This window comes from Camelus dromedarius, chromosome 11, assembly GCF_036321535.1.
Source record: "Camelus dromedarius isolate mCamDro1 chromosome 11, mCamDro1.pat, whole genome shotgun sequence".
In the NCBI taxonomy this organism is placed as follows: Eukaryota; Metazoa; Chordata; class Mammalia; order Artiodactyla; family Camelidae; genus Camelus; species Camelus dromedarius.
The window spans coordinates 62,625,200-62,749,269 of NC_087446.1; the positions used below are offsets into that span (position 1 = coordinate 62,625,200).

The following is a 124,070-nucleotide window of genomic DNA, read 5'->3' on the forward strand; positions in this document are numbered from 1 at the left end:
AGTTTCCTCCTCGGTGCAACGAACGGTTTGATCTCTGAGGCCCCTAGCAACTCAGAAATTCTAGGATGCTGAGATTAAATCCCATGTGTACTGCTGTGGTTTTGCTTTTAGTTTTTCAGGGACATTTTTAGTGCTACCCTTTATGATGTGCCAGGAGTGAATCTGACACCAGATGGCTTTTTTTTTTTTTAAATAAGAAAGAAGACAAAGGGAGGGAGAAAAATATTTTCCAACTGGCAGTGCTGACAGCATTTTGGAAGAGAATCCAGGGAGGCAAAGAGGAGCTGTTTCAGCCTGATTCTTCCTCTTCCCGCACACTCTGCCACGCTGGCCTCCACCAGAAATGGGGTAGATCATATTGGAGCTTTTTATAGATGAGGCGAAGGGAGCATCATCACAGGAAACTCCACCCGGAGTTGGTGTTCCCTTTGTCCTCTCCCGCTCTCACGGAGGACTGGCCCCTTAGCCTCAGGGTTACGGATGCCAGCTATAGGCAGGGCTCTGGCTAAAGGCTGACACTGGTGTTAATTAGAAGAACAGAGACACCTCGCAAGTCAAAAGCTAGCGCTCGCTGCCTGGGGAACATCAAGGAAAAATAGCCAAAATGGCAGTGTGTCGTCTGGAATTCCTCTTCTCCTGGATCCAACTCCCTCTCCTTACACAGGGAGGAAGGGAACTGGTCCTTGCTCAGAATGGCCTCTAGCTCGGTTCGGAGCGTTGTGGCAAGGAGAAGGGAAATTCCTAGAATGAGCCAATTTGGCAGCGTGTACAGTGGTGTCAAAGGGGATGCTCGCAGTCAGGCTGCTTGGGTTCAAGTCCTGACTGCACCACTTACTAGTCATTTGACTAGGACGGCGACTTTACCTCTCTGTGCCTTAGTTTCTTCCACTGTAAAATGGAATAAAGTCCCACACTCCCCCCACCCCTTGTGGTCTGCATCTTCAACAGACCGAAAAGGTAAGCATTTAATATTTTTCTCATTTGTTCAGCTACAGGATCCTCCAAACTAGGACCTCTTGCTTGGGTACAGGATCCTTGAAGAGCCCCACTGTGGCACTGGCACCTCTGGGCAAACAGATCTCAATCCAGCTAACTGGTTCCTCCCTCGTCCTCCTTCACATCCCCAGGAGACTGGAGGAAGGCAGCACAGGATGAGCAGGAATCATGCATCAGGCTCCAACTTGATGAATCACCCAGAAGGAATCTGGGGGGCTCAGTAAGAAAGGGGCCACCCTTAACCCTTGGGGAAGAAGGGAGCAGTGGGTGAGGAGAGGGGTCTGTTGGTGCTAGGTTGGGAAGTTGTGGTCAGTGCAGTAGACAACGAGGAACTTGTGACGGCCACCAAGGTAAATGATCCTATTGCGTGTCCTTTTTTCTGCTGATAAACTGTTTTCTAATTGTTTAAGATGCAGAGTTCTTAATCCTTTACCAGCAAGCTCCTTGAGACCAGGTTGTCTTTACACACACACACACACACACACACACACACACACTCCCAGGAGAGGCTACACAAAAAGTAAGCACTCTGGAAATGCTTATTGATTTGGCTGAGCTGTTTGTTACATAATGAATGTGTGTGTCCCACCCCAAATTCATTTGTTGAGCTCCTACCCCAGTGTTATGGTGTTAGGAGGTGGGACCTCTGGGTGATCAGGTCATGAGCCCTCATGAATGGAATCAGTGCTCTCTTAAAAGACACTGCGTAGAGCTCTCCTGCCTCTTCTGCCGCGTGGGCACCCTGCTAGAAAGCAGCCATCTATGAACTGGGAAGCAGGCCCTCAACAGACACGGACTCTTCCTGCACCTTGATCTGGAAACGGGAACGTGACAAATTTCTGTTGTTTATGACCCACCCGGTCTATGGTATCATGTTGTAGCAGTCTGAACCAAGACATGTTAGAACAGAGGAAAGGGCTAGAACTCCAGACTGGTTGGACAAAGGGAGACAGGAGGTAGCTGGGCACTCAGGGACCAGAGGGTCATCTGCTTGCCCCACGTGTCTTTCCTTCAACCCACAGGCTCTCCCTCCAAATACTCCATTCAAACGTTCCCACCTTCTAGAAAGTCACTGACATCTCAGTTCCCAACCTGTCCTCACAAAGGAGCTAATGTCCATGGCAGACCTGGGAAAATACATGTCTTCAGCTACTCTGTCACTCCTGGCCTGTGTGAGCCCCCAAGGCAAGCTTTGCTGCCACGTCTTTCCCTTCCTGGCACGGGCACTGGACTCCCAGCCAGGACAGAGCCAACTGCTGCTGCCCTGAGGCACTTCCTGGAATCTCCATATGGTTCTTTGGGTGGCTGGCTCACTCCCACCCTTTGGGTCTCCTCTTCAGAGCGGGCTTTCTTGACCACCATCTATCACAATTAACGGCACCCCTAAGACTACCTTCCATTACTTTACCCTGTGACTTTTGTTCACTGTGTCTCCACTCCACCCAGACTGAAAGTTCCCTAAGAGCAGGGGTCTTGGCTCCTGCTCATCACCATATCCTAGCCCCTTTCACAGTGCCTGGTATACAGTCAGTCTCTGCTTAATGGCTGGTGGCCTCCTCCCAGAGTTATTCCCCTTCCTCTAGCATTTTTAGTCAGTTCTTACCTATAAGGTAATTCTTGTATCTCCAAATTATGCATCAGCCTCCTTTATTTTGAAAACTTACTAATCCCACTCTTCAGCTGTCAGCTTATTTTCCCCTCCTTTACCCCACCAGCTATCAAGGAAAGATATCTGGCAGTGTCTTATGTGTTAGGCTCTTTTGGTTGAAAGCAACAGAAGACCAACTAAAAGCGGCTCAAACAATGAACAAGTATATCATTGTTCAGAGGCAGAAAAAGTTAATTCCACCTTCGAAGAAGGCAGGCCTCCAGGTAGCTCCTCATTCTGTGGCGACCCACTGGCCTGGTGGGCTTCCCCTTGCGTCTCATTGGCCAGGGTTGCACCACGTGCCTAGGTCTAAGCCAATCACTGGCAAGGAGGCAGAAGCACCCTGATTGGCTGCTTAGACTTACCAACTTTCATCTCCTGCAGCTGAGGGGGGTTCCCTTCCCTGAGTTCAGGGCAGGTAAATTCTGGAACAAAATCAAGGCTCACCAGCACAGGAAAAAGGTAGGGAGTGGCAGCAGAATCTATGAGCTGCCCAATAAGCTTTCAATAAATTGTTTTTCTGTTTAAGTTAGCCAGAGTTGGTTTCTGTGGCCTGTAACCACAGAATTCTGGCTGATGCAGCTCTGGGGCTGCACAGTGAGGAGTGACAGGAGCGGCATTCATGGCCAGGAGGAGTGAGGTCAGCACACAGCCGTGAGATGGAACAGAAGGGCCACACAAGGAGCAGACGTGAAAGAGCCCCGAGACCCCGGAAACAGTTCGTGAGGCTTTGAGAGCTGGGTTATTAGGGCTTAGAGCCAGAGGCTGTGTATTTCAAGTGACTGTACTGTGATTACACCCCCAGGCTATGTAACCTGGGGAAGGAGGTCATATGGATGTTCAGTGAATACTCAAGTGGACTGAAGTGGCCTGCCTCTCTTTTAAAATCTCTATCCTTCCTTGGTGTCCAAGAGGCCATCCATGTAGATGACTGGCCTTTCCCACCCACTGCCTTTCCTGCAGTAGACGTGAGCAATCACATAGCCATTTCCCCCATGTCTCACCCACCTCAGGGACGTGCTGCTTTGTGGTTCTGCACTTGAGTGGCTCTCCCATCTCTGACCCAAGACTCCACCGTCTCTCAGACCTGCCCCATCCTCAAACCTGCGACTCACACCTTCTGTCTCTGACCTTAAACTCCTTTCCTTCCTCACCTCTTCTCGGCTGCCCACTCCCACTGAGCCTGCTTTGAAGAACTTGGTCCAGTCCCTGGCACGTAATGGACATCCCGTTAGTGGTTACCAGTATTGCCTCATTCTCTTCTGCCTTGTGGCAAATGTGCTGCTCCAAAGCCAGCCACTTTAGCCCTGCCCCATTCTAGAATGTCCCCCACCTGTCTCGCTCTCTCCAAGCTGGGGGTTACTCTCTGCCTCTCAGTACCTCCCACCCGGTTCCCTGTGTCCTCACCACGGATTCTGACTGTCTCACCTCAGCTTGGCCTCACTGGTGCCCAGCAATCCTTGTTATCTCTGGGAGGCGCCAATCACGTCCCCCCAACAGCTCTTCTAAGCTCCTGAAGCTCCTCTCCTCCCCTGCTCACCTTCCTCCTACAGGTGATCCCCCCCCCCCTTTGTCAGCAGGAGCAGGAGTTTCAGGCGCAGACGGCACTTCTGTCCACCTCAGGAGGACATCTCAGACTTCTGGTCACGAGATAGTGGAGTACAGCCCTTTCTGTCCCCTTTTTCTCTCAAAAAATCACTTCCAAAATGACAAGAAGAAGAATCAGAAACAGAAGCCCAAATCCCATCTTCAACTAAACTTGGAGACATTAAGAATCCTGAACCACGTCATACGAAAACAGAGAGTGGATGGGAGAGTGGCAAGTGGCTAGGAAAGGCAGGCCCAGAACATCCAGAGGCATGTGCCCAGGAGAAGCAAGCTGACCCCTCCCTCAGAACCCCAGCAAAGCTAGGAATTAGAAGCAGCAAGGAAACTAGAAGGCGGGGGTCTAAAAACTGGGGGCTTATTTGAAGATCTACTGAAAGAGCAATTTGACAGTCAGGAAACTCAGAGGCCCCAGTGCAATCAAGTGACTTATTGTGTCCCCTTCCCCACTCATGCAGGAGACAGGAAGATCGCTTCTGGAGATACAGCTTTGAAACAGAGAGATGCTGGTCTTTGGGGGTGGGGGGAGGGGGGAATGGAGAAGAGGTGGGATCAAAAGCTCAGTGAGGGGGGAGGGTACAGTCCTAGTGGTAGAGTGGTTGCTTAGCATGCATGAAGTCCTGGGTTCAATCCCCAGTACCTCTATTAAAATAAATCAACAAATCCAATTACTTCCCCCCTAAAAAAAATTTTTTTAAAAAGCAGCTGAGTGAAAGTTGGCATTCTGATTGTGTAACTCGTCCTACTTGCCACATACCTCTCCCCACCCCCCACACTCCACCCACTTGGAGGACCCTGGGCAGTTGGGCTTATAACCTTCAAGCAGGACGCTAGACTAGAAGATCCTATTCTGGAAAAACAGAACTGTGCCAATGATACTGACAATCAGGGCTCCCCAAGGAAAGAGTCCAGCCAGCTACCCAGTTGCCCTAACTTGAGTCCACAGTGAGTGCTTCCAACTGGCTCTCCAGTGCCTCCTTCTCAAGCGTGAACAGACAGCCAAGGAAGACCAGACAACTAAGGAAATTCTCCTAACTGATACAAATCAAAACAACAGAAAACACAAAATCAGAGGAAACAGAGACAATAAAGGGAGAAGAACATTTCAAATGAATGTCCTCGAAGAGATGACACTGCATGCATCCAGAGATGGAGAACATGAAATCGTTCAGAACAGAAAGAACAAGGAACATGAAAGCACTTCTGAAATTTTTTAAGAAAGAAAGAAAGAAAGAGAAAAAGGGTCGTATTACATACTTAATAAATGGATTGGGATATAACATTGGGGATATCAGAATATAGAAGAAAGAGATGGTTAATAAAAGAGAAATAATAATAAAATTAGAGGATCAGTTCTCTTGTATTGTATCCTTTTATCCAGCATTCTAATAATAAGAGTGATAAAAATTTGAAAGAAATAATAAAGAAATTCCCAGAATTATAGGACATAAAATGTTATAACAGATTTTAATAGATGTTAAGCTTTAGCATTCATCAGAATATGTGGAGGGCTTGTTAAAGCACAGATTGTTAAAATACACATCCACAAACACACACGGAATATTATTCATATTATTCAGCCGTTAAAATACAGAAGGTAATCTTGCCATTTGTGACATGAATGGACCTCAGAGGCTTTCTGCCAAGTGAAGTAAGTCAGACAGAGAAAGACAAATACCATGATCTCACTTATATGTGGAATCTAAAAAACAAAAACAAAACAATAAAACCAGGCTTATTGCCAGAGGCCGGCGGTGGGGTTGAGAGAAATGGGTGACCAGGGTCAAAAGGTACAAACTTACATTTATAAAATAAGGAAGTCACAAGGATACAATGTACACACGGTGACTATAGTTAACAATACTATATTGCATATCTGAAAGTTGCTGAGAGAGTCAATCTTAAAAGTTCTCATCACAAGAAAAAAGTGTAACTATATATGGTGACTGAAGTGAACTCGACTTATTGTGATCATTTCACAATGTATACAAATATTGAATTACTATGTTGTGCACCTGAAACTAATATAATGTTTTGTGTCAATTACACCTCAATAAAAACAACAACAACAAAGCACAGATTGCTGGGACCTCTCACCAGAGTTTCTGATTCAGTAGATGTGAGGTAGTTGCCCCCAGGCAGAGGATAAAAATTTGCATTTCTAACATATTCAGGTGATGCTGATGGTGCTGGTTGAGGACCACACTTCAAAAACCACTGTTAGATTAAAAAGACCTATCAAGGACCATGAAAAATGACCCGTGCTGATAAACTGTGACGTTTTAATATATCAGGGATAACAGAGAGTCCTAAAAGGGGCGGGGAGGGGAATTCAAAGTCTCAGGAATCAAAATAGCATGAGATAAATACAAAACAGAAATAGACTCACAGACATAGAATATAAACTTGTGGTTGCCAAGGGGGCGAGGGGTGGGAAGAGATAGACTGGGATTTCAAAATTGTAGAATAGATATACAAGATTATACTGTATAGCATGGGGAAATATACACAAGATCTTATGGTAGCTTACAGAGAAAAAAATGTGACAATGAATTTATACATGTTCATGTATAACTGAAAAATTGTGTTGTACACTGGAATTTGACACAACATTGTAAAATGATTATAAATCAATAAAAAAAAAGTTTAAAAAAAATAGCATGAGACTTCTCAATTCCAATCAGAGTCTGCAAGATAAGGAGGCAATATCTTCAAACTTCTGAAGGAAAATGATATTCAACCTAAAATTCTATACCCAGCCAAAACTAGTCATCAAGAGTGAGGGTAGGATAAAGCAATTTTAGGCAGGTAAAAGTCGCTAAATCTTACCTCCCAGGCATTCTTTCTCAGGAAGCTACTGGAGGATGTGCTTCATCCCAACAAGGAAGTAAACTGAAGAAGAGGAAGATACTGGGTCCCTGAAAGAGGAAAAGGGCAAAGAGAATTCTTAATGATTGGCCATGGGAAGTCCAAGGGTGACAGGTGTGCTACAGGCAACACATACAGAGAAAACCGGAAGGATGGAGTGCCCCAGGACAAATGTTTCCTAGGAAAAATAACACAGAACCGATAAGATTATATGACAGGTTTGGTCATATGCAAAACTGTACTGAGAAGGCGTTTTACAGAACTGTTGACGGGTGTGGGAAGACGCCGAGCCAGAGATTCAAAGAAAACCAAGCAAATAAAAAATGAGGCAGTTAACTCCAGGAAAAACAAAAAAAGTTGTACAAGAAAGGAAACGTAAACAGAGCATACAGCAACTAAGTTATATTAGAAGAGGAAATGTAACCAGCATACTTGCCTCAAAAGTAAACACTATTTTCAAAGTCAATAATGAGATCACTGAACATGGATTTGACCATAAATTATGATATAAACATAATGGGGGTGAGGAGAGGGGGAAGAGGCAAGTAAAAGAATCAAAATCCTTATCTACCAAGATGAGAAGTCAACAAATTGGACGGATGAACCCAGAAAAGCAGTACATACACCATTTAGAAATAAGGAAGGAAATACCAGAAGAAACAGCCAAACTGAGTTGAAAGCAGTTGCCCCTGCGGCCTAGGATAAAGGTTGGGAGAAAGGCCAGTGGGACTTCTGTTTTTGTTACAGGCCCTTTATAACTATTTGATTTTTCAGCTATGTGTATGTATTTTCTTGATAAAAATAAATATTAATTTTGTAAAGCAACTATGAAAGAACGTGTCACATCCTCCACTACAGAATGCCTGTGGGGCCTCCTGTGTCCTCAAAGGAGCAGGGGTCTCCCTGTGTTCATCCTCTCCCGGGTGGGCATTACTCATCAGCTCAGCCCATTTCTTCTCCCAAATGCACTCTCTCTGTCTCCTCTTGTTCTGTCAGCCATCAGCAGGGTGGCTGTACTCCAGCCCTACTGAGCTGTCAGTCCCCAGAACGTGCTTCTGGGACTTTGCACGCACTGTGCCCTCTACCCAGAAGACTATTCTTTCCTATTCCACTCTCACCCCAACCCATTAAGGATAGGTTATACTTCAGGCCTCAGCTTAGATAACGCATCCTCCTTCCCAACCTACTCTGGGCTAAGGGCCCCTCCTCTGTGTTTCCTGCGGCTGCGCTTCCCGGCTGTGGCTCTCAGCACACGGTACTGCAAATGCCCCTCACCTGTCTAGCTTTCCCACTAGCCTGTAAGCTCTATGAAGACAGGCACGCTGTCTTAATCACTGTAGCCCCGGGACAAGGCCTGGAGCCTGGTAAAACAGTCAGTACTGGTGCAAATGGCTGAATGCATGACTCATATTAGGAAAGGCTCAAAAAATATTTGAATGAGTAATAAATAGTCTAATGTAGACCTCCCGCTCCATCCAAAATAGGCCTCCTTTCTGTCGTCTCCATCCTACCCTCTACACTCTCTCTGTCCTACAAGGTCATACTTCCCAGGCAAGTTGGCTGTGGCCAGTGCCTCAACTTCCAATCTACTCACTCCTGCCTTGACCCTACAAAGAAGCCAAAAGGCCCCTTCCTGTGACCAAGTTCAGCTCCAGTACAGGGCTTTCTGAGTTCACACTAGACTAGAGTGAGCAGCTTAGGGACTGTCTGCCCAGCCGGGAAGGCAATCAAGCCCCTTTTGGTGCCTTGTCTCCACGCCCAAAGTACAGCTCTCAGAGGTTTGGGGTCCAGGCTAAGCAGCGGGGACACGGCTGGCTCTTGACTTTGGCCTCACAAGGATCCGTCTAGGCATAAACGAAGCTGACTGGCTCTCCCCAGTCTTCTCACCTCCCTGTCCATTTTGCAGAGAGTCTAGCCCTTCGAGCCGGCACGCCTTGGCGACTCCCGGCCGGCGTCTTCCAGTGAGAACGGTATGGCGGGCCCTGCCCGAGGGCCAGGGAGGATGCGAGGTGAGAGACCCGAGTGCTCCGCGCGGGCCAAGCACGCAGTAGGCGCTGAAGGGTAAAACCCTGCCGCGCATCACTCCCAAAACGAAGCTGGCCTCCTCGAGGTCTGAGGAGAAGGCTCCAGAATCTGCAGGACTGGAAAGCCTCTAGGTCGCCAGCCTGGGGCAGGGGCGTCCTGCCGCCCCACCCCCAGCGCGCCACGTGACCTCAAAGGGCCGCCAGGGGGTTGGAATGCGGCGACCTAAGCGGTGCCCCCGGAGGGGCCGGCGGCGCGGCGGCGCGGGGCGGGGGGTGGGGGAGGAAGGGGCCGCACCCGGGGCCGCGAGGCCGGGAGGGCTGGGGGCGGGGCGCCGAGGGGGCCCTTCTTCCCTTTCCCCACCGCGCGCGCTGGGGGAAGCGAGGGTAGGAGATGGTTTGGCTTCGTCCAGGAAGCCTGTAAATACGGGCCGAGAAACTCGATCTGCTCCTGTCGCTTCCCTATTTAGGAGAAGGGAGGGAGCCAGGCGATTAGTGGCTCCTGGGGGCGCAGGTCACGTGGATGCCCAGGCCTAGCTGGGGGGAGGGAGAGGCTGTGCTCCTGAGGAACCCGGATCGAGGCAGGCTCGGCGGCTCCCGCCCCATATAGATCCATTTGTCCTCATCTTACAGGCTCGAGCAGTGACCATGGGGTGGGAAAGTCGAGGGTCTGCGCTACTGCGGGTTCGTCCACCCCACCCTCCCTTTCCAAATGCCTGGGCGACGGTGTCCGTCTATTCCACCAAGCCTCAGTCGGCTCGGCCTCGTTTCCAAAGCCCGGGTGAGAAGTGAAGGACTCCTGAGTCCCACACTCCTGCACCTGTGGTGGCCAGCAGGCGCCGAAGCTCTGCTCCGGGTCTGGGACTCCCCTGTCCTGGGTGGTGGAGAAAGTGTCTAGGAGGCTGGCATCCTGCCTCCCAGCTTCACTGGCTCAGTGGCCCAGGAGATCAGCAGTGCCCAGGAAGGAAAGTGCCTACGGGGACTAGCTTCCAACAGAGCCTACTGTGTGCCAAGCTCTGTGAGGGCACCGGAGTGTGGTGAAAAACAGATTGTGCCTGCCCTCAAGCAGCTTACACTGGAGTGGTGGGAACAGTCAAGCAAACGAGAATGAAAATACAGGAGCAAAGAGGAGCATCTGAGTCAGGCTGGGACCTGGGAGGATCTGAGGAAGAGGTGGCACTTGAATTGTATTTTAAAGGATGAGGAGTCATCACACAGGGGTTGGGGAAGAGGCATCCAGGCAGAAAGAACCGCCTGTGCAGAAGTGTGGAAGCACACACAGTGCCAAAGAATCACAGGTGCCTACTTTCACAGGACAGAAGCCCGGGCGATATGGGGAAGGTGTGTGAGATGGTGCGGGTAAATCACCACGAGCCAGAGCGAGGCATCTGATCTTGTCCTGCAAGTCATGGGGAACTGCTGAATCATTCTATATAGACAGGATCAGATTTGCATCTTCTAGGAGAGCTGGGGATGGATTTGGATTGGGGCCCTAGAGAAGGAGAGATTAGGTGATTAGGTGCCTGTTGCCAGCCTCCCCTGAGACAGCAGTAGTGGGAATCGGAAGAATGAAAAGGCCTGACAAATACTGGTGAGGCAAAGAGCCACTTGGCTTCAGGATGGATTGGGGATGGGTATGAGTGGGAAGGAAGATTCTTGGGTGACCTCAGGTTTCTGGCTTGGAGAACCAGGCAGATGATGGGTGCAGAAGGCAGGGTTGATGATAATGAGAGTAATATTTATTGAGCATCTCCAGTGTTTCAGGTGCTCAGTGCTTCACATATTATCTCATTTAATCCTCATAATAACCTATGAAATAGGTACTATTGTTATCCCCATTTTAGGGTGAAGAAACTAAATCAGGAGGTCCAATAACTAAGTACTAGGGTTGGGATGATGCACATGCCTGCGCCCTGCAGAATTCCTCATCTCCAATCTGAAGCCCCAGGGAGCTTCCCAGGCTACTCTACGAAGAAGCTATAGCCACTGCCACTAACCCTCCCTTCCTCCCCAGCCCCCTGGCATCTGGTAGTCCCCACAACTGTTCAGTCACTGTCACTGGGTCTTTTTCAACCCACCTCATCTCACCCCTAGGACCTTGCCCTGAACAGCCAGGACAGGACCCCACAAGCCTTGTGACAGGAGGGCAGAGGGCTCCGGAACTGCGGTGCTGAGACCCCACCTTCCCAGTTACAATGCGAAACGGAACTGAGACTCTGCAGGAACAATCAGAGAAAGCAAGAAAATGGATGTGTTCCATTTGTAATAAAAAATTGTTTTTAATTTAATGGAAAATTTCAGTGACATCAGAGGGTCATGAAAGGGTCTCCTTGGGCTCAACCCTGTATTTATTTTCTGTGGGGGAAGGGGCAGGGTTCTGGAGCAAGTGTGCACCTCCTGTAAAGGAAGCTCCTCCAGCTCCGTTTCCCTTTCCCAAACCTTGGCTCAGAAACACCCAGTCCAACCCAAGTAACCATGGGAGACAGGCACGGATGGCACTCCTTTGAGCCCCACCCTCACTACCCCACTACTTGACTTGGGGTGGGAGTCGGGGAGAGAAGGTGTGTTGTTTCCAAACTGCCTCTCATCAACCTTCAGGTGGAGGTAAAGTTGAGATAATGGGATGGAACAGGTAGGTGACCAGAGATAGTCCATAAGCTTTCTTTTGGGAGAGTTGTTAGGCCTAGAGAGCCCTGGCCTCAGCTACCAACCTTGAACATAATTAAACAGAGCCTACCCAAAGTCACACAGCCAGCAGATGGCCCAGGGCCTGGAGGCAGAAGGTTATTTACCAGGCTGCTTGAGGCAGAAGTTAGCCGTTTCACCTCCCCCACCCCCTTAATTGTAGGGAAGAGGTCCATCATGACCCCAGAGAGCTTTCTAGGGCAGAGATCTGTAATCTGGGGACAGAGCAGGGAGAAGCCCGTGGCATCATGAGTCCAGGCCCTGCCAGTCTGTGTTCCAGGCTCCAATAAAGCTGCCACTGCCTTTGTAGTTTCTGGAGGCACAAAGGCCCTCACCAGGCCTCTCTGGGACCTTTCTCTCATCTGACCTCTCCACCCTGGGTTATATGTGCACCCTTGTGCCTCTGGCCTTAGAAGGGCTTCTCTATGTTTCCCTGTAAATGAACCTTTCTTTGACATCAGAGCAAGAGGTACTTGAGGGCTATCTCCCGCGTGTCTTTCAGGGATAGCTGGAGCCCTACACACAGAAGACGTCCACAGCATGCAGAGATGAAAGCAGTATGGTTCCAAAGATGGGGTCACAACCTGGTGGTGAGTCGTGAAATCCATTTAGAGAGTCATGGCCAGCATTTAAAACAAATGAAATAGGATGCAATAAATAGAAAGCATCAGAATGCACACACATAGCAGGATAAGTATTGTCCCATGAAACTTGCTTTAGCCATCTCACAATACAAAACGTGTTCCTTTTTTCCTTTAAATTGAAGTATAGTTGATTTACAATGTGTTAGTTTCTAGTGTACAGTAAAGTGATTCAGTTATATGCATATATCTATTCTTTTTTGTATTATTTTCCATTATGGATTATTACAGGATATTGAATATATTTCCCCATGCTACCAAAATTTGTTTATTGCTGTGGGTCACCGAACCCCTCGTTCAGAACACTGGTTAAGACATAGAGTCAAGACTAGTATAGCAAATAGATAAAGAAAGCTTACCTGCTCTGTGTTAGGCATTATGCTAGATTCAAAATGAATTTAATACAGTCTCAATTCATCTTCTGGTTGGGAAGTCAGTAAGCAAACTGTCTGCAAAACATGATGCTAAGTGTTCTGAGAGAGTATGTAGGAGGCTAGAAAGCTCTGATGTGAGAGTGGGTATCTGGGAGGGCTTCCCAGAGGAGGTGAGGCAGTCAGCCATTCTTAGCAAGAAGTCAATGACTGGGTTCTAATATCTCTTCCATCCTATAGATAAGAAAGGAACTATGGTAAGGTGTAAGATTCAAGTCTTAAAGTTTAAAGACAACTTCTAGCCCTGCCTCCTCTTCTTAACAAGCTGTGAGACCTTAGGTGAGTCAGTTAACCTTTCCAGACCCTGTTTCCTCACCTACAAAATGGGTATATCTGCTCTGTCAACCTCAAAGCAGTAAGAGATCAAATGAGACAGAAAATGTATGTGAAAGTACTTTGTAAGCTATAAAAGGGGGAGGGATTTTCTCTATGGACAAGAAAATGGAAGTGCAGAGAGGTCAAGAGGTTAAGTGCCCAACACTCCAGAGCTGGGAGTAGCAGGCATCCCTCAATCCTCAATCCTCAGTTCCTGCCTTCACTCCTCCTTCTCCCACTGCAGCTGAACTACCCCGCAAGAGGGTGGGGGCAGGGCCCAAAAGGCCCCCTAGCAACCTGCCTATTGAAGATTAACCTTAAGAATCCTTTTGTTTTAATGATTTTTAGATAATGATGGAAGGTAAAGATGTGAGAACTCTTCCTTTTCCCTTCTGTTAATGAATTAGTATCTACCCAAACTCAATGTTTAAAGTTACATAAGCATCATTCAGATCTTCTGTAACAGCTACTTTCATTTTGGAGAAATTAAAGTGGTGTTATATAAAAAGGTTTTGTGTATGTATATGTAGGAACAGAAGGAACAGGTACACATGAGCACTGTTAGGGCACACAGGCACATACACATCACCACCTCACCTGTCCCCATGGGGAGAAGGTATTTGACAGTATCTGTAGAGTTTAGCTGTGACCTGCTTGTCTTCCAACCCCCAGTGAGACCTGGTGCAGGTGGGGCAATGGGAACTATAGTAGGAAGGTCGTCAGCTGCCCCGACCCTCCCAGGGACCAGAGAAGTCCTGACCTTCCTTAAAGTTCCTTCCTTGGCAGGGTTAGTACAGTTGAATCATAGACTATTGGGGTTGGAAGTAGCTCATAAGTCACCCAGTACAATCTCACTGTACATCCCTCTTACCAGCCTTGACTTGAACAAGTCATGGCAGCCTATGGCAGCCCATGTCACCTGTGGACAGCTGTAGCTCACTGGAAAAGACCTGATATTGGGCTGAAAGTTGACTTTCTGGAGCTTCCACTTCTTGGGAACAAATGTATATCCCTCACCTACAATCCTGAGCAGGAGGTTTGTGAGACTCCAGGAGTCAAAGCCAGCGGAGGGTGCCTGGGGCCTAAAAGCAAGGAGGGAGGGCAGCGAGAGTCCACAGAGCGGAAGCTCTACCCTTAGAGACCTCTATCCATCTAAACTGAGGCTGGGACTGCGGGGGAGGGGGGAGGCCTGGATTGGGAGGAGGAGAAGAGGGAAAGCCCTGAACGGGAATAAGTGAGTGGCTTTGAGCAAAGCCTGGCTCTTCATGTCTCATTTCAACTGTGGGGATCAGACCATCCCGAGGTCAGTTCTAATTCTGATACTCTGCAGTCCTGAGTCCTTCTACACACACACATCTCTTTCAGGTTTCGATGGTTGTACTCTTATCTGAAACAGTGGGTCGACGATTCGAGAGCCAAGCAGGAAGTAAGGCAACTGCCCAAACCCTCTCTCTCATCCTGGCCAGACCTGGGTTAGGCTTCGCGGCTTGCCCTGGTTACGGAAGGGCGGAACCATTCCACCTTACCCGAGTACTGACGCACGGACGGGAACACTCCTGCACGGAGTAAAGAAACGTGAGCTTTGGAGTGTCCTTTTAAGTAGTTGGGAAGGAGGTGTGGCCGAGGGGACTGGGAGGCCGGAGCCTGGCGAGGGGGGAGTGGCCAGGGGGCGTGGCCGTAGCGTCTGGAATGTTGTTGGGTCCTCGCACCGCATAGTAAGGAGGGGCCACGCCCCCTTTCTCGGAGAGGGCCAATCGGAGCGCCGGAGCAGTTTCAAGTCTCCCCCTCCAGCCTGCCCGCCCGCCACCCCACCCCCATCGGGGATTCGCTTTTTCCGTAACAAAATAGCAAAGCTCCAGATGTTCCACAGCCCGGGCTGCTCACAGGTGGAGGGGCCCAGGGCCTAGGACGGTGCTTCGAGGCGGCAGGCGCCGGCGGGCTATAGAGAGGCCGGGTCCAGAGCCCGGAGGCGCGCGGGGGTGGGCTCTGCAGCCGCGGGTTGTTTATCTGGAGTACGGAGGGGAGGGGGGAGCCTGGAAACCGCCCCGTGTCCCATTTCCTCCTCTTGTTTTCGCTCCGGATTCTCCATGTTGGACCCAAACTGAGGAGCCCGGAGCTGCCGCCGGGGGATCGGGTCCGGGGGCACCCGAGGGAGCCACTGCCCGGGCCGCCCGCTCACCGTACAGGCCGCCTCCCTTCCCGGCCCAGGGAGGGAACAAGAGCAGGGATGTGAACAGCAGTAGGAGTCGGAGTCTCGGGAGCTAGAGCCGGAGCCGGAGCGGGCCCCCGCCCAGGCCCCCCAGCCCAGCCCAGCCCAGCCTGTGCGCCCGCGCGTCCTCCCGCCCAGCCAGCCCGGGCCCGCGGGATTGTTAGATGGAACACGGCTCCATCATCACCCAGGCGCGGAGGGAAGACGCCCTGGTGCTCACCAAGCAAGGTAGGGGCAGCAACTTCCCAAAACTTTGCGTCGCCCCCGGGCGGGGAGGGGGCTAGCACAGCCCCGAACCCGAGTTCCGACTTCTGACCTCCCGAGGCTCAGAGCAGGCGATTCCGACCAGACCCCCTACTCCATCCACCCCTGCGTCCCGGTCCGCACTCAGACCTGGTGAGGGTTGCGCGGGCCCCCGGTTCCCAGCGCGCGAGGGGGAGGGGCATCATCCGCGCAGCTGTCACCGAGTCCTGCACCCCCCCACCCCCGGGCTGAGAGACAGAGGGGTAGGGCTCGAAGTGAGAGTCGCTTCAGTCCCCTCCAGAGTTGGGGGGGTTGGTTCGTCACTTTATCGCACCACATCGCGCAGCTGCCGGACAACGGCGAGGAGAGGGGTGGGGAGGGAAGGGGGACAGAGGGGTCCCGAGCGGTCCTGATCTGGAATGGAGCCGGGACTGGAGTCCATCACTTCCCGGGCTCCCCCAAGCCCGAGGTCGCTCAGGCCGCGGGCGGTGACGGGGTCCGGCGGGACTTGGGACCAAGTTCACCGCCCGGAGGCGGGGGCGGCCGCGGTGGGGGAGGGGCCGAGCCCTGGCGGACCCGACCTGGCCAGCCCGCGGCCCTGCGCTGGGCCCGGGACCTTGGCGCGCGGGGCTCTCGCTGGGCCGCCTCCTGCCGCTGTCGCTGAACAAACAAGCGCGACCCCGAGGCCCGGCCGGAGCCCCTCCCTGTCCCGGTGCGCTTCCCCGGGGCCGCCGCCGCACACACAGAGCCGCGTTTGTTTAGCCCGGGAGCGGTGTCCCTGGTTACATAATTCGCCGGATGGCATCAGACCCGGCGTGTTTCTGAATCGCGCAGCGAAAAAGTGCGAGTTCTCCGTGGGCAGCGGCTCGTGGCCCCCGCCTTCTTGCGGGTCAGGTGGAGACACGAGGGGGGTCTCGGGCCCTCTCTGGGGTGGGCTTGGGGGCGGGAGCGGGAGGAGGCGGAGGCCTCTCCTGGGGACGGGGGGAAGGTTGGGCCCGAGGGTGGGATCTCTGAGTTTGGTCCGGGTGAAGGCCCCGAAACTCTGTCCCCCTCCCCTATGTTCCTCTTAGGGCCTTGAGGAATGTGTCTAAAATAGCGGACAGAATTTCCGCGGGGAGTAAGGACTAGCGTCTTTTTTTTTTTTTTTTCTTGGAGAACTTCCAGGACTGGGGCCACCTGGCCCTGAGGCTGAGGAGAGCATGCTATTGGGACCAAATTCAGAGCGTTACTGCCCTCCCCCCGACCCCCTTAGAACGGGGCATGAAAGGCCAGTGCTCAGTAATTGAACATATTGAGGCCTAGAGCCTGGTGGGAGGCCAGCTCTGGGGCTTGCTGTAGCCCCACATGTCCCTATTTGGCATCATTAGTCAGCAGATCACTTATTTCTGGGGTTCGTGGTCCCAAGGAGCTCCCCCAACTTGCCTAGAGATGAAGAAGCTTGGCTGGTGGTTTCAGCCTTTCCCTAATTCTGCTGGTGGAATAGCCGGGAAGGGTAGTGTGTGCTTCCTGCATCACTGGCTTTTCTTTAAATAAGCCTTGCCTGCTCAGATCCCAAACCTTTAAAAAGCCCCTGACTTCCTGCTCTCCTGGCTGCATCACTAACCAGGCTGCAGCTTCACCTGTCTGCTGGCTGCTCAGCTGTGCTGAGGTCTTAAGAGAATAGGCTTTCTGTGCTTATAACCTCATTCCTGACTCTTCTCACTCTCTTCCCAACCTCATCCCAGGAAAGGACTCCAAGAGCTAGCCTGAAATGAGCAAATGTGGATGTGGAAGGATTCCAGAGGGAGCACTGTGATGAAAAGAGGAAAGAGCAGCCCTGAGTGTCCCCACTCTGGTCCTCTCTTCCTGTAGGGGCTCAGGAGGGTGCCTTCCTGGACAGGGGGCTACACCAGGACTGAGGGGAAGCTGGACTGCTGAAGGGGCAACTTACAAATCAGGGCTGGAAGTTTCACCCACTAGGGCCGGTGGCGGGGAGCAGAATAGATGACAGCAGAAAGCAAGCAGCTGGCTTGTTGACAGTGCTCAGCTGCTGATGTTGGTTGAATTTTCTTGGAGTTACGGTTTTTTTGTGTATGGTTTGTCCTTCAGACTTATCCCTGGAGGAATCTGAATTCTGAAGCCAATAGCCATGGGACTCTCTCTCCCGCCATGTAATTTGACTGCATTCCGGAGAAGACATACTTTCTTCCTAGGCTGCTTGGGTACCCAGCAACCAGCAGGCCAACTTTCAGAGTCCCTCATCACTTAACAAACAAATCCCACCTCTTAAAAAAAAAAAAAAGAAAAGTGGGGGTGGGGAGCAGATGTTTTATTTATCTCCTTAAGAAGCTAGTAAATTGCTCCTTGCCCTCCCCACTCTCCACCATGTCCCATCTCTAGGCTTTGCCTCCTTTTAGAAAAAGGGGAGAAAGTATTGAGGCAGTTTATTAAAAAGTAAATTTCTAGAGAGAAAAAAAATTGCCTCTAGCTTGGGTGGTTTTTAGTGAAGTTATTTACCATTGCAAGTTTTTTGGTACTTTTTTATTCTTTTCTTTTTTAGTATTCTATTCTCGGAGCTTTAAGGCTGGCTGGGTGTGTTGATGATTCAAAAGTAATTACAGTAGGGGAAGTAGAGCAAAGTTGCTGAAAGCATTGATGATAAAAGGACCAAAATTGGATCATCTTCCCAGACAGATGAGTGAAATGGCTTCCTGGTACAGCAGGGACAGGGTTATGTGTAATATCAAAAGTTAAAAAAGCTAATGTGGCCCCAAAACGGCCACTTTTTGGAGCCTCGTACAAGGGTGTCACGTCCACAGATGAGAGATTGCGCCCTGGGCTTTGGGGTTAGGTGGGAAGAAGCCAAAGAAACAAACCCACCCTGTCACTTCCCAGTGTGAAGCAAGGTGGAAAGCGGCCTCTTCTAGAGGTTTAGTGAGCCACAGCCCCTCTGGGGGAGCCGGGGCCTTCCTTGTTTTGTGACACCCCTTCCTTTCAGGGAGACAATGCTGATGGCCTGGATTGTCTTCTCGCATGGAGAAATGAACAACAGGTTCCTGTAACTGCCATCCCTAAGAATTAGGGTGGTGACTGGTTTTTCTAGCTCTTGCTTTCTCCCCGTAAGGGAGGAATTCTGCATATTCTGCCTGAAAAAGCTCAAACACCTTTCACTGTAGTTGTAACTAGGCCTTTACCATGACAATCCTAGACTGAGTCTCTCTGGGGCTTTCTTCCCTAGCTTGCTCTGTGGGTGCAGGGTGCACGTCATCGCTCGCTCCTCCTGCCCCACTAGTGCCTCTTCCTTCCTTGCCCAGTCTCAGCCTTGGCCCCTTCATGGCTGCTGAGACTTGCTCCTGTGTCTCCTTTGCAATTGTTCCCCACCTTCGAGTCAGATAGGGGCCTGTGTGGTGACTTAAGCTTGTGTCTCCTTCCTCTTGAAGGAACCCAAGGGAGCCCCACTAACTGGGCTGCATCGTCTGTGAAATGCCCCCAGTCCGGGCCTGGGAGCGGGCAGTTCTGCTGCTGAGCTTGACTTACTGAGCTCACAGTGGAGCAGGACCTAGGAGTGGCCATGAGAACTCCTCCAGAGACGGCAGAGGCAGGGGTGGCCCTGACTCCTGTCTCCAGGGGTCTTAAACTGGGTGGAAGAGAGGTCCCGTTTCATCCTCTTGGTGGGACCTTCCAAATCCCCAAATCCCTTATGATCACGGACTTTGTTAAAATGGTAAATACAATGGAAGTCACATTTCTGGCCAAGGTGAGTGGATGCTCCCAGCCTTTCTGTGGAGAGTTAATACATGTGTTTGTAACTAAGTATGGGGAAGAAAAGACAATATGGATTTACATACATGTATACATACATACATACATACGTGTGTGTGTGTGTATCCCTTCCTCTTTTTCTCAACTTTTTTCCTCCTAGCTTTCCGGTAAGTTGAGTTACTATCTTTTATTCCCATCTTGGGAAGTTTGGCCCTTGTGATGAAGAAGGGATGACAAGGAGGCAGGGGCAGCAGTTAAAAGTGTTCAGAAAAATTGCTCCAGGAGCAAAATTGGTTGCTTCAGGCCTGGGTGCAAATCCCTGCTTTCCCTGTTCACAGCGAGACTTGAAGAATCACTTTGGTGTGCTGAGTGGCATGTCTGTAAAGTAGGAGTATTGGTCTCTACACTTCTGCAATGCTTGGTACTTGGTAGATAATTGATTAATGTTAACGTCTTTCTTTTTTAGACAGCTAGACCACCGCTGCGGTCCTCTTCCATTCCCCCAAGGACACAGTGCAGACAGCACACTGTCTTGGGGGTTTTATTGTTAAAGACAGGTGGCCAGGGGTCAGAAGGGACACTGATGTGGGGGCTTGGGCCTTCTGGAAGGGTCAGCCTCTGAGGCTTGCAAACAGCCTTGCTGCACAGACCCCTTCTTTGTGTCCCTGTGACTTGGGATGGGGTTTTCTCTGCACTAATGCAAGTAGCACATGCCTTGGGGCTTTTGCCTCTCTGCCCAGCGCCTAGGCATTGGGGGTGGGAGGAGGCCAGGCAGCCACGCGCCTCCTGTGAGGAGTCTGTGAAGTCTAAACCTCTTGCGCAGTTGCTCGGCCCCTCGGAAGTGGGTACAGTGAAGACCTGAGACAACTGCGCTACGTTCTCTGCATTTGCTTTGAGAGTTAATGAACCCGGTGAGAGTCAGTTTTTTTTTTTTTAGGGAATTCCAGTAACAAAGAGAAAATGAAACTGGGGTATTGAAGAGAAATAGATGTTCTTAATCTATGTCTTTGCTTCTGTGGTTTTGGGGTACAACCTTGAGAAAGTACAGAAGCAGCATTAAACTGCTTTTCACCCAGTCTCCAGCCAGCCAGTTGGAGAAGCACAGGATTAACTCACTTCTCCTGGGGACATGGGGTTGGGTGTGGCCCTGTCATGATTCCCTCCCTCTTCTGAAATGGAGGAGTAGTTTCCAACTGGAATGCAGAGGAGCTTAGTAACATGCATATCTTATGAAGGAACTAGTAGAAATCAAAATAGAGAAGTTGACTTAGAACTGGAAGCCTCTCTGGACCAGAAGCCAGCTAGTACAGGGCTGCTTTGTCTGCCAAAGTGCCCAGGCCTTCGGGTCTGAGAGTGCCTGCACCAGGTCTGTCATAACGGGATGGGTACTCCGGTGAGCGCACAGCCTCCTGGGTGGGAGGTGCACGTATGTCCTGTTTTACTCGTCAGCTATTCTAGGAGTTAACCTTGAACCTGATCTCTCAGTGGACCTGCTGACATTTCCTTTCCCTTCCCTGGTGCTCCTGGTCCTTCCCTGCCACCCCACCCCCCTACCCCAAACCAGACTTTGCTCTTATTCTCTTTTTATTCAATATTTTCTTTATCTTTTGACATGTAAATAGCTTTGGCATCCTGTAGAATTTGTTCTCTCCCACCTGCACAGTCCTTGGGGAACAAATGTGGCCCCAACCCCAGTGAGACCTGGATCTTTTGGCTCGATGATAGAATAGAGCAAGTACCCCTAGAAAGGAAAACCAGACCCTGAGGCGCAAGTCCTTTCCGAGACCTGCGGAGACACTGAGCTGGGGAGATGAGATGGGGAAAAGGGCCAAGGGGATGCTGGCTGACTCACCCTCCAGTCCTGGAAGGGTTAGTCAGGGACCACTGGCAACCTTTAGACATTGGCTTTCAGCCAGGGACACACATCAGAATCTCCTGTGACACTTTCTAAAAATACAGACCCCACCTGGGTCCTACTGAATCAGAGCATGAGCAGGTGGGCCAGGCATACGTGTGTTCCAAATGCTCCCCGTGATTCTGACAGGTGTCCCTGGAGAAGAGCCAGGTGAGTGCAGCAGTGGCCCCAGCTGCCTGTTTAGCCCTGAGCAGGAGGAGTTCCTGGAGGGATCCAGTTTTGCTGTTTGTTAAAGATCCTGTGGTTCCTAAAGGGGAGTCCAAAAGTTTGCTGAACGTGAACGGACAGAGTAATGATTGCCACTTCCCAGTCATGACCACAGACGGTATTGTAGAGCACTTACCGTGGGGCAGGCACTGCCCGAGCGCTTCGTGTCTAGTATCTCACTTAAGCCTCACAGTGACTTTGTGAGATAGGAATGATCCCCACCTGATAGGTAAGGAAACCCCAAGCACCTTATCAGTGGGAACGTGGCTGGTTCCTGTCAGCCAGGCCTGGCTCAGGGTCCCCCTAACCCTGACCTGAACTGCCTCATTTGCATTGTGCATTCCACTTTTTAAAAGTCCTGTTCAGGCTTCAGGTGATCTGAAATCACCTTGTGAGACACCCTGCAGTGTAGACCTTTCCCAGTTGGCCTGTAGGGAAACTGAACCCAGAGTGGTGTGCCTTAGGCAAGAATACAGGGCTGTTTGAGAGGCTGAAGTGGGGCCAGAGCCAGGCTTCCTGACGTTCAGTCCAGTGCTCTCTCAGTGGACACACCTGTACTGGCTGGCTGGTCCCAGGTGCAGCTGGGATGTGGGCCAAGCTGGTGAGAGACTCTGCAGGCAGGACAGACTCCCGGGCAGACTCCAGTCCTTCTGCAGAGGCCAGCCACGAGAGGAAGGAAGGAAGGAACTGGTTGGCCAACCTCAATGAGAGAAGGAGAGACTGTGTATGTGTGAGAGAGAGACTGTGATTGCTTTTTGTGGAATCCCGGAAACGGCCATTTCCCTGGGTTGGCCCTCCCACTACCTCTGTGTGACCTCTGGGATGAGAAGGAATTTCTATGGTCTGTTTCAATGTGAACATTTTGAGATTGAGACTGAGATAAGGGTAGGAAAGTGCTTTGTACTGAATGACTCGCAGCTGAGACTTACTGAGCATTTGCTAGGGCCAGGACACACCCTGAGCACCTTATAATTCTCACAGCTCTTTGAAACAGGTAATGTTAGTCTTCCCATTTTATGGGTGGTGAAACTAAGGCCCAAGGCTACACTCCTTATATGTGGCTGATTCAGGGTTTAAACCCAAGTCCATGGCACCTGTGTGACCACTGTTCAGTGGTCAGGGGAGAGATGGTTGAGGGTCCCTTGCTTTGTTCTGTGCCTTTGTTCCTCTTGCTCCGTCTCACTCTCACACATGTCACCTAAAGCAGGCTGCATAGCTGGAAGGGAAAGAGGCACTGGATTCTTCAGATCTTTCACCAAATCCAGGCATTCCAGAAATTGGGCAGAAAGCCAAGACAGGGGCTGAAACAGCCACTAAGAGGGTGTTGTGTCCTGCTGGCAGGTTTCTTTTAGCTCCCAGCCTCCCACAGGGGTCTTCTCAGCACCTCCTTGAGGGGAGAGAGGCTCAAGGTGGGCAAGTTTGGCTTCCAGTTCCCCAGGATGACGTCCCTGCCCTAGTGGGAGCTACATAAAACGGGCAGGGTCCAGTCCTTTGGGTTTCCCTGGATGGCACCTCGGGTCCGTCCCTGCTGCTGCTATAGGGCATCAGATCGCTTCCTGACATCCACCAGGAACATTCTGGTATCGGGCTAGGGGCTGAGCCTGCCGCTAGTCCAGGACCTGCTGCTTTTTCTGGGGGCCCCACCCCTACCCAAGCATGCTTCTAAGGCACGTTAGAGCTGCGCAGGAGGGCGTCCGCCAAAAGGCTGATTCTGAAATCGACAGGTCGTGTTTTAGAAGTTGCCACGAATCCTCTGCTCCCAAAACTGAGTCCTTCTTGAGGGAAGGTCCTTAAAGTTGAGGTCCTATGTTGAGATCAGTGGCAAGATTGCTGAAGAGGGCCCGGAAAAGGCAGGTAGGGTAGTGAGTGGCCTGGGTTCCCCGCCCCCACCCCCCAGGTGGCATTAAGGACACAGAACTGAAGGAAGTCCTCCTTTCTTAGAAGAGAGAGGCAGGGAGCCCTTCTGCCCGGGAAGGGGGACTAATGGAGGTGGCTGCGTAGGTAGGACGACCTGGCCGCGAGGAGGGCACTAGTGTAGAACATGCTGGTGTGAGCCAAACAGCAGGGCTAAAATGACTTTTTAGAAGTCCATGCTGTCAGCTTCACAGCTGCTCTTTGGGACTTTAGGAACTGGTGGTGAGCGGGGTAAGGCCCCGCCTGCCTTGTCACCTAAAGAGCAGTGTCAGCAGTTAAGCACTGTGGCAGCCGGTGCACCCTCCCTATTGTTTCCAGTCTTTTCGGTGTGGGAGATGTCTAGGCATCTCTCACCTTCTTGTTCCCCTGCCGACTCACCTGCTGGTCCAAGAGCCCTTCCGTCCACCTGGCACTTTAGGGCCTGTCCTTAGCCAAGGCACGGATGCCCCTTGCTGAGGACCTGGGAGGACTCCTCTCCATGGGGAGCCCCAATCAGATGCGTCTTGGCTGCAAGGCCCAGGCAGCTGGCCAAGAAAGGCCGGAAATGCTCCAAATACTCTCCTTCCTCCAATAGCTAAGGGGAGGGAGGCCCCTCCGAGAGGCCATTTTATAGTGATAGCCAGACTAAAGCCTTTGCTGTGGGGGATGGGAGATGGTGGAGAAGGAAGTACTTCTGAGGGCTGAACCAAGAAAGCATCCTTCTACGTGAATGGGCTTGTTGAAACCCGACAGCCATAGATAGAGCTTACCTTCTGCTGAATCCCAGGCGGATGTGTGGAGTTCCTTTGCTGGGACACGAAGCTGTGTTCTTGGCAACAGTGATATCTGAACCTGACCTTCAGAAGAAGGTTAAAAATAGTGTTGTCCTGGCAAAGCCAGTCTTCTTCATCTGTGTGTGTGTGTGTGTGTGTGTGCGCGCGCGTGCGCACATATGTGCATGTGTACACACATTCATGTGTGTGCACAAGCTTCTTAAGGGGCAGAGGCAAACGGTGTCCCCACTGGTGCTTCTTGGGGCGGGTGGTGGCGGGGCAAGGGGAGAGGGCACTGTTTATCGCAAATGGAACGGCCTCATTTGCTTTCCTGGTATTTGCAGAATACCAGCTGGGGAGTTTGCAACAGGAAAACAACTTTTGTAGTAAATTTGGGAGAGGGTATAGGGGTGGTTTTGACTTTTTGAAACCTGCTCATGATCAGAGTCCCTGGCACCTTTCTCATCTTCTGTTTTTGAGCTTCAACAACATGCTGGGTACAGGACGGCCCCTGATCTCCTGCTCCTTGCTTCCTGGAACGAGGCCCACAGGGTTGCCAGGCAGTGGTCATCTCCCCTTAGATAGTTCATTAAAGCCAGCACAGCATTTGGCTTTAGTCTGCCCAGCACGTTACTGTGCAACAGTAAGTTTTGTTTACCCTCTGAGTTAGGAGAGCGAGCGGTCTTGCTGGTATTCACAATTAATGGATGAGGAAACTAAAGCTGTAAGAGGCTGTGTGCCGAGTCAGTAACTGGCAGGGCCTGGACCTCGGCCCAGGTGACCCGTGGAGTGGGGGAGGGGCGATGCCTCCCACAGGCCCCCTTCTCTGCACACCCTGCCTCGGGAGGAAGCCTCAAGGCAGTGAGCTAGAGGGGTGGCCTGGCTCCCCTGTTCTCGGCTCCCAGTGCACTTTCTCCTTAAGCCAGAGCTCCCCTCATTAGGTGTGCGCTGCTCCTCTCTGACATCCAGCCCCAAACCAGATGTTTGGAGCAGGAAGATCAGATGCACATCAGCAGCTGAGCAGGAGAGGAGGGCTGAGTGTCCACAAAGCAGGCAGCAGGAGGATGACGGAGGAGGAAGAGCAGTTGACTCTGGGGCCGCATGGCACCCACTGGAATCCTGCCCTCCCTCACTGGGGAAACTGTGCAGTGAAATCCTCACCCGCCTGCAAATCCTCTTGTGCCGGTGTTCCTCTCCTGGGGAGGCGGGGCCGGTGCCCCTTCCCATCACACTCAGAGGGGTGGGGGTGACCTGCACCTGGCTGTCAGGGACACAATGCCAAGCGCTGGCTGAAAGGAGTCCTTTGAAAGGCTTTGACACAAGTCTCAGATCCCATCCCACTCTCCTGTGTGTTTCCCCTCACCCTTAAACCCACTCTACAAAGTGGATCTTGAACCAAGGCTCCGGGCTTCAGCTCCTCCCCCTCCCCTCCTCCATTGTCCTCTTGGTCTCCCAGAGGTGTGTGCCGGCCAGAGCAGGTGCAGGGCAGGGCTTGGAGGTGGGGGGAAGCCAGCCCCGAGTGCAGTCCCGTCGCCTTGTACTGTTCTACCCTCGCACCTTTCTGGACTGCCCGAGAGGGCAGCACAGAATGGGGGCTGGACCCGAGCTGATTCTTCACCAGCCCAGCCTAGAGAGGAGTAGAGGAAATGCTCTGAGGGAACTTGAGAGGCCCCGCCATCTCCCAGTTGTTGCAGGAGTAAAGGTACCCGGTGCCCGAGCTGTACTTGTGAAGGGCCCTGGCTCTGGGTTCAGGGAGATCTGGGCTCAAATCCTGGCTCTGCTGTCCTGCTACCTGTGTAGCCTCGAGCAGGTTACTTACCCTTCTGTGCTTCAGTTTCCCGTCTGTAAAATGGGGGATTGGTGCCTGCACATGGGTTTGTAGTGAGGATTAAACGAAGTGATGATGTCAGGTATTTTAACACAGGCTTGGCCCATTATCAGTGCTCAGTTAACAAGCCCAAGGCCCAGAAAGACCAAGTGGCCTTGCCTCAGGTGCTCCGCTCCTCAGAGCCCACCTCCCTCTCATCACAGAGAGGAGCCCTTTCTAACCCTTCTAGGCAGTTGCAAATCTATGAAGGCTTCCATAGGCCCCCGCTCTGTGGAAGTGACAGTTACCGAGCACCTGCTGCTCAGAAGACCAGAAGCCGATTAATGTCCCCAGCTGAGGCCGCTGCAGGCTCTGTCAGGAGGGCGCCGTGTTGGGGGGGAGGCCAGAGAGGCCCTGATGGGTTCTCAGTGGCAGTGTTTGTAAAAGGTAAGGAGGACGGGCAGCCCAGAGAAGGGCTGAGGGCAGCAGGCTCCAATGGCAGGGGCAGTGAGGGACGTCAGGTACCCACCCTGCCGTTACAGCTCTGGAGCGCCCTCCCCCATCGCCTGCCCCCGAGGTTAAGGCATTCTTGGTCTCTGAGGCCCAGGGGCTGCCTGGTCACATTGTGTTTTTGAGAAGACCCTCCTCCCCTGCAGAGTCCAAAGCGCGCTGAGGAGCCTGCGCCCCGTCTGCGGCTGAAGTGGGGTCTCCCGCGGTGGGCACTGGCGGGGCCTCTCGTGGCCCCAGGCAGCTGCCCCTTAACCCTCCTGCCTCTCAGGATTACTCAGCCTTCACAGCGTCTGTCACTAAGATGCTGAGTGCATCTTGATGGCCTCTCTTCAGGAAAGGCTTGGGCTGTGTGGCCTTTTAAGAAAGGCTCGGTGCCTGGGTTAAGCCTCTGATTGTGGTTCTGCGTGAAGAAACCATAAACCAAAGGAAAAGCGATGGTTCAGCTTTGGTCTTGGAGCTTTGTGTCAGCTTCTGCTTGAGTCCCTGAGCTTGGAATTGAATATGGGCTGTACAGGCAGGTGGAGAAGCTGTCCTTTCCCTCCAGTTTCCGCATAGATTATTCAGAGTAGGAAAAAGTCCAAGGAACCGCTCATCTTGCTGTCTCTAAGTGTGGGGCTCTGCTCTCAAGTTTGTCTCCTTGATGTGGAGGCCTGGGGCAGGGTCTCCAATGCAACTTCCTCCTTCAGGACAAACTCCCCAGTCCCTGGAAATCTTGGTTCTACCACCAGGGCCAAGAGCTCCAGAGTGGTATCTAGGTTTTTAGGTTAATTCCTGGAGAAGCCTGATCATTTTCTAAAAGATTTCTGACGGTCATACCAGTGTCGAGGAATCTGGTCTGACCCTAGGAGTGGGGGGAGAGAGCTCTGGACCGAACCGGCCCGGGGTGCCTGGCCTGCACCTGGAGTCAGAGCTGAGTCGGTTGTCCTGGGGCCGTGCTGACTGCCACTTGACGGATGGTCACTGGCCATTTCCTCACCCTCAGCCAAGGGGAATCGAGTTTGGTTTTCTCTCCTCTCCAGGGGCTCAGGCAGCCAGCAGCTGGGTGTTAAACGGCCCTCCCATCACCTCTTCCACGGGGGCTGCCTCCAGGCGCAGATGAAGCGCATGTTCTGAGGACTGAGCCGAGGGAGCTCAGCCCTGCTCCTGAGGGCCCACCGCGTTGCCTCCCTCTTCCCTTCTCAAACCTAGCAACACAGGGAAGGTTGTCCTCAGCGGTACGTTGTTTGTCTTACCCCGCCCCGCAAAGACAGAGGCACTTCCGGTGCTGATTTTCCCGCACAGTAGTTCGCCCTGTGCTCTAAGTTGAGCGGGCGGATTTCATCCTTAGGCCTTGCGCCTGCCCTAGCCGGGGCAGAATGAGGACCATCTGGCGGCGGTTGTGCAGCGCCACCTCCTGGCCGCAGTACCCATCCTGTCTTCCTAGTCTTGCTCAACAGATGTCAGAACAGCTCATCTGAAATAAAAGGAACTTGGAAAAGTTATTCCAAAGTCCATTCCTGGTTGATCCTGTAATGCCCATAGCTTTTTGTATCAGCTTGACCTTTCGGGGGCTGCCTTGCTGAGCCTCCCGTTGCAATGGCTTTGTATCTCCAAAGCCCGAATTGTCAAGGCAGGACTTAGCAGCTGTAGTCTAGAAGCAGGGACATCAGCCTAGAACCCAGCGCTGGATGTGTGTGTCCCAAGAGGGTAATCTGCCTGTGGTCTTTGAGGGGAGGGAGTGTTAAGGAAAGTAGCTGGACTGTGGAAAGGAGACAAGGGTGTGGACAAAGCTTGTTGCTTCTTGTTGGGGCCACAGCTGTTCTGTTTTCTAGTCTGTTGTAGTCTGGGCTCAGTGCTGCCACTGACCTGGAGTTGAAGGAAGCTGTCGCAGACGAGGACTGCCCTAACGTGAGGGCTGTTGCTTACTCCCTTCTCCAGGACGGGTAGTCTTCTGGGAACTGGAGTTGGGGAGGATTTTTGTTTCTGTGAATTGATTTTGAGGGTTCCCTCAGTGTGCTGCTTACCAGAGTGGATTCTATACCTCTCCCCATATTTCAGTGCCCCTCCCTGCCATGGAATGCAGAGCAAATTCCCTGCGGCTCATTTCCTAAGCCAGGGACTGGGGGTTCCTGCTGTTTCTGCTTTACAGAGAAGCTGTTGGAATAAGCATGTACATTTCACTCTTGACTATATTTGGTTGTTTGCCAAGCACGTGCCAGGTGCCCCGGCGGAGCTGACAGACCAGAGGGGATATGGTATGGGGGTACATGGGGACCAGTGCCCTGCGGCTGATGCTTCTGTCTTTCCCTCCACTCTAGGCCTGGTCTCCAGGTCCTCTCCTAAGAAACCTCGTGGACGTAACATCTTCAAGGCCCTTTTCTGCTGTTTTCGTGCCCAGCATGTTGGCCAGTCAAGCTCCTCCACTGAGCTCGCCACGTACAAGGAGGAAGCCAACACCATTGCTAAGGTAGCTGGAGCACAGTGGTGTGATGCCAGCAAGGATGGGACTGCTGGGGGGTGGGGGTGGGGTCCCTGCAACCATGGCAAGTGGGCAAGGCAGCCTTGCCTGAGTCAGATCTTTGGCCCAGAGGAGGCCCTTTTTCCTTCCAGTAGTAGTCCATCCTCTTCCTGTTGATTCGCACTTGTGGTGTGGGCCATCGGATGTCCCTGTGGTTTCTGCGGGTTTCTGCGGTCCCTGCAGTCCATATCCTTCCAGCTTCCAGGAATGGTGCAGGCACTTTGCATATATTATCTCCTGAGACCCACAACAGCCCTGCAGGGAGAGTCAGAGGATTCCTGCCCACAGACCTGGAAACGGACTCAGAGGGTTTATGCAGCCTCTGAAGGGCTAATGGGTAATAAATGAGTGTCAGGGTTTGAACTCAGATCTCTCTGGCTGTAAGTCCTGTGACTTGTTTTTTCACTTTGCAAAGATACCTTCCAAGTTACTCAACTTTCAGGGAACCAAGGAGTTGAAATTCCGTCACACTCCATAACCCTTTCCAGCAGTCTCACCTGTACCTGTGAGGGACATTTGAAAATGTGTGGGTATTTTTGATTCTCATAAAGGCCAGAAGATATGTCTGGCATTTCAAAGGTGGGGACAGAAATCATTCTGCCCCCAGTGCCATTGGTACTTCTTTCCAAAACACAGGTCTAGCTGTCCTTTCTCTGTTTCAAAACCAAGCTAAAGACATATACATTGATGAAAATCACTTCCTTATTCAGTAGGGAAAAATGGTTAAACAAAGTACAACAGTACAGTACTACTAAACGAGTAATTTTACAGAGTTCACAGTAATGTGGAAAAGTATTGAATTATAACATTGAGTCAAAAAGCAGAATGCAAAATTATATATCACGAGGAAAAAAGACTACCAGAATAAGCCTGAAGGAAAGGCACTAAAATGCCAGCATTAAGTTTTTCTAAGTGCCAAGAGTTTAATTTTTCTTCAGGGTTTCCATTAAGATCACTTACTACTTTTTACAACCATAACATTTTTATTATTGGCAAAAGACGAGAAAAGCCTTTCTCTGCACTCCACCTCCCCTCAGACTCCGGGACCCGCAGTGTGGGTTCGGGTTGGCTTACTTAGGTTTTGTAGGGGCCCCACACCCACCCTTCCCCCAGGAAACCCCCCAAAGTAGGACGTAGAAAACACATGTTCTCAAAGAGAAGACTGAGGACTAAGCAAGAGGCTACACCCCCGAGATGAGGAGTTGTGATTTTGGCTCTGCCTCTCCCTCCAGCGCCTCATCAGCTGCCCGAGTTCCCTGTTCCTCAGAGGAACTAGGCGGTGGCAGCTGAGAACATGGGCACTGCCTTCTCCATCCTCCATCAGGCCTCTTGTGGAAAAGAGGCTCTGGTCTTTCCCCTTTCATACCCAGCTCTTAAGGAAAGTCACTTCTGTCATGTCAGGACCTTCCCAGGGGCTGGGGTTTTGGGGAGAAAATTCCCCTCCAGGCCTGAGGCCAACGCAGTGGGCTTTAGACAGACGGGGAAGGTGCTGGCGGGCCGGCGCTGACCCCCCCCCCTCTCTCCCACAGTCGGATCTGCTCCAGTGTCTCCAGTACCAGTTTTACCAGGTATGTGAATCTGACAGGGTATGTGCTCAGAAGCCCCCAAATCCTGTGGTCCCTGCTAACCCCGTTGGTGATGCCCTCATTCCTCGGTGCCTTGTTGGCTACCTCCCAGCCCTGGGAAGCTATTTGTCCCAGATACTTGCTGAGGGCCCGCTGTGTGCAAGGCGTTAGATTGTGGGGGGACAGCTGGTCTCTACCCCAGGACAGCCCCGGCTTCCATCCCCCATCTCCAGATCACTTCACAGTCCCCGAGGGAGGCGGGAGCATGGGGCCAGCTCAGTCTTTTCCCTCTCTACTCTTGGCATTTGAGTGGCCCCTTTCCTGGGCTGAAGTGGGGGTCTTCCATCTCCTTGGTGAGCCCAGGTCTTCCCAGAGTTCTGCTGAGGGAAATAATTAGTCTTTCTTGGTGGCAGATCTCAGTAGCCTGGCTCTGGTTTTAGATCCCAGGGACCTGTCTGCTTCCAGAGGTGACAGAGGAAGATCAAGGAAGAATCTGCGTGGTCATTGACTTGGATGAAACCCTTGTGCACAGCTCCTTTAAGGTAACTCCACATCTGGAACACTGCCTACACCCATCTTGGGCTGAACTGTGAGCCCGACTCCAGGTGCCGTGAGGCAGCCTGAAGCTGATGGAAGAGTGGTCCGAAGGGGGAGAGCCGGACCCTGGCATCTGGCCACACTGGCATCGCGGATACCTGGAGGCCCCACCAGGCAGTGTTGAGTGGGAGCCCCTACTCTCCCCGGTCTCTGCCAGTAGGCTGCAGCTGACCCTGTCACGCAGCACAGGAGCCACCAGGCTCTGTGCGGGGCAGGCCTCAAAGAGAGGTTAAGTCAGCCTTGGACCTTGCACTTTTATCAGGATGTTTGTTAACTCAGAAAGGCCTGGAAACTCTCAGCTCAGGTAGAATTTGTGGGTGTGGGAAGTAGGGAAAAACCGCAAGGGGTATCGCACCCTGTCCTGGGGTGAGGACCACTTAGTGAGGCGCAGGAGCTTCCTGGAGCCTCTGAGATCTGTCCCTCCCTGCCTTTCCCAGGGGACGGGGTAGTGGATGTGACAGGGACTAGGGTGTGGCCAGGCTTCTTGTCCCTTCCCATGTGCTGACTGACTCCTCTGCCTTCCAGCCGATCAACAACGCTGACTTCATAGTGCCTGTGGAGATCGAGGGGACCACGCACCAGGTGAGCCCCTGGCCGGCGCGCCCAGCCCAGTGGCCCGGGGTCCTCCGCCCCTTGGGCTTGTGTTCCATTGGTTGATTATTTCCTGCAACTTCAGCCTCTCCATTTTTATTGGTACTTTTCGTACTGGAGGCTTTCTCATCTTAAAAAATTCAGCCTCTTATCCCTCGCTAGCTGTCACCTTCTTTCTCTTTGCAGCCAAGCTGTTTAAAATTAAATATTACCTAATAATATTAATAGTTATCGTTCAGTTATCTCCCCTGCCCTGTATGTGGCCAGCACTGTTACATGATGTATTACATTTTCTCTAATCCTAAAAAGTCGGTATCTCTGCCTGCTACAGGCAAGGAGGCCAGTGCTAGCGGTCTCCTCTCCTCCCCTGTCCACCCCTGCCATCGAGCTGGTGGATTTGTTCCTCTCGAGCTCAGACATCTCCTTCTCTGTAAAGCTTTCTCCAGTTCCCCTGCCTTGGGGTCCCTACACTGGATTTTGCCCTAGTAGATGGTCAGTTCACATCTATCAAAGAGCACTTGAATCTAAGTAAGAACAGGCATAACCTGCTTGGTCCGGGGTTAAGGATCCTGTGGTGTTGGTAATGAAAAACCATTTCCTCAGACGCTTGCTCAGAAGGCCTGCCAGCTGGCCTGAGAGTCAGGGACCATCAGGAACAATGCCCTGGTAACCCCAATGCTTATTTTCTTGGCCTGATCAAATAGAAGGGTTACTTGTAGGGAAATGGGGTTTGAGGTGTCCATGGGTGGTCATCACTGTCCTGTGTCCATTAGAAGCTTTTTTACATCCCTCCACCCTCCTCCCAGCTCAGGTGCTCCACCATGCGCAGCGCTGGACTCTGCCCAGCAGCCCTTACAGTCTAGGTGAGGGCGTAGAGATGTACAAATCCCACAGGGAAAAGACAAAGGCGTATCTTCGACCAGGCAGATACACACTGTGAGCTCGTGTTAACAAGGGAGGTGTGAGTGATGGAAAAGGGATGAGATTAAAATAGGGGTGGGGGGGCCATCTACCTGCTGAAGGTGGGTTTTCAGCAGTGAGTGGTGGGAGGGTGCCAAGCTTGATGAACAGCCAGGCAGAGGGAAGGACTTGTTGAAGGTTGAAGAAATGGCAAGCGAAAGGAGGCCCAGTTGTGGTACCTGGAGCAGAGGGTTCCTGCCTTAGAGCTGGGGGTTCCGGCGGGGCCAGTCCGGGCCACCTCCAGGAGGGAGAGTCACGGCAGGCACGTGCTCTCCGGGCAAGGAGTGGCGGGGGGAAGAGGAACTTTGCGGGGATGGTTCTGGCAGCTGTTGTGTAGGCTGGAAGAGAGGGAAACATGGATGGAGGCAGGGAAGCAATAGACAGCAGACCTGTGAGGGACAGGCAGCCAGGGAACCTTTTAGGCTAAAATGTACAAGATTATGAAAGGTGGACTCGAGTGTTAGGGGTGGCTGCTGGCAGGAGCAAGCACAGAATAGGTGGGGGTCACCAGCGCAAGGTACTGCAGGGTGTCTGATCTGTGGTCACTGAGGAAAAAGTCACTTCCCTTGGTGCATTTCAGAGAAGCTCTGTGAGGGTGTGAGGTTTCGGGAAGTATCTGCAACTTTGCCTGATGGGGACCTGGACTGCCTGTCCTGCCAGAGCCAAGGACAGGAAACTCCCACAGAGGCTGTGGCTGGATTCAAGTAATCCAGGATAGGCTGTGTCCATCTGTGAGGCCTATTCTTGATTACTTGTTTCTGGAGGCAGCTGATGGTCCGCCGCCGGAAGCAGAGATGGCTCCTGGGACATAGGCGTTTGCGTTTCCTCCTGCGCTGGGTCGGGGTTGGGCCACGGAGCCGGCAGAGGCCTGGTGAGGAGGCGACGCCCACGCCCCAGTCTAGGGCAGAAGGCTTCCAGCCAGGTGGCCCCAGAGGTTGGGCTGGGGGGTCTGGACAGAGTAAGGTTAAACCACCTGTTGCTCTTGGTGGTGACAGTGACCGAAGCTGTGGCGCTTCCCCCTCCCAGGGATGAGCAAGCCTCTCTGCTTTTCCTCAGGTGTATGTGCTCAAGAGGCCTTATGTGGATGAGTTCCTGAGACGAATGGGGGAACTCTTTGAATGCGTTCTCTTCACTGCCAGCCTGGCCAAGGTACCTGGGGGCAGGAGGGGAGTAAAGAACCAGGAGCAGGTGTGGCAGCTCCATGCATGGTCCAGCAGCTCCTCGCTGGTCCACAGGATGCCACTGGGAAACCAGGACTGCACCCAAACAAAAAGCATCTTCTCTTCTCCCAGTACGCCGACCCTGTGACAGATCTGCTGGACAGGTGTGGGGTATTCCGGGCCCGCCTGTTCCGTGAGTCCTGTGTGTTCCACCAAGGGTGTTACGTCAAGGACCTCAGCCGCCTAGGAAGGGACCTGAGGAAAACCCTCATTCTGGACAACTCACCTGCTTCTTACATTTTCCACCCAGAGAATGCTGTGAGTGTTGCAGACAAGCCCACCCTGCAGAGGGTGGGAGAGCCACTGCCCTAGGAGGGTGGGGGGTGGGGGAACCGTGGGCTTGATGGCGGAGCGCACCACCCCGGGGGGCGCAGCCGGCCGCCAGGGGCTTGGGGCAGGGGCGGGAAGGAATGGCCGCCAGGAGACGCAGGCCGCCTTCTGCCTGCCCCAGGTGCCAGTGCAGTCTTGGTTTGACGACATGGCGGACACTGAGTTGCTGAACCTGATCCCCATCTTTGAGGAGCTGAGCGGAGCAGAGGATGTCTACACCAGCCTTGGGCAGCTGCGGGCCCCTTAGCCTTCCCTGCTGCCAAGCAACGGCCATCCCAGTAGGGGACTTTCCTACACTGTGCCTTTATGATCAGCCTGACAGAGCGGAAGCTGGAGCATCTCACCAGATGAGGCCTGGAAACAGAAGTGATTGGAAAGAGCTTTAGGACAGGTTAGATGCCAAGTGGGCAGATAATCAGACCAGCGTTACCCAGAGCTGCCGGCTCCCCGAGTTGGGTTTCTGAGATGTAAGAGTGAGAGAGAGACAGAGAGAGTGAGAGTGAGAGTGTGTGTGTGTGTGGCCTTGAACTGTGGCCCCGGGATATAAATGTTTCAGGTTGGGGGAGAAGCTGAGTGATCAAGACTTCCCTAGTCAATCTGTCTCCTCTCTGGTCACCCTGAGAGCCACTGAGCTCAGTGGGGATGAAGACTATTGAAGGCTTCGTTGCCAAACCCACGGCCTTTCCTCAGCGTTGTAAGGCTTACGCCAAGGAGAAAGGAAGGGTAAGAGGCTGCCCCGGGTGTCCACTACACACCTTCCTGAAACCTTTCTCCGGCCAGCTGCTGCAGACAAAGAGGATGTTTCTGGGAAGATGAAAGCTTGTTTCCAGCCCGCAGGGCCGTCAGGTCCTGTGGCCCGAGGGCTTCGCTCGCCTCTGGCCGAGCGCCTGGCACAGGCCCCTTCCGTGTCTCCCCAGGGCTTGGGTGCTGGGCCTGCCTTCCTCAGCACCTGGCCATAGTCTTGAACCTGTGGGGAAGGAGGTCTTCACCCTGCCCTGGAAGAGGACAGATAACTGATTTCCGTTCTTTGGACTCTTTTAAAAATTCTTTCTAGACATGGAGTGTTGGGCCTGTTTTGTTTCTGACAGAGCTTCAGTCCTGGGCCCAAGATGAATGTGGGAAGCCCTGGGGGTGCAGGGACACAGAAAATCCCCAAAGCATGAATGTCTGTGTCCCCTCAGCTTACAGAGCGACTGAGCTCGGGACTGCGTCCCTAAGTCTGCTCTTCAGGGATCCTGCTGGTGCTGGTGCAAGGACTTTGTTCCCAGGCTGGGGAAGGGCGCTCTGTGTCCCACCCTCCTGTTTCTCGGACAGGGCTCTTTCTCTTGCGTCTTCCCGCAGGGCCTGGCCTGTGCCGATCGCGCTCCTCTTCACCCTTCCTGGCTGTGGCTCTTGCGCTCCGGGGCCTCAGGCACTCCTGCGTTTCCTGGCCGAGGGGATGGGTGTTCTCTCCGTTTAGTTTGCCAGCCTAACGTGCGTGCCTCTTGCCAATGGTAACAGGTGTGAGTGAGCCCTTCACACACCTGCGCTTTGCGTGTCTCTTTGCTTTCAAAGTTTCTTAATAGTGAATGCTTTAAAAAATAGTCAAAATGGATGTTTCCCCAGGATGGAAAACGAAAGGGGAAGTGCTGCTGTAATTGGGAGCACAAGGGGCCCCCAGAAGGGAGCCCCACCTCAGCATCACTGCCTTAACCGTGGCCTCCCCAGGGCTGGGGGGGGGTTGTCTCCTCCCCGCCTTCCCTCTGGGCAGGAGGGAGTTCCTGTCCTCGTCTCTGCTCTCCCTGGAGGCAGGTGTCACAGAGCATTTGCAAATCGCTTCAGGTGCAAGAACACTGCCCACTCAGGACTCATCCCCGTTACCCTTTTCCATTTCCACACACGGGGCCAGTCTGAGGAACTCGCCGGCTTCATGAAAACCAGGTGTTGGACCGGCAGCAGGTTCTGACTGGCTAGCCTCTCTCTCTAGCTTTGTGGTGTCACCTCCCCACCTTGTCCCAAGGTTGTGAGGCCTTGTCTTTCCCTTTGGTGTCACATGAGCAGAGCAGGGTCCCCAAAGTCCGTGTGGTTGTTTCCTAGCATCATTTCCTGGTGCCTGTGGGATTCTGCTGCTGCGGGCGGAGGAAGAGGGCCCCAGGCCTGGCCAGGAGCGACGTCCCTGGGGGAAAACGGGAGCTTCGGATTCTAAGGCCCTGGCCTAGACCTCTATCCTAATGTCGCAGGAGAGTCCTCTCTCCCAAGCCCCATCCTAAGGGGATAGCTCTTGGGCCAAATCTTTGCCATGGGGTCCAGCCAAGCTTTTCTGACTGAATAAGCAATAAGAGGCTCTAAGCTTACCCAGTTCCTAGGAGCCTTTCTGCCCTCCTTTGGTCTCCACGTTTCTGGATGAAGGAAGAGCCTGTGCCTCCTGCTTCCCTAGCAGGCTTGTCCACGTGCTCTGAGTGACTCGTAGCCAGAGCCCAGGTTAGCTTGGTGGGTGTCCCCGCTGCTTCTGCATGAAGCCCCAGCTCTACAGGCCTCGTTCCCATCAGAACCTGCCCTGCCCACCTGCAGTTCCTCACCAGAAATGCCACATTCTCATTTACCCCCTCCTTCCTCCCCTGGAGAAGCAGCTCGGCCAAATAAGTCTAAACAGGGTCCATCCTGTGGACCAGAGCCATCCTGAAGTCATTATTTGCATTCTGGTTTCCAGTTTCACAGTGTGTTAGGGGCAAGTGATGATTGCAAAACTTGCTCTGTAGAGGAATCAGGCCAGACTCATATGGAGGAGGGCAAGACTGGGAGAGAGCTAGTGCACCCAGGATCTGTTCCCGGGTTTCCCACCAACCCTTCCTGTTTGAGGCTGGTCTTCAGGAAGTAATAAGCCAGCGCACCTGGTCAGCCCCAGTTCAAGCCATGCCAGGAATCTGCCCACCTGCCAGGTTCAGTTCTTTAAGGTGCCTCTTCAGGGACACAGTGTGTCTCTCTGATTGGGCTTCTAAATCAAAAGCCTGATGTTCGTGTCCCTCTCATAGGGGGAGCTTTGGACACAGGACCAGTTTGGAAAGGGTCAGGTAAGAGTTTCTACTCTGCACATTGTAGAGGGGACACTCTGTAGGCCCATGGGTCCCTTACTATAGAGATTGAATAAATTTGCTTTCAGTTAACCTGGGACCTTGTCTTTAATTCCCTCCTTCCTCCCAAAGCTTTTGACCATTTTGTAAGTGTATAAATTCACCTCTGAACAGCGGCCCAGAAGCTTCTCTGTGCTAAAAGCATGGGAAGTCTAAAGGCAGTCATTCCTTAGGAGATGGATCCTGTTCTGTTTTGCTGCCCCTGCCCTGTTCCTGAGGCCTCGTTCAGGAAGGCAGCCCCCCCCACCCCCCCGTCAGGCTGTCCCACATCCCGTGTCCCAGCCAGGTCAACTGTCCGAGGAAGGTCAGCCTGTTTTCCCTTCAGGTCTTCAGGTCTTCAACTTACCACTGTTGTCCCTCAGTCGCCTTTTTTGTAAAATGGAGTTTTATTTTTGTCCTTTGTATTTGTTCAATGCCAGTAAATACTCGCATTCAAGCAGGGGAAGGGAGGCGGAGGTCTGCCACGCTGCCCGTTCCTTTAATGCTGTCGGGCCCGCCCCTGGGGCAGACCCTCCTCTCGGGTGTGAGCTTCTGTGCTCGTCCTTATCTCCAGTTTGACACGTTTCCACGTCGTGCCACTTAACCCCCTTCAAGATGCCGTTTGGAGGGGTGGGGGAGATCTGCTTCCCACTGGGCTGGGCTGTGGGGTTCTGACTACCTTGCTTACAGATTCATGGTTTGATAAATCTGTTGTATTCAAAAACTTGAAATGTAGGACGCCATTAAGTGTCTGTTTATATTTTTGGAATATTTGTATTACTTACAATTAATTAATAAAAGTGGGTTTAAAAAACCCATCTGTGAATGGGAGCTGACCCTTCAGTTGTTCATTCGGGCACTACCCCCTCCTTCCCTCAAAACCCCTTCTGTCAAGACGAAGCTGGAGCGCCTGGGCTGGGAGACCAGCTGCGCACTCAGCACTGGGGTTTTGCTCAGGTAACAGAAGTCGGGCTACGTTAGCCCTTCCCGGCCCCCCTGTGGAATCAAGGCCACTGTCATCCAGGTGCTTAATAAGCATATGCTTGGTGTCCTATTGACTTCTGGGGGCGAACCAGAAGCCCCAAGGGACTTGGAGGTTTCATTCCCCTGTGCCCCTTACTGACTTTCCCAAACCAGGACCCTTGAAACACAGAGCCCAGCATGGTTCTTGGCACATAGTAGGCACTCAGGTACTGATTGGACTGACCTCTTGACTCCAAGAGAGACCCAAAGGGGCAAAACAGGATGACCTACTAACATGCTCCTAGCATCTCTCAGACTTCCCCTTTGAGAAATGCCCAGAAGCTTCTCAGGGAGGCCCTCGCCAGCCTGGACATGGCAGGCGCTGAGCGGGCAGCCCCTGCCTCCAGTCATCAGTGTAATGCATCCATATCTACAATATGGCAAATTTCATATCCTCCCTTTTTCCTGCATTATTGATGGGCTGTGCACTTTAAAAAAATCAATTAGATCAGGGCGTGGAGCGGGAGTTAAAAGAACAGAAGCTTTTAAAAGTCTGCTCTTATTGTTTTTGCTGTTTTGAATAGGAACAGACAAAGCTTTCCCTCTGGTTTGAATAAGTCAAGCCCAGGGCTAGGTTGGCCGTGATTGGCCAGGACTCGGAAAATGCGGTTAAGATGCAAATCCAAGCAAATATAACCTGGTGTCCATGCAGCCATTACTAAGCTAAGGCAGCAGGGCCTGGAGCCTCCCACCTTGGCGTGGTTCCTCGTCAGCACTGCTGCTTCCCTGCCAGAGAACTGGGACTGCTGGTGAGAGAGAAGGCAAGGTAAGGTCTTTCTGGCTTATGGGTTCACGTCAGTAGAGCAAGTTTACTGAATGAGAAAGAAAAGGAAGAGGAGATGGAAATTTCCTTGACTTTGTCTTCTTGGATGAGGCTTTTAAAGGGTTAAACCAGGACTTTGTGACCAGTTTTGCAGACTTCCTGCTGAGTTGTTGAGGTGTCTTTTAGAGACCACTAAACATAAGGCACATTTTCAAAAGCTGGGGAAGACTCCATTTACCCATCTCAGAAGAATGGAATGGGGCAAGGCAGAAGTTAAAAGCAGCTTCCTCTGCTTAGGGTCCATTTATAGGACTGTCAGTAGGAATTAAAGGCCACTGGACCCACCCAGGGGCTTGTGCGGTGGTCTCAGGGTGCTGAGTTAAGTTAGGACTTGGGGACTAGGGAGAGACCAAGCTTGGAGGGCTTTGCTGTCACAGATGGAACCGCATTTTCTGGGTGTTCCAGTGTGGCAGTAAGGCCCTTCTTTGAGCATGTCCTCTCCTGCATTTTGGGGGCCCTGGCCCTGCTGGGAAACGGGACTGCTTCTGGCCCCTGGACTCACAGTCCTAGTCAGTGCCTTTGGTTTGGCCTTTACCAGGCTGACACTTCTCTGTCTCCAAGGAATGAATTCACTGCCCCTTGGCCCCTTCCCTTAGCTGGGTCACAGCATTTACCTTTAATGACTGAAATCTAGGGTCTGAAGAAAACCTGAACGAATATTTCCCGGCAATTCTGAGCAGCATAGGGCGGGGCAGGGCCAGCTATCAAATTAAGTCCTCAAATACTGGCTGTTACGCGTCACTGCTCAGCTTTAGGCCTACTATGGCAGCGAGTAGACAAAGGGAGGTTTTTGTTTGTCTTTGGTTGTTTTGCCAATGTCCATACTAGGTAATGGCACATATTCTCCAACCCTGGGCTCCCCCACCAAGGCTCAGGGAAAGAATGGCTAGACGTGCCCCTCTTAATAAGCACAGCGTGCCTCCAAACGGCAAAACCTCAGCTAGTCCTTTCTGAGTGTTTTTTCGTCCTATGTAAATCCATCAAATGAATCCTTTTTCCTTTGCCTCTCGGGAGCATTCACAGTACACACTGATGTGTATTATCATCGGACTGCAAGCCCCTTGAGAGCAAGGACCAGGCCAGCATTTTCATTGTCTACAGCCCGTGTGACCACAGATGCGTGTAGGTGCTTGATAACCCTAGACGCACGTTGACTAGAGACCGCACACAGCCCGCAGGGCTTCCCTTCACCTCTCCCCATCCCCGCAGCGCCACTGGCTCGGTCAGGGTGGGGTGGCGAGGAGGGCGTCTGCCCACGGGCCTCGCCCGCCTTCCCCTGCTGGCGCCCTGTGCTCTGTGTCCCAGGCCCAGCCTTGCCATTTTACTTTTTCTTCTGTGAGGCACAGGGAACGCGTTAGTCATATGACAAAAGCAAGATGGGTTGAGTTTTAGGATAGTTTACTTAAAAGAAAATAGTCTGGAAAGGAAAAGTCCAAAGAGTTGAGTGTGGAGAGGACCTGGCAAAGCAGGGGATCTGGGAAGAGTTAGAGGGAACGAGAACGAGAAGGAAACCCAGTTTGGAAATATATATTCTGACATCAGCTTTTCAGTCCCGTGTGCCACTGACTTTAGATAAATTAGGAAGGGTTGCAGTACATCAAAGTGACTAAAAAAAAGAGCACAGGTTTTAGGATCAGATACGGATTTCATCCTAGTGTGTGAACTTGAATAAATTATTTAACCTCTCTGAATCTCGATTTTCCCACAATATAAGGTGAAGAAAATATACTCAGCTTAGGAGAATTAAATGAGACAACATAAAGTGAATCAACACAGGGCTTAACATATTTGTCGTCCCTTCGGTAAATAACTGTGGCTGTTACTAGAGCTCCTAACTAGGGAAGGGGCAAGTGGGGAGCAGAACTTCCGGTGGGGATCCCCGAGCCAGCCAGGCTTGAGACGTGATCTTGGACAAGTCATTTCCCTCAGCTGTGAGACAGTGCAGGGATGCACCACAAGGACGTGGCCGGATGGCTGATAAGCAATTGGGAAGTGACTTAGGAGGAAAGCTGGCTGGATGCCTGCTGTCATCTCCCCGCTTGCTCTGTGATGTTCCAGGCCCAGGAAGACAGCAGCATGTCTCTGAGCAGCGCCTTCAGGGCTGTGGGCAATGACCCCGGGATCATCACCTGGAGAATAGAGGTGAGCTGAGCTGGGTGGGGCATCTCTGGTCTGCTGGATGACGGCCCGCCCACCCTCCTTAGTTTCCTGCCTGCGTTTTGGCAACATTGAGCCAGCACCAGGGTGCATATTTTCCTATCCTTGACCCCTCCCGGGTGCTCAGAGCAGGTAGGTGACAGGTGGAGGAAATGTCCTTCACTTGCAGTAAATGCCCTGGAGAGATGGCAGGGGCCTGGCCCACCCAGGAGACCCGAGACTCCTGGCCGCTTCTGTTAGGGCAGTGGAACCTGTCTTCCACAGGGCGCTCTGACTCCTGCAAAGTAGTAGGGAGGCCAAGGCCATTGAGGAGACCGGGCCTGCTCATCCGTTCCCGCTCTGGGGCTTAAGCCCCGCTGGCTGACCTCCAGCCCCAGCAGTCTAGCCTCCGGCAGTCTATTGCTGGGAACCACCCGGCCTGGGCAGCTCCACCTGCCAGATGTGAGGTCCCCCCAGCCCCACCCCGACCTCCCTGCTCTGAACCCATGAGCGGCTGCCGCACAGAACGCAGAGGTGACGCCCCACTTCACCACCCTCCGTCAGGAGTGGGAGCCTCAGCTCTCTAGCCACTCAGAGCCAGTGAGAGCCCAGCTTACTCCCACTGTTTCAAGGCTCCCAGTTTATTTAAAAATTAATAGGCACTAAGTTACACAAAGTGTGGGCTATTTAACACTTCACATTTAACACACGTGTTTTACATAGAATACATGCAAATATGACTGCAGGTTTGCTTACTTGGGGAAAGTCCACATTTGCTGCCAGGTGAATGGCCCTCCTGGGACAAGCCAGACATGCGGGTGACAGACACATCGGGGCTCCAACCTAGATTCCAAATATGAACCCCACGTACTGCTGACACTCACCCCCCAGAGCTCCTCAGAACCCTGCATCCTGTTCTCTTGGGCCTTGGCCAGCTCTGGGTGGTCGGGGTCAGGAGCAGCGCCGGAGGCGCCCGCGCAGCAGCTCAGAGGCAGCTTTCACTTGATGGCTGGCACCAGCTCTCTTCTCTGCAGAGGACTGAGTGTGAGGTTCACAGCGTAGCAAGAGGAGACCAAGCAGGCAGTAGGAGGAGGATGGGGGGAGGACAGGCACCCAGACTCAGAGGGAGTTCAGCAGAGGCCAGAGGGGTGGCCCGGCTAATCCTGTGGCTGGCTGCCACACCCTGTGGGGACAGCTCCTGACCTCTCCCTGCAGCCTGTGCCAAATGATGGAGGGAAAGGGGAGGCGTGGGGTCCAAGGCGAGGGGGGGAGAGAATGCAGCCGACACACACCCCTTGTCCTTCCAGAAAATGGAGCTGGCGCTGGTGCCCCTGAGTGCCCACGGCAGCTTCTACGAGGGGGACTGTTACATCATCCTCTCGGTGAGCGCCACCCTCCACTCCCGGAGTCCCTCCTGGAGGGCCGGTCCCGGGGCTCCGCTGTGAGGTCTGTGGATGAGGTTCACCAGGCCCCGGTACACAGCCTGAGCTTCCTCGGTGTTACACCCGACAGGCCTCCAGGTTGACTCTCAGAGGCCACTCTTAGGGGGGGTTTTACACTTTGCACAGAGGGTGGGGGTGCGGCCTGCAGCCTGAACCTCGGCAAGCGGCCCACGGCGGCACTTCCCCGCCTCGGGCCCAGACCCCAGGCGAAAGCGCGACGACGGGGAGAGGCCAGGTAGACCCAAGGCCGTCTCTGGCCTCAGGGCGCCCATTCTCGTGGAGGGAACCACCTCCCACGTGGACAGTGCTGACGGAGCCCCGCGGACGGACAGCAGACCTGTGCCAGCTGTGTGAGTGCAGGCGCTGAGTCTGCGGTCCAACCTGGAAAAGATCCCCACTGGCCGCCATTTATTTTGAGAAAATAAGCTGTCAACTTTCCCCAAATATGGGGTGGGGGGGGGCGGGATTTGGGCTGCTAGGGCTTGAGTGACATAGCAGGTCTGCATAGGGGCCATTGCAGGGAGGCAGAGGGCCCAGGCCTGCCAAGGGCAGGACACGAGCCACCGTAGGCTGCATCCTTCCCACACCACAGGGGCCGGCAGCGAAGGGGAGACAAGCTGGCCCCTGACCTGATCTCTCTGGCTACATCCCAGACCCGGAGAGTGGGCAGTCTCCTCTCCCAGGACATCCACTTCTGGAACGGAAAGGACTCCTCCCAGGATGAGCAGAGCTGCGCAGCCATCTACACTACGCAGCTGGATGACTACCTGGGGGGCAGCCCCGTGCAGCACCGGGAGGTCCAGTACCATGAATCCGACACCTTCCGCGGCTACTTCAAGCAGGGCATCATGTGAGTAGCTATGCACAGAGCAAGGACGTAAACGCAGTTTACCAAAGAGGAAACCCAAAGGGCCAGTGAGTACGTGAAGAAAGTAATCAGAAAATGCACATCAAAGCAAAGCTCTCATTTCCACCTATTAGAGCAGCACAAATTAGAGAGCTGGGTGGTGCCAAGTGTTGGCCAGGCGGTGGGAAAATAGGAGCCCTGGTGCCCTGCTGGTGGGAGTGAGGACGGCCGGCATTCTGGGGAGTAGTCTGCTGCCGCTGAGGCAGCTCCCACCTCTGGGTTGTAACCCAAAGGAATTCTCCCGTTCCCAGGTCCACAAGGGCATGTGAACCTGAATGTGCACAGCAGTATCGTTAGTGGTGGTGGGCAGCTGCAGGCAACGCAGAGTGCCCCCTGGAGGGAGACTGGACAGGAAAAACACTCCATGACACCAAGCAGCACTGTGTTACAGCTGGAAGCATCGGATCAGATACACACCAGACACGTGGGCGGATCTTAAAAACATGGGGCTTAGTGAACACAGGAAGAAATAGACTTGAGATATAGAACAGAGTGAAAATAAAAAGATAGGTGCTAAACTGTTAGAATGGACGCCTCTGGAGAGAGGAAGGGGGGCAGGGTGTGCAGATAAAAGGGAATACATGAATACAACAGGAGAGGGGTCTCATAGAGGCCAATGATGGAAACATTCCACGAACTGAGGACTTCGGTCACCTCAAAACTTTGCATGTGAGGAATTCCTCTGGATGAACTCGAGAGTTCTGAGGCTGGTCCAAAGCCAGCTTCTTGAAGGTCAGCAGTCCCCACTGACTGTGGACCTACTGGGTACACACTGAGTCTCCAGCAAATGCAGGGACAAAGGCCCTCTGCTCCCAGTGGCTGTCTGGGTGCCCGGCACGCGGGATGCCTGGGATGGAGGCTGGGTTGGGTGAGTGCCAGGGGCAGGAGAGCTGACTCCTGGAGGGAGTTCGTCTTAAGGCCATGGTGTCATTAATGCTTCTGCTGCCTTGTGCCCCTCTCCCTGTCACCTGCAATGTTCAGACAATTTATAGTACAAAACAAGCCCTTCCGTGCTGCAGACTTTATCACTGGCGTAGGCTCTGTCTGGAGAACTGGTCCTCTGTTGGTTGGTTCCTACTCTTAATACGTTAGCTCAAATGTCATCCCTTTGGAGCCTGCCCTGACCACTCTGTCAGAAAGCCCATCGCTCAGTCCGCTTCTGTGGCAGTGGCGACCACCATCTATATCTACTTTGCTCATTTACTGTCATCACCCACGTGGGCAGAGGCTGCATCTGTGTAATTCACAGCTGTCTCCCCAGTACCCAGCACATAGCAGATGCTCAGTAAATAACCGAATGGTGTTCCCTCAGCTACAAGAAGGGGGGTGTGGCCTCTGGGATGAAGCACGTGGAGACCAACACTTACGACGTGAAGCGGCTGCTACATGTGAAGGGGAAGAGAAACATTAGGGCCACCGAGGTAAGTCCTGACCCTGTCTGTCCTGGTCCCAGGGCCTCTCCACCTAGCACCTCAGAACTCCTCCTAGTAACGTCTCCGTCTCCTCTGCAGGTGGAAATGAGCTGGGACAGTTTTAACCGAGGTGACGTCTTCTTGCTGGACCTCGGGAAGGTCATCATCCAGTGGAACGGCCCAGAGAGCAACAGTGGGGAGCGCCTGAAGGTGCAGCTCACTCCTCCTCCCGGCTCCCCTCTCTCCCTCGGTGCCCTTTCCTTCTTCCTTCCTCACCGGCTCTTCCCTGCCCTTCAAGCCGGGACCCCTGCCTCTGAGTAGCATCTGCTTCAGAGACAAGCCAAGTGCACCAGTCTGGGACTCGCCCGGGCTCCTCAGCATCAGATAATTCCTGTGTCTGGGATCCAGGCTGCTCCTCCAGAAGCTGAGTGCTTCCTCGGTCTTCTTTACAGGCTATGCTTCTGGCAAAGGATATTCGGGACAGGGAGCGAGGAGGCCGAGCTGAAATAGGAGTGATCGAGGGAGACAAGGAGGCAGCCAGCCCGGAGCTGATGAAGGTCCTTCAGGATACCCTCGGCCAACGCTCCGTTATCAAGCCTGCTGTCCCCGACGAGATCATAGATCAGCAGCAGAAATCAAACATCACATTGTATCAGTGAGTAGCTTCTAGCTGCTGGCTAGAAGCTGGAGTAGGGGGATGGGGTCCCCCAGAAACCAGGCACTTCTACTGGGCTCCTCATTTGGGGTGCAGGTGCCTGGCTTCTTTCAGTCTTTTTAAAATGCAGCTTCTGCAAGGAGTTCAGTGTTCCCCACTCAAGGAGGCAGCTACCATCTATTCTTGTTAGCAACTCTTCCTGGTCTCTGGACCTTCCTTTACTTGGGTCTCTACATGCCCAGGGATATGGATGGGATAATGTTCAGGAGAGAGAGACACAAAAGTCTCCTCCAGAGAACGGAGTCCATCACATTTCTGTCTGCATTCAAGCCATGCCCGTCGTAAGATGTCAAGCTCTACCCTGACACGCCATACAAAGACAAAGCTAGGGAAATACCCAGCTGACGACGAGAAGCTTTGTAGAAGAGTTGAGGTAAGCCTGGCGATTCACATCTCAGGCTAACCTCCCCCCTCTCCAGTGTCTCGGACTCAGCCGGGCAGCTGTTGGCCGCGGAGGTAGCAGCGAGGCCTCTGGCGCAGGACTTACTGAACCACGACGTAAGTAGAGCTTGGGTGGGCGGGGCTTGGTGGGGCCGGACCACGCCTCAGAGGCGGGCCTTGGGGAAGGGCCTTCCTTATGGTCTTGGACAGCTAACCACTTCTCTCCCTGACTGACTGCTTCAGGACTGCTACATCCTGGACCAAAGTGGAACCAAGATCTATGTGTGGAAAGGAAGAGGAGCCTCGAAGGCTGAGAAACAGACAGCCATGTCTAAAGCCCTGGTAGGAGCTACAGATGTGTAGTACTGTCCCCAAAATTGTCAGTAACACTTCACACGTGCTCAGAGGGCCACAAGGCACTAGTGTGTATAACATCGTAGTGACATATGTGGACTTCGAAGTCAGACAGACAAGCTGGGATTCAAGTCCAGGTTTGATGCCATCTCCTGGGGCTCTTGTGAGGATCAAATAACACTTGCAAAGTGCTCTGCACAGTGCCTGGCACACACATCTGCTCGATAAAGGTGGCTTTACTATTGAAGGGGATAGCCCACGTCAAGGTCACTGGCCCTGTCCTCAAGGAGCTTATGCTGTTGTGCAAACCCAGGCAGACGAACAAGCAGGATGCACGTGCAAAGCAAAAATTAGGAAATGAGGGTGATACAAAGTCCGTAGGGAACAGGATTGATGAAGGAACATAGTATAGAGGATCTTGCAAAAAAAAAAAATCAGTAACAATCATGACAGGACAACAAAAAGATGCCAAAATGTTCTGCTCAGTCCCTTCCTTGAGCAGGTAACTTGGTCCCTGGACAGAGGTGAGTCAGGATTTGACTCTGACTCCTAGAAGGGAGCAATCCTACCAGCTGGCTTCAAAGGGGTGAGTCAGCAGCCAAGCAAAGAACCCAGTGCGTTCCCTGACTGACCTGCCTCTCGGCGGTGGGGGGGGGTGTCCACAGAACTTCATCAAGATGAAGGGCTACCCTAGCAGCACCAACGTGGAGACCGTCAGCGACGGTGCCGAGTCAGCCATGTTCAAGCAGCTGTTTCAGAAGTGGTCGGTGAAGGACCAGACCGTGGGCCTGGGGAAAACGTTTAGCATCGGTAAAATCGGTACAGTTGCCCCCAGATCGCCTTCTCACTGCTGGGACTCTCCAGAAAGGCAGGCAGACATGCTTTTCACTCACTTGGCTTCTCCTAACCCCTTCTCTGCAGCTAAAGTTTTCCAGGATAAATTTGATGTGACCCTGCTGCACAGCAAACCAGAGGTAGCGGCCCAGGAAAGAATGGTCGACGATGGCCACGGAAAAGCTGAGGTAAGCCCGGTGATTCACTCTCAGGGCAGGCAGGGGGCACTGGCCCTCCTGGCTGCTCCGCCACAGAGGAGGCGGCAGGTGATTCTGTGTCTGCTTTGTCTTCCTTTTCACCCCTGGCACCTCATTCTCTAGGAGTCTGCAGGGTTTCCCCACAATTCTTCAGGGAAGTGAAAGGTAGGTACCCAGTGTGCTACCAGTGACTCACCTGGCAGATATATTCAAATAGTCTCTGAGCCATGATGGAGATGCACCTGACCAGGGACAATCCAGTGCTCAGGATTCAAATCACGCAAATGTGATAAAGCCCTCACCACTGGGAACGCAGCACCAGAGCAGGGGAGGGTACTCTGAGTGGATGTTAGCGCCTCACCCACCTGGATTCTCTGCTAATCATGGCCCAGTTCCCTTCAGGTGCTTCTCTCAGCTCTTGGAAATTGTGTCTCCTTCTATGCTCAGGTGTGGAGGATTGAAAACCTGGAGCTGGTCCCCGTGGAGTGCAAGTGGTACGGCTTCTTTTATGGGGGAGACTGCTACCTGGTTCTCTACACGTACGAGATGAACGGGAAGCCACATTACATCTTGTACATCTGGCAGGTAGGCCTGGGGCAGGCTCTCAGCTTTGGGTCCTGGCGCTTCCTCTGGCCACTGAGCTTGGGCCAGGGATAGCAGGGACCCACGGCACCCCTCTCACCACTGCAGGGCCGCCACGCCTCACAGGATGAGCTGGCAGCCTCGGCATACCAGGCGGTGGAGGTGGATCGGCAGTTTGACGGGGCCCCTGTACAGGTTCGGGTTACCATGGGGAAGGAGCCACGTCACTTCATGGCCATCTTCAAAGGAAAGCTGGTTATCTTTGAGGTGAGAGCCGTCAGCTAAAATTACAGTAGGGGGCTACAGGAGAGGAGAGGAGGGGTGGGAAGCGGGGCTGGGGTAGACGCAGATAAGAAGGGGAATCTCTCTAAGACACTGAAGTGAATCCCAACTGCCTAGGGCTTCAAGTCCAAACTACTGCCTAATTCGTGTTCAAGGTCTTTTATAATCTGATCCATATTACCTGTACAGGGGCATTCCCCTCAGCTCCCTAACCTACACTCACTGCAGTCAGGTGGGTTTCCTCATCAGACCTCACATTTGCCATTTCGTTCCCTGTCCACTGCCCCGACCGAATGTGCCCCTCCAAACTCGAGTCCCACTTCTCCCAGGAAGCCCTGGCGAAGCACTACCAGGGATGTATGATGTCACGTGTTTGATATACACAAGTCTGTGGTCAAGTCCTAGCCTTGTCATTTACCAGCCAGCTTTCTAAGCCTCAGTTTCTCCATCTATACTGTGGGACAATAATACCCACTTCACAGAATAATTGTGAGGGTCCATAGAATGATGTAGGTAAGGCGCCAGCACCCGAGGTCTCAGAATGAAAGCTAATATTGGCACCAGAACTCCAGCTCAGCTCGGCCTCTCCCAGGTAGCCCAGAAGCTCCTCCAGGGCAAAGACAGTGTCAGGCACATCCCTGTTCCCCACAAGGGCTAGCCCAGTGCTCCGCGCACACGGTGCACCTTAGATCCAGGCTCTGCTTTTCTCCCTCTCTCTAGGGCGGGACTTCCAGGAAGGGAAGTGCCGAGCCTGATCCTCCAGTGAGGCTCTTCCAGATTCACGGATATGACAAATCTAACACCAAAGCGGTGGAGGTTCCAGCCTTCACCTCCTCCCTAAACTCCAACGATGTCTTTCTGCTGCGGACCCAGACAGAGCACTACCTGTGGTACGGCAAGGTAGGACAGTGGGGCCCAGCAGTCACACCAGCCCCTCAGAGCCCAGCCCTGAGCCCACCCTCCTGTCAGCAAAGGCAATGGAACTAAGGAGGAAGCTGGAGCAGTCTTCAAAAAGAGCAGCTGTTCCCCAAGGGCCTTCAGAGGGACGGACAGCGCTCCCCACGATCAGGCCTCCACCTAGAAACTCACTAACAGCACCGCTCACACCCAGGAGACACTCCATAAACTTCTAAACGGATGGAGGCTGGACAAGTCCATCTTTCCACACCAGTTTGGTGGATTGCAATAGGATAGGCATTAATAGTGAACAGAAACACTACAAATGTGATTTTTGTCAATTCAAAGTGCATCTGCATTAAAAAGCACTAAAATTGTTTTTACAAAAGAGGTTTGAACAGGAAAAGATACTCAACATCATTAGTCATTAGGGAAATGCAAATGAAAACCACAATGAGATACCACTACACACCTATTAGAATGACTAAACGAAAACTGATCATGTCAAGTGAGGGAGACAGGAGGAACAACGGGAATTCTCACACACTGCTGGTGGGAAAGCAAGTGTGGCCTTTGGGAAACGACTTGACAGTTTCTTACGTGACATACACTTACCGCATGACCCAGCAACCCCACTGCTGGCTATTTACCCATGTGAAATCAAAAACTATCTTCACACAAAACTCTGTACATGAATGTTCATACCACCTTTATTCGTAATCACCAAAAACCGGAAGCAGCTCACTGGGAGAATGGGAAACCAGACAGTGGCGTATCCAGGCAGTGGGATACGACCCAGCCTCACAGAGGAACAAGCTGGGGATGCCCGCGACTGCAAGGGTGAATCTCAGACGCACTATGTTTGGGGAAAGAAGCCAGACTCAAAGGCCACATAGCGTATGACTCCACTAATGGCATTCTGGAAAAGGCAAAGCTATCCTGATGGAGAGCAGATCAGTGGTCGCCAGATGTTAAGGATTCGAGGAGGGTCTGACTACAAAGGGGCAGCCTGAGGGAACTCTTTCCAGGGGTGAGGCAACTGTCCCGTATTTTTGTCGTGGTTGGTGGTAGCATGATTCTGTGCATTTGTCAAGAGTCATAGAACTTATATGGCAAAAAGAGTGACTTTTCCTGTATATAATTTACAAAATAAATTTAAATTTTTTTCTCTAAAAAAAAATAATCAAAAGTAGGTGTTAAAATTCCAACTGAAGGCAGAACAACATCCACTGTGAGTTTCAGAGTCTAGTCCTGTCCTTCGCCACCACGCTGTGTTCTCCCCCGCCTCTCCCTCCGCCCAGCCCTCCCAGCACTAAAACAAACCTATCTGTCTCCTGGTCTTGAGGTACCGTGGCTTGGTAACTGAGCCTGGCAACACTGAGCTGTTAGTTCCAGAAGCTTTTCCCCTACATCATCATGCCTGTGTGTGAGTAACATCTGTGTTCTCCCTGCCCCACGTGCAGGGGTCTGGTGGGGATGAGCGGGCAGCGGCTAAGGCGCTGGCCGGGTTTCTCTGTGATGGCACCGAGAGCACGGTGGCTGAGGGCCAGGAGCCGGCTGAGTTCTGGGACCTGCTGGGAGGGAAAACTCCCTACGCCAATGACAAAAGGTACAGGACCACAGCATCCCTCCTGGCTCCCCCTGCCTCCCAGACTTGTGAACTGCATGTGATTTCTCAACAGCTCGCTTCCTCTAAATGGACTGTATTGCAGACTACAGCAGGAAATCCTAGATGTCCAGCCCCGTCTCTTTGAATGTTCCAATAAGACTGGCCGGTTCATTGTCACTGAGATCACAGACTTCACCCAGGACGACCTGAACCCAGGTGATGTAATGCTCCTGGATACGTGGGACCAGGTAAGACATAGCCAGAAGCTTGGAACAAATGACAAAGACCCTCTTAGTCTATTTTTTGTGTAGTACCCCCACACACCCCGGATAAACCCAGGGTAGCCCCAGACCACCCCCAAGCCAACCAAACGCTTGTCAGTGGTGACTAAAGAAAGGGTCTGCGTTTTGCCAGGGTTGGAGGGAATACAATGTTTTCAAAACTCACCATCCTGGGAATTTTCCCACTCTGCTCTGGGAAAATCAGAGCATCCTGTCTGCATGCACTCCATTCTCCCAGGACCAACCGCAGCAGGCTCCACACCCAGAGATGTGGGCCTTTTAGGGAACAAAAGGATGTGAAAGAGACGTCTTCAAGGCAACCCCTCTGCCGCGTCCCATTTTCTTCAATTTGGCTCAGCAAGCATACTCAGCACCTCCCCTGTTCTAATCACTGTGCTGGGCGTGGTGTCACCAAGGGAGAGGGCCTTGTCCTATCTCAGAGTTGGGGGTGGGGGGCAGACGCAGATACATCATTTTTTCTATGATGGAGGTACATACAAGGTGCCGTGCAAGCACAAATTAGGGGCACTCAACACAGGTTAGGAACTCAGAGAAGACTTTCTGGAGGAGAGGGCTCCCAGGCTGAATCTCAGAGGATAAGCAGGCATTAATCAGGTAAAGCGGGCATTCTGTGCAAAGGAAAAGCAAGGCCGGAAATAGTCTAGTACACAGGGACTACAAATAATATTTTCAGAGCATAAGACAGAGTTAAAGAGCACCCTAGAGGTGAAGCTACAGAATTGTGTGTGGGCCTTACCTGCCATGTCAAGAAGTTTGAAACTTATCCTGGGAAGCTGCTGAAATTTGAGCAGGTGAGTGACATGGTCAGACTGTGCTTTAGATAGATGACTCCAGCAAGTGTAGGAGAGTGAGATGGGGTGAGAAAAAAGAGAAGACTGTAGGCAGACCATCGTCACAGTCCAGTAAGAGCAGCTGCAGGACCACACAGGGGCAGTGGAGCAAGGATGCAGGGAAGGTGGCAGATTTGATAAAAGCATAGGAGGTAAACTGGCCAAGGGTTGGTGTGTGGAAGGCATGTCGGATGACTCCAACGTTACTGCCTTAGGTAATTAGATAGACACCAAGAATGGGGACACAGACACAAGTTTAGAAAAGAAGAGCTACACTTTGGGGGTGCTGTATTTGTGGTGCTTTGAGGCAGCAAAGGGAAGGTGTTTTGCAAGAAGTTGGATTCGGGAGGCTGAAGTTCAGAGAGAGAGAGATCTGTACTGGAGATGCAGATTTGGGAGATCATGTGGATAATGTGGCAATTAAAATCACAAATCAAGATGATTCTGAGAAAACCTTTCTGTGCTGAGGCTGTGAACTGCTGAGGGGGAAGACAGGGCAGCACGTATGATCTACTACTTGGTCCTTGGCCTGAGCGCATTAACAGCATTCAACCTCTCCCACAACAGGTGTTCTTATGGATTGGGGCTGAGGCCAACGCCACAGAGAAGGAGCGAGCGCTCGCTACAGCCCAGGAGTACCTGCTCACTCACCCCGGTGGCCGAGATGCTGGCACGCCAATCCTCATCGTTAAACAGGGCTTCGAGCCTCCCACCTTCACAGGCTGGTTCTTGGCCTGGGACTCTCACATTTGGAGCGTAAGAACCAAGAACGGGGTGGGGGGCGTTCTTACTGCCAGCGCACTCAGCACAAAGCGCTCCGTGGGAAGGCAGGGTACTCTGGGGCTGAGTCAACCCAGGACCACATTGCCCTGCTCCGTCTCCCCTCCCTACTTTTTACTTTCCTTCTCTTTCCCACCCACTACACCACTAAGTCCAGTTAAAGAATTCTCAGCTTATCTCAGGAACAAGCAGTGGGTAAAGTAACGAAGTTCATGAAGTACATCCACACACATTATTTTGAACTTTACATCCTGATAACTACTGCAAACGTTGTTTCCTGGGTCACAGATGAGGAAGCTTAGAGAAGTTCTTTGTCTAAAGTCACAATTAACCCAGTAGGAAGAAGACGGTTTTTCTGATCCCTAGTCAACTGCTATGTCTTCAGTATGGAGGACTGAGGGGCCACTAGCAAAGAATGAAGATCGTGTTTAAGCAACTTCCAACCCTGCACAGACCCAGAAGGGGGGTTTTCTTGTTTGTTTGCTTGTTTATTGTGGGGGAGGTAGCTAGGTTTGCTTATTTATTTTTTTGATGGAGGTGGTGGGGATTGAACCCAGGACCTCATTCATGCTAGGCATGCACTACTGAGCTATATACCTTCCCCCTGATTTTCATTTTTGCTTATCCCTGAAATGTCTTCTGATTCCCTGGCTCTTTTGCTTCTCTCGAGACTAGGCTGGAGATGTCCCTCCTCTGTAAGCACCATCTCATCCTGTGTCTTCTATCTCTTCTTCTCAGGCAGGGAAATCATACGAACAGTTAAAAGAAGAGCTGGGAGACGCTGCTGCTATCATAAGAATCACTGCTGTGAGTTTCTTGGAGGAGCAAGTCACTCAGACAACCAGAGCCAGAAAGGAACCGCAAATGCTACCAATGCCACATGGGCGAAGCCCTCTCATGTCCTTCTCAGTATCTCCCTGGTTGTCTAATTTGATATGAAGATTGTTTTAATCAGTAGAAAAGCAGGTCTCAGAGCCAAGTTCCTTATTTTACTGCCTTCCAGAATTTAGAACTCTCTTGCTGTTTAAAAAGAAAACAGCAGAAACAAAAACAAATTTTATTACTCAACTCTGTCATTCAGAGCAGATTAAATTTACTGGCAGTATTTTCAGAAATAAGCTTCTAACCCAAATAATATATTTATCAGTTTCTGACAGTGGCATCCCCAGAAACTCAGGCCGTAACCCCTATTTTAATGGCTAAAAGAACTGGAGCGTCTGGCCAGGAACCTTTAACATCAGGACAAGTGCCTGGTACCACTGTCCAAACCATCAGGCAGTTTTGTCCTTTCTGTTCTACAAACTCAAGATTCCAAAGCTTAAAAAAAAAAATCCGAAGCTAATGGCAATGTAGCATCTTTAAAATGCACTCAAGAGAGTATGACTTCAATTTGAAGTCATTTGAAGGCTGGAAATGTAGAGCCTAAGTACCAAGAGAAAGGATGTGATCACAGTATTTAAATGAGGTTTAAGCACAGCATTTATGCCAAACTGGCTATACAGGATTTACCTTAGACTTGCTGAATCAGCTTCCCAAGAAAGACCCCCATATCTGAGTCATCTAGATTCCCAGATGATTCTGACATGCAGCCAGTTTTGGGGACTCTTGTTCTAAAAGATGATTATAAAGTGTGAAGTGGTAAAAACCATAATGTTAAATATTATACACACAGAACTTCAACTGCACACACTTAAACAGTCTTTTTTCCTGTGTTTATGCTCTTATCTTCCCTAGGGCATGAAGGACACAACCCTCTCCCTGAATTCTGAGCCAAAATATTACCCCATAGAAGTTCTGCTGAAAAATCAGAATCAGGAGCTGCCTGAGGATGTGAACCCTGCCAAAAAGGAGGTGAGTGACTGAGGGAACTGTCTGATGTAAGTGGAGCTCTCCATGAGCAAAACACCATCCCTGTAAATGGCCAGGACAGACCTGGAACACAGTAAGCACTCAGGAGGTATCTGAACTACCCAGGAGCTCAAGCCCCACACCCAGAGCTCCTTCTTGATCCTTTTTCCTCACCTCTGGCATCAGCCCATCAGCCAGCCTCCATCCACTGCTCTCCATCTTTCTGCTGCCAGCGTGGTCCAGCCGTCATGGACCACTTCAACAGTCTCCCAGCTGGTTTCCACCCCGGTCCCTACAGTCTGTTCCCCATATAACAACCAGTGGGCTTCTAAAACAGAAGACGTTTCTCTATTTAAAACTGCTCAACTGGCTTCCCACTGTACTTAGAAAAGAATCCAAAGGCTTTTTGGTGGCCATCAAAGCCCTGTAGTCTGGCCCTGCCCACCTCTGATTGCACCTCACAGACCACTACACTCTTCACTTACCATCTGCCAGCCAGAGGCTGCCTTTCTGTTCCTTGACCATGCCTGTTTCAGCCTCTGAGCCTTTATACTTCCTATTGCTTCTGCCTGAAAAAACATTTTTCTCCCAGATCATCAGAGAGCCAGTTCCTCCTCATTAGTTAGGTCTCAGCTGCCATGTCACCCCCCTCCCCCAGGAAGGCTTCCCCTGACCACCCTGATACTGCTCCCCTCACCCCTCCAGTCTCTATACTTGGTCACCGGCTACCTGCCCCACTCCAGTGATATCCTTAAAAGCAAGGACCTTGTCTGTTTTGTTCACCATCACAGTCTCAGCTTTTCAGCACCAAAAATGGTGCCTGGTAGATCACAGGCACTCATTAAGTTTTGGTTGATTGAATTAATATATTCATGTTGACTAACTTTTTTCCACCTGGAAGGGGAAGGGTCTCTGGATTTTCCACAATGTCTTATCTAACCAAGTCTTAAGTATCTGGACTACAGCTTTCCTGAAAACAGAGGCCATATCTTAATAATTTTACTTGGACAGAAAATATTCACTAATCAATAAATAAACGTTAGAGTTTATGCTCTCAACAAGATCTACCTGATCTTGCATTTGAAAATGTCTGGATAAGAGTGGCTGATAAGCAAGGAAAACCATCACTCGATTTAGTTCTCCATTCAGCCAAAGTCTAACGTTTAGAATTCATACATAATGTATAACCCATTCCTTGTCCTTCTGGCAAGAAATGGGCACCAGGTGGGACTGTGAGAACAGAGAATCCAGTCAGCGCTTCCACAGGCCAAGGTGGGAGTCCACAGGCTAAGTAATCCTCTAATGAATAATTTAAGTCTATAACAGACTTTCTGGAAAATTCATTCTACTTCGCCTCAAGAAACTCCCTGGGACTCTCTCAGCCCCACTTTCCCCACTCCTTTAGCATTGACAGGTGCCATGTCTCCCTTCTAACTAGAAACTTTGTTTTCGCTCTTAGAATTACCTCTCTGAACAGGACTTTGTTTCTGTGTTTGGCATCACAAGAGGGCAATTTGCTGCTCTGCCTGGCTGGAAGCAGCTCCAGATGAAGAAAGAAAAGGGGCTTTTCTGAGGCAAGAAGGCATCTGCCCATTACAAGACCATAGAAGACAGCAGATAGTGCCAGTATCAGGAAAGAATTTATCTACTAATTTTTCCCTAACATCCAGCTGCTTAATGTAGATGTAGTAGGGTCTGCAAATCACAGCATGGTCTGCATTTCTCTCATTCCTGCAGTCCTTAGTTGTTATATGCCTAGAATGTTAACTACTGACTTTGTGGTTTTTGTGGCCTTCTGGCTCAAGCCTCAGCAGAAAGCACTAAAACTGCATGAATCTGAAGAAGTCAAAAGTAAGAGAACAAAAAAACTAAGTTTTAAGTGTTTAATATTGGGGCAAGAACCTAAGTTTGCTTTAACTTTTAAGATCGATATATTGCCTATTTAACCCACAAATCACTGAAGTTATTCACATATATACCCAAAGTCAAAATCTAAATGCTCAGATCTAAATGTGCCAGAGAGTTTTAAATTTTCAAATAAAAATGCCTGTATTAGCAAATGGAAGTCCTTTCAGTATTTTGGGTCTGCCTGTTATGGTAACTATTTTGTTATGTTGGGAGAAATGTCTCAAACAGGGAAGCAAAGAGGCACTGCTGAATGAGCTCTCTGGATAACTGGAATTCCTGTTTCTGGAACAAGAATGCTGAAATCTGCCTTACAGCTGTCCAGGAAACCTCAGACCCCACCCATCCACACCCCACTATCCAGAAGAGAAACAGGGCTATGTGTTATTAATTTCAGTAATGAGGCCAGAACCCGTGTGTGTACCACTACAGAGAGCCCTCAGAGCACGCTACAGACATCAACACATGGACATTTTCCAGGCAACTCCAAGTTTAAGTCAACAATTCCAAAGGAATCCATGTGGCACAAGTAATGTAACCAGGGAAGCTCCAGGATGGAAGCACAGCCCAAAGCATCACAAACCAAAGCCGAAGAAGAGAGTTCTATGTCACAGGAGGAGCAGGCTAGAAGGGGCTAGTTGTGTTAGGGGCACGGTCATAAATCTGGGTTGAAGCAGCAGCAGGCAGCTGGTAATGCCCGTTCTCCCAGACGCTCAGGCACTTCAATAAGGCCCACCTGTTGTTTTCTAAAACCCATCACAAGTCTAGCACAAAAGAGCTGGACCGGCATTACGCAAACAAGGAAAACATGCTACTTTCTTTATTGTATAACAATTCTATTTAATGACTTTACCCACGAAGTATATAATTTCATTACGAACTCAAATGAAAAACAAATTCTGGGTGTGAAGAGGCTTAGGAAATAACTTCTGCTTATAATGATGTCCAGAGTTAAGAATAAACATTTCCTCCTGGGCCTAACATCTCTGGAACCTACTCGGCCTCCGCTGCCTCTTCACCTTCTCCACATTCAAACCGCACAAAGTCTACCACAGACACTCCTTGGGGCTGCACATACTGACCCAGTGTGATGGAGGGGTCCAGCAAGTACGGCTGGGACAGCATCTTGGTTTCTGCCTCTCCCCCAGGCTCATCATCCAGGGAGCCCACAGAGAGAGGGGCCATGCCCACCACGTGCTGCCCAAGGCGGCGGCCAAGGTCTTCAAGGTTTGCTTTCCGCTCGGACGTCTCACAGACGACCAGGGCCCCGTACTTCCCCAGCACCAGGTTGTGGAGCGAGGGGCTGTGCATTGCCCCATGGACATAAGAGCCAACATAGAACCCAGCTGGCACCTTCACCCATGCAGCTCGTTTAAGAGTCATGTTTTCTCCCAGTTTCCCTATAAAAGAGCAAAAACAAAAAACATGCTTCTAGAATATGATGCTGGCAGTAGTACCAAAATATGCACAGAGACGGCCAAGTTTGGGACACAGTCCTCCGCACTGACACTGTGGATATGCTATAAGATGGAGAGAGACCATTTTCAGTTTAAAGAGGAAAAGGGGTTTGGGGGAAATGGCAAGTGCTTTATAGAGCACCAACTACGTGCCACGCTGGTACTTAAAAACACAGGCTCCGGGCTCGCACGGACCGTGGACTGCAGTCTCACCAGCCATATGACCTCACGCAAGGAACTTAAGCACATAACCCCATTTACTAATTTATTAAGCCCTCATTTCCTCATCTGTAAAATGGAGATGATACACTTAAAACAACCTGAAAGCAGGATAATTGAGAGAAATAAATAAGGTAAGATATATAAAAGCACTTACTACAGTATCTGGCACATGGGGAGCACTGCCATCTGGCTATCATTACTACATTAAACTCAGGCTTAGAGAGCTTAAGTAACCCGCCCAAGTCTACAGAGCTAATATATGGCAGAGCTGGAATTAAAACTCAGATCTGACTCCAAACCAATTGTCTTTTCCCACCAAATTACCATCCCTCCCAAAATACCACCATCACTGACACAGGCAACTCCTGATCATCCACTGTATCAGGAAAAAGTTTACCACTAAAAGCCCCAGAAAATCCAAAACCCTACGTCATCTGATGGTTTCAACTTCCCCTCATTAAAAATAAAGATAACATTTAACCAAAAGTGGCTTCCAGCTTCCCGCTTTCTCTCAGGATGCTATCCCCTCTACAGAAGTCCAAATAAGCCAAAACGTAGGGAGGGGTAGGAGAAGAAACAAAGGGTCTGGGTGACGATCCCAGCATTAGCCACGGTTAGCTCTAACAGTCATAAAAGGGGAGTATCAAGGAATCTTGAAACAGCTCAAAGCATCTACGCAGTAGTTAATTCCCAGAAATTCATAAGTTTGAAACACCCAGTTCTTCCAGAATTTCTTAATAAGTCCCATACACAGCTGTCTGCCTGGTTTCTCAACAATGACTCACTGAAACATCATACATACTTCAGATGACCTGATAAACACAGGACTGATGCGGTGACTGGAAGTGCCAGATGAGCAGTTAAGTTCCCAGCAAGCCCCCAGCCCAGCCCTGCTCCCCTCCTTCCGTCAGGGACATATACAAAGAAGGCAAAATCCCTGCTACTCCCACCACGATGACCCAGATACGGTTTCTGTAGCCAGCAGGTTCTGAAATGGACTTTCACAAATTTAGGATCAGATTTTTTTATGAGGTCAAAGTCCTAAACGTGATGCCCCAAAATATTCCTGGATCCCTTCATAAAGAAGGTGAAATGACCTGAAATGGACTATTTCCTCCATAGCATATACAGCAGTGGTCAACCAGAAGTCAAAAGGCCAGCGCTGCCTAAAGACATGCTTTTTTTGGTCAGCACAGTGATGCCTGCTAATTTTAGTTAGTTGAAAACGGCTAAAAACTAAGATCTTTCATACAAAGCTAAATTATTTTAAAGGAATTTTAAAATTCTGATGAGCCTGGGATTTTCCGCCAAGGTAACAGGTAGCTTGGTTAACAGTTTCCTTCAGCAGAGTGTGAGCTTCTCAGGGTGCCCACAACTCACTGATATCTGACATACTACCCACTTCTCACATTCATATTATCTGACCCTTAAAGGAACATGAACTTGCAATTCTTGATCTAGTTTGGAGGAACACCAAAGATACCAGGAGATCCAGTTCTTAATTTCCAGTCTCCAGATCCTTACAAATACTCACCAATTGCTAAGGCCAGCTGATCCTTGAGAGCACCTTCTCTCTCAGGCCCAGCTGGAAGCTCAGAGAGCTCAGAGGAACTCAAGAAGCCCTAAGTGCACAAAGAAAATGAACATAAGTCAGTTCTGTCTAACTCAAATTATTGAGACTAAGCAAAAATATAGCCTATTTCTCAGAAAATGATTTAAGACAACTAAGTATAAATAGATAATGTTTTCATTAAGCCAAGAACATTAAAAATTGATAACAGTTCCATTTTTATAAATGTTTTATTCCATTACCACACCACCCCCAATTCCATCCCAACCCCAGCCTCCAGCCTAACTTCTTAGAATGCAGTTTCCTAGAAATCAGGAACAATATTTTCACACAATCATAAAATATTAAAGCAAAAGGTCTGTAGATTGTTGGTAGCAAGAACAATGGTGCAAATCCAACATCAGGGAATTGGACAACAGCTAACAAAACTGCACACACTCTTATCCTTTGACCCTGCAATTCTATTTCTAGGAACTAACCCCAGTACACTTCCAACAATATAAAAGTACACATGCACAAAATTATTCCTTGGGCAATTATTTCTAATCATAGAAAGTATTAGAAAGTCTAAATGCCCAAACATAGGCAGACCGGTTGAAGAAACTATGGTACAGAAACACAATGGAATACCATGCAGCTGGAAGGAAAGAAAAAGATGAGCTCCATGAGCTGCTATGGGGTATTTCCAAGACACATTAAGTGAAAAAAGCAAATTAAAAGGATACATACAGGGAGGTAGGTATAGCTCAAGTGGTAGAGCACACACTTAGCATGCGCAAGGTCCTGGGTTCAATTCCCAGTACCTCCTCTAAACATAAATAAATCAATCAAATTACCAACCCCCCCCCAAACAAAAACAATCAAAGAAAAAAAATGGGATACATGCTTATTTTTTTACCACCATTTGGGTAATAAGTATTTGTGTATGTGTACACACACACACACACACACATATATATACTAATTTCTGCAAAAAGGATAACCAGAAACCAATAAAGCTGGTTACCTACAGGGGTGACTAGGAATGGGGCAGAAGGGAGAGAAGAGGAAGTGAGACTTCTGTGTGTGTGTATTAGCTTTAACTTTCAGAACCTTGTGATGTTTTACATATTCAAAAATAAAATTAACAAGGATTTGGGGTGAAAATGAACACTGACTAAACAGAAACAAAGATTCTAATTGTATTTCAAAGAAATAATATAACCTGAGAAGGGAGAAAAAACTAATCCAAGTTACTTTTGATACTGTCCTTTGACCACATAGCTTCTACATACAGACAAAAAGGACATCAAGGAAATCTTAACTCCTTAGCAGGTTTGTTGTTTGCAGTGGTCAGGGACAGCAGCTCTGAAACAAAGTGCGTACTATATAGCAAGTAAATAAGTAAACATACTGAAATTGCTAGGAGCCAGTGCACTCACTGTGAGAAGAGGAGAGAAGGAAGATACAAATACAGGATGGGGGAAGGAAAGGAAGAAGCCAGTGGTAGAGGATTAGAACTGAAACACACACACACACAATTTCCCAGCTCTGCTGGAAGAGCAGGCCCCAGTGATATCACAATAGAATCAAGCACACCTAATGCCCAGATCTTGGTTTCTAAAAACCATTCCCTCACTGAAAACAATCAGGACTCCTTGGAGAAGTGACAAATTCCATGATTGGGGCAAGGGAAGTACGACATAAGCCCAGAATATCTTGTTATGCCAAAAAGTAAGGAAATACTCCAAAAATAATGAGGCTGTATCAAAAGGATAATGGAGCCAGCTTGCATAGGCTTGGCTTGTACTGGCCAAATCCAGGGATAATTTAAGCATTACAATGACTAATGGATTACATAATGATTTATAACCTATTGTATAAAATAAGAATCTATGAGTCAATGCAATGCTGCTAGTAAGTAAATCCCTAAATAAAGGGAGAGAAAAAGAGAAGTGTCCTTCTTACAACAGAATGCCAACTAACAGAACGCATGTGAAAGAAACTTCTAAGGGCTAGAAAAACAACCATCATGCAGCTGTCACAGTAAGAACTGATCTGACAAGAAGCATCAAAGGATGCTAACACTTTAAGGGAAAAGTTTCTTGGGGAACTGGATGTCTACATGGTCTCAAAAAAATCTCCTATACAGATAACTTATTAATTACAAAAAGGAATATAGCAAGTTTACAGTGGAGAAACCTGGCAGATACTACCTAAACCGAGAGATCAAAATTAACACTATCAATAACAGGACCAACAGTCCCATCCTCCTCTGCCTCCTGATGGGATGTTCTGAGAAAAATACAGGATAATTTATTTAATATTCCTACGAAAGTCCACATTCTGAATCTAAGTATGAAGAAACATCAAACTCAGAGTGAAGGACATTCTGCAAAACTGTCCTGTATTCTTCAAAAATGTCAATGTAATAACAGACAAAGGCTCAGGAGCAAAGAAAGGAGACTAAACAGACATGACAACTCACTGTATCACATGATACTGGACTAGATCCTGGATCAGAAGAAAAATTGCTAGTTGGCAAAATATGTATATTATATACTATATAAATAAAAATATATCAAGGTAAAAATGTGATCACTGTACTGTGGCTACACAGGAAAATGTCCTTGTTTTTAGGAGAGACATGCTGAAGGGATAAAGGGTCCTAATGTCTGACATATTAACAAAAGAATTTTTAAAAAGTGGTAACAATAATATGTATATAAAAAGTGATAAAGTCAATAAAGCAAAATGTTAACAAATGGTGAATCTAGATAAAAGTACACTGTGGTGCATTATAAAATACTGGCAACTTTTCTGCAAATTTGAATTTTTTTTTCAAAATAAAAGTTAAAAAAAAAAAACAAAAAAAAACTAAAGACCAAAAGGGAAAAAAATTAGTAAAGCTAAAAGGGGCCGATGTCTCTTGTTACAGATAATGAAACAGAGGTACAGTAAAGTAAGTGAATAGCTCAGGATTACAAGTACTAAACACACAAAAAAATTGTAAATAGTTGATTCATTTCTGCCTTGACAATAAGGATGAATCAAAGGCATACTGATATAATTCCTTCCTTGATCCCTCTACGGACAAGAATATGCTTACTCTCCTAAACTGTGCCTTCACTAGTATCTGTATTTAGAAATCTTTTCCCACAGCAAAAAAAAAAAAAAGTTACAATAAATATATGTATGTTCATGTATAACTGAAAAATTGTGCTCTACACTGGAATTTGACACAACTTTGTAAAATGACTATAACTCAATAAAAAAAAGTTTAGAAAAATTTAAAATTTTTAAAAATTAAAAAAAAAAAAACAAATCTTTTCCTCAGGCCAGTCCAGATTTCTGAATACAAGGCTTCACCTGATTTGATGGACTCTGTCCCACTGGCATTCATTCATTCATGCAACACAGATTTAATGAGACCCAACCAAGTGCTGGATGCACTCCTCTTTCACCAGAGACACACTAGTGAAAAGACAAATTTCCTGCATCACGAAGCTTACATTCTACTGGGGAAGGCAGACAAGACATAAATAAATAAGAATATAATCTATAAATACTGTAACAAAATTTTTTAAATGAAGTAAAATAAGGGGATAGAGCAACAGGAGGAAAGGTACCCCTCTCCAGAGAGATAACACTTAAGCAGAGACACGAAGTAAGGAAGTGAGACATGAGAATGTCTGAAAAAAAGGGAACAGCAAGGACCCTGAAGGGGCGGAACAAACCCAGCATGTTGGAGATAACCCCAAAACTCACTTTACTGTACGTGGAGAGTTGATCCTTTAGGCTCTGACAATGCAAAAGGGTCCCCAGCGCTACTTGCTGGACCAACTGTTGAAATTTTAAATTTCTTGAAACAAAATCTGTCTCACAGTTTACCTGTGGGAACAAATTGATGTTGCTGTAGAAGCTGTTTACTGACAGTTCCAAAAGTGCCTTAAACTAAGGTATTGACAGAAGCAGCAGACTTAACAAAACAGAAATTAAGTGTCTCTAGGATTTTAAAGCTACAGTTCCTCTACTAGCTTGAGGCCAGAAACTGAATGAAGTGATTCCTTCTGTGCAAATGAGTTAACAATGTCCTGCACGTTCAGAGGATGGTTCACTAATGTCCCCAAAGGATGGCTACAAGTTTGCCACTTGCCTGTGGCCGCATGCCATAGCCACCTCATTCTCCAGGCTCCTCCAATGCTTGTTTTGTTACCAGCTTGTTTATCTCCTCTCTCGCTCTCAACTAATCCACATCTGATTCTTCATCAAAAGGGGCCCCTAAACCTCCTCTAAAACAGCTACTCGCTGTCCGTCAACTAATTAGTGTAATTCCTAGCTTTAAAATCTGTTTCAGGAAAGAATCAGTGACAAAGTATAAGGCCACACCGGACTCACATTTAGCAGTAATGTTCTAGGCTACCAGGCCTTTTCTCATCAACAACCTGTGCGTTTCCACATTTAAATGAATCCATAGCTAATACTCGGGGTCTCACGGGTTTAATTCTAACTTCCTTTTATGGTCCTCAAACACTCTTCTTTGCAAAGCACCTACCACAAAGCCTTCCACCCCAGGGACAGCTATTCCTGGTATCTGCAATTCTGACAACTCACCTCTACTAACACACTCGTGTTTCCTTCCTGCAGCAACCCAATCAGGCCTTCTTTAGTCTTCCTCCCACGGAGCTTGGCAGCTTTACTCCAGCCCTCCTTCTGGGCCTGCTTGTGGAGCCAGCTCTCAGCCTATAAATTAAAAAGAAAAAGGGCAGACAACAAAGGCACAGAATTTAGAACTAAACAGGGCTCTAAAATATGCTCAGGTTCCCCAATTCTTTCTCCTTCTCCTCAACCCTACAACAGAAACTAAAGTAATCTATAACTTATTGGCTGGCCTACTACTAAACGCCAAATACAAGACATCGTGCCTGGTGCTTTGGATATGTTTAATCTTCACAACCACCCTCTGGGGCAGATAGCAGATACAAAAAAGAACAATGCAGCTCTGAAAGATTAAGGTGTCCAAGGTCACAGGATCCCTCTGTGGGCACCAAGATCTAAGTCTTGGTGGGTCTGACTCCAAAGCTCCCACAAGCCCTTCCAGCCCCAAGCAGCAGGAAACAGCACAGTGGTCCTGCGTGGAATAGTTAGTTAACCCTGGGATCCTCAGTCAATTACTTCCAAATAGGTCAGAGTCAAAGGATGAGACTGTCACTTAAGTCAGAATAGGATTCTGTCGTTATGGGTCACTGGTCAGCAGGTCTGACTTCTATGCGCCCCAGAGCGACCTCCCGCAGAGACAGGTCGTCGGGCCCTAGGACCCCGCCCCGCTCCCCTGCTCTCCCTTCCCCACACCTGTTTGAGATCCCCGCCACAAGTCTCCAGAGCTTTCTTGCAGTTTACAAAGGAGTAGCCAGTTTTCCGCCGCAGCTTCATGAGGAGCTCCTTGCTGGAGGCCGAGGACGACAGCCAGGGCCCAGCGTGAAACGTGTGCCATGGCTGCGGCGACTGAAGCAGAAGGGGCCCCGCCTGCAGGGGGTAAGAAGAGGGGTGAGAAGCAGGAGGCATCCAGGCGGGGCACGTCGGCCGGGAGGCGACCTTCGGAGAGACTGGGGCTCAGAGAGCGGGGGGAAGGCAGCGGGACCGCGAAGAGATACCGAAGTCGGGGAAAGTGGGGGGAGAGGGTGGGATGGAGCACAACGGACGCGAGGGAAGGGAAGGGCGCGTGCCCGGCGCACGGGAGACCCGCAACAAAGGCAGGACGGGGCCGGGGCCGAGAGCCCTCACCGGGCAGCTCCCGGTCCGCGCGGCCAGGCAGAGGCGCAGCGACCGCAGAAGCGACATCTCTCTGGTGGCGGCACACTGTCGCCGGCCGGCGCGCCGGTGAGGCCAGGGGCCTACGGCGTGGCGGCGAGGCCAAAATTCCCCGCCGGACCGCGCCAAGCGGGGACGGCGCCACCTGCTGACCGGAGGCGGGGCGCGTTTGCCTCCCCAACGTGGTTTATAAGGTGAAATAACACAAACCACTAGACAGAGTTGTCATCAAATAAGCATACAAAACACGTGGTAACACTTTATGTTTATTTCTAATGCGCTTTCGTATTCATTATCCATTTATGACTCACGAAAAACTTGTGAGGTAGGAGGGTGGGTTCAGAAGTTTGGCCAAGCTCACCTAGAAAGGCTGGGGGAGTCCCTCCAACAAACCAAGCAAATATTTGTTGAATGAACAGAAATATTTGTTGAACACCAATTGTGTGCCAGGAACTGTGCTAGGCTTCAGAGAATGAGAGAGAAGTAAACCGTAGCCCTATCCTCCAAGGTCATCTAATGGTGAGAAAATAGGGAGCAGGCACATGATCACACAAGGCAAGTCCCACAAGATGAACAGTTAAAGGATCTCAAGGGAGAAAGAAATCATATTCAAACAGGAGGCTCAGGAAAAGCTTTTTTTCAGGAAAGAGGCTAAGAGTAATAAAGATTTTGACAGGTAGAAATTGCACTTCCAGGCAGGGAATCACCAAAAAGAATGAAGGAAGAAGTCAGGGAATTTTGGTCTGGATTTAGGGAACAAAGAGTAGACCTTTTGTAATTTGGCCAGAGGTTGCAATACATGTAGGAAACCAGTAGGAAATGAAGTCGAAGGGTAATTTGGGATCACATGGGATAGACTGAGTACTAAGCAGGAGAGCTTATTCTTGCTTCTCTTGGCAGCAGCAGAAACTAATCAGAGCTGATTTTGGAAGATCACAAGAATTTATAAAATGGTTTGAAGGGTAGTGAATGGAGGCCAGGAGGCCAGAGGAGGTGATGTGTGGCTCAGGAGCAGGTAAAGAGAGCCCTATCCAGAGGTCCCACAGTGGGAGGAGAAAAGAGGTGAAGGCAAAACACATTAGGAAGGAAGGACTGGTGGAGCTTGGAAACTTAAAGAAAAATCAAAGAGGAGAACCTGGTACTTAGTGATCAGGGCTCCAACTCCAAAAAAAGATGATGGAGCTACTGTTCAAAGGACAGCTCTGCTGTCTATCCCCAACTTCAGGGCTGGGAGGACTTGACCCAGTTAGAGCATGGTCCCACCAGAGTCTACCTCTAGGAGCAAGAGGTTGGCGGCTTGAGGTTTCTTGCTTCAGCCACCCAGCAAAAGCCTGAGTTCTTCGGATGCAGAAGGGATCTTTAATGCTCATTTCTTTCCCTTTAAAAAAAAAAAGTCCAGTACAATCTGGGGGGAAAAAATCCATTCTGTATAAAAAGACAATAGCAGAACTAGAAGGGACTGTGACCATCTTTCTGCAGCCACTGCTCTCACATCCCATTTACCTTCCCCCCTTAAAGTCTTGGCTATCATCTCACCTTCCTCCGCTGAGAACAGGAACTGGGAACTTCCTCTGCACTCTAAGCCAGTACAGCTAGGGCTCTCGTATTCCTAGCAAGCAGCTCCTCTCTGCACCTGCCTAAGAGTATCTTGAGAAACAAAGAGGGCAGGAGAAAAGACTGAGGCAAGGGAAATCCATCCTTTTTGATCCTTATGTTTATGGCTTTGGAGATACGGCAGTTCCTTCATTAGAAGAAGGGGTTCAGAGGAATGGAAGGGTGACGTCAGGCAGGCCTTGGTTCCCTGTGCCTGGCCCTATAGATGTTGACATTCTCATCCTCATCCCGCTGGACCAGCTCCAGTTGGAAATGCTGGGGCAGGAGGTGCTGAAAGAAGCTCTCTGTCCCGTGTTCCTCTCTCATCTTGGAAGCCAGATAGATGGTACCGTGGGGCCCGCACAGGTGTTGGAGGGTCCCCAGCAGCAGCGGGAAGGTGGACTCCAGATACACGATATCAGCCCCCAGCACCAGGTCATAGTCTCCAGGGAACATATGCTGGTCAATCCCCCAGGACAAGGCGCGGACCTGGGCCCGGCCTCCAGCTGGCACATTGGCCTGGACGTTGCCCTGGATCTGTTCTAGGGCCTGGGGCAGGTCAGTGATGGTAACATCCCCCCCTGAGAGAGAGGAAGGAGGAGAAATGCAAGTCAGAGGGACAAACCAAGGGTTTTCGGCTCCTTCCCAGAAGGTCCAGAGAACTCGGGACCTACGGGATAATGTTTTGACAGCCCAAAGTCCGCACTTTAGATTTTAGTTGCCCTAACCTCAACCTCATCCACTGCCATCTCATTACTCTACATTCTACAACATCAACATTCTCTCTGAGCTAATCTTCAACCTCTCTGCCCAACACACAACAATCAGATGTCAGCAGAAGCCTGGGCAGGACTAAGCTGGAGTGGGCTGTGCACCCACCCCCTACTGACACTAGCCAGCCTTCATGGGTCTGGAAAGCTTCCCAGAAGACATGACCTCAGCAAGCTGTAAAGGACAAGGAGGAGTTAGTCAGGTGGAGCTTTCCAGGCAGAGAACAGAGAGTACAAAGTCCCGGTGGTGACAGAGCCCGGCATATTGAAGGAAGGCTGGATCTCAGAGGATGTGGAAGGGAAGAGAGAAGTGTCAAGACAAGAAAGTAAAGAGGAAAATGACTATGACATGCTAAGGAGACTCAGGCTTGTCCCTGAGGGGGACAATAGGTTTTGCAGGTAGAAGCGGAGAGTGAAAGTGGTTAGATGAGGACCTCAGAAAGCTTCATTCATGCAATAAACATATGTACTGAGCATCAACCAAGTTCTGGGGATACAGTGGTGAGCAAAACAGAACTTTAGCTTTCCTTGAGTTTTTTTTTTAAACAGGTGAAACAGATTTTAATTATTTACTTAACTTAATATATCACAAATAGTATCATTAACATTAAATCAATATAAAAATATAGTCATGATATTAACCCCTGATCAGATACAGGGTTTGCAAAAATGGGAGAAACATTTTGTAGGTTGCCTTTTCTTTTTGTTGATGATTTTCTTTGCTTTGTATATACTTTTTAATTTGACGTAGTCCCACTTGTCTATTTTTGCTTTTGTCGCCTGTGCTCTTCGTGTCATATCTAAGAAATAATTGCCAAGACCAATGTCAAAAAGCTTTCCCTCTTTTTTTCTGGGAGTTTTAGGTCTCACGTATAAGTCTTTGATCCACTTTGAGTTGATTGTGTGTATGGTATAAGGGTCCAATTTCATTTGTTTGCATGTGGATCTAGTTAGCCCAACATCATTTGTTGGAGAGACTATCTTTTCTCACTGTGTGTTCTTGGCATCTTTGTTGAAGACCAGTTACGTGTGAATTTATTTCTAGGCTCTCTAGTCTGTTCCATGGGTCTATACGTCTTTCTTAATGACAGTACCATAGTATTCACTGAGTTTTGTCATAGAGGTAGAGATATACTAGATACTACAAAACTATTTAATCATAATCATGATGATTATTACAGAAATGGAAAATACTAAGAATTCATTCATTTATTAATATTCATTATGTGCCTGGATGCCAGGTGCTGAGAATACAGCAATGAGCCAATGAGACAAGACTCCCTCCACTCCTGGGGCTTACAGTCTAGTGGCAAGAAACAGACAACAGCAAGTCAGGCGGCAGTAGGTGCTGCGCTGAAGCATTAAGCAGGGAAGGAGAGTGAGAATCGCCTGAGGGACAGGGCCGGGAATGCCATTGTAAATGGGGTGGTTAAGGAAAGCTTCAGAGAGCAGATTACGCCTGGGCAAACACCTGAAGGAAGTGACGGAGCAAACTAAGTGGCTCTCTCAGGTGAAAATGTACCAAATAAGGGACTAGCAACTGTGAAGACCTTGAGGCAGTGCCTGACAGGTCTGAGGACTTGCGGTAAGGCCAGCGGCCAGAGCAGAGTAAGTGAGGGTGACGACAGTCGGAGCCAGATCCTAGCCAGGGCCTTGTCAAGGGACTCTGAGAAATCTGGGACACTATTGGAGAATTTTAAGTGGAAGAATGGCATAAACCCTATGGCTTTGGGAATTTAAGAAAAATGGCTTTAAAGAGATCACTCTGGCTCCTGTGATGGGAAAATACTGCAGAGGGGCAAGGTCAGTTAGGAGGTGGCTACAATGGCCCAGGTGAGCGAAGATGGTGGTTTGAACCAGGGCAGCAGCACTGTCTAAGATGTAGTCAGATCCTGAATCTATTTTGAAAGTAGAAACACTAGGACATGCTGGCAGCTTAGATATGAAATAGGAGATAGAGAGAGCGAGAGAAGTTGAGGATGGATCCAAGATATTTGGCCTGCCCAACTAGAAGACCAAACTGTCATTCACTGAGATGAAAAAGGCTGCAGGAGGAGCAGATTTGGACAGGAAGTTCATGAGTTCGTTTCTGGACACACTGAGTTTGAGATGTCCATCAGAAAACCCCAGGAGGATAGCAAGTAGGTGGCAGATTATATAAACAAGTCTGGAGAGTCATAGAGTCATCAGCATGGAAAGGGCCATTTAAAGCCACGAGGTGATAGGATTGCTTGGGAGTGCAAGTGGACAGAGGGGAGGGATCAAAGGACTGCTCCTGAGCCCTGGTGCACTCAGACTTTCAGTTGTGAAGCAAGGAACCAACAAAGGAGAAGGGAGAACTGTCACGAGGTGAGTGAAACCCAGAGGTGTGTTGCCCTCGAAGCCAAAGGAAGCGTTTCAAGGAGGAGAGAGTGACGAATGGTACGAAGTCAAGAAAGGTGGGCTCATAACTGACTCCTGTACTTAGCAACAGCATGGAGTCAGAAACGAAGCTCACAACCTTGACTGGAGCGGAGTCTGGAATCGACTGAGGAAAGAATAGGAAGACAGAAATGACCGTATTTACTCTTCTGAGTTTTGTTGTAAAGTGGAGCAGAGAAATGGAGTGGTAACTGGAGGGATATGTAGGATCAAGGATTTTTTTCCAAGATAGGAGAAATTACAGCATATTTATGTGCATAATATACGTGCACACAGAATGATCCAGACAGAAGGGAAAACTGATAATGCAGGAGAGACGGGGGAGCGCGGTGTTTGCTGGAACAGTGTCTTTCAGTAGATGAGAAGGTTTGGAGTCTTCTGATAAGTGCAGGGCTTGACCTTAACTAGGAGCACAGCGCGTTCATTCGTGGTATCAGGAGAGAAGGCAGCACAGACAGACAGACACAGGTGGGTGTGTAGACGTTGTGATCGGAAACTGTGGATGTTTTTCTGTGAGAAGACAGAAGTGATCAGAAGAGACAGGAAACAAAGTCATCAGCTGAGGAGACATTTAGAATTTTGAAGGGCAAAAAGGTAAGAAACAAGATGTCCAGGAGAGCAGAAGATTGTACAGATGAGGGAAGTGTAATAAGCCAGCTGGGCAGCACTTAAGGATGCATCTGAGGTTAGTGACAACAAATTTAAAATGGACAGCAGTCAGCAGTGTATATACTAGGAGGGCCTAAGACAACCTGGGGTTGGGAGTGTCAAGGAGGCCTTTCCGTGCAAGCGATGTTTGAGCTGAGACCTGAAGAAGGCTTAGGCATTAAGCAGGTGGTACAAGGATTTCAGACATGGAGTGCAGCCCATGTGAAGGCAGCAAGGAAGGGGACGTCCACATGGGCTTGAGGACCTGACAGGAGGGCACTAGGGAGCACAGGAGTACAAGAGAGGGAGAAGCACAGAAGGAGCTGGAGGGGGCCTTGGAGAGAGTTCTATCCTGAAGGCAACAGGAAGCCACTGAAAGATGGAGCAGGGGGATTGAAAAGATCCCTCTGACTGCCGGGTGGAGTGGGCAGAGGCCTAGGCAGGGGCAAGGAGAGGAAGCAGGGAGACCAGTTTGACTGTTGTAGCTGTCCAGGCAAGTGATGGTGACAAGGACTGGGGAGCCATCAGTGTGGCTGGAAAAACAGGAGATTCGAAAGATTCTTAGGAGATAAATCAGTAGCATTGGGTAATGGAGATGGGGGTGAGAAAAAGGGATGTGTCAAAGGTGGGTCCAGATTTCTCACTGGGGGAATGCTGGTTTATTTCACAGAAATGGGGAAACCTAAGGGAAAAGGAGGTTTGGTGGAGGAAGATCACAGATCTAGTTTGAGCATGTCAAACTTCCCCACAGGGAGTGCGAAGACACTTGTGAAAACCCAGGGAAAAGATGGCAGTGGCCTGAACTGATGGAGGGAAGAGGAACAGACAACTGAGGAAGCATTAAGGACACATGACTCACAGGACCCGCTGATTGCCAGGATGTGAGGGGAGAGGGCAATGGACGAGAATGACACCCAGATTTCTCACTTGGCAGCAGAATAGGGAGCAAAAGAAGGAAAAGCCAGTCTGGGAGCAAGTGAAAGGTGTTTCTGTCCGTATTACATGCCCTTTCTCCCATTTTAGCATAGCTGCCCATTTGTCATCCACCCATCCTTTACAGAAAACTGATGTTGACACTCCCTCACTTCTTTCTAAGCCTGGTGTGTTCACGCTTGTCATCTGACAGAGCTTCTCCTTGATGGAGTCCCAGGGAGTCAGGGCAGACATGGCCAGAGTATGTCCACTGGCTCTGCACATACCTCACCATAGTTCTCATACTGTAACATCCCCCCCCCCCCAGTCTTCGCCACTAGACCATAAGCTCCTGGGGGAGAGGAAATCTGTCTTACTCATTGTTGTATCCCAATACCTAGAATTATTCTTGGCACATATGGGACTCCAAATACGTGTTGATCGAATGAACAGAAGAATGCACGCCTGCCTCTGGGAAGACTTCCCTGAATGTGTTTGCGCTGTGTCCCTACAAACAAGGATGTGTTAATTTGCATTCCTAGGGCAATGGCATCGTAAGTGTTTTTAGAGGAATGCTGTCCAGATGAAGTTTTGTATTACCATTAGATTAAAAAAAAAATTGGGGGGTGGGTGGTATTAGGTTTACTTACTTATTCATTTATTTTTGATGGAGCTATTTGGGATTGAACCCAGGGCCCTAGCCATAGCTAAGCATGCACTCTACCACTTGAGCTATACCTTCCCCTCTATCTTCCCATTAGATTATGAACTAAGGAACTGCTTACTTTGTAGTTTTTGGTTCTTGACAAAAGTGAATCAAAATTTTCCTTCCCTTTTCCTTTCCCAAGTCTGCATTGCCTAACTCCTACCCCACTTCCTACAAAACACACTGTAACCCCCAGAAATGCATAAGCTTGTTCCTCCCAAGCAATCAAAACCTAAAGAATAAAAAATATATTCACAATGAAGTTATAAAGTACTCATGAGGTTTAATACCTGCAGATTGCACCCCCACATGCATCTTGACAGACAATCATATCCAAAGCAAAGGAGATTTTAAGTGACAGCATTTTGCATGAAATCACAAAGAGCAAAAAGGTAGGGAAAAGCTCCTTCTACTAAGGTCTGCTCAGTTTGTATTTCCTGCTCCCAGATCAACCACCTTGGGTGCTCTGACAGCCAGTGAGCGCTGTCTGGCACACAGGAGCAAACAGGGGCCAAAACAAAAAGTTGGTTAAAAAGAAGGGACTGGTCTGATCCCAAACCACTCTCCTCTCCCAAGAATCCTGGAAGTGACAACTTCTCCACATCCCCGTTCTCCCTCCCCCTCCCACTACAAAGCTCACGCACCCTGCAGCGCTGCCAAGATACCCGCGATGCCCGTGCCCGCGCCCAGTTCGATCACTTTCTTGCCTCGGAAATCCACATTTTGTCTCTCGAAATAGTTGCACAAGCTCAGAGCCTATGGGAAAAGAAAAAAGAGACAGAAGACAGACTGTAGCAGGGATGGCTCCATATGGGAGAGCAGGAGTCCGGGGTCTGGACCTCCCGTGGACCCTAGCCCAGAGTCTCCCACTCCTCACCGCGTCCCACACGCGCCCTGCCACCCCGAGGCAGGACCCGAAGTTCTCCGTGATACTCAGCTCGTGCCCACAGAAGCAGAACCGGCTCTTCTCCGAGTAAGAGTCGGCAAAGAGCCCGACCTCCCGCGGGAACACAGACTGGAGCTCTGATTCAGGATCTGGGCGGGGGTCTGCCATCTGGCCGAGAAAGTGCCCGAACGCCAGGGCCAGCGCTCGGATCCCGGATCGCTGCGGGGTGGGGGGCTGGGGGACCGCGGGCCGTCTCTACTGCCCCGTGGCACCGAGCCCCGCCTCTCCGAGTTTGCCCTCCTTCCTCCAGTTTGACTTCCTGGAGGTGGAAAGGGGAACTGCCTCTCCCTCTCACGTCCCCAGAGCACACCCGACGGGACTCACGCTGGACCACGGGGGTCAGACCGAGACGATCGCTCCGAGACCAGGAGAGGGGAGTGGGGCGAGGATTAATTCACGGTAGAAAGCGGGGTCCCTGGGCCCCTAGCACCTGCGGGGTGCACAGGGGCCTGCAACCGTAGTGGTAATCCAGACCAAGCAGAAGCAGGCTAAGGAAAGAGGCTGGCTGAGGGTCTGGCCTTGCCAGCCCAGTTAAAGCGGAGCCGCACGGAGGCGCACTCCCGCGCTGGCCCCCGGTGGTCCTCCCAGCGCAGCCCAGTTCACTCCTGGGGCTTTAAGGGGCGGGCTCTGTTCACAACGTTCCTGACTGCGTCACTATCGTGCGCCCCGACCCTCGGTCTCCACGTGGGTTCGGTAGAGGAACCCGGGCTGGGGATCATGGCGGGAGCTGAGACTGGGGACGCGGCTGGAGCCGAGGCCCCGCAGCCCCAGAAGCGCTACTATCGGCAGCGGGCTCACTCCAACCCCATGGCGGACCATACGCTGCGCTAGTGAGTGAGCCAGGCGGCGGGGCAGGAGCAGGGGGAGGGAAAGGAGGGCAGAATTCCCGCAACTGTCCCGAGCAGCCCAGAAGAGCGATTGCGCTTGGGACGGTTGGCGGATTTAGGGTAGACTCGGAAGGACCAGCTGGGTGACGTCAGTTTTGTGGGTGGGTCGGGGAAATTTGGCAGAGGGCGGAGTTGGCGGGTTGGGAGGGGGCGTGGCGTTCTGGATCAAATCTGGGTAGCGGTGCAAGTCTGGGAAGAGAAAGAAATTGTTACTGACACTAGAGTGATGGAGGCAGAATGTCTTTTCCATCTTTCGACTCATTTGTGGGATTTAACAAGAAGACGAACATACACAATCCTGCCCACACCGTACTCCATCCTCTTCCCACAGAGCGCTTGAACAAAGTTCCCAGTGCTTTGGCAGCCAGTCTCTGGGACAAGGGGAACTTGTGCCCCAGAAAGGAGAGCTGCCCAGCCAGAGTCACATCAACCCCTGGAAATGGAGCTGAGCAGAACAGCAATCATGGGCCTCATGATGGGCCTATGATTCACACTGGGGGCTAAGGGTGGTTTCCATTGTGCTTCCTAGAGGTCACAAGGCCCACTCTTACAGGATTTTTGAGAAACTCTCCTCTCACAGACCTCCCACCCTCACCCATCCACCCACACACATGTAGTACCACTTCTGCAATTGTTTGACCAACCTTCTCATGTTTCTCTTGTCTTCTCTCCAATAGCCCTGTGAAGCCAGAGGACATGGACTGGTCTGAGCTATACCCAGAGTTCTTCACTCCACTGACTCAAAATCAGAGCCATGATGATCCAAAAGATAAGAAAGAAAAGAGAGCTCAGGCCCAAGTGGAGTTTGCAGACATAGGCTGTGGCTATGGTGGCCTGTTAGGTAACACTCTGGCCCTTTCTCTGGGGAAAGGAGAGGCAACACCTAGGTTCTGCCACCTCAGCAGATTTGTTGGGGGCCGTAGTTGGCCTTTCCCCTTCAGACCAGACGCTGGTGCTGTGACATCAGTGTGGAGAATCTCCACCTTCCCTCTACTCTGGGTCTCTGGCCTTTGCCCTGGAGAAGGGAGGGGGCTGCCTCAAAGCCTCTTAAAACTGGAATGTCTAGTCTGGCCCACCCCTTGCCCCAGTCCCTACGTGAGCCATTTCACCTGCCAGGTGCCGGGTCAGTGAGCCGGTCAGCACAGCTTCAGAGGTTAGTCCCTGTGGCCACTGATCCTGAACTGTCTTTCTCAGGGATTCCACCCCCTCTCCTTCCTCACCAGAACTCATTCCTTCTCCACACTCATATTTTTGAATTTCCTTTGTATTGTCTGTATTTTCCCAGCCATGCATGCATGCTGGACCCACTTCTCTGTTTTTGGATCTTCCATAGAAATAACAGCATGACAGAGAGGAAGAGCACGGTACTTGGTGGCGGGAAGCCTTGGTTCAAGTTCCGTGTCTGCCTCTTCTTAGCTCTGTGACTTTGGGCATTTCGGATCCTCAGTTTTCTCATCTTTGCAATTTACCACAGAGTGTTAGGAGGATTAGATGAGACAATGTGTGAAAATACTGAAAACTTTAAAGCCCTTGCAAATATACACGTAGTCCCAGGCCCTCCCACTTTCAGCCCTAGTGACAATTTTCAGGTCTCCCCTAGCCTGCTTCTCCAGCACAGAGCCATCCATACAGGTATCTGTCTCTCTGGCCACACTTGCCAGTCCTGATTTTGGTCATTGCAGGTTGAGGTTTCCTTTACTGTGTTGATGCCTTTGCACTTCCTGCAAGTATGAGGTTGATGATTCCATTCCTGTTTCTGTGTCCAGTGGAACTGTCACCGCTGTTCCCAGACACCCTGATTCTGGGTCTGGAGATCCGAGTGAAGGTCTCAGACTATGTACAAGACCGGATTCGGGCCCTACGATCAGCTCCTGGAGGTGGCTTCCAGAACATCGCCTGTCTCCGCAGCAATGCCATGAAACACCTTCCTAACTTCTTCCACAAGGGCCAGGTGGGGAGGGGCTCTGGTGGGTTAGGCTGGCAGGCAGGTGAGGCATGGAGGCCAGGCTCTTACAGCCCTGTTGGTTCACGTCTGTCTCACAGCTGACAAAGATGTTCTTCCTCTTCCCTGACCCACATTTCAAGCGGACCAAGCACAAGTGGCGAATCATCAGTCCCACACTGCTGGCAGAATATGCCTACGTGCTGAGAGTTGGGGTGAGCTGGGAGTGGGAAGGAGAAGGGAGTGAGTGGCCTATTCAGGAACCTTCCACTGAGAATTCAGTGGGGGTGCATTTAGGACTCACATCACCAATCCCATCATCCCACTGCTCAGTTGCATGCAGCCCCCTATCTAGGGTGACTTTGCCTCTGCAGGGGCTGGTATACACCATAACTGATGTGCTGGAGCTACATGACTGGATGTGCACCCATTTTGAAGGGCACCCCCTGTTTGAGCGTGTGCCTCTGGAGGAACTGGTAAGTAGGGGGCCTAAGGGAGGTTAAAAGATTTCTGGAAAGACCCTTTCCAGAGTGGTTCTGTATTCTTGGAGTCCAGCTTAGTGCCCGGAGGATGGGATGGGGCCAGGGACAGTCTGAAAGGTGGGCAAGGACTTATTGGACTCTTCCTTCTCCCAGAGTGAAGACCCCATTGTGGGACATCTTGGCACCTCAACCGAGGAGGGAAAGAAAGTTCTACGCAATGGAGGAAAAAATTTCCCAGCCATCTTCCGAAGAATACAGGATCCCACCCTGCAGGCAGTGACCCCCAGTCCCACCCCTCCTGGTCACTGACTTTGCCTCTGCTGACCTTGCCTTAGCTGGACCCCATCTTCCAAAGACTGGAAAGAAGATCAGGTCCCAGGACCTTCCCAGCTGAACCTGCTAGGGCTGGGAGGCAACAAACCTCTCAGAAATTGAGGAACTGCCCAGGGCAGAACGACTGTCCCTGAGTCCTCTCACCTTCTTGCCCTTTCAGTGCCAGCAGAAAGCAAAAGAAGCTGACTGGAAAAGTCAAAAGACCTTGGACCAGAAGGGATCTTTGGAAGAGCATGGGGTTTTACTCCCCTTAGCACTCCCTTCTTCTGGGATCTCTCCTCAGCTGGAGTGAGGAATGCAGTTCACTGTCCATCTAAACTGCCTGCTAGACTTGAGTCACCTGCCCACTTGTGTTTACTTTGCAGTTCTGGGGTAACATGTCTACGTGTGCACATGCCCATGCTGCTGTTTTGCAGGAAAGGCCAGAATGTGCGTCACTCCTGTCCTCTCCCTGGCTAAGATGTGACCTGGGGAATCTGTAGTGTCTTTATTGTAGTTGTCTCTGGAGAGTCCCTGGGGGGGTGTGGTGGTGGAGACCCTCTCCTTTTTCATGTTGACCTTTGATTCCAGAACTCCAGAGCTGACTGGCTGGCACAGAGCCTAACCTGGGGGTGGGGGTCGGGGTCGGGGGTGAGGATCACAGAGCTGAACTGGGGAGGATTCTGAGGCTAACAGTAGAAAGGGGCTGCTGGCTAGAAAGCCCCCAAAAGGGGACTGAGTCAGCTGGAGATTCAGAGCACTCACTTATCCCTTGCTTTGTCCAGGAGCCCAGATTAATCTCTGAACTTTTCTAATTTGCAAAAAGTTCCTTCATCTTTCTCAAGTTCCAAATTCTCATGGCCAGGTCTTGTGGACCTAAAAGGAAAGAAGATGAAAGCTCCCAGAGCCATTGTAACCCATTAATCCGCCTGCTGTCTGCCCAGTGTCAGGTGCAGATGGGGAGACGTGGTAGTGCAGGAGAATTCTGCTCACACACAGAAAAGGTGCAGCCAGATGAGCCAGGAGTCAGAGGACAGCTATAGCTTCCTTCCCTGCCTCCCTCCCCGAGGAGCTGGCAGATGGGGAATTCCTGAGGATGGGCCCCAGGGGGCCGAGCTCCTGGGGAAGTGGTGGGAATGCCACGGACCCACTCTGTATCTTGGTCACCTAAGCCTCACCAAATAGCCTTTCCCAGGAAGAGATCTTCAGGCTGCTGGACTAGGGCACCAGCCCAGAAGGGGAAACCGAGGCAAGCCTCCCCTCCCAAGGGGGTCGTTGCAACATGACACCCAAGGGAGCCGCATTGGCAGCTCTGGCTCCGCCTACTGTTCCTGGGTGCTAATCCCCAGCACGGACCACTAAGGAGAGGGGATTGGCTGGGCAGCTTGAAAAGGGGGCGTCGCCACTACTTTGCCCAAGGGTTAAAATAGGGGCTCAGTCAAGCAGGCAAGATGCTCCGGAGAAGCGTGCTTTCGCGGTTTCCCGAGGGAGACCATGGCCCAGACCCTCAAGCTCGCTTCCAGAGTGTTCCACCATATCCGCTGTGCTGCTGGTGTGGACGCCACACTGGGCTCCAAAGTCTCCAAATCAGCGCCGCGAGACTTGGCAGACATCCCGGGCCCCTCCAAGCCCGGCTTCCTTGCCGAACTTTTCTGCAAGGGGGGGCTGTCACGGTTACACGAGCTGCAGGTAGAGGTGGACGCAGTTCCTGGGACTGAATGCTGGGGAAACTGGCTTTCACAACACTAGTGCAGAACGTAGGAGGGAGGGCCAGTGGGAATGGATGCCCATGAATTATGGAAAAGACAAGTTGGGACTGGGGGCAGTGGCTCGCAGAGTTTGTCCAATGGAGGAGTGCGTTCAAAAGCGCCTTCTGGCTGTGTAGAAGTTTGGAGGCCAGGTAGGTCCAGCACAAGTGCACTGGAGGCGGAATACCTTTCCAGAGGGTTGGGTGCATTTGGCTTAAAGCTAGTGCGCTCCTATATATTTAATGGGGGGGGGGTCGTCCTGAGACGGACGGTCCACGTGAGGAACTTTTAGAGATTTCTCCCCCTCAGCCTCCGCCCAGGTGACCAAAGAGAGATCCTGGATGTTGGCTTTCTGCAAAATGCCTACGTTTTGCCCACCACACTCAAACTTCCTAGGGATGGGAAGTGGAGGAAAGAAAAGGAGGGGTTTGCAGCATCAGGGCCATACACTGATTGGGAGCAGAAGTTTCCCCCGTTAAGGGCGTTGGCACGCACCGAGCTGGGAGCCCCCGGCCCGGGTCTCCAGTGTCCTCTGCTTCCATTCTCCCAGGTGCAGGGCGCGGCGCGCTTCGGGCCAGTGTGGTTGGCCAGCTTCGGGACGGTGCGCACGGTGTACGTGGCGGCCCCTACGCTCGTGGAGCAGCTGCTACGACAGGAAGGACCCCTGCCCGAGCGCTGCAGCTTCTCACCCTGGGCGGAGCACCGCCGCCGCCGCCAGCGGGCTTGTGGACTGCTCACCGCGTGAGTCCTCCGGCACGAGCCCCGACGCCCTGCTGCGTTCCTCTCTGGTGGCCAGTCCGGAGACAATCTGGCTGAGGGTGTAGAGGGAGGTCGTTCGTTTCCCTCAAGCTTCTGGAAAATTGGGGTTCCCACCCGTCTCTTTTGCCCACGCCCAGGTAGATCCTGGCTCTCGCCCTCATTCACCTCTTTATCTTTGAAAACCAGAATCCTGGGAACCCGCGGAAAGGGCTAAGGTACCAGAATCTAGATGTAATGTAAGATTCTGTGACTCAGGTTACCCAGGAACCCGGAGCAGGAAATGAGTAACGTGGAAGGGGGATGGAAGGCGGGCTCAAGTAGGGGCAGGTTTCTGTACCCCAGGGGAGCATACGCAATCCCTCTCCTGGCCACCCCAGCCTAACACGCTCCTTCTCCAACGCAACCAGCCCCGTCGGGCCGTCTCTACACTCCACCATCTGCCCTGATGCGCCCCTTCTCCGCACCCCCGCAGGGAAGGCGAAGAATGGCAGAGACTCCGCAGCCTCCTGGCCCCGCTCCTCCTTCGGCCTCAAGCGGCCGCCCGCTATGCCGGGACCCTGCACAACGTGGTCTGTGACCTTGTGCGGCGACTGCGGCGCCAGCGGGGACTGGGCGCTGGGCCGCCTGCCCTGGTTCGGGACGTAGCAGGAGAGTTTTACAAGTTTGGACTGGAAGGTGAGTCCCAAGACGGGCAAGCGTAGGAGGCACCCAGCCGGGGTCTCCTGGTGCCCTGACAGCGCCCCCTCCCGGCTAGGCATTGCGGCGGTGCTCCTGGGTTCCCGCCTGGGCTGCCTGGAGGCCGAGGTGCCACCAGACACAGAGACGTTCATCCGCGCGGTGGGGTCCGTGTTTGTGTCCACGCTGTTGACCATGGCGATGCCCAATTGGCTACATCGCTTCGTGCCCGGACCCTGGGGCCGCCTCTGCCGAGACTGGGACCAAATGTTTGCATTTGGTAAGGCACAGAAATGAAGTGGGGATGGGGAAACAGAAAACAGTTAAGGGTCAGTGGGACATCCCTGTACCTTGTCCCCACAGCCCAGCACCACGTGGAGCGGCGAGAGGCCGAGGTAGCCATGAAGAGGCAGGGAAAGCCTGAGGAAGACAGGGGATCTGGGGCGCACCTGACCTACTTCCTGTTCCAGGAAGAGTTGCCTGCCGCGTCCATCCTGGGGAATGTGACGGAGCTGCTACTGGCTGGAGTGGACACGGTGAGGTTCTCCCTTCGTGTTGTGAGCCCGACTTCCACAGCTTAACCTCCCCAATCTCAGGGGCCATTTTCCTGCTGCAGGGGATCCTCTATGGTTCTCTAGGTCAGCTTGGCTTAGCACCTCCTGGATTCCACACTGCCTCATATGCTGCCCCCTATGCTGATCCCCACTCTCAGCACCTCTGATGCCCTCACCTGTCTCCTCAGGTGTCCAACACGCTCTCCTGGGCTTTGTATGAACTCTCTCGGCACCCGGAAGTCCAGACGGCACTTCACTCCGAGATTATAGCTGCCTTGGGCCCTGGCCCCAGTACCCACCCCTCAGCCACTGCTCTGTCCCAGCTGCCCCTGCTGAAGGCTGTGGTCAAGGAAGTGCTAAGGTGAGGAGACAGGAGAGGAGGAGCCAGAGAAAATGCTGGGGAAGGGCTGGGGAAGCAAACAGTGGATGGGAGCAGGGAGAGACAGCAGAGGAAAATGGTACTTTATGCCTGGCCAAGAATGAGTTTGGAAGATGACAGGCAAGCTACAGCCCCAGCCTCACCTTGTTGTCTCCCTCTTATGCTCTGCAATCCAGACTATACCCTGTGGTACCTGGAAATTCCCGTGTCCCAGACAAAGACATCTGTGTAGGTGACTATGTTATCCCCAAAAATGTGAGTAGAGCCTATGAGCCCCTTTTGCTAAGCCATCCCTCACTATCTTGGGACAGGTCCTATTCTCAAACACTCTCCATAAGCCCTTCAAACCCTCTCCTTGACCTGAATGCCTCTCTAGGATACAATGGGGCAGTGGGAAAATTATTACAAAAATAGCCCCCCAAAACTTCCCCATCACAACCAACCTGCCAACCAGCCTGCCTTCATCCCAGTCCATATACCCTGTTTTCCATGTCTCTCCCTGCATTCCTGGGCTTAAATTTACAAGTGTGTGTTCCTTCCTCACCAGACGCTGGTCACTCTGTGTCACTATGCCACTTCAAGGGACCCTGCCCAGTTCCCAGAGCCAAATTCTTTCCGTCCAGCTCGCTGGCTGGAGAAGGGGACAGCCCCTCATCCATTTGCATCTCTCCCCTTTGGCTTTGGCAAGCGCAGCTGCATGGGGAGACGCCTGGCAGAGCTTGAGCTACAAATGGCTTTGGCCCAGGTGAGTGATCTAGATCTTCTACCTTCCCCACAAGGGAGAGCTCTGAAGGCATGAGCTCCTCTCCTGATAAGCCTAGGAAAACATACAAGACTTGGGAGACGTAATCCTCTGAAATACGTCAGTCCCATCACAGGCCTGGAAGGTGAGCGAGGGTATTTGGACTATCTTTCTCCCCACAGTAATCCCTTACCCTCACTAACCAAGATTTGCCTACTAGCCCCAGGTGCCATTCCAACATTGACTTTCCTATCACTGATAATGCCTGTTATCAATCAGGCCCAGCATTGTAGACCCCTCCATAATGATAGCCTTCTTCCTCCCTTTTTAGCCAGATTTTTTTTAATTATTATTTTTTTATTTGTGGGGGGTAATCAAGTTTTTATTTATTAATCTTCAATAGACGTACTGTGGATTGAACCCAGGTACTGTGGAGTGCATGCTAGGCGTGCACTCTGCCACTGAGCTATACCCTCCCCACTTCTTTCCAGATCTTGATCCACTTTGAGGTGCAGCCTGAGCCAGGTGCTGCCCCAGTCAAACCCATGACCCGGACTGTCCTGGTACCTGAGAGGAGCATCAACCTACAGTTTGTGGACAGATAGTCTTGTGGAAGGAGGCTGTCATTATCACTGTTTCTTTCATCATAGGGGTTTATTAGGCACAAGACCAAAAGATGTGTATTACCCCCGAGGCCTGTCTGTCTGACCCAACTGGTTAGAATGACCATAGCAAAGTGCTAAGAAGCAGCCTGACCCAAGCATGCACTGGGCCTGAACCAGCAGGCCCAGAGAAAACCATGGTCCCTTTGCCTGCTTAGCCCTTCTGGTCATATCATGGGTTTCCTCCAAGGGCCAGCTCAGATTTTAACTAATAATGCTGGGTGGCCTGAGGAAGAATTCAGCCACTGCCCCTTCAGGAATTCAGTGTTCAACTGCTGCTGGCTAAGCCCTGGTCACGGCATGAGCTAAGTAACTGCATAGGGTCTGCAGCTGGTTGATCCTCACTTCTGGCATGTGAGCTCTTTGAGAGGAAGGATGAAGACTTATTCTGTCTTACATCCGCTGCCAGCACCTCTCCCTGACGGGGTGACACCATACAGGTTCTCAGATTGTATGTGGACCATGTGGCAGAAGGGATAAGCAGCTTACCAGGCTCTGTCTTCCTCACTCCCTTCCCATCTTGCCCCTAGGAAGGTGAGTCTACCCCTGCCTGCTTTATGATTTCTTAAAAACTCTCCTTGGCTCTCTGGTCACTATGAGGTTGGCTTGCCCCACTTGAGTCCTAAGCAGAGACATCTTTGGATCTGTCCCTGCCCAAGCCTTCTTTTTATGTATTGAAGTTTTAAAATATTCGGTTTTTAAATTAAAAATAGTTTGAATGTTCCATCCTTGACTTCTGACTTACTTCTTTCCCACTCTCACTCTCACTTCCTATAAGACCTGGAGGCAAGACCCTCATCCAAATCCTCCACCTTGGTTCCTCAGGTCCTGACAGTGACCTCCATAATGATGAGAGGTCTACACTCATGGAAGAATGGTTTGCATCACAAACCCAGACACACTTCTGTCTGTAGTGGGAACAGCCAAGTCTGGCTCCCTGTAAGAGACTAAGGGGGTGGTGGTGAAAAGTAACTGCCAGGACTAGGCTGTAAAAACGGTGGGGGGGAGCTAGGTTTTGCAGAGCTGGCCAGAGGTGGCTGAGCCTTCAATACGAGAGTGCTTTTAGAACCTGGACTGCCAGGACCGAAGGATGCCACTCTGCCCTCTCTGGAAAAGTTGTTTCAACTAATTTCCTTCAGAGGAAGGCAGGGATACAGGCAGAGAGGTGGAATCAGACAGACAGGATGAAAGCTAAGTGTGGGGGTGGCCAGAAGCCCTGGAGCACCAAGGCAGAAGAGAGGTGGGCAGCGGGAGCCTGTTTCCCTGAGTCAGCACTCTCTGGCCCCCCAGAGGCTGGGCTCAGTTCTCCCCGTGTGATGTATATAGATTAACTCATCTTCCATACGAATAAATCTCTCAGCACACTCCCCGCAGCTCCCTTGTAGCCTAGATTACCCTCCCCATGTCAGGACTTGCCCCCTTCCGTCTGCTTCCCTCCATTCCAATTAGCGGGTAGAGACGGGGATTTCACTTCACACTTCCTCCTCCTCCCACCACCTCAGCCCCTGCCCTAGACATGGCTCCCTGGCCACAGAAACTCCATTAGCCACTAGCCTTCTGGGGTATCTATTTATGCAGGAACCAAGGTTTGCATGCTTTTATCGCCCCTCCTCTCAACTCCTTCTCTGCTAGATTCTCAGTCTCCACCCCACTCCCCTATCACTAAACTCAACTTGAACCTAAGTGACCTGATTTTTTAGCAGTTTTGAGCTTTGAGAGAGAGTAAAGCCCAGCTTCCTCTCAGACCCTTTCCCCTGGAATCAGTGGTGAGAATTTTGTTTACCCGCATTCCTCACTGGGCAAGTAGGACTGCTCACTGGAGGAGGGCTGCAGTTCCTGTGACCCCGTTTCCTGGACAAGAATCCCTTAAAGGTGGAAAAGGGGAAGGAGAGAGGACCTTGGCTGTCACAACCTCCATACCAAGACCTCCAATGGCTCTGAAGGGGAGGGGGGCTGTACTGTCTCACTTGGCCTGGTTCTAGGACACAGAGTAGAAATGAAGATCATGTGTTTGTGTGCAAGTGTGCCTATGACCTTGAGTATGTCTAAGCCTCCATGTGGGGCCATCATGGGGGACAGCCCAGGCTTGGCACAGGAAACCCTGCCTGTGTCATATCTACCTAAATCCTATCTGCCAGGATAGGTATTACTAGTCACTTGGATTTGCTCTCTCCCTTCTGGTCCCCATCAGCTATTCTTTGAATTGCAAATCAGTGAAGTCTGGCCCTTCTGTCTCCCCATGTGGGGATGGGGAAGGTTCTCTCTCTGGGGAACCAGTTTTCCATGGAAAAGTAGGGGGCTCAGCCTCATGCTCTCTCCACTTTGATCCCCTTTGAGGTTGAAACTGATGCACTTTAACACTTCAAGGTAACTCAAACCCAAGTACAGATTTGGTTCCTATATTCCCAGGCGAGTCTGGGTGCCAGCACCATGGACAGCGGCTGAGACCCTCTTTTGGAGAGGGGCAGAGGAAGACCATTTCCTGGGCAAGGATGTGTGACCGTTAATAAAGAAGCATTGTCCTCAAAATATCCCCAGGGAGGAGGAAGAGCAGACCCTTCCCTAAGAGAAGGACCAATAATAGGAAAGGCCTCTGGGTCTGATTTTAGCAATGTTATGAAGTAATCATTTTAATTACTAATGAATAGTTCACGTAAAAGACGCCATCATTCATATAATACATAGCCCCAAGGCCTCAGGAGAAAGGCACCAGGTTTTAGGCTGACATTTTAACCAGTCCTTCTCAAACCTTTTCTCTATAAACAACAGCCCTATATGCTGTTGCCTCCAAGCACAATATTTTCCAGTTAATATCCCTAGCTTGGTCACACCAGGATCAGACCTGTGACCCTGAACTGCCATAGGAGTAGCTTAAACTGGAGTTGGAGTCTCATAACCCTGGGAGATTCTGTCTGTCTCATTCTAAATAAGTCCAAATTCACTTCATATCACTACTCCAGAACACGTTACCTAGTAGGGATTAAGAGAATCCACAAGATCCCCAGAGCAAGAAAGGTAGCTCCAGCTTTCCCCAGCCCCCAAAGTTTAGGGGGCTGGAGGAGCTCTCATTCTTGCAAATAACCACTCTCCTTCACATTTGCAATGTCTATTTCCCTTCATATTTTCCATATCTATTATGACACTCAACACAAATTTCCAAGACTCTGTGCAACTCCAAATGAAAAACACATTTTGGAATTTGTTAACCAGCTATTTGAAATAAATGGACCATCAACTAGTATAGAAATCTTTTTTATGCCATCACTGATTTTCTTTGCAATGGCATTCAACCTGTCCCTCATTTATCCTCAATCCAACCCTATGAGGTAGACAGGAAAACCACGGTGGAAAGATTTGTTTCTAAATCACACAACACGCAGGTGTCAGGTCCACCCCTCAGATATCTCTGAGCACTGCCACCTAGCAGCCAATGTGAATTATTCACCACCAAGTGTGAGTTACACCTCCAACTCAGAACCCACTGCTGCATTTGGGATTTGCAACCTCTGCAGAGAAACCTCCCCACACCTCCCAACCCTACAGCAAAGCCCCAGATGAGAAAGGAGTCTCCATGTGCATATAAATGATTCTTTATGCCCTCCCCCCATGCAGTGGGGGGCGGAGCAGGGGGAAGTACCCCCGCCCTCATGCAGGGAACGGGAGGTCAATGTATATTAGTCTTATTGCCAGCTGCCCTGTGGCCATGGAGTGGGGAATGGGGGGTCTACAGCCCCTTTCTTCTGGCATTGGTCCCCCTTCACCAAGTCACCGTGGTGGAGCTGGGGGCCTGGAGGCCCTAGGAGCTGAGGTAAGGACGGTTCTCATGGGAAGAAAAGATGCTCTCCCCACAGCCCACTGGCTGCCCCAGGATGACTGTGAGGAGCTGTCAGTGGGGGCTGGAATTTTATCCAGGTGTCTCTACCCAGTGGGCAGTAGAGGCCAATGTCTCCAGGTTGAGGCTGCCCACAGAGATCCTCAGCAGTGAGGGCCGTGAGCCCAAAACACCCTGTCCAGGTGGTACCTCCAGCAGCCATGACAGCGTATCTCTGGCCGATGCACTGACTCAAGATCCCTGCTCCTGGAGTTCACTTCAGACCGTAGTGACCCTCATGACAACCTCGCGGCCAGAATGGGAACTGGAACGGGCATCTGGTGGCCGCAGCTGTCCAAGGAGATGCAGGATTGTGTAACCACAGCGCTGAGGCAAGAGCGTCCGCATGCGCTGGGCAGCCGGGGGGCGGCTGGTGGCCCCAGAGGGGGGGCCCGTCCGTGAGGTCCTGGGGCCCGGCTTCCCTGCCGTCCCTCCCCCTGCATCTCCTCCTATGTCCTTGGTTTTGTCATAATTCAGGACCTTCCACTGCTGGTTCACTGCCTGCCAACGCTTGAAGATACGGTAGACAGAAGAGCCTTCGTGGACGATCAGGCCTGAGCAGAGGAATAAGAAATTCAGGGTCAACTGCTGCCCAGACCTAGGCCAGAGGTACTCAAGAAAGCATTTCTCCAGGGCGAGGGGAGAGGGTTGCAAAGGGCCTAAAGAAGCAGGGAAAGGAGGGGCACCAAGATAGCCCTAAAGGCTCTCAGTGGGAGAGCGTGTGGCCATGAAACTGAAGGAATGGGTAGGGAAAGTTAGGTGTGTGAGCTGGAGGAAGATGCTGAGCAGGGAAGGGGGAGAGAGAGACCCTCACCTATGCAGACGACATCCATGAAGCCGTACATGCCGTAGCAGATCTGAAAGAGCAGATCTTGCCGTTGCCACTTGGCTGAAGGGCTGAGTGAAGACCAGATGAGCCAGGAGATGCTGGCAACGAGGAACAGAGAGCCCAGGACTATGGCTGCAATCTGGACCTTCTCAATGACCGTCAGAGAGATGGCCTGCCACTGTGTGGGAGACAAGGTTCCAAAAAGTCACAGAAAGAGATGGAGGGCCGGGTTATGGGTGACCTTGAATAGGAGGATGCTCCAGGAGCCTTCCTGAAACCCTTCAGGCACGATTGACAATGTCTTCACTGTGCCTTGATCAAACTTAGAATGTGGTACTTCTCACACTGTTTGAGATCACTTTCTGTCTTATTTTAGGAAGGCAGGATCAGGCAAGTGCTCTGAAGCCACCATCTAGGTTGGGATTCCAAATCCTTACTTTTTCACTTACTGACTGAGTAACTTTGGGCAAGTTTTTGAATCTCTTTGTGTATCAATGTCCTCATCTTTAAAATGGGGATAATAATGGTACATAACTGTTAAGATTGTTATGAAGATTACAAGAGCTAATACACACCAAGAGCCTGACACATAGAAAACTCTACATGTTTGTTATCAGCAGTAGCAGCGGCATTACCACTTTTGCTCTTTTGTTGTCCTAGTGCCTGGAACACAGGTGGCACCCAATGAATGTCTTTGTGAACAAATAAAGGAAGGGAGGATTTACAGACAGACAGGAGATTATGGTAATGGAATGGAGAGTGACTTTGAAGCAAGAGTAAATAAATGAAATAGGCTCCCTGGAGGGTCCCTAATTCTGATTGCTGAAGGGTCTTGCCCCAGTCTCAGAGTTCTCCCATTGCACCTCACCTGCAGGGGGTTCTTGGTGCTGATCGCCAGGACCTGGTACTTGAAGTAGCAGAGCTCACAGCTCCAGGAGCCCCTCTCGCTGATCCAGCGGATGAGGCAGGGCTGATGTGTGCAGCGCACTGAGCCGTCACAGCGGCAGGGGCTCAGGAGCTCCCCCTGGAGGAAGAGTGAGGAGAGTCCCTGTCAGCTGTCGCCACCCGAACCCACTCCTCTCGATTCTGGGGAGAGGGAAACTTCCTCTCTAGGTCAGCCTCCTACCTTAGAAACAAAAACAAAAACAAAAACAAAAGAAAACCTGGGGCCTTTCAACCAAGACAGGGCAAGAGTCTAAGGCTGTTACAGCCTAAAAGAAAAAATTCAGAGCTCAACGTAAACTTCCTTGACCAAATAGAAGAAAGATGTAAAGGGACAGGGGGTGGGGGGTTGCTGGGGAGTACTGGGTCTTCTCTGTTCCTAGAATTTGGGGGAGGCTCCTCTTTAAGACCTCCCAAACAGAAGGCTACCCCTTAGGATCTGGAGAGACAGATGGGGAGGGTCAGAGCTTCTGAGCCATGCCTTCCCAACCCACTCCATCACTGTAAAGTATTTCACAGTGGTGCAGACTGGGTTGGTTTACTGTCCTCAGTTTCCACCCAAAAGGTGGGAAAATCCTATGGTTGGGAGTGGAGGGTGTTCCCATTTAATCAAAGAGTAATTTCTCACGACACAGAAACATCCCCCTGGCACTATCCCGGGACAACTTTGTCCATAACATTTAACAAAGAATACTCTTTGGAATGAGAAAGAAAGTTGTGGAATGCGAAGTGAAGAAAAGTGCCCCACGGAGAGGAATACTGAGTAAGGCGAGAGCGGCGGCTGGGCCCCTCCCTTCAAGGTGGGAACAGAAGCATTCTCTTCTCTGCCCAACTCCTAGAGAATAGGCCCTCTCAGGTTACAGAGACCCTGGGGTGAGAGAAGTGGGGAGAAAGACTGTCCCGGTTAAGGGGTGAGAGGGATTTTGAGCCCTCCCAGGAGAAAGCCGCACCCCTTCTTGGGGAACCCGATCCCCCTCCAGCCCAAACCTACCCGCCGGGAGTCTCCAGACAAGCCCCCCAACCTCACCCTATTTCCACCCCGGGTCCTGAGTCCCGCCCAGCCTTCTCAGGCCCCGCCCCCTGTTCCTGGTCTCCCCGGGCGCCCCAGGTGCGCGCCCCCATCCCTCCCCGCCCCGCCGCGTGCCCAGGCCTGACCTGCTCCGGTCCCTGGAAGCAGATTCTGCACTGGGGAGTTCGGAGCCCGCTGTCCAGGCTGCTGCTGAGAGACAGGGCGTCCAGGGCGCCCGGGGGCGGCAGCGGCGGCGCGGGCGGCGGCGGGGGTCCGGCCCGCGGCTCCTTGTCGCCGGCCAGGCCCCGGACCCGCGGCTCCGACCCGTAGTACTCCTCTTCGTCGCCGTCGCCGTCCCGGGTCGAGCAGCCGGCGAAGGGCGCCCAGCCGCAGCCGCCTCCCCCGCCCCCCCGGGGCTGCGGCTCGGCCCGGGGCCGCCCCCCGCCCGTCAGCACCAGCAGCTTCAGCTCGTTCAGGAACATGCGGAGCCGAGACTTGAGCATCGTCCGGGCGCTGGGGGCAGGGGGCGGCGTGCACGGGGAACTCTCGGGAGGCGGGGGGAAGGGAGAGGACAAGGCCGGGAAGGGGTCGCGCGCTCGAGAGCCAAGCCCAGTCGGGGTCTTCGGGGCCTGCAAGAGCCGTTCACTGCTGCCACCGCCGGAGCTCCGGGGCTTGCGGGGCCGAAAGGGCTGGCGGCCCGGGGGCGGCGGGGCGGGCAGCCATGGTCGGGGCAGGGGGCGGGGAGGGGGGCTTAGGGTGCCGCGCCCCTCGGGTCCGGGTCCGGAGCGGGCCGGGCCCCCGGGGTTACGCGCCCCGGTCCTCCTGCGGCGGGGCCGCCCCCCATCGTCGTCCTCCTGGCCCCAGTCCCGCTCCGGCTCCCGGCTCCGGCTCGGCTCGGCCCGTGCGCTCGGAGGTGGCAAATGGCGGCTCCTTCCGGCGGCGGCGGCGGCGGCGGCGGAGACCCCCCCGGAGCGGCGGGCGGGCGGGCGGGGCGGGAGCCGGGGAGCCGGTGAGGGATGGAGGGATGGGCGGGGCGGGGAGGGGGAAAGGAGGAGAAGTGGCCGCGGCTGCGCATCCCAGCCCTGCCCCGCACGAGCAGGTGTCCCCAGAGGCGGGGGCGAGTGTGCCAGCCCGGGGGACGGTGGGGGGAGGGGAGTGGCCAAGGAAGGGGAGTGTGCACACGGGTAGGAGAATAGGTGTGTCAATGGGGGTGTGGAGGGGTGAGCTCGTGGGGATGGAAGGTGAGTGGTCAAAGACGCAGGTGCACCAGGGAGGGAGAGGCTGTGCAAAATGGGAATGTGAAAGACAGAGCTATGCAACGGTCCGAGGTGATGGAGGTGAGTGAGCAAGAGATGGACTCAAGCAATAAGCATTTTTACACAAAAGATTGAAAAGTGTGCATGGTGTGGGACTGTGGAAAATAGATGAGTATGTAAGGGATGGAACTGGATTGTATGAGAAACAAAAGTGTGTAATGGTCATATGTGAGTAAAGTGAGTGAGCAAGAGAGACTGGAGTGCTAAAGGGATGAGGGTCTTTCCTGGTACTCTCACTGCACTGAAGTGAACAAAACACACACACACACACACACACGCTTAGCTCTTTGCTTTTACGGGGGGGGGGGTCTTGACCCTGAGAACCACCTGTACCTCCTCATCACATTATTTCTACCTTACACTTAACATCCTCCCTCACCTTCCCTTTCCAGTGCTGAGGGAAAAAGAATTCCAAGGGAGCCCATTGGGTCAAATACACTGGGAAAAAAATAATTAGTAAAAGAGTAATTAACAGGAGAAGGGAGGATATGGAATCACGGACAGACTGCCAAACTAAGGCTCCTCACTAGAAAGTAATTAGGGAGAGTAATGCTCTTATGAAGCATTCATAAGATACGAAATATCCAAAATATTTTGGATGGGTGAATGAATGAATCAGAAAAAGGGGCTGGAACCCAAGCCAACATAGAGAATGACTTCTATTTTAAATAGATACTGAGTTGTAGTGGGCTTATGTGAATGGTAAGGCTAAAGTGGACCCTGCTGGTTTAAGAAGGAAGTTTGACACACTCAGAAACACAGCCATCCAGAAGGTTTACAAATCAAACAATCCTAGCAAGACAGACAATGAAACATTCTCCTCACAAGCCTCTTAGCCAGTTCAGACCTTAAGATCTTTGTTGCTAGTGTCCCAGCTGCCCTTGCCAGCAAGGGCCCAGAGCTACAACTATCAATCAGAATGCAAAGAGGGGGAATCTGTACTGACATGTCTTCCATTTTGCTCTGGAGCATGGTTCATATCCATCTGAAGCCTGAACTCTTATATTCTCTGCCAGATCGTTAAGGAGAATACAAGTTAGGGTGCAAGGAGAGCAAATAGAGTAATAGCACGATTTCAGATTTTAGATAATTTCTCACAAATGAGACACTGATCCTTTACTCCCATCCCCCAAAGTGTTGGAAGATAAAGTTGGAGCCAGTAAGACAAAGGAAGCCAGCGAAACCTGTCTGTTGTCTACTTAGGTGTCTGTGAGCAGAAACGATTTGGCAAAAGTCTGCATTTCAAGCAAGGGCAAGGGCTAAGAAAGCTTGCACTGGGGGGAAAGAGGGAAGCACAAAGACCCCATATAAGGAGTTACAAGTTTTGTGGAAGGGCACAAGTCATTCTCATGCAATGTTGCAATGTGGTGGTAACCTCCTTGCATATGCTCACTCCTATATCTATTTATCTATATGTGATGTATATAATATCATACCCACATATACATATACGCACACATGTGTATTATAGTATCTTAGTGCTGAAAAGAATCTTAAAGGTCAAGTATTCCTGTTTCTGGCTCGTCAATAACTTCTCTGTCAGAAGGCATCTGGTCTCTGCTTTAAGGCTCCCAAGAAGTGGAAGCTGGGAGGAGGGGGGGCATTACCTTGCCCCTCTTTCCGTTGGATTACTATATTAATCTGTCTTCCATCAGTCCTTGAATCCTACTTTTGCCCTCAGATGCCTACTGTCTACTCTCTATTTTACACGACCACACAGTCAGCTATATCTTTACAGATAGCCTTAATCACTGCTTTAAAGGGCTAGTGCCTGAGACACCAAAAAACCTCACAAAACCCCCACATGCGCACAGGAAGCAAGTACTCAGTAAAAATTTGTTGAATGAGTGAAAGAAACAAAGACACAAATGAGACTGTCTTCCGATTCGGTGAAGCAGAAAGCCACCAGCACCACCTCTCGTCCCCGGACCCCATCACCGCATACTGAGAGTGAGAGACGTGTAGCGAGACTGGAGATGTGCTCAGGCTCAGCCTGAAGCCTAGAGTTGGGATCTGGGTGGCCTTGGTTGCCATGGCACCGCAAAGGTCTCCACCCTCTCTCTTCTTTCTCCCCACCCCCCCGCCAAAGTTACGGCAGCCAGTCACATGCCCTGCCGCGTAACCACACCTCTGCTCCTCCGAGCAAAGTCAAGTGGTCACGTGTGATAGCAACAGATCACGTGGCTGCCATCGCCCCTCCGCCCCTTTCCCCTCCCCGCCCCGTTCCTAGTCAAAGCCGCTCCCGGCTGCCCCTCTGCGCATGAGTAGTCTGGTCACGTGCTCCGAACGTCCGGCGTTCGCCCCGCCCCCCCGGTTTCCGCGCGCCTCTTTGGCAGCTGGTCACATGGTGAGGGTGGGGGAACAGGGGGCCGCTCTAGCCTGCGGCCTGTGTCTATGGTCGGGCCCGTAGCGTCCAGCTGCCCCGGACAGAGCGCGAGTGTATGGCGCCACAAGAACCGGCTCCGGGGCCCCGATAACGGGCCGCCCCCGCAGCTCCTGGAACGGGGCGAGGTAAGTGTAACCCCTTTCTAGGAATGGGGACCATTCTCGTCCTCCACGGTGTCTTGCGCGGGCTGGTTATGAAGGGTCGCTCGAGGGCGGGAAGTGGGGCAGGGCGTAATCTGTCCCTTTGTGGTCGTAGGGAGGTGTAATTTCAGAGGCTGGATGTAGGGTCTTCGATGCAGGGGGTGTGTCGTGTGGGATTTCCTTTGTGCGGGGCTCGATGGTCCCCAAGGAAAAGACACTTTATTCTAGGGTCTCACGTGGCTGGAGGGGTTGGGGTTAGTGTCATTGTGTTACCTGGTGGGGGCCGGCCTCATGGAAGCTCGGGGAAGGGACGAGATGCTGTTGCTGTTGTCTTTGTAATGTCTTTTGTGGGAGTTACTTTGTTGCTGCAGGCTCATACCATCTGAACTCTGAAAGGGAATTTCGATGGTAGGAGTCTCTTGTGATTGTAGGGTCTCCTCTGGTCTGAGAATGACTACCCCTCGATATGAGCCAGTGGCTGAGATTGGTGTTGGTGCCTATGGGACGGTGTACAAAGCCCGTGATCCCCACAGTGGCCACTTTGTGGCCCTCAAGAGCGTTAGAGTTCCCAATGGAGGAGGCTCTGGAGGGGGCCTGCCCATCAGCACAGTTCGTGAGGTGGCCTTACTGCGGCGCCTGGAGGCTTTTGAGCATCCCAATGTTGTACGGTGAGAAGAAGGTGGAGGGTTGGGAGCGGGAGGTAAAAGGGAAAAGACAACCTAGACAAGTGGGCACCCTGAGAAAACGGAGGAGGCCTTGTTGGGTCAAAGATAATAGATCAATGAGTGATCATTTGTTCTGGCCAGGCTGATGGACGTCTGTGCCACAGCCCGAACTGACCGGGAAACCAAAGTGACCCTGGTATTTGAGCATGTGGACCAAGACCTAAGGACATATCTGGACAAGGCACCCCCACCAGGCTTGCCAGTGGAGACCATCAAGGTGAGTAGGGTGGATAGACACTGAGAGGTGGACTGGGACCTTTGTAGTAGCATCTGATGTGATTTTAGGGTTGGTGCCTAGTTTCCAGTTTCTCTGTACCCCCCCTTCCAAACCAGGATCTGATGCGCCAGTTCCTAAGAGGCCTAGATTTCCTTCATGCCAACTGCATTGTTCACCGAGACCTGAAGCCAGAGAACATTCTGGTGACGAGTGGTGGGACAGTCAAGCTGGCTGACTTTGGCCTGGCCAGGATCTACAGCTACCAGATGGCACTTACACCTGTGGTCAGTAGAAAGATGATAGCCAAAATGGGTTCGGATTGCAGGGAGGAGAGTGATGGTGCATAGCAGTTGAGAAGTCACATGTTTTTCATGTGCTTCATGGTAACCCATAGGGCCCTCATCCATTCTTTCTTGTTACAGGTGGTTACACTCTGGTACCGTGCTCCGGAAGTTCTTCTGCAGTCTACGTATGCAACACCTGTGGACATGTGGAGCGTTGGCTGTATCTTTGCAGAGATGTTTCGTCGAAAGTATGGGGCCCGAGTATCCTAAACATTTTTGAATTTCCCCAATCTTATTCATAAACCATATCCATACCCTGCCTGCTCTCCCACTTGAATGCTACTGACCACCTTGTCCATAACTAGAAGCTCTGAAGTGTTCTGGAATTAGGAATTTCATAGCCCTTCATTTTTCATACTCTTAACGTTTTGAGCCACTAAAGCAGTAATCATTCTACCACCGTAACTTTGAAAATGACTGCTACCTTGTGTCTCTCTTCACCTTAGGCCTCTGTTCTGTGGAAACTCTGAAGCTGACCAGTTAGGCAAAATCTTTGAGTAAGTGGCTGGCAAAGGGGAAAAGGGTTTTCCTTTCTGAGTCCTTCTGTTTCTCCTGAGCCCTGGACGGCAATGGGCTCTGCCCCCGGGGATGGGGGCTGGAGAAGGGCCATCCTGACCAGAGTTCTCCTGTTCCCCATAGCCTGATTGGGCTGCCCCCAGAGGATGACTGGCCCCGAGATGTGTCTCTGCCCCGAGGAGCCTTTTCCCCCAGAGGACCGCGCCCAGTGCAGTCAGTGGTTCCTGAGATGGAGGAGTCTGGAGCACAGCTGCTGCTGGTACTGGACTTGGGTGTGGGTATGGGGGTGAGATAGGGGTGAAAATGGAGCAGTATAAAAGGGACCCAAACCAATCGTGGTTACTGAGACTTGATGGATAGGCTAGTTTTTATCCCTGCTTTGAATGACCGTCTGCAAAGAGGGTTGTAGAAAGTAGCCCATTCAAGGTATTGTTGGGGTGAGCAGAAGTCTTTTTTGTTTTCTGACCTTTGCCTCCTTTCTCAGGAGATGCTGACTTTTAACCCACACAAGCGAATCTCTGCCTTCCGAGCCCTGCAGCACTCTTATCTACATAAGGCAGAAGGTAACCCAGAGTGAGCCAAGAAATGGTTGCAACAGAACGAAGAAGAGAAGCCGACATTTCCCTTTGAACACTTGAGTGCAGAGCCCCCCACTGAGAAGGCGACCTCTGCCCTCATCTCGGAGGCTGTGGAGATTCCTCCTCCAACTTTTTACCAAGAATATTTTGCTGCCTTAACGACATTCCCTTCCCACCCCTCCTTTCGAGGCTTATCCTTCTCCTGCCGCCCATTTCCCTACACCAAGGGGTATATCCCCTTCTCTCCCATTTTATACAGGAAAAAACAAAACAAAGAAATACGGTCTTTTTTTTTTTTTAATGTTTCTTCCTCTGATTGGCTTTACCATTTGGGGATCTGACACACCATTTGGAAGATGGAACTTCCCTGCAGAATCTTACAGATTTTCCTTAGATCGCAAGGCCTACACAGTCAGTGGAGCCCCTCAGTTGGCAAAAGGGAAAAAGAGGCACTTAGATTGCTTCCTTGGATGTGGAGTTCAAATGGCTTTTATTTTTATAGTCACTGAGCTTCCCCCAACTGGGTCTTGCTTATTATAAGAGTTCTTGGTGGCTTTCTCTCTGGCTCTGTCCCCGATTTACCCTTGGAGCCAGGATGTGTTGAGGTGGTCCAGCGTGTGGAAGAGAGAAGAGGGAGAAGAGCCAGGGATGATTCCAACCCCCATCCCATCCCATGGACTCCCAGGAGCTTCCCATGTCCACTTAGGGAGAGAGGAAGGAAGGTTTTCTTTACTCTTTATAATCTTGCTCCCACCAAAACATGTCAAGGCATAAAACCTAGCTAGTTATCTTTAGGGAACATGGCGTAGGGCCTTTCCTTTTTCTCAAAAAGGGCTTTAGATCCCAGGTTTTCCCTAAGGGAGAGAGAAAAAGCTTAGGGAGAACAGACAGCAGGAGAGAAGTCAGAAGGATCCAGAGTCTCATAGAAAGGCACTGGGGTTGGCTCGAGGATCTTTCTGATTCCGAAATCTCATCGCTAGCCAAACACCAAGGATCTGTAGAAGCAAAGGAAAAGAGATAAGCACCAACTCTGAATCTCTGGGGCTAAGGCCTGAAGACAGAGGGTATGTATTAGGGAACTGGAGAATGTTACCTCTGTGAAGCTGAAGAAGAGTCCAACACCCCCCAGAATTTTCAGGGCTTCATCTGAGTGCTTAAGAAGCTTTTCGCCACACATCTGGCATGTGGGGCTCCTGCTCTTGCAGATCTGAGGAAAAGATGAACGCGTCTGTTTGGAGGATGCAGGGTTGCTAAGCTACTCTATCCTAATACTTAAGGGGATGGCCCTAGAAATTGTTTTTCCAGTTTCTGATCAGTATGCTACAGACTGGAATCCCACTTGGCTAAATCTCCAGCTTTTGTATCCATCCTCCAACCCCCACCAGCACACCCACCCAAGATAAGTGTGCTGCTGGAGAGAGGCATTCACATTCAAACTCAAACCTGCCAATTTGGGCATTGTCCTTACCCAGTTTTCCTAACCCTCCCCCAGTTTCCCAAATCAACTCACTGCAGTGCAGAAAGCGTAATCTTGTTGATCCAGGGCTGTGAGGTTGAACAAGCCACAGCAATCAAAACTTCTTTCCAGTTCATCCCGGGTCTTATTGCTCATGACCCACCAAGAAGCATTAATGACATCTGTCTGGAGGATACAAGCAGAGGGAAATTATTTGATGCTGCTAACCTTAAGAATCTCCCCTACAAATCCTCCCTAAGAATCCTGATCCCAGGTCAAGTGCCTCAATTTCCCTGTTGGAGCAAAGGGAGTTAACGTCCTTTAGAAGCGAAGGTGCAGGCACTACAACTATCCACCTCCTTCTGGATCATCCTCATGGATGATTAGCCAGACCTCCCAGAGAAGCAAATGGCTCAAGTCTGGACGTAGTGGACCTAAGAATGATCTTTAGGGTCAGACTGACAGTAAGGAGTTGGGGGGGGGGGGGGTGGAGTGGGGGTAGAAGCAAGTATTTGAAAGGGCACCTTCTTACCTGTTTACTTAGGTTAATAGCCAGACATGAGCAAGAGATTACAAACTGGAAGACGAAGACCAAACCAAGGATGATCATGTACTGAGAGGAAGAGTTACGGGAAAAAAAATTCCTAGATTCCTTTGTTCCACCTGCAAAAACCATCAGAACTCATCTATTCATACAATTTGTACAACCATGTCCGTTGAAAACAATAAAATCGTCAATTTTTGTTTCATAGACTATAGGGGAGGGCAAGGAGACACCCCCAAGATCCCTGAGGTTTCCTAGCCTCTCTTAATTTCTTCCTCGTTGACTCAGCCCTCCCAAAAGCCCCCATCACTTCAGGTCAGGATACAAAGAATAGCAGTACTTGGTGGTGGTTGATAGCACCCACCAGTCCAGCTACCGCGATGAGAAGAAGGAAGACTCCCACAGCAATGACTCCTCCGACGATGTGTATGCTGGATACGAGACCAAGGCCCTTAGCCCAGGCAGCCACTCCAATGAGCAACAAGCCTACCAGCTAGGGGAAACAAAGAGCAAGATACATCTCAAAGAATTCTATTGTGCAGCACAGCTAAAAATCATGCGCGGGGGGAGTGGGGGAGAGCTTGGGCAAAAATGGAGAACTAGGTTGTGTGTGAATGAGGGAGAGGAGGTGATTTCAGGGCCAGGAGCATCCCTGGGCACCCCCATTGGAGGTCATAATGGCTGGAGTGGGGTGGGAGGTGGCAAAGATAGTGGAGTCTGGGAATATAAAACGGAACATTTGCCTTCATCCATCACTTCTATTTTGGGAGAAACCGAAGTTCACAGGAGGGAGGGCTGGGCCTTTATACCTCAGTTTATTACTGCCACCCCCAGACAAACCCTCTGATCACCGGAAGTCTCCCCTCTTCCCACGGAAGTCCCCAGGAATTCCCTCTTCGCCGGAAGTCCCCAGGAATTTTCCCGGAACCCCCAGTACACCCCTCTCCCCACCGGAAGTCCCCTAGAGATTCTTCCCATTTGCCTTTCGGCCCTGAAGCTTCCCCCACCTCCAAAACCTCACCATGTAGACCACGTTGAGCGCGCACAGCGCATTCTTGGAGCAGGCAAATCCTCCGCAAACCATCTCCCCAGCTTTGGGGACCCAAGTGGTCCCAAGGACTTGGGGGGAGGGTCTTGGGGACTGTCTTCTTGGACCGCGGCAGCTTCTGTCTCTTTAAATCGAGTCCAGCCAAACCTAATCCTCTGCGCCTGCACCGTCCCACCCCTGCTTTTGGATTGGCGAAACTCAGGGCTAATCCAGGACTTCGATGGCTTGAATGCCAATCAATCTGTACTGTGTCACTGACCCGCCTACCGGCTCCTCCTAAAGGTTTTTTTACTGGATGAAACTTAAAACTGGAGGCAGGCCCTCCAGAGATTCTCATAGGGGCCAGAGCCTAAACTTCAAAACCCCAGGTTGAAAACGGAGCTTTCTGTGATCGCAGATGGAGGAAAGCTAATCCGAGGGGAAGAGTCTGGTGAAGAGACAAGGTGTTACTTCGAGAGCAGGGTGAAAGGGCTCCTCTCAAGGGAGCACCCTCCCCGCCCCTTTCCCATTGTCTTGCAGTGACCTCATGATGACGCCCCTGTTTGTTGCTATTGCGTCACACCCGGGAACACCCAGAGAGGCAAAATATTGAACTATTTAGCCCGACCGCAGAGGCCCCGAGTTGGGCACAGCCAACACCCAGCAAATCCTCACGTGTTTGCAAGTGTGTCCACTAGTACACGTAGTTTGTTCCACATCCCCTCCTAACGGGGTCTGGATATGCTAGAAATTCAATGTGAAAAGCAGCAGCCTCGGGCCGGCGCATTGCTGTATGTGACAAAGCCACAGGTACAGACATGAGTGTGCTGGCATCTTTGGAGCACATGCCTGATCCTGGGTTCATAAAAAAAAAAAAAATGACAAAGGGAGGGGTCTTGACTACGTATAAATGTGAGAGGAAGGAGGAGTCTCCACATTTTCACTCTGGGGGCGGGCATTGTGGCTGATCAATATACGTTTATTATTGAATGCTTTGACACACTGCGGATAGGAAAACATACAGTTCCTCTTTCCTCCAGGAAAGAGGCAGTCATAGTAGAAACACAAATGAAAAACCTCCCTTCAATTCCACAGAATGATTTACATTAATGTGTACTTAGATTCCACGACTGCATAAGTGGCATTGTCTTAACTGCGAGAGTCAGACTGCATGGGTTCCAACTTTGCCACTTACTAGCCGTGTAAACTTCAGACAGTTATTTAAGCTCCCTGTGCCTATTTCCTCATCTGTAAAATAGGGATAAATAACAACACACCTACCTTCTGGGTTGCTGTGAAAATTGAATGAGTTAATGCACATAGAATGCTTAGAACAGTCCCTGGCACATAGTAAACACTCATTGTTAGTATTGTTTCGGCTGTTTTCAGGTTCCAATGGGTAATCCCAACCCTAATTCTCTTATCTCCCCTAATTCTCTTATTGCCAACTACACACTCACATATTATAATCCTCTATCCTTTATAAATTTATATCAATAAGATACGCAGGAGAAGAGACATTTGGCAGGGTCAGAAAGGTTTGAGTCCTGAAACAAAGTGATTAGATCAAACTGTCCACTCTTTTCCCCTTCAACTGATCCTGCATCTTCATTCTTTCCCTCAATTCCTCATCCACCCTCTTCTTCCCATTTCCTAAATCAAGGGCAAGACAGTGGTATTAAGGATAAGGGGAACTGGTTGGCAAGCATCTTGGCTGTGTGGTGTAGTGAGAAGGGCATCAGAATTATGATCAGAAAACCTAGATCAATATCTTTGTTTCACCTCTTATTGGCCTCTCTGAGCTTCAGTTTCCTTTTCTGCAGAATAGGGATAAAAATACTGCCCCTTTGGGCCTGTCATGAAGATGATGTACATGAAAATATGTTGTAAACTATTAAGTGTTATAGACAAGTTAATTATTATGAAAGCAATTGAACATGGAGCATAGTGGTTTTGTCTGGTTATAGGTTACTGTCTTCTATAACCTGTTCTCCCTGTAACTACTTGACCCTTTTAAGCAGGAGGCGGTTACAGTGGGTTAGTCAACCAAAGGAGGGTTACCTTGCAAGGTGTAAGTATGCAAGCTCTTTGGATATACAGAGTGGGTGGCGAGTACAACTAAGCTGGAATGCAGGATGTTAAAGGTGCCAGACCAAGTGTGTATGGATTCCTGTAAGAGTTTGAGACTGAACATAAACCCTGGTAGGTCACCAAGAGTTTAGGATTGCACCTGGGACCAGACATGCCACGTTCTCCCAGCAGCAACACCCGTCTTAATTAGCCACCTCCCACAGGAGGCCCTAGGATGCTTGTTAAGGTATCTCCATCCACCTGTCTGGGGAATCGTAGCAGGGGCAGGCTGGCAGAGCCGATAAGCCAACGCTAGAGAGGGTGGGTGGTGCAGGAGGTAGTGCTGACCCAGGCTGTGGGTTTGAAACTCACCAGTCAGGAAGTGAAGTCGACAGACGGAAGGGCGGGCAGGGGCGGGGAGTTCTGGGGCACAGCAGAAGGGGCCTTTTGGAGTTTGGGGGCTGCAGGGACATGGGCCTCGGGACCAGAGGTTGCTGTTAGCCCCCCAGGACAAGTCTGGGCAACATGCATGCCCAGAGGCAGTTGGCCGTAGCTGCAGTGAGAGCAGAAGTCAGACGACATGAGGTGGCCAGGCGGGCTCTAAGCCGCCTCAGGAAGCTGGCAGAGAGGGTGAGCGACTCTGAACTTCGGGACAGCATTCAGGCCTCACTGGAAGTCGTACAAGGTAAGATAAGGGTTAGCTCCCAACTTGGGTGTATTGGGGACCAGTAGGGACATAGAAGGGCTTGCTGGTCATACATCACTTTCCAATCAGCCACTTTCTAGTCTCCAAGATGGAGCTGGGAATCTGGGGAAGAATACATTTGGAAAGGATGGAAACAGACATGGGAGGTGTCATTCTTCCTCTTTTCCCAACTCTGATCCTTCTCTTTTCTCAGAGGATCAAAATACAGGTCATTGCTGAGCTGACCTTGGCAATGGAGAAGTGGGTGAGCATGGGGAGAGCAGGCCATGGCAGACCCATGGTAGTCTTGGACCCTGCTTGGAAAGTCCAGGGTGGGAAGAAGTCTAGGGCAGGAGGTTCTGGGACTGGATAATGTGGTCATTCCCAGGACCCATGAAGGATCAGTGACCTCTTGTTCTCCAGCTGTTCTCCAGAAAACACACAACACACACACACACACACCACATTGAAATACACCACGCAAAGAATCTCAGGCTCCCAGGGACACACCAACACTCAACACATCATGCTCTGTGCAGCCAAAGTGCAGAGAAGTCCCCAGAATTCTTCTTGGCCTCCTTTTGTCCCCGTGCTCCTGTTCCTGTCTTCCCCCCGACACACACCTTCCGCTCTACCTCCTTAGTGCCATTAGAGCAAGTGATGACAACACAGGGAGGAAGTGCTGCCATGGCAACACCATCCGCCACATCCTCCTACCCACCCCTGCCTTCAGTCTTGTGGTGGGGCCCTGGCAGAAACAGCTTCTCTCTATCCACAAGGCCCCACCACTAAGGAACTGGTGGAGCTGGAGGTCTTCTCCAGTCTGCTCTCATCTCATTTGCCTCTGAGGCTATAAAGAGCTATAAAAGCTGGCTACTTTGTTCAGGAAAGGTGTCTGGGAGAAACACATCCTCCATCATATCCTGGTCTCTTCCAGCCTCTCCATTCTTAGTTGCCTACCTGGGGGTGGGGGTGGGGCAAGAAGGCAAGAGACCATTCTTTTCATCAAGGATACCTCCTGATGGCAGAGGCCATCAGAGCATAACTTGAAGGAACAGTTTAGCTCAGGTTCCTAAGGGAACAGCCTGATCCCTTCCTATTGCCCTTCTGTGGCTGGTGCCCCTCTCATCTCCCGTCCCCCACCCTTTGTCAGGAACTACAGCTGATACTTTCCCTGCAGTCTTAGCAGCTGGAACTGCAGACCTGGGGGAGTGGCCCCATGAGGCCTCCCAGAGAGGAACTCCAAGCCCCACCTCTGTGGGGGAAAAAAAAGAGGGGGTAGGAGAGAAGTTCAGGCCAGGTAGAGGAATTCAGCTTAGCTCTGGAGAGGAGCAAGTGAGGAGGGGTGGAGGCTGAGCTCTCTGAAAAGACCACTCTTCATAAGTGATTTGTTCCACTCCTTCCCCAAGAGTCAGCATTCTGTTCCCATTGAACATAAAGGAAAACTGAGGCCACCAAAGGAAGGAAGGAAAATTAAGAAACAACAAATCGTCACCCTCTCTTTTGGAAAAGGTTGCTGAAAGGTCTCCTGTTCTGGGGATGGTGTCATCCTACTGCTGGGGGTGGGGGTGGGGGTGGGGGGGCGGGTGGTAGGAGGGGCGCAGCACTGGGGAGGGCTGCTGACCTCCAGACAGGACTGCGGAGGGATTGGGTACGGGTCTCAGGGAGAACAAACGGCATCCAGCATCCTGGTACCACCCCCTTACCCCCTGCCAGGCGGAGCACGCTGCCGCCGGCTCCTGCCTCTGAGAGCCGCCCACGACAGCACTTATTATAGTCTCCGCTGCGTCAGGAGGGTGGAACGCCAAATTAGGGGAACGCTGAGACTCCCCGAGTGTCGGGGAGGGGTCTCCAAGTCTGAGGGGAGGCCTCCTCCAACTCCCGCCCCACAGCGGTTGGTCTCAGTCTCTGCTCCTCATTGCCCTAACCCCTTCAACCTTCGCCTGGGCTGGAGGACAGTGAGCCTTCAACTCCAGGGTCTCTACAGAGGTGGAGGACACAGAGCAGACGTTTCTCGTTCTCTGTCTATCTCCTTTTTAACCTTCTAAAAGAGCCCCACCCCAAAAGCCTCAGGAGACTGAATGGAAACCAGAAGAGGCCTGTTAGCGCTGCCTCAATTGAGAGGGTCTTTATATTCGGGGAGCTAAATACCCCACACGTGGGTAATCAGGTGTGAAGGTGATGCCTTCTTTAACCCCAAATCCCCTGGCAGGTGCCCCCACCCACCATACCCACCGATCCTCCTCTCTGCTTATCCCCGCTGTTTCCGAGGCACTCTTGGAGCTGCGGTTGCTATGGAGACAGGATGCATTTTGGTATTGGGGGGGGGGAGTGGCGTCAATCTGTAGACGTATTCCTTCTCCTTCTACCCCGAGCTGGAACATTTTGATTCACTTTTCGGCCTGGGCTCCTCGACCTTGCAGATCTCTCCCCTCCTGAAGCACCCCCCTCCTTTCACCCACCCTGCTAAGTTCCATATTTGTCCCCATCCCTAGGGAACACTTTCCAAGTTCACTTTGGGACAGTTAGGCTCAAGTCGAGGCCGGGTCAATCTGTTGCGTGTGGAGGGTGGAGGTGGTCGAAGGGGCTGGGTCTTGGGGAAAGGAACTGCGTGAGAGTACTTGGAAGAAACAAGGGGTCCTGGGAAAGGGATTTCAGGGCTCCCCACTTTCTCACGTCAGCTTCCCCAGGATTGGCAGTAAACCCGTGTTTGCTCCGTTTTCGCTCAGGACTGTCCACCCATAAATCGATTTTTACTCTTGTCCCTAAATGCCACACCTAACAGTAGATCTCCCTAACCGTGGTGTGCCAGGGGAAGGGGCTAGAGTTTTGGAGGAGGTGAGTCCAGGTTCCAAGAAATCCAGCCCAGGATTTGGGAGGGAAATCCAGTCCTGGATTTTGCACCGCCTTCGCAGACAGCCGTGCTGGTGGAGAGAAGGTGGGGGGGAGGTAGGGTGGGGGGGGCGGGGGGCCGCCTCCTCCTCACTGTGAGGGGAGCGCCCGGACACAGCGCGCATCCGGACCGAGCCGAGCCCTGGCGAGCCCCCGGACCCTGCGCCCGGATCTCACGCCCCTCCCCTCCCAGACCCCAGACCCGTGGGCTCCCATCCCCTCTGGCTTCCCTCCTTCCTCCCCCGCCGGCGCCTGTATCTCCATCCCCAGCATCCTCCTGGCGCCCCAGCGAATCCCCCGCACGACCAGCTCCATTAGCTTCCTACCTTCCTAAAGACCCCCCTCTCCGACCCCTATCCGCAGCCCCTGTCCCTTGAGTCCCCATTCCCCGCCCCTGCCTCCCCCGCACCAGTTCTTCTCCCTTAGCTTCGGGTTCCTCTTTTCTGCCCCCTTTTCCTCCCTCTCCCCTATTTGCCCCCACTACAGTCCTCCCCGCCCTCCCCCGCCCATCTCAGCGCTCCTACCCAGGCCGGGGTGCAGGGTCCGGCGCGCCTCCCCGGAGCAGCACCAAGGTCCCAGGGCTCCAACGGGGTGGGGGCGCAGGGCGGGGAGCATGGGGAGGGGGCGCCCCGTGTGATGGGAGGGGGGCGCAAGCGGAGGCGGCGGAGGCGGCGGCGACAGCGGAGCCGGGCCGGGGGCTCAGCGGGGTCTAGGGGCTGGGGGCAGCGAGCAGGGCGGCCCCATGGCTGGGCCCCCCTGAGGCAGTCCGGGGGAGTCCCCTCCCCTCCCCAGCTCGGGGGTCTCGGGGCCCCATGAGCCGGGGCGCGGGCGCGCTTCAGCGCCGGACAACGACCTACCTCATCTCGCTGACCCTGGTCAAGCTCGAGTCGGTGCCTCCGCCGCCGCCTTCTCCGTCTGCGGCCGCAGCCAGCGCCCCAGGGACCAGAGGTGCGGAGACCGGGGATCCTGGCAGCCCCCGAGGCGCGGAGGAGCCGGGCAAGAAGCGGCACGAGCGTCTCTTCCACCGGCAGGATGCGCTGTGGATCAGCACGAGCAGCGCGGGCGCCGGGGGCGCGGAGCCCCCCGCCCTGTCCCCGGCTCCGGCCAGTCCGGCCCGCCCCGTCTCTCCCGCTCCCGGCCGCCGCCTCTCCCTTTGGGCCGCCCCTCCGGGGCCCCCTCTCTCCGGGGGGCTGAGTCCAGACCCCAAGCCTGGGGGCGCCCCCACCTCCTCCCGGCGCCCCCTGCTCAGCAGCCCGAGCTGGGGGGGCCCGGAACCCGAAGGCCGGGCGGGCGGCGGCGTCCCCGGCTCGTCCTCCCCGCACCCCGGCACCGGCAGCCGGAGGCTCAAGGTGGCTCCTCCTCCGCCGGCTCCCAAGCCTTGCAAGACCGTGACCACGAGTGGCGCCAAAGCCGGCGGGGGCAAGGGCGCCGGTAGCCGCTTGTCATGGCCGGAAAGCGAGGGCAAGCCCAGGGTCAAGGTGTCAAAGAGCAGCGCGGGGACTGGAGCTTCTGCCGCTGCCGCTGCCGCTGCTGCCACAGCCGCCGCCGGGGGAGGGGGAGCGGCAGCCACGACCTCTGGCGGGGTCGGGGCTGGGCCTGGAGCCCGAGGGAAGCTGTCCCCTCGGAAAGGCAAGAGTAAGACCTTGGACAACAGTGACTTGCACCCAGGACCTCCTGCCGGCTCTCCTCCTCCGCTAACAGTCCCAGCAACCCTGGCTCCAGCCGCTGCTGTCACCGCCACCTCCGGGCTGCCCACTGGGCCTGCACCTCCAATCACTCTGGAGCCTCCAGCTCCGGGGCTGAAGCGGGGCCGGGAGGGGGGCCGAGCATCCACTCGAGATCGCAAGATGCTCAAGTTTATCAGCGGCATCTTTACCAAGAGCACAGGGGGGCCTCCTGGCTCTGGGCCTCCTCCTGGACCCCCGGTCCTGTCTTCTGGCAGTGGGTCCAGGGAGCTGCTGGGTGCAGAGCTCCGCGCCTCCCCTAGTGAGTAGGACGAGGGTCTGAGATAGAGGAGGGGAGGGTACCTGGAATGCTCAGCTTGGGATAGGGGAACGGTGTGCTGGATAGACTCAGAGAAGCTTCTTTCTTGGGTGGGCCAATGAACTAGGCTCCCTCTTCCTTCAAGGATTGGGGCAAAGGATCAGAAGTCTTGGTGTCAGTGAATAGACATTGTGCGACATAAGAGATGACTTGATTTCAGAGGCACTCAGAAAGCCTCAGAGCTTTCTGGAGAAATAATGCCCTTGGTCAGAGTGACTGTAGGAAATTGCTCCCAGAGAAGCCCCAGACCCCTCTTCCAACCTCAGCTGGACTCTGGGAGCATGAAACAGGACTTTGCCTTGCCCAGAGGAACACTGAAGGTGAAAGGGATAAGGAAGCCTCAATTTCTCCTGAGCACTTGGGGTCGGTGGCATGAGAGTGACCTTGCAGGCAGTTCCTCGCCAGGGACAGGTCTTCCCCTGAACTGAGAGCAGGCTAGTGAGGCAACAGGGAGGGGCTGTGTTTCTTTCCAAGCGGTGAAGGCGGACTGGGCCCAACAGGAGTGCGTGGGGGCTGGAACGTGCTGAATACTTGAATGTGAAGTGAGAGGGGGCGGATAGGAAGCCTCACTTCCCCCACAGCCCACCCCGGCCCCAGTGCAGCATTGAAACCCCCAGGCGGCTGACCGGGAGTGACTGGGGGGGGGGCGCAGAATTGCAGCAAAGGCAATTCTTACCCCTGGAGACTTGGGAGGGGGTATGGAGAAAGTAGTGTTTTTTTCCGGGGGATGTCTTTATTTATTATTTATTTTCTGGAAAAGAGAGCCGAGGGACTCTTGGTTGGGCTCACACTCCTGGGAAAGGAGGCGGGTCCAGGAGCGGGGGCGGCCCCCAGGGTTTGGCTCTGGAGCGGGTGGGAGCAGATGGCTCCGGATCCCAGAGTTCCCGCCGCAGCTGCGGCGCCCCGGGAACGTCCGGCCAGTGTCAGGCGCGGGGGATGGACCCGGCGGCGGGCGGAAAGAGCATCCTTCCCTCTCCCGCCCCCCTATCCTTCCCCAGGCTTGTGGCTTCTCTCGGCCAGGGAATGAAGCCCTTCCCCACAGTTCTTTTGGAGGGTGCTTATTGGAAGGGTATGGGAGAGAGAGGCATAGAAAAATCCAAGCTCCATTCCTCAGGCTGTGGGGAGGGGTCACGGCCACTATGCCTTTGACCTTGAATAGAGGGAAGGATATCCCTCACCTCAGTTTCTCACCTGTGAAATGGAGATTGAGGAAGACCCACTCCCTTCTTTGTCCCAGCCACTCTTCTTGGGATCTGCCCTGGGAATCAGGCCAGTGGGGAGGAAACCTTCTATTCTTCCAGAGGGAAGAACCTGCCACTGTTAGAGCCCCGGTCCCCCGGTCTGGGGCAGGGACCTACGTTTTGGGATGTGCTTTAAGGGAGATGCCAACTGAAGTATTTTTGTCTTGCTGGCTCTGTTGCTAAGCAACCACTGAGCGGCAGCAACAACTGTGGGAAGAGCAGCTAGGATGGGAGGCCTGGGGACCACTCTCCAACCTAGCCTTTCCACGCAGCTTTCCAGCCCAGGCAAGGCAGCTGCAAAAGGAGGAGAGGTAGTTGAGGGCTGGAGCCCTTCTGGGCCTGGAGCAGCTCTTCTTCTGACTCTCTTCCCATTACAGAGGCTGTGGTCAATAGCCAAGAATGGACATTGAGCCGCTCCATTCCTGAACTGCGCCTGGTATGTACCCAGTCCCCTCGTCTGTGTGAAGGCTGACCTCCTACCCACTGCACACTCAGCTCTCTCCCCTTCACCTCTTTCCTTTCTCTGTCAGAATGGGCAACAGTTTTCTAGGTCTGAGATTCTACCTTCATAGCACCTTCCTGGGACTTGATACATCCTTACAAGTTTGTCTTCTCTAGTGTCCCTTTTCCTGCTTGTCCATGGTCCTCTTCCAGGCTTCTCATCATTTCTAACATCTCCCCATTAGCCCTTCATGTTCTGTTGCCTAGAATTGGGTAAAACTTTTCCCTAGAATTCTGACATGCTCCCCACCACACATACATCTAGTATGTTTCCTAAATAACACAACACCGAAAAATGGAACTGAATTGCTCACATTCTTCAGCTTGTGGGCCACTTCAGGATTATTTTTTTTACCACATTCATGGCCTGATCCTCCTGAATGCTCTCTCCTGACTGTCATCCAGGCCGTGTAGGGCCCTGCTTGGATGACTTAACATTGTCAGTCCCTTTGAGTTCTCTGGAGGGTCCAGATCCAAGCATCCTACCTCCCCTTAATTCCCACAATCTCTGCTCTACAACCTTGTCCTCAGGGTGTGCTGGGTGATGCCAGGAGTGGGAAGTCATCGCTCATCCATCGATTCCTGACCGGTTCATACCAGGTGCTGGAGAAGACAGAGAGTGAGTTCTCAGGAGCCATAAAAGCTAAGGATTGGGGTCAGGGATCTGGGATCAAGGACTAGGCAGTGTGATCAATGACCATGCAGGTGTGGAGGCCAGAGGGAAGGATGAGGCCATGATAGCTAAAGTACAAGGAACAAGGGGAGGTTTCCTAACCTGTGACCTCTGACCTCCTACCACTTCCAACTCTTCTGGTGGACAGGTGAGCAACACAAGAAAGAAATGTTGGTAGATGGACAGACTCATCTGGTATTGATCCGAGAGGAAGCTGGAGCGCCTGATGCCAAGGTGAGGGGTGAGATGATAGGGTAGGCAGGTGGGCTGGCGTCAGTACTGGCCAAAGGAGAGGGCTCTGGTTTCCCAGGTCTCCCTGGTTATAGCATCCAGAGGAGTGGACTTGTCTGACTGTCCATTTGCTCCCTCACCCTCCGCAAGTTCTCAGGCTGGGCAGATGCTGTGATCTTGGTCTTCAGCCTGGAGGATGAGAGCAGTTTCCAAGCTGTGAGCCGTCTCCATGGGCAGCTGAGCTCGCTTCGCGGGGAGGGACGAGGAGGCCTGGCCCTGGCGCTGGTGGGGACACAAGGTAAGGAGGGGCTGGGGAAGCCATGTTTTCAGGGGAGTCGCGCTGGGTGCTGCCCAGCCTAGGTGAGAGCTTGGTAAGGTGTAGACACGGCCACTTGGGTTTCAGCAGCCTTTTAGAAGAAGACTGATTTCCGAATAAGGGAGTCATTAAACCAAACTTCCCAAGGCCTGAGAGAGAAAAGGGGACTCTCCAGGAAGAAAAGGAGAGTACAGTAGCAATTTTCATTCCTGAGATGTCATCTACCGGGTGTTCACACACAGCCCCTCCTTGCCATTTCCCGATGCCACCACCATGGGAAACGCAGAAAGTCTCAGGCCCTAGTGTGGATAGAAAGCCTTTCCCAGCTTCCCCCTGCTCCAACAGAGTGAGGCCGACACCTTTCAAAAGAACTTACTTGAAAACAAAGAGAAAACATGAACGAAATGATGGAGAAAATGGGAGTCACTAGGCCCTCTTTTCCACCGGAGCCAAGAAAAGCTTCTCCAGTGCCTGCCTGCATGCAGCTGGCAGGACTTTCTGTCTGGATGCCTGTCCTGCAGGTGCCTGCCTCCACCTGTCGCTGGCCTCCTGGTTTCTTGCTGCAGATGAACAGTCCACCTGTTACCCACGGACATTCAACCTCTTCTTAGTTTATGTGCCAGGTGTCCTCCCACTCAGTTTGGGGTTCATTATTTGCAGGGCAGAGTGATTGTTACTGGTGATTCTCCGCCATTTCAGACCTTAGCAGGAAGCTTTGTTCACCTCTGAAGTATGCTTTGAAGACACACACACACAGAGCTCACCTAGTACTCATGTGGCAGCTGGGCACGTGAGCTGGGCCCCGCGTTCACAAAAGCGTTACACACTCCCGCTCCAGTGGGTCACAGGACGGATGCTCTCACACACTGTCCCGAGTGAGCCCAGCCTGAGCCTGGAGCCCGAGGGAGAGGAAAGCAGCAGAGTGGGGACGGGACCCCCCTGTCCAATCCTGCTCCTCTCTTGTCCCCTCAGACAGGATCAGTGCTTCCTCCCCTCGGGTTGTGGGCGACGCTCGTGCCAGGGCTCTGTGTGCCGATATGAAGCGCTGCAGCTACTATGAGACTTGTGCCACCTATGGGCTCAACGTGGACCGGGTCTTCCAGGAGGGTGAGTGTGGTGATTCCCTGCGTATGTGGGAGTCAGGGAGCTGAGGACAGGCTTTTCTCTGTGAGTGACAGGAAATTAGCCTGCGTGGGAGGGAGGAGGGATCAGGAAGGACAGAGAAGGTTTGCTTAAAAACCACAAGGTCCTTCTGGCAGGAGGAGCTGGCAAGGCCACAGGTGGCATGAAGTCCACAGTGACAAGGAAGTAGGGGCCTATGTTATCTCCTGGGGATTTCTCAGAGCTGGGCATTAAAGGGCGCTCTTGTGTATCTGCTCTGCTCACACCTCCTTCCCCTTCCCCTCCCTCAGTGGCCCAGAAGGTGGTGACCTTGCGCAAACAGCAACAGCTTCTGGCTGCCTGCAAGTCCCTCCCCAGCTCCCCAAGCCACTCAGCTGCTTCCACTCCTGTAGCTGGGCAGGTGAGTTAGGGTTTCAGAGTCCACTGCGGGGGACAGGTAGGAATCAGAGGAGGGGTTGGGGATCCAAGGACAGGTACAGAGAACCCTAGGAGGTTGGGGGTGGGGGCAGATGGAAATAGCAGTGACACCATTTGTAGAAAATGCATTGGACTAGAAATCAACCAGGTTTAAAACACCATTTGCAGTGTCCTTGAGTAACTCACCTAAAGCTCCCAAGGTTGTCAGGAAAATTGTATGGCATAATACTTGTGAAGTCAACCTTTGCAAAATCTAAAGCACTGTGACAACGCTAGTGAGGAGTTTTATTATTGCTAGTACAAACAAATCGTGATGAGATGAAGGAATGTCTCAAATTCCACATCACTAGGTCTAACTAGCTTGGTAGGGTGGGGGCATCTCAGCTGTTCTGACGCCTCCATCCACCGGCAGGCTAGTAACGGGGGACACACTAGCGACTACTCTTCTTCCCTCCCATCCTCACCCAATGTTGGTCACCGGGAGCTCCGAGCCGAAGCAGCTGCAGTGGCTGGATTGAGCACTCCGGGGTCCCTGCACCGGGCAGCCAAGCGTAGGACCAGCCTTTTTGCGGTATTGGACATTGTGACCACCATCTGCTTGTTCCCTGTTACCTGCCCATCTTCCCTGGCCCCTAGACCTCTTTGTCAGGCCCTTCTTCATCTGTCTTCCCTGTCCCATCCACCAGTATATCCCTCCATCCATCCTCTAACTGATGCTGATAATTATTCCAGAATCGTCGGGGCAGTGACTCTGAGAAGCGGAGCTTGGACAGTCGGGGAGAGACAACGGGGAGTGGACGAGCCATTCCCATCAAACAGGTGGGTGGACCGGGGGCCAAGGGCAGGCTGGGGGTACCTGGTCTTACTGTTTTTTCCCACGTGTCTCTTTCCATTCTCCAGAGCTTCCTACTAAAGCGAAGTGGCAACTCCTTGAACAAAGAATGGAAAAAGAAATATGTGACCCTCTCCAGTAATGGCTTCCTCCTCTACCACCCCAGCATTAACGTGAGTGGCAGAGACTGGCTGGGCCACACTGGCTCTTCCAGTCTGTGCCTCTGACAAACACTAACATTGTTTCTGGGAAGCACTAGTCTTATTCTCTTCAGTCTAGCAAACATCTGTTAGGCACCTACCACATGCCCATGCTGGAGATAGGAATGTGAATACACCTCCCAAGGACTTACAGTCTAGTGGGAAAGAATGGAGGAAGGACCTCCACCTGGCCTGCCATCCAGGGATGCTTTCTGGAGGAGACAGTGCTGGGCCCAGTCTGTTGGCTCTTCCCAACCCAGTCAGCTCCCAGGGCCCCCTCTCCAGTCCTTCTCTAGCCTCTATTGTTCAGTGCTTCCCAGCACCACTGAGCACCCTAACCTTCCCTACACTCTCAACCCTTATACTCCTGCAGGATTACATCCACAGTACACACGGCAAGGAGATGGACTTGCTACGAACAACAGTCAAAGTTCCTGGCAAGCGGCCTCCACGGGCCATCTCTGCTTTTGGTCCCTCAGCCAGCATCAATGGCCTGGTCAAGGACATGAGCACTGTCCAGATGGGGGAAGGCACTGGTGAGTGAGGCTGATGACAAAGGGGCAGGAGAGGGGCCAGGGCTAGGATAAAGGAGGGGTATAAGGGAAGTTGGGGCTAGGACCAGTTAAGCAGGAAGATGGGTGATAAAGAGGGACCACATAAGGAATGGGGCCCAGAGACTGTGTGGCTCACTGAGGATTTATCTTCTTCCCCTCTGACAGAAGCCACCACTCCCACCCCAAGCCCAAGCCCCAGCCCCAGTTCCCTGCAGCCACCACCAGACCAGACATCTAAGCACCTGCTGAAGCCAGACCGGAATTTGGCCCGAGCCCTCAGTACTGGTCAGTGAGGACCCACCCTCTGTCCACTGTCTTCCAGATCCAGATGGGGTGTGGTGGGAAATGAAACTTGGGTGGGAGATTCAAGGTTGGACTCAGTGCATGAGTGGACACCCTGAGCATCAGCTGGGTGCCAGGCACCAAGCTCTGTGTTTAGCATAATGGTTAAGACAAGTGGGTTCTAGAGCTAAGCTGCCTGAACTTGAATCCTGGCTTGCCACTTGGGCAAGTTACTTGACCTCTCCATGCCTCAGTTTCCTCATCTGTAAAGCAGAGATAATAGTTTCTACCTCAGAGGGTTGCTTTGAGGCTTAAACTGAGAACATTGTCTAGCACATAGTCAGCCATCAATGTTTGGAATGTTTGGAAATATGTACTTTTTGAAAAAAGCAAGTAACATTGTAACGAGTGATCCTCACAACAACCTTGTCAGGTCAAGATTATTCCCATTTTAGGGATGAAGAAACTGAGGCTCAGAAGATTAAGTGACTTGCTCAAGGTCTCAAGGCCAGTAAGTGGCAGAGCCAGGATCTGAGAGCAGGTCTGACTCTAAACCACTCATCTGCCCTCCTCCCCAGGAATGATCAAGGGGGACCCCCTAGAGAGGGTTGGCTGAGGAGGGGGACCCTAAAATGCCAAAGCTAGTTCAGGGGAGACAGGCTTTGGAGAAATCAGGAAATCTGTGGAGGGGACAACTGAGACAGCTGTGTCCCCCTCCCCAAGACTGTACCCCATCTGGAGACCTGAGCCCACTGAGTCGGGAACCCCCTCCTTCTCCCATGGTGAAGAAGCAGAGGAGGAAAAAGTTGACAACACCGTCTAAGACTGAAGGCTCAGCTGGGCAGGCTGAAGGTGAGGCCCTGGTGGGCAGTTCCACTCCTACCCTGGACCCTCACCCCCAACTCCAGATCCCTGGCCTCACTCCTGCAGGAGGAGGAAAAGTGCCTGAGCTGAGTGCTTGACTATCATTATCACTCCGCACAAAATTTAGCCCCTGTGCTTCCTCCCATCCCCTTGCCAATGCCTTTTACCCCCGTAGTCCCCAGCCCCTGTTCTCAGTGACCTCCATAAGTCTGTAGCTCCTGCTCCCTCTCCTAATGACTCTCCAGTTCCTGTTACTGCCCTCAACTCTGCTTACCACCCTCAGCTCCTGCACCCAGAATGCCCCATGACCCCCAGGGACTCAGCCTCTGGACTCAATGTCCCCTGCTGACTCTTCAGCTACTGGGCTCTGACCACTCAGCCTCTGTTCCCAATAACTTGCTGTGATTGCCAAGCTCCCCCAACAGCCTTTGACTACAGTGTTTCCCATTCCCTTCCCAGTGACTCTCCCCAGACCCTTGAGACTTTTGAACTCCAGCGACCCCTCACCCCAGGCCTGTTAACTCCTCCTGTCCCCTTTCCCCATGTTCAGTCAGATCCTGACCATCCCTTCCCCTCCCAGAGATCCGGCTCCTCACCGGTCATAACTGGCGCCCACTGCCCCTGTTCTCTGCCGGGTGCTCAGACCCAGGTTCCAGATCTGCCTACTCTCATGGCTCTTGGCTTCCGCTCTACTCTGCTCTGGGGCCACTGACTTTAGTTCTGCTTTCTCTCCCCATCTGTCTGTCCTGCTTTGTCTCTGGCACTCTCTGTCACTTTCTGTCTCCATCTCTCCATCTCTCCACCTGCCTCTCCTTTTTCTCCTTTCTTGGTCTCTTTCTCTGTTCTGCTCTCCATTCTATCTCTATCTCCTTCGCTTCGGGAAACCAGCCAAGCGCAAAATGTGGAAACTAAAATCCTTTGGTAGTTTAAGAAATATTTATAAAGCAGGTAACAAGCGGGGGAGCTGGGTGGGGCGCTCAGCTGGGGTGCAGAGGGGTGGGGGTTCCCCTGCCTTCCACTGCATGTGCTCGGGCTTCCTGCTCTCCCCCACCCTCTGCTTTCCCAACCCCTCTGCCCCACTCCTGGGGGCTTGGGATGGATTCCAGGGAGGAATGGTTTGGGAAAGGCAGCTCCTGTTTGAATTCTGTCCCTCATGACCCCATCCCATCCCCCCACCCAGAGGAAAACTTCGAGTTCCTGATCGTGTCCAGCACTGGTCAGACGTGGCACTTTGAGGCAGCCAGTTTTGAGGAGCGGGACGCCTGGGTTCAGGCTATCGAAAGTCAAATCCTAGCCAGCCTGCAATGCTGTGAGAGCAGCAAGGTCAAGGTAATGGGTCGGGGGTGGGCAGAGAGCAGAGGTGAGTGTCTGAGGAGTACGGAGAAGGGCTCACAGGGAGAGTCAACACTAAACCCAACCATTTCTGCAGCTGCGCACAGACAGCCAAAGCGAAGCCGTGGCCATCCAGGCGATCCGGAACGCCAAGGGGAACTCTATCTGCGTGGACTGCGGGGCCCCCAGTGAGCGCAAGGGGGCAGTGGAGGGGCCCGAGAGGGAGCGTGGTTCGCTGGAGTTGGTGAATGCTGGGGCGCCCGTGCGGCTGGGTTGCCATGCTGCTAGGCCAGGAGCTGACCCCTGCACTTCGTCCCCAGATCCCACGTGGGCCAGCCTGAATCTGGGCGCACTCATCTGCATCGAGTGTTCTGGTATTCACCGGAACCTGGGCACACACCTGTCCCGCGTTCGCTCGCTCGACTTGGACGACTGGCCGCGGGAGCTGACCCTGGTGCTGACAGCCATTGGCAACGACATGGCCAATCGCGTGTGGGAGAGCGACACGCGGGGCCGCGCCAAACCCACGCGGGACTCTTCGCGGTACGCGTGAAGGGGAAGAGGGGTGGGCTTAGGCTGTGCGGCTTCCGAGAGGATTCCCTGGGTAGGGAGCTGAGGTCCTAGGTGGGGGTCCCTAGAGCCCTTCCGGTTGATCCCTGGTCCTGCAGGGAGGAGCGCGAGTCATGGATTCGCGCCAAATACGAGCAGCTGCTGTTCCTGGCGCCGCTGGGCACTCCCGAGGAGCCGCTGGGCCTTCAGCTGTGGGCCGCGGTGCAGGCCCAGGACGTGGCAGCCGTTCTCCTGCTTCTGGCCCATGCGCGACACGGGCCGCTGGACACCAGCGTAGAGGACCCGCAGCTTCGCTCCCCACTTCATCTGGCGGCCGAGCTCGCCCACGTCGTCATCACGCAACTGCTGCTGTGGGTACGTGAGAGGGGGATGGTAAAGGGGCCTCCGAGGACTCCGTCTAGTCTGGGAAACAGCCAGGCGCAGAGGAGCCCGAGATCTCCAAAAGGACCCCGGAGGTGGGCCGGGCGACCCCGGGGAACCTGCGGGCGAGGGCAGGTCCGGGGACGTACGGTTACGCGGCTGTCTCCGCCCTCTAGTACGGCGCCGACGTTTCCGCCCGCGACGCGCAGGGCCGCACCGCGCTGTTCTACGCCCGCCAGGCTGGAAGCCAGCTGTGCGCAGACATCCTTCTCCAGCATGGCTGCCCGGGTGAGGGCGGCAGCACAGCCACCACCCCCAGCGCGGCCACCACCCCCAGCATTACCGCCACGCCCAGCCCCCGCCGCCGGAGCAGCGCCGCCAGCGTGGGCCGCGCCGACGCCCCTGTCGCGCTGGTATAGTTGCGCCGCGGGAAAGACACCCCCACCCCACACGGGCCGGGCACGACCACACCGGGTGGACCGCTGGACAGATGCACCCACTCACCTCTCCAATCCGCACCCCGCCCCACGGGAGCACTTCTTCCCCCCACGAGGGCACAGCCCCCACGCCTCCCGGAAGACACAAACTCACTTCCCTCTCCCCAACGAGGCATGGAGACCCCAGCTCGACACGCCCCCTCTCCACCGTTTCCACACTCGGATTGCTCTGGGTCTACCCAGTGGGTGTTTCCGGGAGGGGACACCCCCACCGCAGTCCCTGCCCCTGGCCGTTTGGGTGTGCTCGCTCGCGCCCCCTAGGGGCGGGGGGAGGACATATTCCTGCTTGTGCTCGACAATCCCACGGCAGGAGCATTTACCCAGGCTGGCTCCTGGGGCGACGCCATGCCACAGGGAGGAATTAGTATGTGGGAGGGCTAGCTCTGGGTCTTGGGGCCAATAAGGGGGACCCTACCCCTTCCATGCTAATCTCACTGCCCAGTGAAGGGGGAAGGGCAGCGAAGGGCAGGACCCCTGCTGCCCATGGGGGTAGGGGGTCCCCAACCCTTTCCGTGAAAGGGACCATGAGGAGTGGAAATCAGGACGTCCCCCTACATCCACCCATGGATGGAAGCTAAAGGGTCGGGGGAGCCAAAAGCCTGGATCCCTCCTCACTACTATCTTGGGAGGGAGAAGGGAAGGAGCAGGAGCGGGCTAAGGGGACTGGGGAGGGGCCTTGTAATTTATTGCTTTGTTCCCCTACAAGGGGGCGGGGGGCGGGCAGGGGCTTGGGGAGGGCGGTTCAGGGTAGGGGAAGCCAGGGGTGGGCAGGGGGTGGGGTGGGGGTGCTCTCGGGTTGTGAGTGTCTGTGACCGTGACTGCGTACCTGTGACTGTGCAGCGCCCGTGGTGATCTGGGGTAGGGGGCACCCCTGCAATGGGACCCCTCCCCCACTGTTCTTCCTGTCCAGCCCCTCCCTTCCGCTGGAGCAGCTCAAGACCCATCCCTCAACCCCCTGATCCCTCCCAGCCAGGTTAAGAAGGAGGATATGAGGTGGCTGGGAGGGTTTCCAGGCCCCCGTCTCATCCCTAGAAAGGATATGGTGGGGTGGATTTACCTGGCCCAGCCCCATCTTCCTCAGCCAACCCAGACCTTGGGCCTTCTGTGTCAGTTGTTTCCGGTCTTTTTTTTTTTTTTTTTTTCTGGCTAAATATTTTGCAAAGGACCAGGTAATTGGGGAGAGGTGAAGGGTGGGGGTAGGGGGGCAATACCCCCCTCATCTCCTCCAAGGCAGGTGGTGTGAATCTTCTTCAACAGCAATTAAAGAGGAAGTGATTTTGTCTAGGGGGTGAGCTGCTGGTCTGTTCTTGAAGAGGCGGGTCAGGGAATGGCCTTGGTCAATGTGGGGAACTGGAGGTGGGAGAGGGCCAGGGAGGGTGCCTCCCACTGGGGCTGATGGCAGGGCAGTATCCAAGGATGTGAAGATGGTAGGTCAGATACTCTATCATGTACAACAGTTCTGGGTTCATTTAGTGGAAGGAGACAGGCAGGTCAGAACAACAGTGGGGACCCAAGGAGCAGAGAAGTCACTGACTTCCAGGATGACTCCTATTCTGGGAAGGAGTTGGGGTGTGGGGCTTAGAGGACAAGGACAGGGGAGGGGCCCGCTTGGAGTAAGTGGTGTAGCTTCGGTTAAGAGCAGGAACTTTGGAGTCAGATCTGATTTCGAAACCAGCTAGGCGGTGTTGGGCAGGTTACCTTGGGTACCTCTGTTTATTTGTAATCTGAACAGTGTCTGTTCAGAGGTCACCTGGTAAGGGCTCTCGCGTCAGCCCTGGAGGGCTGCCCCGGGCCAGCCTGCTCACTCTGAGCACCTAGTACCAGAAGTAGATCTTACACTACTCTCCTGGCCTGGAGGGAAGAGGTGAAAGGTCTGGCTGCAGAGGTCCCTGGTGTCACAAACTCCGTGCCCAGCTGACGCAGACAGCTGAAAGCGTTTGACCTGGCAGAGGGGCCAAGTGGGGTGGTGTTGGGCCAGCAGCCTGTGCAGGGTGGGAAAAGCCACATACATATTGTTAGCCACCTTGACACACCAGTTTATGGCCCATTGTCTCCTGGTAGAGTTAGTTCTGGCCCTCTGCACCCCTCAGCCCCACAAAGGATATTCAGTGAAGGTGCGCCACTGAGCTGACAAGCAGTGGTTGCAGGAATGGGCCCAGGTCCCACTCACATGGGAGGCCCTGGTTCTCCAGGGTCCTAGGCTGGGTGACCACCTAACACAGCGGTCTGACCCAGAAAAAGGTGTGGATTCAGGGGTGTGGGTGCAGTGACAGGTGCAGATGCAGGTGTGTGGTCTGGGAAGGCAAAGCTAGAGGAAAAGAGAGAAGTAGCAAAGAAGACTCAACTGGAAGACCCCACCACCTCTCCTCCCTTTCATCGGAGACCCTGGGCTCTCCTCCTCCATCCCCACTTTCCTTCTTGGTGGCAAAAGCTCACTGCCTTCCTCAGAAGCTCGAGAGTGTGAGAGGCTGTGGGGAGGAAACAAGGACCCTGGAGAGAGTGAAATAACCACAGGGAATCACGGGCCAGTGGGAAGTGCCTTTCAGTTCCCACCAGTGAAAGGTGGTCAAGGTGTCAGGACCCCCACATCAAATCCCAGCACTCAGTACTCCAGTGGCTTCTTTTCCTCATGTGCTACATCTTGGCCTGTGGGAAATACAAAGGGTGGTTGTGGATGGGCTGACAGGACACTGAGCCCTCCAGGCTGGCAGAAGAGGACTCTGAAGGGGACTTCCTGGGGGCTGAAGGAGAGCTGCTGCCCCTTAGCATCCACACCACCTTCTCAGCTGCCCTTGGGGTCCTCACCTGGATTCCTGCTGCCATCTGCCATCCCCCGATTCCTTACCCGCTCCTGGTCACCATCTGCCACACACCCTGCTCCCTGCCTTTTGTTTGCCTTAGCACAGCTGGGACAGAACAACCTTCTCCATGGGAGTTGTACCAGAAGCCAAAGTAAAGTAAAAATGAATTTATTATTGAAAGTACAAAATGACTAAATCTAGTGAGGTTTCTAGAAATTCGTTTTCCTTTTTTTCTTTTTAAAACTTTTTTATTGAAGTATAGTTGATTTACAGTGTTGTTTTTCTGGTATACAGGATAGTGATTCAGTTATACATATAAATATATTCTTTTTCATTATGGTTTATTACAGGATATTGAATATAGTTCCCTGTGCTATACAGTAGTACCTTGTTAATTATCTATTTTATATATAATAATTTGAATCTGCTAGTCTTAAACTCTTAATTTATCTCTCCCCCACCGCCTTTCCCCTTTGGTAACCATAAGTTTGTTTTCTTATGTCTGTGATTCTGTCTGTTTTGTAAATAAGTTCATTTGTATCATTTTTTAGATTCCACATATAAGTGGTACTGTATATTTGTCTTTGTCTGACTTACTTCACTTAGGTATGATAATCTGTATGCCCACTCATGTTGCTGCAGATGGCATTGTTTCATTCTATTTTATGGCTGAGTAATATTCCATTGTGGGTGTGTGTACATATGTGTACGTGTGTATAGATACACACACCACAACTTCTTTATCCAATCATCTGTCAGTGGACATTTCAGCTGCTTCTGTGTCTTGGCTGTTGTGAATAGTGCTGCTGTATGAGCACCGGGGTGCTTGTATCTTTTCAAATTAGAGTTTTCTCTGGATATATGCCCAGGAGTGGGATTGCTGGGTCATATGGCAACTCTATTTTTAGTTTTTTAAGGAATCTCCATCCTGTTTTCCATAGTGGCTACACCAATTTCTACCAGCAGTGTAGGAGGGTTCCCTTTTCACCATATCTACTCCAGCATTTATTATTTGTGGACTTTTTCATGATGGCCATTCTGACGAGTGTGAGGTGATACCTCATTGTACTTTTGATTTGCATTTTTCTGATAATTAGTGATACTGAGCATCATTTTGTATGCCATCTGTGTCTTCTTTGGAGAAATGTCTATTTAGGTCTTCTGCCCATTTTTTGATTGGATTGTTTGGTTTTTTTGTTATTGAGTTGTATGAGCTGTTTATATTCTGGAGATTAAGCCCTTGTCGGTCACATTATTTGTAAATATTTCCTCCCAGCCTGGTTTATGGTTTCCTTTGCTGTGCAAAAGCTTGTAAGTTTAATTAGGTCCCATTTGTTTATTTCTGCTTTAATTTCTATTGGCTTGGGAGACTGACCTAGGAAAACATTGCTGTGACTTATGTCAGAGAATGTTTTGCCTATGTTCTCTTCTAGGAATTCTATGGTGTCCTGTCTTATGTTTGTTTAAGCCATTTGAGTTTATTTTTGTGTATGGTGAGAGGGGGTGCTCTAACTTCATTGATTTACATGCAGCTGTCCAGCTTTCCCAACACCACTTCCTGAAGAGACTGTCTTTTCTCCATTGTATATTCTTGCCTCCTTTGTTGAAGATTAATTGACTGTAGGTGTGTAGGTTTATTTCTGGGCTCTCTATTCTGTTGCATTGATCCATATGTCTGTTTTTGTGCCAATACCGTGCTGTTTTAATAACTGTAGCTTTGTAGTATTGTCTGAAGTCTGGGAGGGGTATGCCTCCAGCTTCATTCTTTTTCCTCAGTATTGTTTTGGCAATTTTGGGTCTTTTGTGATTCCATATAAATTTTAGGATTGTTTGTTTTAGTTCTGTAAAAACTGTCCTAAGTACTTTGATAGGGATCACATTAAATCTGTGGATTGCTTTGGATAGTATGGCCATTTTAACAATGTTAATTCTTCATGGAATATCTTTTCATTTCTTTGAATCATTTTCAGTTTCCTTTATCAGTGTTTTATAGTTCTCTGTGTATAAGTCTTTCACTTCCTTGGTCAAGTTTATTCCTAAGTATTTTAATTTTGTGATGCAACTTTAAAAAGGATTTTTAAAACTATCACTTCCTGATATTTCATTGTTAATGTAAAGAAATGTAACAGATTTCTGTATGTTAATTTTATATCCTGCTAACTGTGCTGAATTTGTTAATCAGCTCTAGTGGTTTTTGTGTGGAGTCTTCAGGGTTTTTATATAAACTATCATGTCATATACGTATAATGACAATTTTACCCCTTCCCTTCCAATTTGGATACTTGTATGTGTGGGGGGGAGGGAGGTAATTAATTTTATTTATTTATTTAAAGTGGTGGTATTGGGGATTGAACCCAGGACCTCATCCATGCTAAGCATGCCCTCTACCACTAAGCTATATCTTTTATTTCTATTTCTTGCCTGAATGCAGTGGCTAGGACTTCCAATACTATGTTGAATAGAAGTGATGAGAGTGGGCATCCTTGTCTTGTTCCAGATTTCAGCAGGAAGACTTTCAACTTTTCACCGTTGAGTATTATGTTGGCTATGGGTTTGTTGTAAATAGCTTTATTATGGTGAGATATGTTCCCTCTATACCCACTTTGGTAAGAGTTTTTATCATGAATGGATGTTGAATTTTATCAAATGCTTTTTCTGCATCTATTGAGATGTGGTTTTTGTCTTTTCTTTTGTTGATGTGGCATATCGCATTGATTGATTTGTATATGTTTAACTATCCTTGTGACCTGGCGATAAATCCAACTTGACCTTGGTGTATGATCTTTTTTTTATGTGTTGTTGGTTTGCTAATGTTTTGCTGAGAATTTTTGCATCCGTATTCATCAAAGATATTGATCTGCACTTTTTGAGGGGAATAATATCTTTGTCTGGTTTTGGTATCAAGGTGATGGTGGCTTCATAGAATGAGTTTGGGAGCGTTCTGTCCTCTTCAGTCTTTTGGAAGAGTTTGAGAAGGATAAGTATGAGTTTTTGTTGTTTTTTTTTTAATGTATGTTTGGTAGAACTCCCCAGTGAAGCCCATATGGTCCTGGACTTTTGTTTGCAGGGAGTTTTTTTTGTTTGTTTTTTGTTTTTTTAATTTCAGATTCTGTTTCATTTCTATTAGTAATTGGTCTGTTCAAATTATTTCTTCTTGATTCGGTTTTGGTGGGCTGTATGTTTCTAGAAACGTGTGTATTTCTTTTAGGTTGTCCAATTTGTTGGTATTTAATTGTTTATAGTGTTTTCTTATGCTTTTTCGTATTTCTATGATACTGGTTGTTATTTCTCCTCTCATTTCTTACTTTATTTGGGTCCTGTCTTTTTATTTCTTGGTGAGCTTGGCCAGAGGTTTGTCAATGGTCTTCCCTTTCAAGGAACCAGTTCTTGGTTTTCCTGATTTTTTTTTAAATAAAAAAAATCTTTTACTTATTTTCTCTCTGATCTTTATTATTTCCTTCCTTCTGCTGACTTTACATTTTGTTTGTTCTTCTTTTTCTAATTCTTTTAGGTGGTAGGTTGGGTTGATTATTTGAGATTTTTCTTGTTTTTTGAGGAACGCCTGTATCGCTATGAACTTCCCCTAAGGATTGCTTTTGCTGCATCCCATAGATTTTGTATGGTTGTGTTTTCATTGTCATTTGTCTCAGGTATTTTAAAATTTCCTCTTTGATTTTACCATTGCCACACTAGTTTTTAGTAGTATTTTGTTTAGTCTCCATGTAGTTGTTTTTTTCTCATTTCTCTTGACATGACTGATTTCTAGTTGCATGCCATTGTGATTAGAAAAGATGCTTGAAATAATTTCTATCCTCTTAAGTTGCTGAGGCTTGTTTTTGTCCTAGCACGTGGTCTATCCTAGGGAATGTTCCACATGCACTTAAGAAGAACGTGTATTCTGGATTGGTTTTTGGTTTTTTTTCTGATGTAATGTCTTAAAAATATCAATTAAGTCTAACTGTAGAATTCCATTTCTGATAATACTCTATCCCTATCAAATCAAAGATAACCCTCCTATCCCAGCCTCTCGCCACTCTCTCATTCTTAAGGATTCTACTATAGCTTCTGATCAGCTCCGGGGAATCCTTCTATAGTGCTTGCCTCCAAGTACCATCTAGTCTCTTCAGAACTCAGCAGATGGTTTATTTCGTTATTGGTCACTTCCTGTGGGCCAGACACTTTGCTAAGAGCACAACACACTATATCTCATTCAGTCCTCACGACCACCTTCGGCCAGTACAATTATCCATATTTACCATGAGCAAATAGCACTTGAAAAGTTAAATAACTTGTTCAAGGCCCCACTAATAGTAAGTGGAAGAGTGAGGATTTGAACCCAGCATTCTGACTGCAACTGGACTCGAGGCAGTGCCTTAGATCCCTCCCTTCAATGTACACACATGGATCTGGGGAAGCAGGGTTTTATAAGCCTACCCATTTGCATTTGTAAATAATATAAACATAATACGCTCATTAAGTACATGAGCGCTTTCAGCAGGAAGAGGGTCCGTCTTATACAACTTCCTTTAACAACAACTGAATCCCTCTTTCCACTTTAGGAGACCTGGGAGTTCCATGCCTTCTAGAGATCCCTTATCTCATGAGTCAGCAGACTCTTCAGCAGAAATGCTGCACACCTCAGAGATTTGGAGCAACAGGCGGAGGTGGACAACCCCGATTTGCATTTGGCAATGAGGACGAGGTGGAGACACCTTCCCGTGCCCACCTGCCCTTGGCATACTAGGAACTGGCCTGGGTGGGCGGCAGCCCTCTCTCTGAGCATGGCTAAGGGCAGAGGTCTTTCTGGGGAAATGTTGAAGTGGTATGGCTGGTGGGCGTGGGGATGGCGTCTGCAGCACGCTGCAGGGAGAGAGCTTGGCAGGAGGACCCCTGT

The 124,070-nt window shown here is 51.4% G+C and overlaps 10 protein-coding genes across 20 annotated transcripts; 6 read left to right on the plus strand and 4 right to left on the minus strand.

The window, feature by feature from the left end:
• The first annotated feature begins 15,060 nt into the window (after window positions 1-15,060).
• Window positions 15,061-38,188, plus strand: CTDSP2 (CTD small phosphatase 2). 2 transcript variants are annotated; one of them, XM_010993313.3, is made up of 8 exons: window positions 15,063-15,647; window positions 28,806-28,954; window positions 30,535-30,573; window positions 31,011-31,112; window positions 31,693-31,749; window positions 33,775-33,867; window positions 34,011-34,196; window positions 34,390-38,188. In XM_010993313.3, exons 1-8 carry the CDS (start codon window positions 15,584-15,586, stop codon window positions 34,513-34,515), a joined length of 816 nt encoding a protein of 271 aa, XP_010991615.1. In that variant the 5' UTR covers window positions 15,063-15,583; the 3' UTR covers window positions 34,516-38,188. The 2 variants fall into 2 exon arrangements, with proteins under 2 accessions (XP_064347222.1, XP_010991615.1); XM_064491152.1 differs by lacking the exon at window positions 30,535-30,573 and having other exon boundaries at window positions 15,061-15,647.
• A 1,807-nt stretch (window positions 38,189-39,995) lies between these two features.
• AVIL (advillin) lies at window positions 39,996-57,368 on the plus strand. 3 transcript variants are annotated; one of them, XM_064491150.1, is made up of 19 exons: window positions 39,996-41,345; window positions 42,647-42,721; window positions 43,435-43,631; window positions 45,001-45,109; window positions 45,200-45,310; window positions 45,553-45,755; window positions 46,235-46,313; window positions 46,440-46,538; window positions 47,216-47,360; window positions 47,472-47,572; window positions 48,029-48,166; window positions 48,272-48,430; window positions 49,166-49,345; window positions 50,806-50,951; window positions 51,025-51,199; window positions 52,651-52,839; window positions 53,602-53,670; window positions 54,598-54,714; window positions 56,171-57,368. In XM_064491150.1, the coding sequence occupies exons 1-19, from the start codon at window positions 41,253-41,255 to the stop codon at window positions 56,282-56,284; spliced, it is 2,499 nt and encodes an 832-aa protein (XP_064347220.1). In that variant the 5' UTR covers window positions 39,996-41,252; the 3' UTR covers window positions 56,285-57,368. The 3 variants fall into 3 exon arrangements, with proteins under 3 accessions (XP_064347220.1, XP_064347219.1, XP_031318197.2); XM_064491149.1 differs by having other exon boundaries at window positions 40,006-41,345; window positions 47,216-47,369; XM_031462337.2 differs by having other exon boundaries at window positions 40,015-41,345; window positions 47,216-47,369; window positions 51,055-51,199.
• On the minus strand, window positions 52,192-65,739 carry TSFM (Ts translation elongation factor, mitochondrial). 2 transcript variants are annotated; one of them, XM_064491151.1, is made up of 6 exons: window positions 65,629-65,739; window positions 65,197-65,370; window positions 64,459-64,587; window positions 63,613-63,735; window positions 59,820-59,917; window positions 52,192-52,461 (listed from the first exon to the last, which is right to left on the minus strand). In XM_064491151.1, the coding sequence occupies exons 1-6, from the start codon at window positions 65,683-65,685 to the stop codon at window positions 52,287-52,289; spliced, it is 756 nt and encodes a 251-aa protein (XP_064347221.1). In that variant the 5' UTR covers window positions 65,686-65,739; the 3' UTR covers window positions 52,192-52,286. The 2 variants fall into 2 exon arrangements, with proteins under 2 accessions (XP_064347221.1, XP_010991618.1); XM_010993316.3 differs by lacking the exon at window positions 52,192-52,461 and adding an exon at window positions 57,419-58,016 and having other exon boundaries at window positions 59,830-59,917.
• Window positions 65,740-65,905: 166 nt separating this feature from the next.
• Window positions 65,906-73,893, minus strand: EEF1AKMT3 (EEF1A lysine methyltransferase 3). 2 transcript variants are annotated; one of them, XR_010382961.1, is made up of 4 exons: window positions 73,583-73,893; window positions 73,350-73,461; window positions 67,192-67,829; window positions 65,906-67,033 (listed from the first exon to the last, which is right to left on the minus strand). XR_010382961.1 is itself a non-coding variant. In XM_010993314.3 (3 exons), the coding sequence occupies exons 1-3, from the start codon at window positions 73,757-73,759 to the stop codon at window positions 67,438-67,440; spliced, it is 681 nt and encodes a 226-aa protein (XP_010991616.1). In that variant the 5' UTR covers window positions 73,760-73,893; the 3' UTR covers window positions 65,906-67,437. The 2 variants fall into 2 exon arrangements, 1 of the variants encoding a protein (XP_010991616.1); XM_010993314.3 differs by having other exon boundaries at window positions 65,906-67,829.
• Window positions 73,894-73,966: 73 nt separating this feature from the next.
• On the plus strand, window positions 73,967-77,774 carry METTL1 (methyltransferase 1, tRNA methylguanosine). The gene is made up of 6 exons (XM_010993319.3): window positions 73,967-74,481; window positions 75,216-75,379; window positions 76,305-76,489; window positions 76,582-76,695; window positions 76,855-76,956; window positions 77,116-77,774. Exons 1-6 carry the CDS (start codon window positions 74,369-74,371, stop codon window positions 77,269-77,271), a joined length of 834 nt encoding a protein of 277 aa, XP_010991621.2. The 5' UTR covers window positions 73,967-74,368; the 3' UTR covers window positions 77,272-77,774.
• A 116-nt stretch (window positions 77,775-77,890) lies between these two features.
• On the plus strand, window positions 77,891-83,519 carry LOC105100328 (25-hydroxyvitamin D-1 alpha hydroxylase, mitochondrial). The gene is made up of 9 exons (XM_010993320.3): window positions 77,891-78,963; window positions 79,573-79,763; window positions 80,254-80,456; window positions 80,536-80,736; window positions 80,820-80,992; window positions 81,199-81,371; window positions 81,566-81,644; window positions 81,937-82,134; window positions 82,623-83,519. Exons 1-9 carry the CDS (start codon window positions 78,769-78,771, stop codon window positions 82,734-82,736), a joined length of 1,527 nt encoding a protein of 508 aa, XP_010991622.3. The 5' UTR covers window positions 77,891-78,768; the 3' UTR covers window positions 82,737-83,519.
• A 2,848-nt stretch (window positions 83,520-86,367) lies between these two features.
• MARCHF9 (membrane associated ring-CH-type finger 9) lies at window positions 86,368-92,794 on the minus strand. The gene is made up of 5 exons (XM_031462326.2): window positions 92,676-92,794; window positions 89,591-90,725; window positions 88,362-88,517; window positions 87,479-87,671; window positions 86,368-87,218 (listed from the first exon to the last, which is right to left on the minus strand). Exons 1-5 carry the CDS (start codon window positions 92,792-92,794, stop codon window positions 86,884-86,886), a joined length of 1,938 nt encoding a protein of 645 aa, XP_031318186.2. The 3' UTR covers window positions 86,368-86,883.
• Window positions 92,795-93,077: 283 nt separating this feature from the next.
• Window positions 93,078-95,945, plus strand: CDK4 (cyclin dependent kinase 4). The gene is made up of 8 exons (XM_010993322.3): window positions 93,078-93,271; window positions 93,718-93,954; window positions 94,093-94,228; window positions 94,345-94,512; window positions 94,651-94,760; window positions 95,019-95,069; window positions 95,212-95,347; window positions 95,573-95,945. Exons 2-8 carry the CDS (start codon window positions 93,737-93,739, stop codon window positions 95,663-95,665), a joined length of 912 nt encoding a protein of 303 aa, XP_010991624.1. The 5' UTR covers window positions 93,078-93,271; window positions 93,718-93,736; the 3' UTR covers window positions 95,666-95,945.
• A 194-nt stretch (window positions 95,946-96,139) lies between these two features.
• Window positions 96,140-105,263, minus strand: TSPAN31 (tetraspanin 31). Of its 3 annotated transcripts, none has more exons than XM_031462330.2 (6): window positions 105,198-105,263; window positions 97,992-98,159; window positions 97,655-97,735; window positions 97,177-97,308; window positions 96,760-96,873; window positions 96,140-96,661 (listed from the first exon to the last, which is right to left on the minus strand). In XM_031462330.2, exons 3-6 carry the CDS (start codon window positions 97,730-97,732, stop codon window positions 96,587-96,589), a joined length of 399 nt encoding a protein of 132 aa, XP_031318190.1. In that variant the 5' UTR covers window positions 97,733-97,735; window positions 97,992-98,159; window positions 105,198-105,263; the 3' UTR covers window positions 96,140-96,586. The 3 variants fall into 3 exon arrangements, with proteins under 3 accessions (XP_031318190.1, XP_010991625.1, XP_031318191.1); XM_010993323.3 differs by lacking the exon at window positions 105,198-105,263 and adding an exon at window positions 98,688-98,917; XM_031462331.2 differs by lacking the exon at window positions 105,198-105,263 and having other exon boundaries at window positions 97,655-97,785; window positions 98,031-98,136.
• Window positions 101,176-117,659, plus strand: AGAP2 (ArfGAP with GTPase domain, ankyrin repeat and PH domain 2). Of its 4 annotated transcripts, none has more exons than XM_064491154.1 (19): window positions 101,176-101,448; window positions 108,002-108,060; window positions 108,657-108,744; window positions 108,947-109,032; window positions 109,180-109,327; window positions 110,318-110,452; window positions 110,758-110,867; window positions 111,297-111,455; window positions 111,617-111,703; window positions 111,785-111,889; window positions 112,290-112,452; window positions 112,636-112,755; window positions 113,476-113,604; window positions 114,505-114,564; window positions 114,797-114,945; window positions 115,046-115,136; window positions 115,269-115,491; window positions 115,617-115,872; window positions 116,055-117,659. In XM_064491154.1, exons 1-19 carry the CDS (start codon window positions 101,289-101,291, stop codon window positions 116,295-116,297), a joined length of 2,571 nt encoding a protein of 856 aa, XP_064347224.1. In that variant the 5' UTR covers window positions 101,176-101,288; the 3' UTR covers window positions 116,298-117,659. The 4 variants fall into 4 exon arrangements, with proteins under 4 accessions (XP_064347224.1, XP_064347225.1, XP_031318185.2 ...); XM_031462325.2 differs by lacking the exon at window positions 101,176-101,448 and adding an exon at window positions 104,424-106,326; XM_064491155.1 differs by lacking the exon at window positions 114,505-114,564.
• The last annotated feature ends 6,411 nt before the right edge of the window (window positions 117,660-124,070 follow it).

Coding starts and splice junctions, on each gene's coding strand:
- CDK4 (XM_010993322.3), top strand. CDS start 93,737: ATGACTACCCCTCGATATGAGCCAGTGGCTGAGATTGGTGTTGGTGCC. Junction 94,513..94,650: donor AGATGGCACTTACACCTGTG/GTCAGTAGAAAG, acceptor TTCTTGTTACAG/GTGGTTACACTCTGGTACCG. Junction 95,070..95,211: donor CAGTTAGGCAAAATCTTTGA/GTAAGTGGCTGG, acceptor TGTTCCCCATAG/CCTGATTGGGCTGCCCCCAG.
- LOC105100328 (XM_010993320.3), top strand. CDS start 78,769: ATGGCCCAGACCCTCAAGCTCGCTTCCAGAGTGTTCCACCATATCCGC. Junction 79,764..80,253: donor GCTTGTGGACTGCTCACCGC/GTGAGTCCTCCG, acceptor GCACCCCCGCAG/GGAAGGCGAAGAATGGCAGA. Junction 82,135..82,622: donor TACAAATGGCTTTGGCCCAG/GTGAGTGATCTA, acceptor ACTTCTTTCCAG/ATCTTGATCCACTTTGAGGT.
- EEF1AKMT3 (XM_010993314.3), bottom strand. CDS start 73,759: ATGGCAGACCCCCGCCCAGATCCTGAATCAGAGCTCCAGTCTGTGTTC. Junction 73,462..73,582: donor CAGGGCGCGTGTGGGACGCG/GTGAGGAGTGGG, acceptor CTTTTCCCATAG/GCTCTGAGCTTGTGCAACTA. Junction 67,830..73,349: donor TATCTTGGCAGCGCTGCAGG/GTGCGTGAGCTT, acceptor CCTCTCTCTCAG/GGGGGGATGTTACCATCACT.
- TSPAN31 (XM_010993323.3), bottom strand. CDS start 98,750: ATGGTTTGCGGAGGATTTGCCTGCTCCAAGAATGCGCTGTGCGCGCTC. Junction 97,309..97,654: donor CTATTAACCTAAGTAAACAG/GTAAGAAGGTGC, acceptor TGTATCCTCCAG/ACAGATGTCATTAATGCTTC. Junction 96,662..96,759: donor TCTTCTTCAGCTTCACAGAG/GTAACATTCTCC, acceptor TTGCTTCTACAG/ATCCTTGGTGTTTGGCTAGC.
- AGAP2 (XM_031462325.2), top strand. CDS start 105,153: ATGAGCCGGGGCGCGGGCGCGCTTCAGCGCCGGACAACGACCTACCTC. Junction 110,453..110,757: donor GGACCGGGTCTTCCAGGAGG/GTGAGTGTGGTG, acceptor CCCCTCCCTCAG/TGGCCCAGAAGGTGGTGACC. Junction 113,605..114,504: donor CTCAGCTGGGCAGGCTGAAG/GTGAGGCCCTGG, acceptor TCGGGAAACCAG/CCAAGCGCAAAATGTGGAAA.
- TSFM (XM_010993316.3), bottom strand. CDS start 65,685: ATGTCGCTTCTGCGGTCGCTGCGCCTCTGCCTGGCCGCGCGGACCGGG. Junction 63,736..64,458: donor ACACGAGTGTGTTAGTAGAG/GTGAGTTGTCAG, acceptor TTGTTCCCACAG/GTAAACTGTGAGACAGATTT. Junction 58,017..59,829: donor TCAGCTGGCCTTAGCAATTG/GTGAGTATTTGT, acceptor GCTCTTTTATAG/GGAAACTGGGAGAAAACATG.
- MARCHF9 (XM_031462326.2), bottom strand. CDS start 92,794: ATGGCAACCAAGGCCACCCAGATCCCAACTCTAGGCTTCAGGCTGAGC. Junction 90,726..92,675: donor ATGGGGTCCGGGGACGAGAG/GTGGTGCTGGTG, acceptor CATTTTGCACAG/CCTCTCCCTCCCTGGTGCAC. Junction 88,518..89,590: donor GCTTCCAGGGACCGGAGCAG/GTCAGGCCTGGG, acceptor CTCTTCCTCCAG/GGGGAGCTCCTGAGCCCCTG.
- METTL1 (XM_010993319.3), top strand. CDS start 74,369: ATGGCGGGAGCTGAGACTGGGGACGCGGCTGGAGCCGAGGCCCCGCAG. Junction 75,380..76,304: donor TGGCTATGGTGGCCTGTTAG/GTAACACTCTGG, acceptor TTCTGTGTCCAG/TGGAACTGTCACCGCTGTTC. Junction 76,696..76,854: donor CCTACGTGCTGAGAGTTGGG/GTGAGCTGGGAG, acceptor TTGCCTCTGCAG/GGGCTGGTATACACCATAAC.
- AVIL (XM_064491149.1), top strand. CDS start 41,253: ATGTTCCAGGCCCAGGAAGACAGCAGCATGTCTCTGAGCAGCGCCTTC. Junction 42,722..43,434: donor ACTGTTACATCATCCTCTCG/GTGAGCGCCACC, acceptor GCTACATCCCAG/ACCCGGAGAGTGGGCAGTCT. Junction 47,573..48,028: donor ATGGCCACGGAAAAGCTGAG/GTAAGCCCGGTG, acceptor TTCTATGCTCAG/GTGTGGAGGATTGAAAACCT.
- CTDSP2 (XM_010993313.3), top strand. CDS start 15,584: ATGGAACACGGCTCCATCATCACCCAGGCGCGGAGGGAAGACGCCCTG. Junction 30,574..31,010: donor TCCAGTACCAGTTTTACCAG/GTATGTGAATCT, acceptor CTCTGGTTTTAG/ATCCCAGGGACCTGTCTGCT. Junction 33,868..34,010: donor TCACTGCCAGCCTGGCCAAG/GTACCTGGGGGC, acceptor CTCTTCTCCCAG/TACGCCGACCCTGTGACAGA.